Genomic DNA, 144,179 nt, shown 5'->3' with positions numbered 1-144,179 from the left:
AATATTGGAATTGTTGAAAAGTGAGAGTTACGCCAGTGAGGCAGCATGTGGTGCTAAAACAAGCACTGTGTTTTTACAGTTGCTGTGTATCTTAACTGCGTAAAATGCTGCATTACTCAGACGAAGGGGCAGATTTAAAAGCCCCGTGCACCACTTTTGCACCGCCATTGCGTCACTTCTGTGACGCAGCGGTGGCGTAAAGCTAGCACCATGCTACGGGGGATTTTCAACATGACGCATCTAGGGAGATGCGTCACATTGTAAAGCCCTGCGCTACATGAAACCTGCGTCAGGTTTCAGGGTGGGTGTTCCGGCGCAGGAACACCTTGGAAAAGTGCCTGAGTGCAATCTACAAGATTTCACTCAGTCACTTTTCCGACCCCGCTGCATCAAAACCTTGCGTCTGCTTGAAGCAGGCGTAAGGTGTGATGCACCATTTGGAAGATAGGCAGGGTTGGCACAGTGCTGGAGTTGCGTCAAACCCGCGACACATCTCCAGCACTGCGTCAACCTTACACCGGCAGATGAGACACGCATCTGCCTATCCTTACGCCATGGCATGCTGCATTGTAAATGCGGCACATCCGTGGTGGCGCAACAATGGCATTGCGTGTTTCAGGTTTCTTAGCGCATCCCTGCTGATTTGCAGGGATGCTCCAGGAAACGTAAATCTGCCCCAAAATGTTCAATGTGCAACTGTGCCATGGTCAGAATAAAAATAGCGCCTCAGTTGTGTCCCACAAACATGAGTCACTGAAGAGTGGAGTGTCGGTTTCAAATGTTACAGTAAGTACGCTTAAGATGTGGCCTCTAGTAGCGTCATTGTTCATGGGTGTTAGGCGTTCATGAAAGTGTGCATTGTGTTTACAATAAAACCCCAATAGGCAGATCTGGAGCTCAAAGTCCCCTTACAGTTCCACAAATGGGACATTACCACTGTTAGACATCCCCCAGAGTGGGGGCTGACAAAACACAACTTGTTTCAAGTAAATAGTGGAGATTGTGGGCTGACCGACGACATCCCCGCAGGGGACCCTCATAAGAGGGTGGCCCCTTTAGTGCCACAGGATGGCACACTGGACAGCCCAGTGTCCAGAGACCCCCAGCCGCGTTGGGGGAAGGGGAGAGGTATAAGTTGCTCCACCCCCCAACTGTCGGCCTCTTTGTCCCTCACCCTGATGCCGTTTGGGTCGTGCTCTGTGACTGCTGCGGATAACAGGAGGTTAGTCGCCTGGCTCACTGTCCTGCCCCCCCATCGGGGTCCCTCCATAGGGGCCATGCCTGGGAGGGGCCTCGTCTCATTCCGAGTCCTGGTCCGGCCCTCGCGTAATCACATTTGCCGACTGTGGGAATGTTGATACGGGGGGTGTGAGGGGCAGGGCGGGAGGGAGTCCTGCAGGTAGGCCTGGCCGATGCAGGCCACGGCTTCTGGTCCCCGGTGTTTTCGCCGGCACGGCCCATCTCCCTCTCACCATCGCCTTTTGGTTTACCATGGAGAACGAGAGTCAGGCACTGTCAGGGGTGTGCTTCGACACCACCAGGCCACACGGTGTGGTAGCGGACCAGGCTGCAGCACGGGGCAGGTTTGCCTAGCAGTTACGATTGAGGTGGGGCCCTGGCTCCATGGGGGGTGTTTTCGTCCAGGGGTCAGGGAGCCCGTGGTGTTCGGTGTAGGATGCACCCGTCATCCCAACCCCCTCGCCTCGTCGCCCATTCTCGGTTGTAGCTATGTAGCGGGGTGGGGCACTGCCTGCGTGGGTCTTTGGCAGGGAGAGCGAGGGCTCAGGGGAGGAGGCGAACCTATATACAGGGTCGGCCCTTGGCCTGTCAGTGGCATGAAGGCGCAGGGCTCGCGGTGGGGCGAGCCCGGGCCTCGACCTGAGTAGGGACCCCGAGTCATCGTGATTAAGGGCCAAGCCTTCGCTCCCCCCCCTTTTACTGCAGCGGGCTGTGGAGTCTGACTCTTGCAGACGTTTGGGGTTCGGGTAGCCGGGGTCAGATTCCCTGTCCGGTACACACACCCCTTTCCAGCCGCTTGGAGCACTCACAGCTGGGTACCGGAACGTGTAGGGCAGCTTGCCGGCACAGGGCCAAGCACTGGGGAATGGCAAGCAGGAGCGTGTCACCTCGCTAGAGGGGCTGCGTGATCTTGAGGTTTTCTGTAGGGGTGGGCGGAATTTGCGAAATTCACCTTCGCAAATTTTCGGGAAAATGTTAAAAATCTCTGCAAACACGCGGAAATATCGCGAAGATGCAGAAGTTTTTTTTACCCCGGTTCGCGGTATTTTCTACATGGTCACGGGTCGCCAACTTAACCATGTGGTTGCTCCCGGGCACGGCCATCTTGTTTTCAGTTGTCTCGCGGTGCATGATCGCGAGAAGAAAGACGTGATCGCGCAATGCATGACGTCACTGCGGGCGCGAACTGTCGCGAGACAGCGCAAATGGCTACCAACAATCCAACATCTCATGGAGAACGCAACCGGATCGGGAAAACTTGTCGGCGAACGCGGGGATTCAGGTAAGGCGATCATGCGCATGCGAGAATGTAATATTTTACAGCGTTAGCAAGAAACAAATTATTGCTAAGCTGCGGAATGCGGAAATTTTGACATTTTCGCACTTTCCGCGGAACGTAAAAATGTCAAATTATCGCAATTTCCGCGACCGAAACAACATTTTTGCCCATGCCTAGTTTTCTGTTCCCTTTTCATGAAGAGTATGTCGGGGCATCCGCCCTCTTTCATGGGGACCTTAGGGTCTCTTTCAGGAGTGTGCTTGCAGCCCTCAACAATCAAAAGGGTCTGCATCGATACACTGGTTTGGGGAGGTGGGGCTTCGAGGCCAGATGCGCGTGCCCGCTACTCGCCACAAGGCTCTTCTCCACACCTGGGGGCAAATTTATGTTGCACTTGCGCCACTTTTGCGCCACCGTTGCGTCACTTTTGTGACGCAGCAGCGGCGCAAATCCTGCGCCATGGTGCAGGGTATTTACAACGTGACGCATCTGGGAGATGCGTCACGTTGTAAAGCCCTGCGCCACATGTAGGCGTTCCAGGGCAGGTGGGGGCGTTCCGGCGCCTCCTAAAAGTGGCTGAGTGAAATCTACAAGATTTCACTCAGTCACTTTTGAGCCCATGCTGCGTCAAAACCCTGCGCCTGCTTGAAGCAGGCGTAAGGATTGACGCAGCATTGTGCAGATAGGGCCCCCCAGAGCATTGCTGGAGCTGCGTCGCGCTTGCGACGCAACTCCAGCAATGCGCCACTTTTACGGCACAGATGCGTGACGCATCTGTGCCGTTTTTGCCCCATCGTGCGCCGCATTATAAATGCGGCGCATCCATGATGGCGCATCCATGATGGCGGAGCTGGGGCGCAAAATAACTGGCGCATCCCTGCTGATATGCAGGGATGCGTCAGTTATTATAAATCTGCCCCCTAGTATTTCAATATCTCGAGCACTGTGGCGCGCTCGAGCGCGAACATTTTAACTTAATTAATGTGCGCTGCATGTGACCGAGCCTTATTATTCCTTAGTTTACTTAAATACACGGCACAAATGAACGTGCTATTTATTTAAAAGAGACAAAAACACTCACCCTAGAGTCATTATCGCTCTTACAACATGCGTCCCCACATCCGTGGAACCGGCCGGGACTGACTTGAAATTCGTTCATTTATTCCCTAAGGTCCCCATGAAAGAGGGCGGATGCCCCTAGGATTTGGAGAGCCCCGGTCATCACTGATTTATGTTTGTCCGCGAGGAAGGAATGGTATGGGATGGATTCGGTACAGCTATAAAGCTGTAATTAGGACACCGGGTGAATATATTTTGTCACGGTTTCATATTCCGTATTATATTGTTACTTGCCGGTTGTATGAGAAGGTGTCGATGACGTCAAATGGGCCCGGTTGGAAGGAAGTTGATGCAAATACTTTTCCTAGCGCGTAGATGGTGAGGGAATGACGGCTGTTTTAAAACAAGCTCAGTTTCTGCTGGTTCAAACTTGATCGCGCCACAGTGCTCGAGATATTGAAATACCATGACTGGGTAAGCCCACGGTCAATGATGATTTATGTTGTCCTTGAGGAAGGATTGGTATGGGAGGATTTGGTACCACTTTGTATCTTGGGATGATGTGGCACGGTCTATGTCATGGCTATATGTGATATGCACATGAATACTGCTGCACAGGCTCTGGTTATGGCCGGCCACACGCAGGTCAGCCATGCTTGCGTTCCCTCCCCTGCTGCCTTCCATGCCGTGCAGCAGCAGGTTATGTTGGCCAGGTCAGCCATGCTCGTGTTCCCTCCCCTGCTGCCTTCCATGCCGTGCAGCAGCGGGTTATGTTGGCCAGGTCAGCCATGCTCGGGTCCCCTCCCCTGCTGCCTTCCATGCTGTGCTGCAGTGGGTTATGTTGGCTGGAATGCTCGCATTCCCTCCCCTGCTGCCTTCCATGACGTGCTGCAGCGGGTTATGTTGGCCAGGTCAGCCATGCTCGTGTTCCCTCTCCTGCTGCCTTCCATGCCGTGCAGCAGCAGGATATGTTGGCCAGGTCAGCCATGCTCGTGTTCCCTCCCCTGCTGCCTCCCATGCCGTGTAGCAGCGGGTTATGTTGGCCAGGTCAGCCATGCTCGTGTTTCCTCCCCTGCTGCCTTCCATGCAGTGCAGCAGCGGGTTATGTTGGCCAGGTCATCCATGCTCGTGTTCCCTCCCCTGCTGCCTTCCATGCCGTGCAGCAGCGGGTTATGTTGGCCAGGTCAGCCATGCTCGTGTTCCCTCCCCTGCTGCCTTCCATGCCGTGCAGCAGCGGGTTATGTTGGCCAGGTCAGCCATGCTCGTGTTCCCTCCCCTGCTGCCTTCCATGCCGTGCAGCAGCGGGTTATGTTGACCAGGTCAGCCATGCTCGTGTTCCCTCCCCTGCTGCCTCCCATGCCGTGCAGCAGCGGGTTATGTTGGCCAGGTCAGCCATGCTCGTGTTCCCTCCCCTGCTGCCTCCCATGCCGTGCAGCAGCGGGGTATGTTGGCCAGGTCAGCCATGCTCGTGTTCCCTCCCCTGCTGCCTTCCGTGCCGTGCTGCAGCGGGTTATGTTGGCCAGGTCAGCCATGCTCGTGTTCCCTCCCCTGCTGCCTTCCATGCCGTGCAGCAGCGGGTTATGTTGGCCAGGTCAGCCATGCTCGTGTTCCCTCCCCTGCTGCCTTCCATGCCGTGCAGCAGCGGGTTATGTTGGCCAGGTCAGCCATGCTCGTGTTCCCTCCCCTGCTGCCTTCCAAGCCGTGCAGCAGCGGGTTATGTTTGCCAGGTCAGCCATGCTCGTGTTCCCTCCCCTGCTGCCTTCCATGCCGTGCAGCAGCGGGTTATGTTGGCCAGGTCAGCCATGCTCGTGTTCCCTCCCCTGCTGCCTTCCATGCCGTGCAGCAGCGGGTTATGTTGGCCAGGTCAGCCATGCTCGTGTTCCCTCCCTGCTGCCTTCCATGCCATGCAGCAGCGGGTTATGTTGGCCAGGTCAGCCATGCTCGTGTACCCTCCCCTGCTGCCTTCCATGCCATGCAGCAGCGGGTTATGTTGGCCGTAATGCTCGGGTCCCTGGTGCTTTGGTTGTCATCGGCATGTTTCCCATGTGTGGGGCAGACAGGGGGGGCCAGAGGGTTCTTGGCAGCTTGCAGAGAACTGGGAGCTGGGGGAGTGTGAGTGTTTGCAGGTGGTTGGCAGCTCGACCGGGGGCGCGTTGGTTACTTGTTTTGAGGTAGCGCCTCTCGCTTCCCATGGCCGGTACTTTTATCTCACTGGTTCTTTCGTCCGTCACTTCTCGTGGGCCTATTTCTCTGAGGCTGTGCTCGATGTTGAGCTGTAATTCGTCTGGAATGTTCATGTCAGTGATAGGCCGGGACGATAAAGTTTTGTTTTGCAAAGTCTTTCAGGTCAGCATTGGGCTGAGTTTAATAGCTGTTAATAAATAGGCTGAGGTGAGTTTAGAACCCTGCAAACATACAGCACTAAGGGCCCTCCCGTGATGGTGCTTTTCAATGGTAGTACGATCGCCGTAAGGGTTTTGTTCTCCAATTGGGGCATCGTTTGATAGCTACATGATTCCATCTCCTTCTTTGCTCTATTATGCTCACGAGAAAGCCAAGAATAAGTGCTAGTTGTAGGCGTAGTGTCGTATTTGCAGGATATATCTAGAGGCAATGACAAATACCGGCTTGCAGCTCATTAAGCTAAGCACCATAAGGATATGGGAAGGACGGCTTTAGACCTCCATTTGAACTTCACAAACAGCTCACTGTCGAGCCTTAGGAAGTTTGCCATTTGCCTACTGCAGGAAGAAAGACTGCAGAGCTCTTAGGGGTGGAAAGTTTGTAAAATCCTGGTACACCTCAGTGGGCGAACCGCTGGTTTAGGAGAGCCTAAATGGAGTAAGGTCGAATTCAGGTGTTACGAGGCAACAGCACCCTACCAGGCACTGGTACTAATATAACCCTTGTTCAATAATAGGAGATTAAGTTGAACTATCAGTTTCACCACATGGTTCAACAACCTCACATTGTGTAACAGTTATCTGATGCCCAACCCTTGTCACCGGACCACGGATAGGGAACATATTAGTTTCATAGCATATGTGTGGCACAAGATAAACGGATGCACATGAACGTAAGGCCTCATTTGCGCTTTGTCTTTGCAGTACAGATCACACCACAGAGGGCAAATACAGGCCGTTGCACTTGATGGAAGGTTTAGTTTGGCTGTGTGGGATCTATCAGTGATGTAGCAGCCGAGTGATTTGACACAATTTCCAGATGCCTGAAGTGTTGCGCAAGCACAAGAGTAACAAAGCATAAGGAAATGGTGATCCACCCTTGTATTGGTTAGGCGAGGTGGCACACCGAGCGGCCTTGTAGGGCATGAGTTAGTGTGAATTCACTCCATGTGCACATGTTTATTGGCTGGCGCAGCACTTGGGCATCAGCCTGTACCTTGTACTGGGGATATATCTGTATGTCTCCCTCATCTTCATTGTTTGATTTCTAGCAAGAAAGTGTCATTCATAGTCTTTTAAATGTCACGCTTAGTGCACTGAAATGATGGAAATGTCACAGTTAGCAGTTGAAACCTTGGCAGCCATGGCTGGGGGCGTCTAGTTCTCGGTTGGCTATGCAAGAAAGCTAAGATTGTGGCTTAGCATCGCCAGTTTCTTATACTCAGGCCCGTTGGCACTATGGTGATGCATTATCAATTTGCACAGATTCTGGGCCTGCATTAGCCACACATACCTCCTCCAGTCTGACCACACTAAGTCCATTCAGCTCTGGCTCCACGTCGGGTCTGGCTGAGACAATAAAGCCTCAAACTGGTTTAATCTCATTGAACACATGTTGGCGCGTTAATGGCCATGTAGACGATTGGTTGGCTGGTTTTACTTGAAGGGTCAGGATGTGGGCAGGAAAAATCAACAATCGAAATATCAACAACAGGGGTTCGCATGCAGTGGAGGGCCCTTGGCTAGGTGCACTGGTAAGCTTTTACCTAGACAGTATTTATATAGTGGTTACTCAGGTACTAAAGCAGGGATACCTTTTGCAGTATTTACATGCCGGGAAGTATGTAGAGAGGAAGTAATAGTTCCCCTAGTTGCGCAACATGTATATACATTCGTACAGGGTGCCAGATGAAAGCTTCCTTGGGTCCAACGAGTGCCAGGCAAACAGGGACGACTTGTAAAATAGATAAACATGAGTAGTTACTCAACACGGTGTGTTAGAAGGGATGTTGCCGAAGCAGAACTCAAACTGGCCTTAAACGCATGATGGAGACAGTTAGTGACATGCCTAAAGAGGAAAAACCTGTGTTAAAGGGAGGGTATGCCTAGGGAGATAGCTTCCATATTTTATGGAATTCCGTCAATCCAGCATGCCTAAATAAGCGAGGAATGCCCGAGTGATAGGTTGGACCTGTTATTAATTTTATTAAAAACACCAAGTACTGCGAAGCAGTGACATTTGAACACATATCAGTGGTATTTCCAGGACACATCTCCTTCAGTACACACACCGCCAGACAGGGTTGCTCTCCCCTGAAGCAAAGGGAAGCTACACACCATAGACGGCATAACGCCAATGTTGGCAACGTTAGCTAAGCTTGCGGCCAGGCAGTGGTCTTGTACAACTAATGTGACAATCCGCCTGCGTGGGGGGCTCTTAACGAGGCAAGGTTTGCCCCCAACCCCGGATGACACTAAATTCATTCCTACCTTCGGGGTTGTGCATTTAGCATTGCAACTGCAGCCCTGGAAACCAAGCAATTGCCTTGTACCTTTCAAAACCTGGTGTTAACATTAAAACAGCCGCACGTCACCTACCTATTATATTTTAAACTAAGCAGGAGCGTTTACTGAGCAACCAGACACTGGTAGTGACACTGTTACCAAATGCTCCTGCGTGTGCAAGGGCGGAAAGCGAGCAAGGACGTGGTTTACAGAAGAGGTAAGATATTGTGACTTACTTCAAATTGGTGGTTTCCCGGGGACGCTTTCGTGTAGCCTGCAGGGGTATTTATTTTGAGTTATACGCTTTCACCCATAGCCTCAGCGATTTAACAAATTAATTGCATTCCTTTTATTTTCGGACCGCACCATTACAAGATTGACTTCTACATGTTTTGGTCTGACAACGTTTTATTTCACATATGTTTTAAAATTAAATTGAGAAGTGGTTAAAAAGTTAAAAATAGATAAAATATGGCAACGTATACAATATGGGAGCTCTTTATACTTGGGGTATTGGGTTTAGCAGCAGCCTACGTCTAAGCCACATAGAATTCAGATATCGGGACACAGCAAATACAATAGGTCGATAAGTATCAGTTCTTAATATTCTATGTGCCTCCATACACTGCCTAAAACCCAGATTTCTGCAGAGTGGGACAAACCATCGCTGTTTGGCAATTTTATAGCAGGACAAAAAAAAAAGACATGAGTGGTAATTCCTCATTCAAAACTCGCTAGGGCAGGCCCTGCTGCAGCTGTGTCTCTGTCCATGCATCCACTGCGCTCCAGAACAAAGCACATAGATAAAAGGCATTGTTATTTACAATGCCAATAGCTCTAGCTCTCACAAATGCCTGACCTATTGCATTGCCAATGCTTGTTGTGATAGTCAATATTCTGCACACTAGGAAAGGCACATTACCATTTCATAGTCTGTATGGTTCCCAGGATGCTATATTCGTGTTAGGCTATCTTGATTTGGCAGAGTTAGAACCTCAATCTTATTTTTTAGTCTAAAAGTGTTTCTCAGTTCCACCAGTTTCTTAACATTATTGGTATCTGAAAAGAGTGAGGGGTGTTGGTTGCCTGGACCGGTGGGCGTGACACAAATGGTACAATTGATGACTCTGTGTGAAACAGGATGTGATGGGACATTTAGGGAAAACAATTGGACCTGGGAGATTAGGTGTAACTTGTCTTAGGTCAAGAGGGGCCTCTGGTTCTCAAGTTATTCCCTTTTTTCCACAAACTATTATTATATTCTTTGTCCGGGAGCCAATACTGACAGACTATCAGGCTCACTTAGTCCTGCGCATCGCAAAGCGCTTTCCCCGCACTAGGAGATGACTAAGGGATTTTTGACAAAGTCATCATTTTTTTCTCTGTCAGTTTTTTATTTTTGAGATTGTTGTAAGGTATATGTGTTGCTGTGGTGCTATTATTTACTGCAAATTGTTTTTAGTCTTAAGTATTGTGCTCTTGTCGATGACCTAATGATTCATATGAGGGTGCTGCTATTTCTCACAAAACTATATTTGATGCCAAGAGTCAATATCGTTCAGATAGTCTTTTAATTGACAATTGCACTTTTACCTTGTTGCAACCGTTCGTATCTATTGTTATTTGTGTTTATGAAATGTTCATGTTGAATTGTTGATGCATCTGTAGAGAGCGCTTTGCTTGTAGTAACCTAATTATAAGCATTAACCCATATCTATTTTCCCAACGATTAGATCAAAATGAAAGATTCCCTTAAAATATAAAAAATAGACTAAGGTGTATCTAGCCCTCTAAAACTATCAAACTTATCATGGAGTCGCTATTAGAGCACATGCAAACCAGGTTCCCCACACAGGCTAAGAAACATGATACATTTTGCAAGGAATGGCACGCACACACCAAAGCACACACATTTCCCTGGACAAAGGGAGGAACTTTTGACACTAACGCAATTGAACATATGTAAACACACATACAAACAAAGTATACAGGTGAAATGAAAGAAATTAGAAAGAAATTATTGGAAGTATGGGCCATGCCTAAGAAACCCGTTCTGCTGTTGAATATGACATGCGAGTGAGTAGCTATCGTAAATAATGCTGCACGTAAAGGAGACTAAAAAATGACCACAAGGAAATGTCCCCTCTGACTACATTGGGAGGAAAGCTGAGTAGGAGACAGGCAGGCTGAAAGACCCCCCCATCCCCCCCCACTTGGTGACCCATGAGGACACTCTCCAAACAGGAGCAAGCCCAGAAAGGTACTGCTAATTTGGTCCAAACCACTTGGATAAGACTGCTCTCAAGGGGGCGGTGTTGGCCGTAAGCATCCAAAAGGCATTAGACTTAAAGGGAAATCTACAGCAAAACCCCAGAGGGTTTAAACCTAGCTGTAGGGGCAGAGGACAGGGAGGTTGGCAGCAACCAAACCCTAGGGAATGCTACTATTGTCACAGGGTGGGCCAACTGGGAGACAGATGGTGGCTAAAATCATACCATGAACAGAGATCAATAAGTCAAGGCCAGCCATCACAAAATCCTCATCCACAAAACCAAGCACAAGGAAACCCAAATACACCTTACATTCAGATGCACAAAGGTCATTCAGCCACTGCACCACAGCAGCAGGGATCAGGTAGTTGGACCACAGGCAGGGAACTCAGCCCAACATGCACTGGAGCCACAGCCTCAGCAAGGAGGAGTAATGTCTTCACACAAACACAGAGTTCAAATGTGCGATAAGATAAACCATGAGAGTAAATACTCCTCAAGCACCCATATTCCAAAATGACCTGTACCACAACCAAGGCAGGACCCATGGGACAGAATTGAGAATAAAAACTTTTATTTGCACCTGGGGATTCAGGGCTGCTGTGTGTGTTCTGTCGATCAGGTATCCTCACTAAAGTTTGCCATTAAGGGGACCTGCAGGAGCCCAGGCCCCACTCTGCTGCTGTTCCTCTAGGGTGGGGTTGGCTGGCCACACCCGAGGGGGAGGGCAATGCTGAGTGGGGCAGGGCAGCTCCCAGACAGAGTTCTTAAAAGCAGGCACCCAGGTCCACGCAAACAAAATCAAACAGGGACAGGTTCCAATGACCATTGCCGGGCGTCCGGCCTAGGGCCCATGTTTCCTTCATCGCATAAAATCCCACGCGTGTATCAAGAAAAAAACTAGAAGCCTCAGGTCAATGGAGGCCCCCTTTCAGTTCTAAAATGAAGACTGTCCTCCAGTGTCAAGAGCCAGGATTTCCGTATGCCTAGGATAGTGAAGGCCCCACAACCGCCATAGCACAAGCACAAGAACCAACAATTTGTGAAACAGCAGCATGGCATTGAATCATTTAAGAGTTTCAACAAAATAGCCAGGCGTCCCAGAGCTGTTGGGGCAGTCCCATATAATTTCCGTCATTAGGCAAACTTTGGTGAAATTCTGATCTTTAGCCCCGGACTCTCCACGTTCTCAAGATCCCAGCAATATTTTCTTTTTCCCTTCAAGTTGTTTCAAATCTCTAAGGTCTGGCCACAGTGCCATAGCCATCCAAAATAGCAGCAGGACCATGCCTGCAAGTTATAAGTTCCTAGCCACATGCCAGAAACAGCAACTCCAAATGCACTGAAAGGATGTGGTACAAGGGAGAGGGGTTGCCTCGGAGAGGGGAGCTCCACGCAAGAGTAGCATGCAGAATGTGCTTACCCCATATCAGACTTAGCAATTAACCAATGCACCAGGCCTCACAGACACCATCCAGAGGAAGCAGTAAGCCCTGGCATTAGACACCACATGACGTGGCATGATCAGGTGTACATTGGGAATGAGAAAAACTTTCTGACCGCTAAGCCTCATGAGAAGTAGGATGGCAGATCACTCGATGCACCCAAAGACCAACAAAAGAAGTCTAACGTTAGTCCGAAAGAAGACAATAGAGAGAGGGTGTGGTCAGGATATCTGGCACCACAAGAGAGGGTCGCATTGCACACCGCATGCCGGGGTCTAGACAGATACACACACATGACCTTGAGGAACGTTGCAGCCACCAACCATACTTAACAGTGACACTCACCTTCACACACCAATCTGTGCACCTGTAGGCTGAAAGACACAACCCACACCGATGGTTCCCCCATGCAAACACTAGGAGAGACAAGTTTTTAGAAGACTGGTGACACCCATAGCACCCTAGCTAAAAACTGATAGCCTCCCTAAGCTCATGAGAGAACCCCGTAAATATTTTTTACCAGTCTAACACTCAGTCAGAGAACAAGAGGAGGAAAGTCCAATAGCCCATAATAGGATTAAATGTAACCCTGGGCGTAGTTCGAGAAGTAGCACTTCGCGAAGCTACGCAAAGTGCAGTTCGCACTACGCGAGCTACGTGTAGCACTTCGCGAACTGCGTAGTACCTTGTTCGCACTGTGCCAGATGTTGTTTTCAATGATTGCACAGTGCAGACAAGCAACCGGCACTGTGCAATCATTAAAAATGGCATCTTGCACAGTGCGAGCTGTAGTTTTCTGCTGCTCGAGTAGATTTTTACTCGAGCTGCAGCTTTCTCAACGCGAACTGGTAGTTTCTCATCGTGAGCGGTCGCGAGCATACGCGACCACTCGCAATGAGAAACCTGACCTCCTCGCATTGGGAATCTCGCCGGGAGGTTTATTTTCCATGCTCGCGATTGCCAACTGGAGGTTGAGGACCGCGAGCAAGCAAAAAATGACCGCAGCACTACGCTACGCGTGTTCGCACTGTGCTACGTGCAGTTCACGTAGTGCGAAGTAGCGCGAACTTCGCAAACTACGCGAGCGTATCGTAGTGCTTTGCCCAGGCTTAATAATCAGTCCAGTAAACATAAACCACTTTTAATTTTAAACTATCAGAATAGACACCCTAACTGGGTTCACCTCCCAGCGCCTCCCTAAAAATTCTGAAAATGGAGTGTGTAGAACACACCACCAAATTGAAGTACGGGAACCCTGAAGAAAATGAATGATGGAGCACGCATTGTTTTCTGAATTCACAAAATCAACCGAGCTCTTATCCAACAGTCCTACAATCAAAACTCCAAGTGCACCAGCTTTACAGCTGCCCAGCAACACCCCAACATGGATCTAAAATGTGCGACTCAGGATTACAGACTGCATCGTGAACTTTTTGATTGAACTTTTAAATGAGAAACCCTAATCATCAGAGGCCCACTGACCCCTCCCCAGGATCCATATCCAAAATCTGCAATGTTCAATAACAAATTACGTATTATTGAACTTCTATGAACTCTATGAACCCTCTTTCTATTTTGGGTGCTCAGAGCTTGTGCAGGGATCTCTCCTATGTCACTTACAATTACACCAACCCAAACACTAGCATTCCAGATGCACTACACAGCGCCCTTTTACACAACACATGTCAGCACATGACCACTGTGGACTCTAAGACACTAGGCAGGTAATGTTACATCTGTTCACTGATACCGCATGCAGTAGGCGCAGACAGAGTGTACGTGTCCCAAGAGGTGGCCCCCGAAAGAGAAAAACGCCTTCTCCACTGATTCCTCTGCAGACTTAGGGCCGAAATCCAACCCCCAGAGTGGTCGTGAATCTGACCCAACATGAGATCAACCCAATGGCTCTCTGCCTTTTCACTGAGCCTAGTGTCATTCAAACTGAGCTAGAAAGGAAGCGCAGGAAGGGCAGCATAGGGGAGGACACTGTTTGGCCACAAGACTTCCCAGAAAAGATGTTCTTGTAGGTAGTGAAACCCCCAACTCAATGCACAAAACATCCATTCCTGATTCCATTTGTGGCCCTAACGTTTCTGGGGCAGTCTACTGTAACAACAAATTGACCCCATCCAGCTCGAAGATACAGAGGGAAATGAGGAGTGGGCGGAACTCTGTAGAATTCCATGGAGTGACATAAAAACTCAGTGATATTCTGTGGAATTCCGCCCATGCCTATATTTTCTACATTACATCACAATATTCGATCAAAAGTGATCTCAATTAAAGCAAAACTTGAAAATTATGACTTTTTACCACTAGATGGCAGGTTTTTGCTATAAATCAGTAAAGCATTGCAGCATTTTTCTTCCTTGAAGGCGTGTGATAATTGAGCAGACAAGGCGACACCACATGAAACCCCCGGGTAAGAGTGTCATGGTCCATGCTTCCTGCAATCTTTCATCAGCTTTCATAGACTATAGGATTGTTGGGCAATAAGGTGCTGAAGTGTACAGGTCAGTCATTATTAGTACACAATTATCAGCGCAACTGAAGGTCGTGATCTGTAGTAAGATGCTGGAGGCACCAGTCACAACAGTCTCATGGGCAGATTTACTAGATTCTTGTGGAGATCAGTGCAGCAGCCAGAAATGCAGCGCTTTGCTGCTTAAGGAGGACAGAGCAGGAGAGCAGCATATTTACAGAAATGTGTCTCTCTCCTCCCCTCTCCCCAGCACCGGTGCAGAAATACGCTACTGCGTGCCATGGACACACCTTTACACCATAGTGCTAGGGTGTCTCAGTGACCCTAGCACAGGTTGTGTACTGAAGGACACCCTTCCAGTGTAAAATACTATGCTTAGCCTAACTTTAAACCTTTTTCCACTTGTTATGTGTGCTGCACAGTGCAGCATACATGCAGATTTGAAAAAGTAAGAGGAAAATAAAGCAGTTCTCCTTAACAGTGCCTATTTGAAATGTGTGTTATTTTCTCATGCTAAACCCTATCCACATTTTAAGTAAATAGGGCTTAGCGTCAGAAACCTTGGATGGATGCATGGGAACACTCATTTACCATGCATATTATACCCCCTTAGTGCTAAGTAATGCATAGTGCAAGGTTTCCTGCGGTAACGCATGGCAGCCCATTGTGTACCAGTACAGGGAAAAAGGACAGGAATGCATCATATCAGATAGATATGGTGCATTTCCTCGCTTTTTGTTTTCATTAGGGCAGGACATCATGAAGGCTTGCGGAGCTGCCTTCCTGCAAAATCTTGTAAATTAGGCCCTCTGTGGTTACGGCAGAGATATGTTTGACCTACTTTGCAGGCCACAGGCTCAAAAACAAATTGAGATAACAGTGTGTATTGTGTCTGTTAACTTGCTCACTGTGGAAAGTGATGTGCAACCTGTTAGCAACAAAACTTAATCTAATAAACCATACTTTGCATTGCAGGCAGGGGTTATGCCTTTAAGACTCAACTTACTTCAGGTTGACAGATCCCGATTAAGTTATTAATTCCTGCTATTCTCCAACCTTCCTGTTTCTGACTGCTCGAGCACCAAGTGACTCGAGTCATTCACGACCTGCTGCAGAGCGCAGAATGGAAGATAACACCTGAGGAAGGAAGTTCAATGCTTCTTCTGAAGAACCAGAACCTTTTGGACCTGGCGGCGCAGGGTACGCCTTAATCTCCTGGGTTCTCCTGCTTAGCTACACAGAGACACGGGGACACTCTGTCGGCGTAAAAGATCAGATTTATTAGCTGCAGCTAGTACAGTTGTCCTAGAAGTACACACGGTATGTTCTCAGGAAACTGCCACTTCACTCTGTGGCGCACAATCTTATATAGTATATAGGTGACATATACATTAACTAAGAACACACCTAAAACATATAAAAGGAGCCAATAAGAAAAGTTGGAAAACAGAACAGAACCAATAGGAAAGGTTTGAAAATAAAGTATTGAGTAACTCGAAGAAGCCTCTCCTCTAACTGTGTTTGTCACCCCTCCCCACAAGCTAATTCATTAACTGAGTTGTAGCTGTCTTGCAGGTGACGAGATACGTTTGTGTGTTTTGGAGGACAGTTGTGAAACAAGAGAATACGAGCAGAGGACAGCGAAGGCCAGACGATAAGATAAAATCAGAAGAGAATAGTGTGAACCAACAGATAGTTGAGACAGGGATTAGGAAAACCAGACAGGGATTAGTGTACTCGGCCAGTCTCTAACACCAGCTTTTGTAAACAGAGGCACAAGGTTATTTCGACACACTATTGCAGGAAAAGTAGAAAAAGACTTCGATCGTCGTGCTGCCTGAGTGAGGGCAACACAAAATGGAGGCGGAGCACAAAATGGCGGGTCGATACTATCATGTCCGAAAATTGAAGTTCCTCAGACTCAGGCAAGATACACAGACTCACATTCATCTGAGTCAATGTCGATGGCCATGAGGTCATCGAGCTGTTGCTGTAGCATCATTCTGATATTCTCTGTTCTTTGTGACTTGGGTTTAGGGATGCACATAGTAGCACAAAGGTCGCAAATGGCGGGGCCACAGTGCATACAAAGGCAACAGGAGAATACGATGGCTAAAATTACTCCAAGGAATGTCAATACCTTCCAACCCCATTTGGACAGTAGTCCCCAAAACCACTCCAATAATGACCAATCTCCTTCGTCCTGATGAATCGACTCAGAGATTATATGTAACTTAGAGATAGCTTGGTATACTGTCGGAGCGTCATCAGGTATGAAAATACAGCAACTTGACCCGATCAATCTGCACACTCCACCACGGTCTGCAAGAACAAAGTCTAAGGCAACTCGGTTTTGTAAAGTCATAAGACGATCTGCCTGTAGTTCTGCCGTGATATTACTTAAGGCTCCTAGAGTGATGTCTATGGTAGATTCTACGACACAAACCAGTTGCCTTATATTTCTGCTGTTGGCCATTGGACCCCAAAAAGGAAGAAATCCTTTGAGGAAATCTCCTCCCTCTTGTCCTGCTGTGTCCTTGGAATTAATAATCCCTCTGCCATATCTGTTTCGATGATGATTTGCAGAAGCGGTGTATGTAGGAGGAAGAAGGAAAGCTTTATAGCAGGTACCAGAAAAACTAGTTGGCAACCACGTGTAAGCCCTATCGTGACAGATGAAATATGTACCTTGAGCTGGCACTAGAGGCGGCGAATTCTGAGAGGAGTAAACGTATGTGTGGGAACAGCTATTTCTTTGTACGGTGTCAGCAGACTGACCATTTATCTGTAGACAGAAATTGCCTTGATGTGGTATGGTCCAAATCGGTGAAGATTTCCCTTGTTTAACTTTATCACTAAGGCTAGTGACATAATGGGTGACGTTCCAGTTAGTGTACGCTTTTCTTTCGTCAACGGAGATCTTACTATTTTCCATGATTTTAGCCGTAGCTATCATTCCCTTTATCAATGAACTATGACTAAAATCTGGATCACCAATATATGAACTAACGGATCGTCTGAATTTGCTTTGATAGGCATTAGAGAAGATAACAAAATAAGCCCAAGCAGAACCTTCATAGGAGAACGGAAGAACTAAATATGGCATTCCTTTTTCTACGGTATGTGGCATAAGTCCACACACCCAACAGTTTGTTGTATTTATCACTAATTGACGTTGATGTAATAACTGGACAAATGAATTGTTGTAATATTCGGTTTTTCTAATGAGTTCATGTTGAGGAAGGGTATGAAATAGATGTGGAGAGACAGTAGAAGAAGACAAAGAAGTAGAAGGAGAGACAACTTTTTGCTGCAGAGCATAAATAATCCAACTTATACACGCCAAAAGAATACACAATAATGTAATAATACATAAAGTAATACCACAACGACTATACATTTCTTTACTTTGATTCATTTTATCTTTACTTTCTCTTTTGCCTAATGTAGTCTCCATCTTTCTAAGTGGATGCTCACGGCAATCTTCCTCAATCACTTAGTCACGATTGTCTGCGGTCCTATGACACTGCAAGTCCTGCAGGCCTATTGCCACTACTCAGGTCGCAACCAAGACTCCTACCGTGACCCTGCAACCGGGATAGAATACTACATAGGAGAGAGAAAAATCTTAAGTGTTCTTTAGTCTAGGTCCTAGGTTATAGTGTTCTTTATCAGGTGCAGTTTGGTCTCGGAACAATGTTCGCGGATTTGTCGTATTCAAGCGACGATGTGGTGTTATCGCTTCCTGAAGAATGTCGTCGTCCTCTTTCTCAGACAATGTTCCACTCAGGCGTGCATCACTAAAAGGTACAAATCGTGGAACCTTTTCGCTCTCAGAGTCTCTAATGCCCTTACGTACCCACTGATCAAACGGAAGAGGCAAAGGCACTTTCTTGCAATGCACACCGTGAATCCAATTTTTCTTTCCTTCGACTTTCACTGCTGTTCTCGTGGTGAGCAAAACCATTCGGGGCTCTCTCCACCTGGGTTCCAAATTTTCGTCCTTTGGAAATTCTTAATGCAAACCCAATCACCTGGCCGGATGGAATGACCTGGGTCTGTGGAAACCTCCGGCAAAGCACTCGGAACCTATTGATGGAGAACACGCAATTTAGTCGTAAGGTCATGCAAGTAATCAATTAACATTGGATATGGTAAGTCTGAGTATTTCTTAGGGCGAGGGACTCCCCATATATTAGCTGGGCGTCCAAAAACCACTTCATAAGGGCTAAGTTCCAAACGAGAGTGTACTGCAGTTCTGGTGGATAGAAGAGCCAATGGTAAAGCATCGGGCCAATTAAGTCCTGTACTAGCCTGAACTTTCGCTAGTTATAGTTTTAAAGTTCCATTGTAACATTCTACTAAACCCGCTGACTGTGGATGATTTGCCGCATGGAACTTTTGGTTGATACCAAGACCCGCACAAACTTTTTGCATGACTTGGCCCACAAATTCGCTCCCATTGTCACTCCAGACAATGCGAGGCAAACCAAACCTGGGGAAAAATTATTTTAGTAGAGCTTTAGCTGTGGATAAGGCTCTATTGTCTTTTAGAGGGCATGCTTCTATCCATCTAGAAAAGGTGCATACTACCACCAGAACATATTTGAGGTTGTTGCATCGCTCCATATGAATGTAATCGATCTGCAACACCTCAAAAGGATATGTCGGAGGAGCAAAGTGACCTGCCGGAGTTGGGGTTCCCTTTCCCGGATTGTACATTAAACAAACAATACAATGTTTCACTACATTGTCTGCACATTTTGGGATTCCTTCATTCTGCCACACTGGAGCCAGAAGTTTGCATATTCCTTTCGCTTTTAAGTGGGCTGGACAATGTGCCATAGTAACTACTGGCAGTACATAGGCGTCCGGTAACTGCCAACGTTGGTGCTCAGACAATTCCACCCAACATCCCATCTCATCCAACATTCCTGTACTTTCTTTCCACTTGCTCAATTCTTTCTCTGTAGCCTCTTTCTGAATCGACCTTACACTTTCTACTGTATCCTCATACATTCCTCTCTCTCTAACCCAATTCGCAGGACCCGCAACATACATTCGATTTGTAGCATCTCTCGCTGTCTTTTTTGCTACTTCATCTGCAAATGCATTTCCTCGACCAACATCATCTGTAATCTTTTTGTGTGCACTGCACTTCACAATTGCTATTTGGGCAGGTAAAGAAAGTGACTCAAGACGATCAGTCACTAATTGACCATGTTGTATTTTAGTGCCATGGGAAGTAAGGAATCCCCTCTCTTTCCAAAGACGCCCAAAATTGAACGCTACACCACAAGCATACTGACTGTCAGTGTACACATTCACTCTTTTTCCTTTTGACAACACACATGCTCTTGTTAAAGCTATCAGTTCTGCTGCTTGAGCTAAATTGTGTGTAATGCGTGCAGTTTCCACAACTGTATGTAAAGTAGTAACAGCATAGGCTGAAACTGTATCTCCATTAGGAAGCTTGAAACAAGAACCATCCACACATAGAATTCCATCCGGATTTTCTAGCGGCGTATCTTTCAAGTCAATTCTTCCTTTTGTCTCTTCCTCAGTACAGAGGAAACAATCATGTTGTTCTTGAACACCTTTCTCTACTGGAAGAGGCAACAAAGTAGCTGGATTTAAAGTGTTACATCGTTTGATGTGCACGTGACTAGCCAAAAGTGTCAACTCATATCCAGACAAACGAGCACTCGTAAGATGTTGTGTTTTCGTTCGGTTTAATAAGGTATCTACTGCATGCGGCACCATAACAATAAGCTTATTATCTAGCACTACTCCAGCAGACTGTCGAATAGAAATTGCTGCTGCTGCTGTTGCTTTAAGACAACTAGGCAATGCTTTAGCTACTGGATCTAACGTAGCCAAAAAATATGCACATGGCCGCTGTTTATCTCCAAATCGCTGTGTTAAAACTGACAACGCACAACCTTCTCTTTCATGAACGTAGAGCATGAACGGCTTACTGTAATCAGGAGTACCCAATACAGGAGCAGAACATAGCGCAGTACGCAAGTCAGTGAAACTCTTCTGACATTCGTCAGTCCATGGAAGGGGCTGAGGCGTACCTTTCAAAGTGAGTGCCAACAGAGGTTTAGCCAACAGAGAAAAGCTCGGAATCCACTGCCTACAATAAGAAGTAATACCCAGAAAGGCACGAACCTCCCTTTGTGTGGAGGGCACAGACATTTGCGCAATCGCTTGAATTCGTTCTGGGGTTAATCGTCGTCCCTCCTTTGATAGGAGATGACCCAAGTAGGTAACCTCTCGACGAACATATTGTAGTTTAGAAGGTGAAACCTTATTATTCAGATTAAACAGATGGCGTAACAATGCAACAGTCACATTTTTGCAAATATCTTCTGAATCAGCAGCTATCAACAAGTCGTCCATGTATTGAATAAGAGCAGCACCAGACGGCAAATCAAAAGCATCAAGATGACATTTTAAAGCTTGACTGTAAATAGAGGGACTTTCACAATAGCCCTGAGGTGCGCGCTTAAACCGGAAGCTTCGGCCTCCAAGAGAGAAGCCAAAAATATCTCTACTTTCTTCAGCAATGGGAATACTAAAGAAGGCATTCTTTAGATCGATAACAGAAAACCAAGTCGCTGTGGAAGGTATCATCGTCAACAGAGCAGTGATATCTGGGACTACAGGAAATTGTGGTACAACAATTTTGTTTACCTCCCGAAGATCAATTACGAAACGATATACAGGAGGCTGAGAAGGATCAGTGCGTTTAAGAACAGGAAGAATAGGGCTATTACATGTTACCTCTCGTTTCCTCAACCACACCCTTCTGAATCAAATCATGAATGATTTCCAAAAGCGCTTTTTCACCTTCAGTGGAAATTCTATATTGCGGAATACGTGGCAATTCAACATTAGGCTTAAGAGTGACAACATAAGGTGGAATCTCCAGACAGCCCACATCATTCGGACCCATGGCCCAAAGCGTTGCCGGAAGAGAAAGCAATTCAGGTGGAAACTGATCTTTGGTCAAATACATTGGAGAAGTCAGTTTCTGTCCTAAAGTAAGATGTACACCAGAAGGAGAACAATATATCGTATCATGCATTCTTTTCAATAAGTCCAAACCCAACAGATTTTCACCGCAACCATTCGTCAAAAGAAGCGGAGCTTCCAAATCATAAGGGCCAACTGAAATAGGCAAAGGGCAAGAAACCGGATTACGAACATGGGTGCCAGAAAATCCTACAGACACATTCGTTAAGCCAGGGAGTTTGGAATGAATGATAGAACTTCTCATTGCACCAGTTTCTAGGAGAAATGGCTCTGAAACACCCATTGTAGTGACATTAACATAGGGTCCATTCTGATCTACTGGAATTGACACAACTCCCTTACTTTGTCCATGGCTGTCCTAGTTAGTATGAAGTCTTTCATTCTCGCCTTCAACATAACAATCCTCATTGTAATACTGTGTAGACCTAACATTTTGCTGATCAAAATAATTCACCGGATTAGGAAGAGGAAGGGGACGCTGTTCTTGAGTCGACATACCTCGACCTCTACCTCTGTTTATTGACTGGAGGCCACCACGACCTCGTGGAGCAGATAATGCTCCATTGCGCTGCAATAAAATCGGACAACTATTCTTAAAATGACCTTCCTCTCTACAATAGGCACATTGATTAGGTCCTAATAAAGGTCGCGGAATATATGACTCAGGTTTTTGATACAACCTCTGAAACTGCGGAGGCTGTTGAAACTGAGGCTGAACATAACGAGGAGGATAAGCTTGTTGCAAGAGAACCTTCGTTTTCAATTCTTTCATCTTTTTCTCTTGCTTTTCTCTTTCTTCTTTATCTCTATTTTCATAATATTGTGCAGTAGCCAATATCTGGGCAGAAGAAGAAACAGCCCATGAACTTTCAGAATCTTTCAATTTGTGTGACAACTCGGGAAGCAAATTAAATACAAATTTGTCGATGAATAGCCGCTGTCCACCCTCTGTAGCCATATCTTGACCACTGTGATCGATGAATGTCTCCTCAAAGCGAGTAAAGAAATCGGAGACACTTTCATCTTTCTTTTGTTTGCATGCCGCTAATTTATCCCAGTTAACTCTTAAGGCAGGCATCATCGTTTTCATTAATGTAATAATCCTACCAGGGAGTTCTGAAACCAAAGCATCAAGCTTAGCACCACCCACTTGAGCTGCATCCGCAGCAATTATAGCAGCCGAATCACCACCTAATGCTTGAGCATGATTCTCTCTACGAATCTTAGCCCATAATGCTTGTGGAACTACATTTCCCATCAACATATTGATATCAGCTAGATTCATGATGCAAGCATCAACCGTCTGTGATAATTCTTTGTAATAACCCGCAGGGTTTTTACGAGGATCCGGTAGAGTCTGTTTAAGTGCTAGAACTTCAGATCTCTTCCAGGGGACATGTACCCATATACGCTGGAAATGAGCAGGAATAGCTGGATTATTACCTTGAGCCGCAACTTCTTCCTTCCAAACTGGAGGAACCTCTCTCATGGGATAATGTTTCAGTGTCGGTCTAACCGACGGATCGGAATCAAAGAAAGTCTGAGAGGACAACAAGGATCTAAAGGAAATATGTGTCCTTACAGCTTTCTCAACCTTAGAACCCACAACAAGTCCTTTATCGAAATCAGTCTGAACATCTAACAGACCTTGTGGAATCGAACTCGAATTCACATCCTCCCATTCTTTAATGAGAGTATCACACATTACATTAAAAACATATCTTTGCGTAGGCGCATTCCACTGTGAGAAGGTAGACACAATATCGGGTACACTATACTGTGGACCCCTCTTGATCCATTTACGTGCGAGAGAGTCCAACCTTTCTCGTTCTTCAGAATCTGGGAACTGACTACGAGACTGTCTTCGAGCAAAAGCCGGAGACACATTTAAAGCTTCAAAGAAAGGAGATAGAATACCAGTGACGGTGTCCGTGAGACGCTTACGCACAGACGGAGAATTGGACATAAGAATAGGGGACAAGGTATTAGGCGAACTAACGGAAGGAGAACCGGTAATTGCAGAAGGAGCAGAAGGCAAAGGAGATCGAAGATCAGGAGATGAGGGCAAAGAAGTTGAAGTTAAAGGCAAAACTGGTAGAGGCGGAGATACTAAAAGGGGCAAAGGCGGAAGAGCCGGAACAGGCGGAGGTACTGCTGGCGGCTGAACAGGCTGTAACAACTGGGGTGCATTAGCACCTTCTGCATAGGGCGGAGGCACTCTCAATAAATGGGACATTAGGGGATCTTCTTCTAAATCTTTCTTTTTATCGGAAGGGGAAACAGGCAACACCGGATAGCATTTATCTATCGCCATACGATGCTGTCTTTCTGAAATTTCCATCGCATTATTAATTTCATCATCTTTGAATTGTTGGGCAGCCTGTATAATTGTCATACCCTGTGCTTTCCTATCTCGTTTTGCTTGTTTAATTTCTCTCTGTTTGGCTTCCTTACGCCAAAGGCAGAAAGAGTCAAACATTGCCGGCCGGGCTTTTCTTTTTAATAAAACTGCTTCCAAATTATCTAGCACATCAGAATCGAAACTACCATTTTCTGGCCATTTTAAAACACCATCTTTCTTCGTGTATCGGGTCCATGTCTCGTTGAAGGCAATGGGGCCAACACCATGTTTTGAATAGAGCTCATATGTGGGAGTTCCAACCGAAGGAATCGGACAAGAGTCCTCAAGCCGGGAATCCCTATTACAACCAAAGCAACAAAGTTTTCCAAACTTAGTCAGACCAGGCATCTCGTGATTTCACCAGACTGTTCACAAACATCAAGGGGTTAAAACTCAGTTTACGCAGCACAAATGCACTTACCCCTCGGCTTGGGCTATTGCAACAGTCGAATCTAAGGACCAAAGAAACTAAGGAACAAAGAATCAAAGGACAAAAATTGTGGGAGTGACACACCAAATACTTAACTAAGGATGTCTTCTTACGCCAACAGAGGCCCGTCTATCGTCTCGCCTTACCATACATCACCAAAGGAAGGGCAAAGGCAGGGCGGCAGTCAAGGCAGCAGTCGTTAGTAGCTGTCAGGAAGGAGTAACTGCGCTGAAAAAGACCTTCGGACCACTTTCGACATACAGGGGTCGTTTGACGTGGCTCGCGATTCCTCCAGAATTTTCTTGCGGGTTCCTCACAACCTTCAGGCAGAACCGGTACCACTGAAGCCACCCCACGTTGGGCGCCAGTTGAAGAACCAGAACCTTTTGGACCTGGCGGCGCAGGGTACGCTTTAATCTCCTGGGATCTCCTGCTTAGCTACACAGAGACACGGGGACACTCTGTCGGCGTAAAAGATCAGATTTATTAGCTGCAGCTAGTACAGTTGTCCTAGAAGTACACACGGTATGTTCTCAGGAGACTGCCACTTCACTCCGTGGCGCACAATCTTAAATAGTATATAGGTGACATATACATTAACTAAGAACACACCTAAAACATATAAAAGGAGCCAATAAGAAATGTTGGAAAGCAGAACAGAACCAATAGGAAAGGTTTGAAAATAAAGTATCGAGTAACTCGAAGAAGCCTCTCCTCTAACTGTGTTTGTCATCCCTCCCCACGAGCTAATTCATTAACTGACTTGCAGCTGTCTTGCAGGTGACGAGATACGTTTGTGTGTTTTGGAGGACAGTTGTGAAACAAGAGAATACGAGCAGAGGACAGCGAAGGCCAGACGATAAGATAAAATCAGAAGAGAATAGTGTGAACCAACAGATAGTTGAGACAGGGATAAGGAAAACCAGACAGGGATTAGTGTACTCGGCCAGTCTCTAACACCAGCTTTTGTAAACAGAGGCACAAGGTTATTTCAACACACTATTGAAGGAAAAGCAGAAAAAGACTTCGATCGTCGTGCTGCCTGAGTGAGGGCAACACAAAATGGCGGCGGAGCACAAAATGGCGGGTCGATATGATCATGATCGAAAATCGAAGTTCCTCACTTCCATGAGTAAAATATATACCTAACCTAACAAACACGCATTGCCAAGGCACCCTCCATTTCCAGCACAGTAACTGAAGCAACAAGTCACGAGTCAGAAAGACATCACCAGGTGCAGTTTCATGTTAAGAAAGGCGGCCATCTTAGAATGGTAGCAGATAAATACTATAACAATGAGCTATTTACCAATTCACAGACCTTTTCCAACACAGAAGTGGTTGAGAGGGAAGCCTTAGCTCTGGTCAACCTTTTTTTTGCAGACATGTATTGGTCAAAATAGTTTCTGGGATAGAGCAGTATCTTCTCCTTGACATGCCTACCCACCAGTGTCATCTGTTGACCTATTTAAGGGTTGAGTCACTTTTATCATTTGATCTGTCCTGAGGGATTTCGATTTAAGGAATCTGACCCACCTACTTGCGGGTGTGATCTGATACCCAAATGTGATACTTTGATTTTGTTTTAATTTGCCCTTTATTTAAATCTCCCAGTTACAAGTACGTAAAACCACTTTTTAGCTCTCTGGATTTCATCAGGCTAGACCTGTCTTTTTACACCTGTATTTTTTATCAACTTATTTAGAAAGTTATTTTTATTTATCAAAGAATCTCATGGGGTTTATGGCTCTGTATGTTAAATTTGAGCCTGGGGATAACCAGCTTCAGATTAATTTTACTCTGTTTTTAATTTTTTTTATAGCAATTATTTCTGTTTCATGTGTAATTATGGTGGACTTTTTTATTATATGTCACTTGCATGATTTCATTACAACATCGGATAAAGAAATATTTATTGATTGATTTGGAGTTTTGTTGTAACTCCACAAACTCCGCTGGCAGAGCATAGTTTGCCGTCTAACACTAAATCTCATTAGGGAGGGCAAAACAAAAACATAGAGATCCCATGTCAGAAAATCTGGGATACCATGATGGGTGGGTACACTTGGTTAGAAGGAAAGGGGCCACCCCTAATTGTACGGAAATGTACATTGTATTCCTTGTGTTTCAGAGGTAACGGAATGCTAATCTGCCTGAATGAAAACTACAGCAGGTCTATGCACATTCCAGAAATGCAATGGGGCTCTTCCATGCTAAAAGATATGCACTGGCACGGCGGCAAACTTGACTACACCGAGCTTGTCCCGGGATGGCGTGAATTTATTGCCTTGTAACCATACACACCCCAACCCTGGTCATTCCCACAGAAGAACTATTGGATTGGTACCAGCACTCGCTAAAGAAAAAGACAACCCTGCTGCATAAGACCTGCAAAAAAAGAATTGTCGGCTATTTTGGCTGGTCTCAGTACAAGGACATTCCAGAAGAATTCACTCTTCTCAGACACACAAGTATCGGCAGGAGGGGCCATACCCTTCTTCACTGAGTAGACATAAGATAACTCCTGTTGGTTTCAAATAATTAGTTGGGAAATTCTTAAAATGATGAACAGCACTGAGCTCGGCCCTAATTTGATCAAGAAAGAACTGAGAGCAATCCACCTCATGGTGATGCAGCATTGGTATGTGTTAAACTTAATGATCGCGATGGAGGGAGGGGTGTGTGCCAAGATTGGTGCATCCTGCTGCATGTTCATCCCCGGAAAAGACATTGATAATGGGACAGTGACGCTTGCCACTACACCATTTACAAAGACACAAGCATGAGGAGGGAGGTGCCCTTTTAAGTGGTAGTGGTTCTCAAATTGGTTTTTCTGGCTCACCAGGTGGATCTTCTGATTGCATAATGTCAGGGTTGCTGGTTTCGAAAGAGTTCTTGTTTTTTGTGTGGATGCATGTAATTGGAGATTTTCTGATGGAAAAACCTAGTCCTCAAATTGGGTGCAATGCAAGTGTTGGAAATTAGGATCTGCTTCTTAGGGATACCCCCACTTTTTGCTGCATGTTATACTATTTTTGACCTGTCTGATTGGGATGCTGCCAATCAGGACCCCAGTCTATCTGCTTTCTCCTTAAACAGCTATGTTATATACTTAGGTACACTCCAAATTGGATACTGGGGTAGCCTTGTCAGTCCCTAGCATATAGTAACCATGTACCCAGGGCATAGGTACCCCAGATGTTCCCTATGGGCTGAAGCATGTATTATACCACCCATTAGAGGCCATGCAAAATGGAACTACAGGCCTGCCATTGCAGCTGGTGTAAGTTGGTGCCTGCACCACTTACTTAAGAAATAGATTTCCTATATCTAAGGGTCACTACACTTAAAACCTTTAGGTTAACCATATAGCAGACCTTGACAATACTCAAGGCAGGGTGCTTGGTTTTAAGTGAGAGGGTGCCACTGCATGAGCAGACTACCCCTACAGTCTATGGAGCCCTTTCTCCCAGGTTGTTAGTGCTGCAGACATTTATGACATACAGAGTGGTATTATGCGACCACGTGATGACCAACTGTAAAATGTCTGAGAGTAACTCTATTGTGTTTGGTGTCAAACATTGTGGAATTATACCCTGAACTCAGTAACCAGTGTAGGAGGTAGGATTCCACCCCTCAGAATAGAGCTTTGTGAGGTTCCTGGTGTTCCCGGTACCATCCTTCTAGTCCCGGGCAGCCTAAAACGGTTGCTGCCGAGTAGAGACACATTTCTGCCCTCCTACTGCTAAGCCAAGCTCAAGCAGGGGAAGGCAGAAAAATAGGCATCCTTTCACTGGAAGGTATGACCATTTCAAGGACAGGATTTAGTGTATTATGCCTGGGTGGGTGCCCTTGCCACATTTGGTGTCCCTGTGCATAGTCCAGTTCAAACAAGTCCTGGGAGCCATTGGCTCCTCCTCTGGTCCAAAACTGGACAAAGGACATGGGAGTACCCTCCCCACTGTGCAGATCCTTCCCTGGAAGGGTCCCCTGAATCTGTCCAAACCTATCCCGTGGGTACAAAAGAGCTTACCTGGCTGTAGGACCCTAGATTCGACGTGGACAAGATTCTGATCAAGATACTACTGAACTTCAATCGTCTGGACTTCACTGGACTTTTTTGGGGCTCGACTTCATCTCTCACGCCATCCAAAGCATTGTCAGTGCCCGTGCACCATACAGGCTCCGTGCAGGACCTGTGGAGCATCAACGACAACTAAAGATATCTCCCTTGGAGTGAAGGAGTCACTCCCCTGCAACCACAGGCACCACATCACGATTGACCGGTCTGCTGCTCCTGGGCTCTGACGGACTCATAAATACTCCAGCAACACAGGAGGTGGGTTTCCAAGTCCCTCGAGGTCCGTGCTTCCCTCTCACTAAGTTTGGGGTTAGAATCCCTTGTGGGGCCTGCAATACCAGTACCCTTGTGCACCACATACTTTTGTAAGTGTTTATGCCTTTGGTGTTTCCAAAACAAGTGCACTGGGCTCCTAGTAGCCCCAACCTCTGGCACCATATCCTTCAAAGGACTCCAGCCTCCTCACAACAAGTGCTCCGTGGGTTGCTGCTTTGTGAAACTGCTCGAGGTCCCCTTGCAACTCCTGTGCCTCCAGCCTGTGGGTCCTCTTGAGCTTCAACACTGCTTTTTTTGGGATCCTCTGATTGCTCCAGGTCTGCCCTGACTTCCCTGTGTTTGGTGAGTCTTCTGGACCTTGCTGGTCCGAACATAACCTTCCTTGACCTTATGCATGGGTTGCTTTTGCCAAGGTTTGTTGCTGCTCCAGCCGGACACCAACCCCTCAGTACTCGACATCCTTTGTGGGACAGCTCCCTTCCGATTCCTGGTCATACTCAATGTTTCCTGGTCCCTTTTACTGCAGGGTAAAGAACCCACTTAACTCACCTGAAGCACCTGTCATCGGCGGGCCTTCGTCTACTGAGCCCCTGGTCACTCCTGAGTGGCACAGACTCTGTCCCCTCTGCCTTAAGGTACTCTCCAACATGAATTCACCTTTGGATTCCAACAGCCATTTTCCTTCTTTCCAGCAGTGGCTCTTCTCCAAAGTACTCCACTGAGTTTGACGGTGGTTTCTGACGCCTCTTCAGCCCTATTCACCCAACTTCCCTGTGATAGGTAACTCTGATACTATGGTATCCACATGTGGGGTGGCTCACCAACCTCGTAATTCCATGGGGTTTCTTCAAAGTCTACTTGTAAGGGTCCTTAAACTTTAAAACTGCAACCGCGACTCTCCCATTGAATTGTATGGCGCACACGGTAATGTTCCCATACTGCACCCGTCTTCCGTGGGGTCCCTACTTACTCACTTTGGGTGGTTCCTTGGGGTCCCAGCGATTCTACATACTCTAGACACTGTCTTGACTCGAGTTGTGGTTCTTATATCTCTATTTTAGTATATGGTTTTGTTTCCCCCTGGAGCCCACTGTGTATTAGTGTAACTTACGATTGTTTTATGGTACAGTATTGTGTGCTTTGCAAGCATCTTCGTGTAGAGGATACTGTGTCATACTTTTAGTGTGTTATATACATGAATACATATTTTTATAACTATTGTGTGGTTCTCTTTTCATTTAATCAATAGTATAAGTTTGCATCCTGGTAAAACAAGCTGCTTAACATTCATTAAAGACTAAGACTGAAGGCTGCTCTCCACAACTACCACTTGGACTGCTTTCTAAGGTCATCTTTGACCTCTTAAGTCACAGGGTGCCCATTTTAATTAGTGGACAGCATATACCAGGCCAACTTCTCAGAGCAGGTAACTGGGAAAGTAGTAAAAGTCAAAACTGAAGAAGAACAGGCCCCCAGTAAAACTAATTTCATGGAGTATAAGTTAGATAGTGCAGTTGAAAATTCAACTAGAGGGGGAAGGTTAATATTGAGAAAGTCTGATGTCTATATAAATAATGATACATTCATGATTAAAAATGAAATCTCATTTTTATTGACAAATACGACCATTATGAACTCTATGTCAACCCTGGATCATAAAAACATAGGCAGGCTCTGAGACCCTGGTCCTAGGTCACAGATTGACATGTCACAGGTGGGGTGGCATGTAACCGGTAGACAAACATGCAACTCCAATAAACCACACATGGCTGGAAAGATTCACGTTCTCCCAAAATACCATAAAGTCAGACGCCACATAAATTTAGAGACACATAGCCATTCAGGACATAGCACACAGAGTACAAACAGTGATTACGTGCACCCCATGCCGTACATCTAGGCATGCAAGGTTAAGGCCCACCTGGATTACTAATCCAATACATTAATTTATGACTCCAAAGACAGTGGTGCACATTCCTTACCACTGTTTATGGCAGTCAGTTAATTGTATATACACTCATCTCAGACTGACTGTAAGTTTAGTCAGTCCTCAGACCCTATGCCTATAACTGTATTCCGGGCCGCACTGCTTTTTTAAAATAACTGTTCCTGTTTTGCCAAATGCCTCTTTTTTTCTGAAGGGATTTCATATTCAAGCAACATTTATCTACCAATGATTCCTCACAGTGTGTGAAAATAAACATTTAAATGCGGAACTATGTCAGCACAATGGTATACTGTCCACATTGAGTGTAGCTTCTTTTTTTTCAATCAATCAATCAATCAATCAATCAATCAGTCAGCACATTTGTAAAGTGCACTACTCACCTGTGTGGGTCTCAGGGCACTGGGGGGGGAGTAGCCTCCTGAAGGTAGTAGTTCCCGGGTCTGCCTTAGGAGGATGGTCTTCGGATGCGGGGGACGATGGCGAGGGCGAGGTCGGTGGAGCCGAGCTGGCGGTTCGGGGTGTAGAAGGTGAGTTGTCTGTTGAGGTATGCCAGTCCGGTGTTGTGGACTGCTTTGTGTGCGTGGGTGAGGAGCTTGAAGGTGATCCTCTTGTTGACGGGGAGCCAGTGCAGGTCTCTCAAGTGGGGTGAGATGTGGCTGTAGCAAAGGATGCCGAGGATGAGGTGTGCAGAGGCGTTCTGTATGCGTTGCAGTCGTTTCAGGAGTTTGGCCGAGGCTCCCGCGTAGAGGGCGTTTTCGTAGTCCAGCCTGCTGCTGACGAGGGCCTGGGTGACCGTTCTTCTTGTTTCGGTGGGGATTCACCTGTAGATGTGGCTGGGCGCTGCATAGGGTGTTGAATCAGGAGGACAAAACGCGTTGACCTGCTTGGTCATGAAGAGTGCTGAGTCGAGAATGACCCCCAGGTTACGTGCTTGGTCGATGGGTGTCAGTGCTGCTCCCAGTGTGGTTGGCCACCAGGAGTCGTCCCAGGTTGACGGGGTGGAGCCGAGGATGAGGACCTGCGTCTTGTCCGAGTTCAGCTTCAGTCGGGTATTCTTCATCCATTCGGAGATGGATTTCATTCCTTCGTGGAGGTTGGCTTTGGCGTTGAGGGTGTCCTTGGTGAGGGAGAGAATCAGCTGGGTGTCGTCGGCGTAGGAGATGATGTTAAGGTCGTGCAGTCAGGCGACGTGGGTGAGCGGTGCCATGTAGATGTTGAACAGTGTCGGGCCTTAATTTACATTGATTTGGTGTAGGGCAGTCCAGTAAGTCACCTAATTGAGCTTCCCGAAAGTGAAAAGGCAAGAAAACATTTGTATTTATGCAATACAGTGCAATCTTGTCCTTTCCCTCTGCACTGAAGCCATTTCAGCAGCCTCGCACCGACACAGGGAACCTCACACCTTGGTTCAAGTTTGGCTGTGTTGTAGGTAGGATTGTTTTTAAGCAGGAAGGGACTTCCTGGTTGTCTTTTTCCTCTTTCTATTGTGTTCTGCAGAATGTAGCACACGTGGAAACATTTATTTTCATAATTGCTATTCCCTGTGGAGACGTAATGTTTATGTGTACTACCAGGCTTACATTATCTTGTGAATCTGGGGCAGCGTCATAATCCATGGGTGTTGCATGGGAAAACCCACCTCATCGGCCATGAAAAGCCTCCGGAGGGCAGAGTAAGGCAAATCAGCAATTTGCGCTGCCTTGCTGTACTCCATATCTATGAGGCCATGCAAAACACTTTGCGTCGCCTCATAGATACGAATTTGGAATTTCCCCCACTGGAGCGTCACAGAAAGTGTAATGCAAAATAAAAGCACGCTCTAGAATATGTTTATGTTTTCTTATAATGAGGTATGAAATTAAATTTGATTCATAAAAAATGCTTTGTTGCATAAAACCCATTTTAAATATTAGTATATTTACCCCAAAAAATACAGTTTTAAAACATATATATCTGAACTTTCAACCAAACAATAGAACATTAAATGGATAACACTTAATGATCTCCAAATTTTTTTAAAGCATACTAAAATCAATAAAAAAATCATGAAATTTAAAAAATTTATTTTACTGTTTTGTGCCTAAGCAGATGAGTCTACATGGACGTAAGTGTTTGTGGTGACAGAAGCATTGCGGGGTGGGAAGCAGCTGCCACTCAACAAATGTATCCCAGCTTCTTCTTTCTTTGACTTCACTTCACAGGCTCCTCGCTCTGTCTGCAGTGAGAGCTGCCTCCCAGGATACCGCAAAGCTCCAATACAAGGGAAGCCAGTCTGCTGCTTCGACTGTGTGCCATGTGCGGATGGAGAGTTTTCCAACATGACCGGTATGCAAAAGATTGACGCACTAAAGACTCACAGTAAATAGACGTTCAATACTGGAGAAAATAGTTATGTGTCAGAAGATGACTAGTGACTGCAACACAAAACCTCAAAAGGAAATAAAACAGTTGGTATAGTATGTTAAAAGTATTGTCTGCCACCGCAATTTCTGTTATGTAAACTCACTTAGTTAGAAGGATAATGATATAACCATTACTAATCATAGTCACATCTAGAAAACAGTACAACATTAAACTACCAAATACAACAACAGTTGTCATCATTTGTGATAATATGATGCAGAAATAGAGGGGTGGAAAAGGGTTCCCTGGTACTTATTCTTACAGAATATTTAGACACAGACCAAGTAAATACAGTGAACATAAGGGAAGAATGTTCACCCAACATTAAAAAATTAGAGCCCCACTCGAGTTTCTATGTAAACCTACATGCGTCCATACGGCACACGCACATTTGTAAATGCATCAGTTTTTAGTAATAATGTAGTCTCCGATACATGTTGCTTCTTCAATCTTGTTCTTTACAAGCACTTTATTGTAAATTCCAAATGGTTCTTCACAGTAGTCAAGACATGTTTCATCATGATCACAACTTCATCATGGCTACAGATACCAAACAGATAACAGAAAAGAATTGTCTATTCTCAAACAAGCTCATTTGTGCTAATATGATGTTGAACCTCCATCAACTTGTGGCATGCTTCTTTACTCAAAACACTCCTGGTGGATTGAGTGCGATGTATAGTGTGGTAGATGTGATGTACTTTACTTGCAGGGTTGATGTTGTAATTGTCAGGAGTGTGGGACAATCTTTCACTCAGGGACCCACCATAAATTCCCCAGTGAAAAAACCTTATGCTATACTTGTCTCTTCACTTCCAGTAGCCTAACTACAAGATGTGTGAGATGTTCATTTCTCTTTATTCTGACACCACTTCCTCAAGATTAAACACTGTGGGCATTGCTTATAAACTGATGTCTGAATCTGTGTTTTTAAATGCTTTACATGCGTGTCTCTGAAGTTAAGCCGACCTGCTCACAGCCAAGCTACCAAGCATTTAGCATGGGAATGATTTTCTGAGACCTATTCTGGGCCCTAGACTGTGTTAGTGGCTTTATTGCCAGTGGTAGATATACCATTACCACTACTAATAATCCACATTCTAACAACACTCCTCATCACATGCACTCCATCATCCCCCGGGGGCATAGGCAGGCATCCACTTCAGTACCAGTGATGACCAGAGCAAAGGTGCTAGTATTGGCAGTGCAGATGCAGAGGCTGGCCGTCAAGGAGCTGGAGGTGGTTACCATGCAGGTATGTCTGGGTGCAGGTGGGTGAAACAAGGACAATGTGCCAGAGCACAGATGCACACACTCATAACACGCACCCTGTTTGGTTGCTGTCCTCGCAAATAGACAGTGCTGGACTGTTGCACTATCTACACCTTCTCCCGCACCATGAATGCTCCTCATGTGCCCATGCATAATGTTTTGCACTGTGTACGCCTCACTCTCCCTCTTGGATCTCTGGAGTTTGTACGTAAAACCGGGTGTAGCAGCTATGATATTCATTACGAAGTACTTTAATTTCAGTGTTTTCATTTGCATATCATTCCACACTTCTGCACTACATGCTGTCTTGGCCATAGCCTGCCACATTCCAACACAACATTCCACAGTGGTACCAGCCCTCTTGTATTAGCAACCTACCACTTTAAAGTGCCAAGAAGTGTGTGTGACATCTGTGTATTCTTTTGGGATGTACATGAACACATAAATGGTCGTTATTTTGCCATGGTCAAGACGGGCCACTAGACTTCCATTCACACTTTGGCTGGGGTCTGTGTGATGTGGGGACTTGTGGCTTCATCAGCACTTTCCTCTGCTTTTAATTATCCTGGCTTTTTGTCACTGGTATTGTGTGGTGCGCTGGTACTGGGAGGTGCGGCCATTCCCCTGTTTTGCTATTCTCAGTGGCAAATCGCACCTAGGCGCTGTGTTCAGTCACTTTTGCCCTCTCTAGCTTCATCCTGTGTTTTGTTCTTTTGGTTTACATATGCAACACCAGCGCTAGTGAGATGGACTCCTGGTGCTTCACAACTATCAATCAATCAATCATGTGCTTGTTAAGCACGACTACTCACCCGTAAGCGTCTCAAGGTGCTGGGGAGGAGGGGAGGGGCAGGTTCCAGTTCATCAAGGAGGAGCTCTATCAATGTTTTGAGGTTTCTCGTGAAGATGGGGAGTGATGTCGTCTTTCTGAGGTGGAGTGGTAGGGCGTTCCAGGCTCTTGCCGCAAGGAAGGAGAAGGAGTGGCCTCCTGATCTGGTCTTCCTGGTACGGGGGACCATGGCATAGGAAAGCTGGACTGATCGTAGGGTCCTTTGGGGTGCGTGGAATTCGAGTCGGCTGTTCAGGTATGCTGGTCCGGTGTTGTAGAGGGCTTTATGTGCATGGGTGAGAATCTTGAAGGTGATTCTAGCCCCGATGGGGAGCCAGTGGAGTATGCGCATGTCCTGGGAGATGTGCCAGCGTCTTGGCAGGTTGAGGACCAGTCTTGCGGTGGCGTCCTTGATGTTTTGTATCTTGCTGGTGAGGTTTTTGTTTATCCCGGCATATACTGCATTGCCGAAGTCAAGTCTGCTGGTAACGAGGGCGTTAGTGACGGTCTTTCTGTGCTTGAGGGGGAAACATTTGAAGGTCTTACGTAGGAGGAAGAGGGTGTAGAAGCAGGAGGATGCAACGGAGTTGATCTGGTGGTCCATTTTGAGTTCGGAGTCCAGGATGATTCTGAGGTTTTGTGCGTAGTCTGTGGGGGTGGCCGGGCTTCCTAGGGCGGGGGGCCACCAGTTGTCATTACAGGCCTCGGATGTGGGCCCATGATGAGTACTTCTGTTATGTCAGTTTTAAGTTGCAGGCAGCTGCTTTTCATCCATTTGGCAACTGCATCCATGCCTTCTTGAAAGTTGTGTTTGACTGCGTTGGGTTCGTTGAATAGGGAGAGGATGAGTTGGGTGTCGTCTGCATATGAAACAATGTTGAGAACATGGGTTCTGACGATGGGGTTGAGCGGAGCCATGTAGACGCTGAATAGAGTGGGGCTGAGGGAGGATCCCTGGGAGACTCCGCAGGTGGTTGGTGTAGGGTCCAAGAGGAAAGGAGGGAGTCTGACCCGCTGCATTCTACCGGAGAGGAAAGAGTGGATCCAGTCGAGGGCCTTGTCCCGGATCCCTGCATCGTGAAGTCTGCATGTTAGGGTGCAGTGAGAAACTGTGTCGAAGGCCACTGAGAGGTCAAGGAGGATGAGGGCTACTGTTTCTCCTCTGTCCAGGAGGGAACGGATGTCGTCTGTTGAGGTGAGGAGGGCAGTTTCTATATTGTGTTTTTTTCTGAAGCCAGATTGGGAGGAATCTAGGATGTTTTGCTCCTCGATGAAGGTGGCGAGTTGACTGTTGATGGCTTTCTCAATGACTTTCGCTGGGAACGGGAGCAGGGAGATGGGTCTGTAGTTTTTGAGGTCTATGGGGTCCGTCGAGGGCTTCTTCAGGAGGGGGTTGATATCGGAGTGATTCCAGTCGTTGGGGAAGGAGGCATTTGCTAGGGAGTGGTTGATGGTGTGAAGAAGCATCAGTGCGATGGTGTTGGCAGCTCTGTTGAAGATGTGGTGACAGGGCTCTGTGGCGGTTCCGGAGAGGATTGACTTCATCGTCTTCAGTGTATCTTTGGTGATAAGGACTGTCCAGCTGTCAATAGTTGGCTTCAGGTTGTCGGGGGTGGCTGGTGAGGGATCAGTCCATCTCCTGAGGTTGGAAAGCCTGGTCTCATTGATGTGGTTGTGAACGGTCGGGGTGCCCACCCAAGACTCATTCATTGGCGTGCTTTTGCAGTGTTGTAGTCAGGGACGGACTGGCTTTATGGGCAATGGGAGTTTTCCCGGTGAGCTGGAGGGATGGGGGCTGGTTTTGGACCAGTGCAGCCCTGTTTGGTACAGGAGGTGGCTTTACTTCAGTGCTATAATATCGGCCCCTGTACCAAAAGCAGAAGTCTTTCCTGCCTTCCACGGCCCCTTTCAATTGCCAGGGCTGGTTTGCATTCCGAGTCCAACCCAGTCATTAGTAATGTAAGGTGTACAAACTATTGTTGTGAAGTAAACCAGTATATTCTGCATGTGCTATTGTATTTGTGTTTGTCCAACAATTCCAGTTTAGACATGGCCATATGCAAATACGTCTTGACCCTGTGCCTCATGGGAACAGTCCAGCCCGAACTGCCAAGCCTGGACCGGAACAAGCATCCTAGGACCGGTTTCACCCCTCTTCAGCCAGGATAGCTTGATTTCAGTGACATAGTGAGAACAGGGCCCACGTCTGGGCATACCTGGCACACTTAGGGCGAGAAATCAAAAGACACACAATTAATGGACGGAATGCAGAACAAATCCATCATTCTGTTGCTCATCATGCCAATTCAGTTTAGACCTGGCCATATGCAAATCAGTCTTGACCCTGTGCCTCATGGCTTGGCAGTTCAGGTTGGACTGTTCTCATGAGACACAGGGTCAGATTGATTTGCATATGGCCATGTCTGAACTGGGGTGGCGGAGTGAGCTAAAGAATGATGATGGATTAAACCCAGATCAGTTGATTGGGGGTGAGTGCTTGCAATTTTCAACACTCCGTCCATCATCCCCTTTGGTTTTGCTTTGTTCGCCCTAAGTTGGCAGGGTATGCACAGACGTAGGTCCCTTGCTCACTTTGCCACTGGATTCAAGATATCCTGGCTGATGATGGTTATGAACCTGAAACCAATCCCAGGATGCTTGTTTCCTTTCCAGGGAAGACATGGCTTGGCAGTTTGGGCTGGACTGTTCCCATGAGGCACAGGGTCAGACTGATTTGCATATGGCCATGTCTAAACTGGGGTGGCGGAGTGAGCTAAAGAATGATGATGGATTAAACCCAGATCAGTTGACTGGGGGTGTGTGCTTGCAATGTTCAACACTCCGTCCATCATCCCCTTTGGTTTTGCTTTGTTTGCCCTTAGTTGGCAGGGTATGCCAAGACGTTGGCCCCTTGTGCACTTTGCCACTGGATTCAGGATAGCCTGGCTGATGAGGGTTATGAACTTGAAACCAATCCCTGGATGCTTGTTTCCGGTCCAGAGATGACATGGCTTGGCAGTTTGGGCTGGACTGTTCCCATGAGGCACATGGTCAGACTGGTTTGCATATGGCCCTATCTGAACTGGGGTGGCAGAGTGAGTTAAATAATGATAATGGATTAAACCCACATCAGTTGACTAAATGGTGATTGCTTGCAATGTTCAAAACTCTGTCCATCATCCCCTTTGTTTTTGCTTTGTTTGCCCTAAGTTGTCAGGGTATGCGAAGACGTGAGTCCCTCGCTTACTTTGCCACTGTATTCAAGATAGCCTGGCTGATGAGGGTTATGAACCCGAAACCGGTCCCAGGATGCTTGATTCCGGTCCATGGAAGACATGGCTTGGCAGTTCGGGCTGGACTGTTCCCATGAGACACAGGGTAAGACTGATTTGCATATGGCTGTGTCTGAACTGGGGTGGCGTAGTGAGCTAAAGAATGATGATGGACTAAACCAGGATCAGTTGACTGGGGGTGAGTGCTTGCAATGTTCTACACTCTGTCCATAATCCCCTTTGGTTTTTCTGTGTTCACCCTAAGTTGGCAGGGTATGCTCAGACGTGGGTCCCTTGCTCACTTTGCCACTGGATTCAAGATAGCCAGGCTGTCGAGGGTTATGAACTCGAAACCGGTCCCAGGATAATTGTTTTCAGTCCAGGGAAAACATGGTTTGATCGTTCGGGCTGGACTGTTCACATGAGGCACAGGGTCAGACTGATATGCATATGGCCATGTCTGAACAGGGGTGGCAGAGTGAGCTAAAGAATGACGATGGATTAAACCCAGATCAGTTGACTGGGGGTGAGTGCTTGCAATGTGCAGCACTCCGTCCATCATCCCCTTTAGTTTTGCTTTGTTCACAATAAGTTGGCATGGTATGCCCAGACATGGGTCCCTTGCTCACTTCGCCACTGGATTCAAGATAGCCAGGCTGTCGAGGGTTATGAACCCGAAACCGGTTCCCGGATGCTTGTTTCCGGTCCAGGAAAGACATGGCTTGGCAGTTTGGGCTGGACTGTTCCCATGAGGCACAGGGTCAGACTGATATGCATATGGCCATGTCTGAACAGGGGTGGCAGAGTGAGCTAAAGAATGACGATGGATTAAACCCAGATCAGTTGACTGGGGGTGAGTGCTTGCAATGTGCAGCACTCCGTCCATCATCCCCTTTGGTTTTGCTTTGTTCGCCCTAAGTTGGCAGGGTATGCCCAGACGTGGGTCCCTTGCTCACTTTGCCATTGGATTCAAGATAGCCTGGCTGATGAGGGTTATGAACCCGAAACCTGTCCCAGGATGCTTGTTTTCAGTCCAGGGAGGACACGGCTTCGCAGTTCGGGCTGGACTGTTCCCATGAGGCTCAGGGTCAGACTGATTTGCATATGGCCATGTCTGAACTGGGGCGGCGGAGTGAGCTAAAGAATGATAATGGATTAAACCCAGTTCAGTTGACTCGGGGTGAGTGCTTGCAATGTTCAACACTCTGTCTATCATCTCCTTTTGTTTTGCTTTGTTCACTCTAGGTTGGCAGGGTATGCACAGACGTAGGTCCCTTGCTCACTTTTCCACTGTATTCAAGATAGCCTGGCTGATGACGGTTATGAACCCGAAACCGGTCCCAGGATGCTAGTTTCCAGTCCAGGGAAGACATGGCTTGGCAGGTCAGGCTGGACTGTTCCCTTGAGGCACAGGGTCAGACTGATTTGAGTATGGCTTTGTCTGAACTGGGGTGGCGGAGTGAGCTAAAGAATGATGATGATGGACTAAACCAGGATCAGTTGACTGGGGGTGAGTGCTTGCAATGTTCTACACTCTGTCCATCATCCCCTTTGGTTTTGCTTTGTTCGCCCTAAGTTGGCAGGGTATGCCCAGACGTGGGTACCTTGCTCACTTTGCCACTGGATTCAAGATAGCCTGGCTGATGAGGGTTATGAACCCGAAACCGATCCCAGGATGCTTGTTTCCGGTCCAGGGACGACATGGCTTGGCAGTTCGGGCTGGACTGTTCCCATGAGGCACAGGGTAAGACTAATTTGTGTATGGCCGTGTCTGAACTGGAGTGGCGTGGTGAGCTAAAGAATGATTATGGACTAAACCAGGATCAGTTGACTGGGGGTGAGTGCTTGCAATGTTCTACACTCTGTCCATCATCCCCTTTGGTTTTCCTTTGTTCACCCTAAGTTGGCAGGGTATGCTCAGACGTGGGTCCCTTGCTCACTTTGCCACTGGATTCAAGATAGCCAGGCTGTCAAGGGTTATGAACTCGAAACCGGTCCCAAGATGCTTGTTTTCAGTCCAGGGAAAACATGGTTTGATAGTTCGGGCTGGACTGTACACATGAGGCACAGGGTCATACTGATATGCATATGGCCATGTCTGAACTGGGGTGGCAGAGTGAGCTAAAGAATGTCGATGGATTGAACCCAGATCAGTTGACTGGGGGTGAGTGCTTGCAATGTGCAGCACTCCGTCCATCATCCCCTTTAGTTTTGTTTTGTTCACAATAAGTTGGTAGGGTATGCCCAGACTTGGGTCCCTTGCTCACTTTGCCTCTAGATTCAAGATAGCAAGGCTGTTTAGGGTTATGAACCCGAAACCTTTTCCCGGATGCTTGTTTCCAGTGCAGGGAAGACATGGCTTGGCAGTTTGGGCTGGACTGTTCCCATGAGGCACAGGGTCAGACTGATTTGCATATGGCCATGTCTGAACTGGTGTGGCAGAGTGAGCTAAAGAATGATGATGGATTAAGCCCAGATCAGTTGACTGGGTGTGAGTGCTTGCAATGTTCAACACTCTGACCATTATCCACTTAGATTTTGCTTTGTTTGCACGCAGTTGGCAGGGTATGCCCAGACGTGGGTCCCTTGCTCACTTTGCCATTGGATTCAAGATAGCCTGGCTGATGAGGGTTATGAACCCGAAACCTGTCCCAGGATGCTTGTTTTCAGTCCAGGGAGGACATGGTTTGGCAGTTCGGGCTGGACTATTCCCATGAGGCTCAGGGTCAGACTGATTTGCATATGGCCATGTCTGAACTGGGGTGGCGGAGTGAGCTCAAGAATGATAATGGATTAAACCCAGATCAGTTGACTGGGGGTGAGTGCTTGCATGGTTCAACACTCTGTCTATCATCTCCTTTGGTTTTGCTTTGTTCACTCTAGGTTGACAGGGTATGCACAGACGTAGGTCCCTTGCTCACTTTTCCACTGGTTTCAAGATAGATTGGCTGATGAGGGTTATGAACCCAAAACCGGTCCCTGGATGCTTGTTTCCGGTCCAGGGAGGACATGGCTTGGCAGTTCGGGCTGGACTGTTCCCATGAGGCACAGGGTCAGACTGATTTGCATATGGCCATGTCTGAACTTTGGTGACGGCGTGAGCTAAAGAATGATGATGGATTAAACCCAGATCAGTTGACTGAGGGTGAGTGCTTGCAACGTTCAACACTCTGTCCATCATCCCCTTTGATTTTGCATGTGTCTGAATAGCACAAACGGGGTGATATTGTGGGCAGCCATTTCTTGTTCCCATTTTGTGATAATCCATTGAGCACCTACAGTTGAGGCTCAAACGGGAACTGGAACTTTCACCCTCATCCGATCTTTTAGAAGCATTTGGTCTCCTGGTCATACGTCATGAGTTTTGGTTTTGCTTCCGGTGACCGTCGTAACTATTGTGGCACTTCACCAGTCCTCTGAGCCGTTTCCATTATCAGGGGATCTGCCCAGGTAGGGTGAAAGGGAATGGTATCAGTCATGGCTCGTTCCAGACACAGTAGGCTAGGTGAGACTCATGCGGTCATGTAGGGGGTGGTTGGAAGGTTCTTCATTAGTAAGTGCAGGTGGGTATTTACAGCTAGTTATTAAACCACAACGCCTGGTCAAGTCTAAATAAACTAATCCTTGCTCAACCCATGGCAATTTTACGGATGAACTGTTTATAGAATGAATTATCACCAGAACAGTAAACAAGTAAGACAAAACACACAATACAAATTCAACACCAATTTATAAAACTAGAGAATATTTTAATCTTCAAAATGACACTAAAACAACACATTTCCAAGGTAGGGAACCTAGGATATAAATGTTTAAAGATTAAATGTAAAAATGTGCTTTATAGCAGCTAAAGGAGAAAAGCACCAGCTGTTGGTATTGGGTCATGCAGGACCCTGATTAAAGATAAACTTTCAGGCCACCCTCGATGGAGCGCTTATCGAATGTCATAAGCATTAGGGCCCGGTCAAGTTTTTACCTTCTGACATTGACATTTTTATGTAGCTGTTTATCTTGACGCCACACAATAGGCTTCAGCAAGCCATTGATCAATATAGCAGTGGTGGCCTGCTGTATTGAACAATATGAAATCCATCCACTATAGAGCACCCCCTGACCCATTCCCCTACCGACTCTTCAACCTTAAAAGTGACAAGATAAGTCACCGGCTGAACAAAATCCTCAATCCTTTCATCACCACAGTCACCTTTACTGATGCATGGAAACATGCAAAGGTCAGATACCTTCTCAAGACACCTTTGGCAAACCCCAACGATCTCCAAAACTACAGCTCCATCTTACTTCTCCCGTTTTCCAGGTAAAGCCCTGAAGAAGGCCATCAACCTCCAACTCACTGAACACCTAAAGAGAAACAACCTACTTCACTTCTCCCAATTGTGTTTCAGAGCCAGCCACAGCACTGAGACAGCCCCGATGACCGCAACTGATGACATCTGCACACTACTCGAAAGAGAAGAATCAGCTGTCCTGATATTTTTCAGCACCTTCAATACCCTCTCTCACAATACACTTATCAGCTGACTACACCAGATCAAAATCAAAGACGACACGCTCAGATGGATGGCATCGCTCCACACGGAGCACACTCTGAGCATCCACATCCTTCCCTTCACCTCACAGTCCATATGGCGTGTCCCTCAATGTTCATTCCTCATCCTTACCCACTTCAACATCTACATGATACTGTTAACAGACATAGTTAGAGCCCACAACATCATCTCCTATGCCGACAACACCAAGCTTGTCCTCTCATTCTCAGTAGACCCACCATGACGAAAGATGACTTCCATGACTGCATGAGGGGCATCTCAGCCTGGATGAAGGACAACTGGTTGAAGCTCGACAAGACTAAAGTGCATATCTTTGGCAGAAACACTGCTCTCTGGAACAACTCCTGCTGGCTGAAATACCTTGCCTGCAACCTTGCATCATCCTAGACAGTGGAGTCTCCATAAAATGATAGATCAAAGCTGTCTTCTCAGCCTGCTTCTTCACACTCTGCATGCTCTGCCGAATCTTTAAGTTGCTGCTCATCCACACCAGAAAAACAGTGATGCAGGCCCTCAACACCTAGCTCGCTAAACTAAGGAAATGAAGTCTATGCAGGAACCACCAGCAACTCATGAGAAGGCTCCAGTCGATCCAGAAGATGGCAGCCAGATTGATTCCGAACCTGCCCAAAAGGACCCACATCACTCAGCACCTGAGAGACTTCCACTGGCTTCCTGTCCAGAAGAGATGCCACTTAAAGCTCCTGACACACGCCTATAAAGCCCTCCATGATAAGGGAACTGCATATGTTCATCACTTCCTCGATTTCCATCTACCATCCAGAAAAACTATGCTTCGTCCGACTTTCCCTCGTACAGACACCACACATCCGTGGCTGCCACACCAGAGGACTTTCCTACTCCCACCTCATGGCCAAAGTCTGGAATGTTCTCACCTCTACCGCCGAACAGCACTATCTCTTGACTAGGCCTGGGCAGTAAATTCCGTTCCGTTCGCGGAATTTGCGGAATTTGGCTAATTTCGCGTTCCGCGGAGAACGCGAAATTGCCCAAAAATCTGCGTTCCGCGACTTCGCGAAATTTTTTGCTTGTTCGCGTTCTCAATATGCGTGTTCGCGAGATATTTCACCCCGAGCACGCAAACAGCGATCGCGAACAGGAAAAAAGTATCGCAAACAAGCAAATCCGCGTTTTCGCGGAATTTCTGCTTGTTCGCGGAGATTTTTTAAAGTTTCGCGGAGATTTGCGTAACGCGGTTACGCAAATTCCGCCCACCCCTACTCTTGACAGACTTCAGGAAGAGACTCAAGACCTGCCTCTTTGACTGAATTCCCACAGCAAAGTGCCTGGATACCCTTGTGGGTAATAAGTCACGCTTTACAAAAACTGATTGATTGATTGATTCATTCATTGATTAATTGATTCCTCCTGGTCATTTTGAGCTGTGTGGGCTGGCTCCCCTACCCCTGTACTCTCTCTCTGGTTTCTGGAAGCTTAGCCCACTGTTCCGGGGACCAAGTTTCCAGCATCCCCCTGATCTGCAGTCTGTCACCTAGCACTCAGGGAGGCCCAGCATCTGTGCATGGGTCTTCCTTTTCACCACTGACCAGTCAGAAGGTTCAAGATCATTTCCCAGTAGACATTGTATTGGGGGGGCAGGAGACCCAACTACCTTCATAGGGCCAATCACACCTCCCCATTCCAAACTCTCCATTGCCATGAAATGGAGTTTGGCCCTGCTGTCTGCATAGGTTACCAGGCGATGCACACCAGGTATGATCTACTCTGGAGAAATGTATTTCTCTGTGACCATAGTAACACTGGCAGAGTCTCACTCTCATCACCTTTGATTTTAGGCCTCTGCCTATACTTCTCCATGCTTGGAGGTAAGGTTGCCAGGGCTGCAACTTTCACCACACCCACAGAAACTATGGTTACCTCTGTGTACCCGATCCCAATCTCTGAGTCAACTTCAACTCCCCCACCTACAATAGCAATATCCTGGGACTTGCCACCAGTGAGGGCAGCTTGGAGCAGACAGCATCTCCTTCTTTTGTGTCTTGGCTGATTACTGTTATAGCACTTTGTAGGAGAGTAGGGTCTGCTCTCCTACGGTCACCCCAAAGTTTTGCTCTTTGCTTCACTGGTTTTCGACATATTGAGGCTGTGGGCCTGCCAATCAGACCCCCAGCCTGCTGTTCTCTCTACTAAATTAAAACTATGCACCCTAGGTGCATAATCAATTGGAAGTGGATCACCCTGTCAGCCCCTGTACCAGTGTACACTAGGTACCCAGGGCATTGGTGTATCTAAGGCCTGCCAGGGGCTGAAGCATGTATTATGCCACCCCAGACTTGGCCTAACAAATTTGACACAACTGGCTGATCACTCAGCTGGGGTAAGTTGGTGTAACCACCACTTACTTAGGTGTAGTATACCTATACCTAACCTAAAATGGGACACATGTTAACCTATAAGTCACTCCTATGGCAGGCCTTAACAATCCTGAAGGCAGAGTGCTTGGATCCATGTGAGATGGTGCTCTGGCATGAGCTGAGCCTGTCTGCAGTGGTCGGAACAACTTCCTTCTACTGTTTCCAGATATCGTCATACCATATACTCTTAAGTGCATTATGAACCTCGCGGTTAAATGCTAACTTTGGTTTGGCTTTATCAAAACATGTCGAGTAAGGTGTCATACGAATTGGAATACTAACCCCTCGCCAATTCTGGCGACAGGGTTAGCATTCCACCCTTCTAGAGGGACACGACATGTACAGTACCTGAAACCCGGGTAAAATCAGACATAGCCTCAGCTCCACAAAATGGATGCTGCCACCACAGACACAAGTCTGCCCTCCTGCTGCTGGGAGTCCTTCCAGCTTGGGAGACGTGGACAAAGGGTTTCCTGCCAGGGGAGGTGCGAGCACCACTCCAGACAGGATTTTGTGTATTGGTCAGGTAGGGCTTGAAAGAAACCAGACATGCCTGAGGCTCACAAGGAGCCTCGGTGCATATGCCAGTTCAATCCGGTCCTGGGGCACACCAGCCCCGGACCTGGGGCGAGCTGGACAAAGGATTGGGGGTGTAACCACCCCCCTTCCTGGTCCCACCCTTAGGGAGGGACCTAGCAGGTAGTCCGGCCCCTAGAATCTGCTTAAAGGTAGGAGCTGTGTCCTAAGACTTCAGACATCCTGGAATCAACTTGAAACTAAGAAGAAGACGGGAACTTCGACGCTCTGCCGCACAGAGGACTGAAGCCAATCTCCCCTGTGGTCAGGGAGTGACCACCTTGCTAACGCAAGCACCATCCAGCGAATCAACGTCTGCTTTGCTGCTGCCTCCCGCCAGAGCCCGAGCCCAGAGACTGACAAGACCTGTACCTCCAGACCTATCACCGCCCGATCCACAGTCCCTGAGAAGAGGAGACCCGTGGAGGCACCGAGACACGTGGAGCCAGCCATCTTGAAAAGACCACGACAAGCTGCAAGCGCAACAACCGAGGCTCCCTCCAAGTTGTGCTTTGGGATCTGAGAAGCCCAACACCCGAGCAGCATCTGCACCAAAGGTGAGCCCTCCAGCATCTCCACGATCTGCGTGGGGCCCTTCTGCATTTTGCCACTCGACGCGCCTAACCGGTTGCTGGCCCGCTGGCTAGTGGCCATCTTGGCAACGAACTTCAAAAACTACACTGCTGGTCTGGTTGCTTCAGACTGGCCCTTGCTCCCCTCCAAAGGAGCAATCCCTCTGACCTGGCTGGTCAGAACCATCAGCTTATTTTGTTTTCCACAACAATTGCTTTTGCCAAGGCTTGTTTGCTTCGATCAAGTCGCCGACAGCGAGAGCCTGCGTGGGACAGCTCGTGAACCGACTCCTGGACGTCGTCAACCTTCAGGGACCACGTGGCTGCAGAGACAAGCTACACCCTCCTTCCTGTTTGCACCCGACATCGTCTGGTACCCACCTGGTGCCACGCTGGTCACTGGCTAGTGACTGTGAACACTGTCCCCTCTGCTTACAGGTCTTCTACAACTCCGATCCACCCTTGGATCCACCGCATCCCTTCCGGACCGATCGCCTGCAGCATCTTTGTCCACAGGCTCAATTGAACAGATAGAAGAAACCCGACGCACTTCGACACCTACTCACCCGCTTCCTGTGGGTGAGGTAAAGCTGGCACTCCGGTACCCCAGTGTAGAGTATCATCTCTAGTGTCTGTGTTTCCAATCTTGAGTTCATAGTCCATCCGGAAAATTCCTTTTGCAGTAACTTTGTACTTTTTACGCACCCATTGAAAACCTATGGGAGCTCGCGTGTGACTATTTGCTCTGCACACGCAACCCGTGGACCTCCTGGTCACTAACTGAAGTTAGCTCCTTGTAGGCCCAGCGATTCTAGAGGCCCTAGGCCTTTTCCCTTTTCTGTTCGTGGTACTTATACCACTATTTTAGTATATGGTTTGAGCGGCCACCAGGGCCTATCCATATAAAGTGCAACTTCTGTATATTCTACTGTAATCTTGTTTGACGATTTGTGCTCCTGTGCTCATAAAGAGACTAGGGGTTACTTTGAGAAATAAATACATATATATTTTGAATATATATCTGTGTGGTGTCCTTTCATTGGTATAAAAGGGGGTTACATTTGGTAAAACAGCCTGCTTAACACGCTTCACGAGTTTAGCCTCAAAGACTGCTTAGCCTACGCTACCACTAGGGCAGCTAGTCCGAAAAGGTTGACTTACAACCACACCATAAGGGTTGCTTGGCATGGTACAAGGTGGTCACTTTAACTAGTGAACATCATATACCAGGCCAACTTCTCACATTGGTGAGCAGCGGTTGGATTTGAGCTTGCTATGTTTTACCATTGTAATCTCTTGGTTACCAATTGAAAGATCACATAGGTACCTGTAGGTACATATAAAACAAGATTAGATATGCTTAAGTTCTACTGAACTTAGTTGTTGTAGAGCAAAGGGAGTAGCACACCCTGACTACAACTACTAGATAGGTTTAGTAGGTAAACCCAAGTGTAGGTAGATTGCAACACATCCACCCACACTTAAGAGCAATGGAGGGGGCAGAGGGGTCCAAGGTACCCATCTCTGTCGAGAGTGACCCCCAGAGGGCACCAACTCTCTTTGCTACCCTGAACCAAAATGAGCTTAGGCAGTTGGCTAACATCAGAGGCCTTAAACAGCCCAAGAACCCTACCTCTACTAAGCTCAGAGAACTCTTACAAGCTGATGAAGATCAGAGAGCTCTCGAAAAAGCCTCCCAGTTAGCCCCCTTAGGGACAGGAACAGGAGGCCCCCCTTCTGAAGATGCTACCGAGGTACCCCTTCCCAATAGTCACCCCTTAGATGAGGTTAATACCACAGAGGATGAAAGTGAGAAGGGTACTGATACAGAAGGTAGTGGGGATGAAGGGAGAACTAGCCCAGTGCCAAGTGTTATACGTGGCCCAGCTAACCTAAGGCTATTGGGGACTGACAATGGGATCATCCCATTGGATCTCCCCAGTGGACTTAACCAGGGGTCTGGGAGGCAAAGGAATCACTCAGGTGAATCCAATGCTTCTCATACCTCTAGAGGCTCTCAAGGTCACTCCAGGAGAAGGATGACCACCCCTCAGAGGAGGGAGCATGAGGCCAGAATGCAGGAAGCCCAGCTGAGGATCAGGAAGCAGGAGCTAGAGGTAGCCCTGATGGAAGAGAAACTGAACAAGGCTAGGCAACCTAGAGAGAGTGGGTCTATGCCCACTGGTGGCAGCATTGTCCCTAAGGACAAAGATAGGGTCTTTGATAATAGGAACCTGTCCAAGGTTGTGCCCCCCTACAAAAGTGGGGATGATATCCACAAATGGATAACTGCTCTTGAGAGAGCCTGCAAGGTACAGCAGGTTCCTGAAGACCAGTGGGCGGCAATCTTATGGCTCTCCTTTGAGGGGAGAGGCAGAGATAGACTCCTCACTGTTAGAGAAGAGGATGTCAGAAATTACAGAGTCCTGAAGAGTGTCTTAGTTGATGGGTTAGGCTTAACCACTGAACAGTACAGGTTAATGTTCAGAGACACCCAGAAGACACAGACTCAGGACTGGTCTGAATACATTGAATGTGCCACTAAGGCTTTGGAGGGTTGGTTGCTGGGAAGTAAGGTATCTGATTTTACAGGATTGTATAATTTGATGATGAGAGAACAGATTTTAAAAAACTGTCAAAACCAGCAACTGCATCAACACTTGGTTGACTCTGATCTGACCTCTCACCAAGAATTGGGAAAGAAGGCAGACAAATGGGTCAGAACCAGGGTTAAGCAAAAGAACCAGAACCAGGGCCAAGGGGGTGATCAGAAGAAAACAGACCAAAAGGGTGGAGATCAGAAATCTAAAGACCAGAAGTCTTCAACAGGGCCCCAAACTACTGCTAAGGAGGGTGGGTCCCAACAGTCCAAAAAGAAGAAAGAAGGTCAAAAGAAACCCTGGTGCAATCATTGCAAAAATACAACTCACTGGACTAGTGATTGCAAAAAGGGTGGAGCCCCCAACACTGTTGCCCCTAAGGCACCTGCTCCCAGTACTACTGTTAGCAGTGTTGGTCCCCAGACAAAGGGTGTAGTGGGAATCACTATGGGAACTGAAGGAGATTCTGACTTAGACAGAACCCTGACACAGGCAGTCCTGATCTGTGATGGGGACATTGATTTATCCCTGACTGTGAGTCCCAGTAACCTGGGCAAGTACAGACAGACTCCTTTAATTAATGAAAAAGTGGCTCAAGCCTACAGGGACACATGTGCCAGTGTCACTATGGTGACACCAGGCTTTGTGGACCCTGGACAGTACATACCAGGTGAGAATTACCTGGTGACCAATGCCAGCAATGCCACTACTTCCCATAGTGTGGCAGTTGTTAACTTCTCGTGGGGAGGGGTAACTGGCCTCAAAAGGGTTGTGGTTAGTGCAGACCTCCCAGTAGAATGTTTGTTGGGCAATGACCTAGAGAGTTCTCTATGGTCAGAAGTGGAGTACAGGACACATGCAGAGATGTTAGGTATATCACCACATGTCCTTGCTGTGACCAGGTCACAGGCCAAAAAGTGCCTTACTGAACCACAGGTCTTGGATCCTGGAACAATGGACCAAGCACCTACCAAGAAAAAGAACAGGAGGGTCAAGGCTGTGCCTTCCCCCCTGCCTCAGAGTGATGATCAGCCTTCCCAGGAAGCTGATCTAGAGAACCCTGAAGGAACTGTCCCTGAAGAGCTTGAACCTGATCAGGTTGAGTTTCTGGGGACAGGGGGACCTTCCAGGGCTGACTTGAGGCAGGCTCAGTTATCTTGTCCCTCTCTTGAACCCCCCAGACAGCTGGCTGCTGCTGAGGCTGCTGGGAATGCTCAAGGTACCCATAAAGTGTATTGGGATGATGGGCTCCTTTATTCAGAGGCTAGAGACCCCAAGCCTGGTGCAACCAGGAGGTTGGTTATACCTCTGCAATTTAGGGGCTTCCTTCTTACCTTGGCCCATGATATTCCTTTAGCAGGACACTTAGGCCAGAACAAGACTTGGGACAGGCTTGTCCCTCACTTTCACTGGCCTCACATGAATGAAGATACAAAGGAGTTTTGTCGCTCCTGTGTTACCTGCCAAGGCAGTGGCAAATCAGGTGGCACAACAAAGGCCCCCCTAATACCACTACCTGTGGTGGGGGTCCCCTTTGAAAGAGTGGGAATAGACATAGTGGGTCCCATGGACCCTCCCACTGCATCTGGGCACAGATTTATACTGGTGGTAGTGGATCATGCCACCAGGTATCCAGAGGCAATTCCCCTTAGGACCACTTCAGCACCTGTTGTGGCCAGGGCCCTGCTGGGAGTATTCTCCAGAGTGGGGTTTCCTAAGGAGGTAGTATCTGACAGGGGTACCAACTTCATGTCAGGATACTTGACAGCTATGTGGAAGGAATGTGGTGTCAACTACAAGTTCACCACTCCTTATCACCCACAATGCAATGGGCTTGTTGAGAGATTCAACAAGACCCTAAAGGGTATGATCAAAGGATTACCTGAAAAGCTCAGGCGAAGATGGGACATCCTTCTACCCTGCCTTCTGTTTGCTTACAGAGAGGTCCCACAAAAAGGAGTTGGCTACAGCCCCTTTGAATTGTTGTTTGGGCACCCTGTGAGAGGCCCACTGTGTTTAGTGAAGGAAGGATGGGAGTTACCTCTCAAAAAGCCTAAACAAGACATAGTGGACTATGTACTTGGTCTCCACTCCAGGATGGCTGAGTATATGGAGAAGGCATCCAAAAACCTTGAGGCAAGCCAGGCCTTACAGAAAGCTTGGCATGACCAAAAGGCTGTCTTGGTTGAGTTTCAGCCAGGACAGAAGGTATGGGTGTTGGAGCCAGTGGCCCCAGCAGCACTCCAAGACAAATGGTCTGGACCCCATACAATCCTGGAAAAGAAGGGAGAGGTCACCTACTTGGTAGACCTAGGAACTCCCAGGAGTCCCCACAGGGTACTCCATGTTAACAGGTTAAAAGCATATGTTGACAGGGCAGACATGGGCTTGCTCATGGCTACAGATGAGGGACAGGAGGAAGAGAGTGACCCTCTCCCAGACCTGTTGTCTCAGAACCCTGAAGATGGCTCAGTTGAAGGAGTGACCCTTGGAGGCAACCTCACTGCCCATCAGCAGACTGAATGTAGACAAGTTCTACAATCATTTCAACACATGTTTTCCCTAATACCTAGCCAAACTGACTGGTGTACCCATGTGGTGGACACTGGTGACAGTCTGCCTGTAAAGAACAAGCTTTACAGACAACCTGACCACGTCAGGGACTGTATAAAGGCTGAGGTACATAAAATGCTGGAATTAGGTGTCATTGAACCCTCAGAGAGCCCCTGGGCTAGCCCAGTGGTTCTGGTCCCCAAACCTCACACCAAAGATGGCAAGAGAGAGATGAGGTTCTGTGTGGACTACAGGGGTCTCAATGCTGTCACCAGGACAGATGCACACCCTATTCCAAGGGCAGATGAGCTCATAGACAAACTAGCTTCTGCTAAGTTTTTGAGCACATTTGACTTGACAGCTGGCTATTGGCAAATCAGATTAGCTGAGGAGTCTAAGGCCAAAACAGCATTCTCAACCCCAGGTGGGCATTATCAATTTGTGGTGATGCCCTTTGGTCTGAAGAATGCACCTGCCACCTTCCAAAGGCTGGTGAACCAAGTCCTTACTGGGTTGGATGACTTTTGTGCAGCATATCTTGATGACATTGCTGTCTTTAGCTCCACCTGGGAGGATCACCTGATCCACCTGAAGAAGGCTCTTGAGGCTCTGCAAAGGGCAGGCCTCACTATCAAGGCTACTAAGTGCCAGATAGGGCAGAGTAAGGTTGTGTATTTGGGCCACCTTGTAGGTGGAGGCCAAGTTCAACCACTGGAGAGTAAGATACAATCCATCAAGGACTGGTCCCCTCCCACCACCCAGACTCAAGTTCGAGCTTTCTTGGGCTTGACTGGGTACTACAGGAAGTTTGTTAAGAACTATGGGTCCATTGTGACTCCTCTTAATGATCTGACATCCAAGAAGATTCCCCAAAAGGTTCAGTGGACAGTAAGCTGTCAAAAGGCATTTGATGACCTGAAGGAGGCCATGTGCTCTGCACCTATCCTGAAAAGTCCTGACTACTCCAAAGAGTTTATTGTCCAAACAGATGCTTCTGAGTTGGGTGTGGGAGCTGTGCTGTCACAACTTAATGTAGATGGTCAAGACCAACCCATTGCTTTTATTAGCAGAAGGTTGACCCCCAGGGAGAAGAATTGGTCAGCTATTGAGAGGGAGGCCTTTGCTGTGGTGTGGGCCCTGAAGAAGCTGAGGCCATACTTGTTTGGCACTCACTTCAAGATTCAGACCGACCATAAGCCCCTCTTGTGGCTAAATCAGATGAAGGGTGAAAACCCCAAACTGCTTAGGTGGTCCATTTCCCTACAGGGTATGGACTTTACAGTGGAGCACCGGCCAGGTACTGACCATGGGAATGCAGATGGTCTCTCCAGGTACTTCCACTTAGGACATGAAGACGAGACTGGTCAAGGCTAGTTTAATGTCCCTGCGTTTGGGGGGAGGGGGTTGTGTAGGAGAGTAGGGTCTGCTATCCTATGGTCACCCCAAATTTTTGCTTTTTGCTTCACTGGTTTTCGACATATTGAGGCTGTGGGCCTGCCAATCAGACCCCCAGCCTGCTGTTCTCTCTACTAAATTAAAACTATGCACCCTAGGTGCATAACCAATTGGAAGTGGATCACCCTGTCAGCCCCTGTACCAGTGTACACTAGGTACCCAGGGCATTGGTGTATCTAAGGCCTGCCAGGGGCTGAAGCATGTATTATGCCACCCCAGGCTTGGCCTAACAAATTTGACACAACTGGCTGATCACTCAGCTGGGGTAAGTTGGTGTAACCACCACTTACTTAGGTGTAGTATACCTATACCTAACCTTAAATGGGACACATGTTAACCTATAAGTCACTCCTATGGCAGGCCTTAACAATCCTGAAGGCAGAGTGCTTGGTTCCATGTGAGATGGTGCTCTGGCATGAGCTGAGCCTGTCTGCAGTGGTCGGAACAACTTCCTTCTACTGTTTCCAGATATCGTCATACCATATACTCTTAAGTGCATTATGAACCTCGCGGTTAAATGCTAACTTTGGTTTGGCTTTATCAAAACATGTCGAGTAAGATGTCATACGAATTGGAATACTAACCCCTCGCCAATTCTGGCGACGGGGTTAGCATTCCACCCTTCTAGAGGGACACGACATGTACAGTACCTGAAACCCGGGTAAAATCAGACATAGCCTCAGCTCCACAAAATGGATGCTGCCACCACAGACACAAGTCTGCCCTCCTGCTGCTGGGAGTCCTTCCAGCTTGGGAGACGTGGACAAAGGGTTTCCTGCCAGGGGAGGTGCGAGCACCACCCCAGACAGGATTTTGTGTATTGGTCAGGTAGGGCTTGAAAGAAACCAGACATGCCTGAGGCTCACAAGGAGCCTCGGTGCATATGCCAGTTCAATCCGGTCCTGGGGCACACCAGCCCCGGACCTGGGGCGAGCTGGACAAAGGATTGGGGGTGTAACCACCCCCCTTCCTGGTCCCACCCTTAGGGAGGGACCTAGCAGGTAGTCCGGCCCCTAGAATCCGTTTAAAGGTAGGAGCTGTGTCCTAAGACTTCAGACATCCTGGAATCAACTTGAAACTAAGAAGAAGACGGGAACTTCGACACTCTGCCGCACAGAGGACTGAAGCCAATCTCCCCTGTGGTCAGGGAGTGACCACCTTGCTAACGCAAGCACCATCCAGCGAATCAACGTCTGCTTTGCCGCCGCCTCCCGCCGGAGCCCGAGCCCAGAGACTGACAAGACCTGGACCTCCAGACCTCTCACCGCCCGATCCACAGTCCCTGAGAAGAGGAGACCCGTGGAGGCACCGAGACACGTGGAGCCAGCCATCTTGAAAAGACTACGACAAGCTGCAAGCGCATTAACCGAGGCTCCCTCCAAGTTGTGCTTTGGGATCTGAGAAGCCCAACACCCGAGCAGCATCTGCACCAAAGGTGAGCCCTCCAGCATCTCCAAGATCTGCGTGGGGCCCTTCTGCATTTTGCCACTCGACGCGCCTAACCGGTTGCTGGCCCGCTGGCTAGTGGCCATCTTGGCGACGAACTTCAAAAACTACACCGCTGGTCTGGTTGCTCCAGACTGGCCCTTGCTCCCCTCCAAAGGAGCAATCCCTCTGACCTGGCTGGTCAGAACCATCAGCTTATTTCGTTTTCCACAACAATTGCTTTTGCCAAGGCTTGTTTGCTTCGATCAAGTCGCTGACACCGCCGACAGCGAGAACCTGCGTGGGCAGCTCGTGAACCGACTCCTGGACGTCGTCAACCTTCAGGGACCACGTGGCTACAGAGACAAGCTACACCTTCCTTCCTGTTTGCACCCGACATCGCCTGGTACCCACCTGGTGCCACGCTGGTCACTGGCTAGTGACTGTGAACACTGTCCCCTCTGCTTACAGGTCTTCTACAACTCCGATCCACCCTTGGATCCACCGCATCCCTTCCGGACCGATCGCCTGCAGCATCTTTGTCCACAGGCTCCATTGAACAGATAGAAGAAACCCGACGCACTTCGACTCCTACGCACCCGCTTCCTGTGGGTGAGGTAAAGCTGGCACTCCGGTGCCCCAGTGTAGAGTATCATCTCTAGTGTCTGTGTTTCCAATCTTGAGTTCATAGTCCATCCGGAAGATTCCTTTTGCAGTAACTTTGTACTTTTTACGCACCCATTGAAAACCTATGGGAGCTCGCGTGTGACTATTTGCTCTGCACACGCAACCCGTGGACCTCCTGGTCACTAACTGAAGTTAGCTCCTTGTAGGCCCAGCGATTCTAGAGGCCCTAGGCCTTTTCCCTTTTCTGTTCGTGGTACTTATACCACTATTTTAGTATATGGTTTGAGCGGCCACCAGGGCCTATCCATATAAAGTGCAACTTCTGTATATTCTACTGTAATCTTGTTTGACGATTTGTGCTCCTGTGCTCATAAAGAGACTAGGGGTTACTTTGAGAAATAAATACATATATATTTTGAATATATATCTGTGTGGTGTCCTTTCATTGGTATAAAAGGGGGTTACATTTGGTAAAACAGCCTGCTTAACACGCTTCACGAGTTTAGCCTCAAAGACTGCTTAGCCTACGCTACCACTAGGGCAGCTAGTCCGAAAAGGTTGACTTACAACCACACCATAAGGGTTGCTTGGCATGGTACAAGGTGGTCACTTTAACTAGTGAACATCATATACCAGGCCAACTTCTCACACACTTCCCAATCTTTGTAGGGATAAAAAGGTTCTGAAAATGGGGGAAGCTTCTAGATAGTGTCTTTGAAGGACATGGAAATCCCTTCTGCTAATGTCCTGGCTCCAAGCTGGCTGTTGTGATGATAGAGGGTTGTTTGCAGAAATTGCGAAATTCAGCAACTCTGCGTTCCACAGAGAATGAGGAGTTACTGTTAAACTCCGCACACAGGAGCATATTAGCAAGAACCTCGTTAAAATTATCGCCGTTTTTAGAGGCAGGAAACTGCCACTAAAACGGCGATAATGGGCTTGCTAATATGCATTATAGAATTCCAATAGTAGCCCAGGTTAGATGTCCTGCACATCTAACCTGGGCTTCTATTGGAATTCTATAACGAGCGGAGTGGCTATTCTTTTTAAGGCAGGCTGGTTTGAAGCGACCTCCAAGTGTACAGCTGATGACGGGGGGAGATTTCTCAAAGTCCACATGGTCTGGGGTCGGGGTTCTTGCACTTTTGTTAACATATATGCACCTAACCAGAATCAGGATGTATTTCTTTGTTTGCACCTGGGGACCCTCCACCACTCTCTCTCTACCCCTGTCATCCTTGGAGGTGATTTTAATTTGTCTGGAACCCTGACTGGGATTGTACTGCACATGCTGCTGGGGCGATGTCAGCTAAACTGCGGGATGCCATCACCAACTTTGGTCTGGTCGACGCTTGGAGACACTTACACCCAGACTCTCGTGATTACTCCTTTTTCTCTTACGTGCATCGCTCATACTCACGCATTGACTACTTCTTTCTCTTGATCCCCTTGATCCATATACTATGCAGTGAGGACATCTCTGACATATCTATCTGGGATCATTCGCACATCTTGCTTGCACTCCAACCTCCTGATGCCGGTAGAGAACCTCTCCCTCGGTAGAGACTGCCCCCCACAGGCCTTCCGTGATCCTGTGGATGTGGCAGACATCTGCAAGTAGAATAAGGCCTTCTTTATCACCAACTCCCTCTCTGATACCCCTGAAGACATCTGTTGGGACGCCTTCAAAGACACTATTCGGGGGGTCATCACATCGATCTCCATCGCCCAGTCTAGGGAGGCGTGACTGGTTAAAACCACCCTTTCTAGGGATATCAAAGCTTTAGAATGCAAGGACAATCTCCATCCGTCCCTTTGCAACAAGCATCTCCTCGCTAATCTTTGTGGTCAGCTAAGCTTACACCGCACCAATAAGGCGGAGTGACTATTAGTCAATCTCAAACAAAAACTCTACATGGGTGGGGATAAGGTTGGGACATGCCTTGCACGGTGCCTTTGGGCACAGACTGCCTGATCCCACATCGCTAGGCTTCAACGACCGGATGGTTCTCGGGCCATCTCAGAGGTGGATAAGAGTCTCGCACTGGAAGCCTTCTATAGGGATCTCTACGCGTATGCTCCCTGTTTTTCAGACTTTGTCAAGGCTTTCTTCGATTAATGCCCTTGGAATCCAATTGATCCCTATTTCATGAAGCTGCTTGATGATCCTATTTCCCATGAGGATATTGCTAAAGCGTTAAAGCAGCTCCCGATGGGCAAAACTCCGGGCCCTGATGGCCTGCTGCTTGCTTTCTATCGCATTTTCTATCCGAAACTACAAGACCATATCCACCTCTTCAATAGCTTCACTGATGTCTCGGGCCTCTCAACCATGATGAATGAGGCAGAACTAGTGCTTATCTCCAAGCCTGGGAAGGACCCGACCCTGCCCACTTCCTTTCGCCCTATAGCCTTGTTAAACACAGATGCTAAGATATTTACGAAAATCCTGGAGAATCGATTGGAACCACATCTTCCGGGTCTCATTGACCCTGATCAAGTAGGGTTTATCCGCCTCCCTCTTCCCTGATGATCTTCTCCTATCCCTGTCCTCCCCATCGACTTCCCTTACTGCAGTGATGACACTCCTGGATTCCTGTGAAGCTACTTCCGGTTATCGGATCAACCGTGCAAAATCCCATGCTCTTAATCTTACGCTTTCGGCCCTGGAGGTCCAGGGACTGCAGGACCTGATCCTGGTGCAGTGGACCGATGTTTCGATTCGCTATCTGGGCCTTCATCTGACCCCCTCACTTGCGTCTTAGACCTCAGCTAATTGGCCCAGATATCAGAAGTCTATACGGGAGGAAATGCGTAGATGGGAAGGCCGCCCTCTGGCATGTGTAGGACGACTTAACGCTATCAAAATGTCACTCCTTCCTAAAATTCTCTATCTTTTCCAATCTCTCCACACCCCCGTACCACGAGCAGACATCTTGGCCCTGCAGCGCGATTTTATCAAATTTATATGGGGAAATCTCGCCCTTGCTTTTCTCACAAGATTCTTATGCTTCCTGGATCCTGGGGAGGCCTTGCCTGTCCCAACTTGCTGGAATACTATTGGGCCTGCCATCTTCGGTTCATATCTGAATGGATTGTCCCCAAAAGTGAGAAGCATTGGTTCCACTTGGACCAGCCAGTAGCCTGTACACCCCTGTGGGACCTCGTCTGACTCCCACGTGGGGCCCTTCCCCACAGTGCTTACATAGCTACGCCAACGAGAAGGGTCTTGGAGATCGGAGATAGACTGGAAATTCCCCGAAGCCTCACAATGTTTCCTTCCCCAACACACCTCTAACGCATAATGCCCTGTTTCTCCCAGCCTTACAACCTCAGGCTTTTGATGCATGGACTGTGGAGGGTCGACAAGTCATGCAGGACTTCTTTCAGGGCACCGCCCTCCATACTTTTGAACAGTGCAAACAAACCTTTCACCTCGCGGAAAGCGCACACATGCAATACTATCAGTTGAGGCACTGGCTCAGCTCCCTGACATATGTTCAGGAAGTAACTCGACAGCTTACTCCCTTTGAATACTTGGTCCATCGGTTTGCGGGGTCAAGGTGCTTGATTTTCAAAACTTACTTGGTCCTACAGCACGCTCAGCAACTCCCACCTCATAGCTATCAGACACGTTGGGCTTCTGACCTGGTCCTTGACATCTCCCTGGAGGAGTGGGCCGACTGTGGAGGGACATTCCTAAGTTTTACCGCAGTACACCTTTGATGGAGATGTCAGGGTGATAGAGGGGATGTCTTGCACATCTGGTGGTCCTGCCCTGGTCTCACGTTGTTTTGGAGGAGGTTCTCAGTCACATATAAAGGGGTGGTTGGTTTCCTGGTCCCATATACCCCGTCATTAGCGATCCTGGGCATTAAACCTGTCACACTGAAAGCCATGACTAACGTTGAATGGCATTTGATCCTTTATTTGCTGGGGGTGGCAAGACAATCCATTGCCCCCTGTTGGAAAAAAACCCATCCTCCTCCAATTGCCACTTGGTTCCTTCGGCTGTGGGATGTCCTGGCCTTAGAATTACTCACGGTGCGGCTTAACCACACGGACACACAATTTGAGTGCATTTGGCGGCCACTTATATGCCATCTCACCAAGACCGAGCATTCTCGCCTGGTGCCCCCTCGGCTGCGTGCCCTGCAGCTGTTTGAAGTCTCCATGGAGCCCTACTCTCGGGGCCGGAAACAGGAATCCCCAGAATGACTCACTTGAACAAGCAGGCAGGTCTTTCTGCCCCAGAGCTGGCCCCCATCCTGGGCCTCGACTCCACAAAGCACATCCAGCTCCGACTCTCCCCCCTTCGGAGGGGCAAATTCCCTTGCTAGCCTACCCCTTTTATCTCTGTTCCTCCATTTCTTCTGATTTCCTTTTCTTTATTTCCCCTGTTGTATGTTTTTGCTCTTTTTAAATATGGCAGAGGCTGTTTAATGGTGTTGCAGCACAAGGTTTCTCCTCTTCGTGAGGTGAGGGTTTCATAGATTCTTGGGCACAGCCCATTCAGACCTACTGTATCTATGATGCTACCTCACTCTTCCACTGAAAGCCAAGACTATGGACTGGCTTTTGTTTTTTTGTTCCTCCCCTATGCTTTTCCTAGGCTTAGGACCTTCGGCCGCGTTGTTTGTGATTTGAAGGGTCCTATGTTTTACATTGAACTTGTTCCACTATGCTTTGTGGGTGGGGGGGTTGCGTTGATGGGCTACTTCTACTTTGGTGTCTTGTTTTATCAGTCTCGCCTATGTTGCCTATTCATTGGTGTTCTTACTGTAACATGTGCCTCTTATATGCTTGTTTTCAATAAAAAGATGTTAAAAAAAAAATATGGTGATGTTTCATCAACAACATTCTGATGATATGGAAGGCCAAGAGGAGACCCTAGAAATATTTATAACATGGATTAATGGATGTGACCCATACTTGAACTTCACTAGTACAGCAGACAAGAAAAAACTCACATTCTTGGATTTAACCATTGAGGCAAAAGATGGCTACCTTAAAACAACTACGTTTTACAAACCAACATCAAGAAATACGCTCCTCAGATTCGACAGCTTCCAGCCACGATCTTTGAGGGAGAATTTACCATATGGCCAATACCCCTGCATTAGAAGAAACTGCAGCAACCTAGAGGACTACCGGGACCAATCAGAAGACTTATCTTAGAAACTGTTAAATCGGGGTTATCCCAACAGAATAATAGAGAGGTCCAAAAAGAGCACCAGGAACGAGAACAGGGACGTACTGTTGGAAGAAAACCAGAGGTGAGATACAATAATCCCTTTAACTTGTGTGACCACCTACAACACGATTTCCAATAAAATGACCAAAATCATTAACAAGCATTGGGAAATACTAAATACGGGCAAACCTAAGTGGGAAAAGCCTTTTTTTCATTTAAACGAGCAGACAGCCTAAATGATCGCCTGATCTTGATATTCCCTAGACTGACTACAAAAACTAAAGAAGCATCAGTCCTTAATGTGTGGGGACTTCCTAGTGTCACAGGCCACTTTCCCTGTGGAGGATGCAGCGTAAGCCACCTAACTACAGCCACCAAAACCCTGGAACTTGAACCAGGCAAGACCTGGTGCTTGAGGAAATATACCAATTGAAACTCTACACTTGTGATATACATGATCGAGTGCCCATGTGGCCTAAGATATATCGGCATGACAAGCAGAAAAATAAAAATACGAATTTGGGAACACAGAAGTAATACGAGCTGCAATAGGAACACCACCAGAATTACTGACCATTTCCTCAAATCGGGACACACACTGAACAACATGAAATGGGTTGTCATAGAGCAGATCGATGTCACATCTGAAACAGCAGAGAACCTGTTACTAAGCGAGGAACAACGTTGGATCTACCGTCTCTCGAGCCACAAAAAGGGATTGAATGACAACATCCCTTGTGACTCACTTCATGAAGCATAAAACCACTAAGAAGAGCAAAAGAGACACGTCCCCATATGAGAGCCTTACCCTTTAGTTTTCTGAAAGCCCCTCCCTCAGATTGTCGGACACATAACACCAGAAAATGAGCATCTTTTACCTTATGCACAGCCCATAGGGATCCTACTACCAATAAAATAAATAATAAACAAGCTGCTTGCCTACTTATAAGTTAGGCTCTTGGCCGAAAACATAGATGCATTCTATCCAAACCTATTTCTCAATATACGGAAACTGCTCTTTTGCTCCCCTTTTTATTTCCCCAAATTCATTTTTTTTATTTGATGATGTAAATAGAGTCCCCGGTCTCACCTACCGGGACTGCACCGCGCTGTGTGTCACTAGGCAGACACCAGCGTGCTCATCCTTTACCCTTGCAATTTCAGCGTGTGACTACAGGCACTGGCCCCTGGCGGGATCCATGCTGTAAACGTTAAAACCGGCAGTAGAAAGCATATAGCTACTTTTTTTAGACAAACACACCACTCTGCTGAAGGCACAGGGTTCAGTCCTCACCGATTACAATACCTAAACTTTCTTCTCCTCATATATTACAATGCACGCATGTATGTACATTTTGTGACCACCTCATAGGATCTAATATAGATCATGCCTGACTCTGCGTGTGGCACACATGAGTGCATGCCTGTCTCTTGTTGTATAGTATATGTTCCATGTGTGACATGACGATTATTGTTTGTGTTTTTGTTCTTTTTTTTTTTTACAGGATTCACAAAGAAACAGAAGGAGGAAACTAGTAGTTTCCCTCCAATGCATAGCACCTTAGCACATGCACACTTTTTTGTGCCTCAGTCTTGGGAACCTTCAACTGACTGAGTCAGGCACTTTCTTTCACCCATGGTTCTGACGAAAGCCAGCATAGGATACAGTCTGGCTGAAACATGCAGACCTGTATTTAGGATACTTGAGACAAAACATAATACTCTGCACATATCCGCCGATCTTTTTAACTCTGTCATAGGGCCCCACTATTAAAGTTACTTCCACTATCTGAAGGGGACCCTATAGATAGTTTTAACATTACTAATCACTGCACCAATCACAACACAAAACAACCCACTCCGCTATAGCTCAGGTGTTGAAGCACACCCATGGTGCACTCGCGCTTTGGGTGGGACCCGATGATGAAGCATGCCAACAACTTGGTTGGTGGTTGAGGGTTTTCTTAAGAAATCTATTGGTTTCCCAAACACAAACTACAGGCTTTAACTATGAGCCAGTTCTTCATGATTAAACACTTTGTTCTTGGCCTCCACCTTTCTGTTGTGACCATTTGGCTGGTGGCCATTTTGTGTAGGCAGCCAGTGTGCTTTTGCCATAGCCCTCCATGCATTCTTTGTTCTAGGTCTCCAACTTCTTGTTGTGACCATGTGCCTGGCGGACATTTTGCGGATCCAGCCAGTGAGCTTTCTCAATAGGCCTGACTGTCTAGACTCTTCTCCTTGTTCCCTATGAATGCCTTCCTGTTGAGTGTTGTTATTGCTGACAATGTGGCACTGGTTGGCAGCCATTATGTGCATCCCAAAAAATTTTAGCAATTTTTTGCCATAGGTTGCATGGATGGTTGAGACAACAACACATCACTCACAGAACTTCCAGAAAGAAGGCCTGTGCATGGCGAGACGCGTGAGTGACCCACACATGAGACATCTCTTCAACTTGTGAAGGTATGTGCTACTGCTAAGTAACAGCTTTAAGATGGCCCAAAGAAAGATGCCACTGCTAAGTCACAAACTGCTACTAAGGAAGTAGCCAGTGAAAAGAAGAAGGAGCCTACTACCACCACCACCACTGGCATGTCGTCGCAGATGTTTTTGGAAAAACATAAAACTGTGGGCCCGCTTCACAAAAGTAATCTGGGACAAAATCCTAACTTTACAACTCCGGTATTCACAAAAGGCATTTAAGAGTTGTTAAGTAAACTCTACTACTCCTAAATGCTTTTTGTGAATACAGAAAGTTGTCAATTTAGGTTTTTTGACAGTTTAGGAGTAGTAAAGTTAGGAATCCTAACTTTACTCACCTAAATGCTTTTTGTGAATACCGAAAGTTGTAAAGTTAGGATTTTATCTCAGATTACTTTGTGAATCTGGCCCTGTGAGTGCACCTGAGCAAGCTGCCAGCCAGTTTAAACCCCTTCGCTGCTAGGCCTTTTCCCCTCCTGTGCTAAGCCTTTTTTGGGCTATTTGGGGTAGTGCGTGCTTAGGCCCCTGTAACTTTTTGACCACAGTAGGTATCCACGCCAAATTTGCTTCCTTTTCTTCCAACATCATGGGGATTCTAAAGGTACCCAGGGTTTGTGTATTCTCCTAGAGGGTTCCCAGAAATTAGTCAAAATACAGCAAAATGTTGTTTTTTTTTGTGAAAAATGGGGAAAAGTGGCTGCAAATGAAAGTGTCTGGGTTTTTCTCTGCAAATGATATCAAAAAAGGGTTTGTGGGGCTGAAATCACCATTTCCCCAGCTTTTAGGGAATGACAGATTTTTGTCAGAAATCCAACATTTTTCACACAGTGACATTTTTCTGGGACATACACTATTTTTGCTAACCTCCTTCCAGATAATGGTAGAAATGGGTAGAAAAGCAATAATGGATCCTGGAAAGCTATACATTTGTGAAAAGTAGACAAAATTCTGAATTCAGCAAGGGGTCATTTGTGTAGATCCATCAAGGTTTCTTTATAGAAACTAACAGTTAAATATGGGAAAAATTAAAAATTTGTTGAAAAAAGCAGCCTTTTGAGTCAATGTTTTCACCTGTAACTTCTTCTAATTATGACATCTCTTTGAAAGAAATGTACCGTTACATCCGGTGGACCTTCCTGGTTGTGGGGATATATAGGACTTGTAGGTTCACCAAGAGCCCAACAAACCCAGAGTAAAAAATTGAGCAGCATTTTGTAATGTTTTTTTTTTGTTCCGGGTATATAGCAATTATTGTGGGAAAATGTATACATGGAAAAATCGGTATGAAAGACACCTATGTATTTCTGAAATGGGAACAAATTACAGAGTTTAGAAACAGTGCATATTTGCACATTTTCGAAATTGGGAATACTCATACTTGCATGACAATTATTGGTCATTTTTCTAAATGACTTTTTTTTTACACAATGTCTTTTATTTGGAAGGGAGAAATGCATCAAAAATCAATAGGTAATAACAGTTGCTTTACAAATCTGAACTACCCTAAGTCTCCCGATAAAAATGGTACCTCACTTGTGTGGGTAGTGGCTCAAAACCTAAGGTGAACACACCACATTTTCACACTGAAAATGTACACATTTTTTGTGAAGAGTCTAGCTGTAGTTTTTGAACCCTAGCCCTGCCGGCACCTAGGGAAACCTAGCAAACCTATACATTTTTGGAAACTAGACACCCAGGGGAATCCAGGATGGAGTGACTTGACTGCCTCCCACCATGGTCTGTTACCCAGAATCCCTTGCAAACGTAAAAAATTGACAACAAAAACACATTTTCCCCACATTTCTGTGATGGAAAGTTCTGGAATCTGCGTGGATCCACAAATTTCCACCCACCCCGCGTTCCCCAAAGTCCTACGAGAAAAATGGTACCTCACTTGTGCGGGTCGGCCTAGTGCCCGCGACAGGAAACGGCGCAAAACACAACGTGGTCACACCTCAATTTTGCAGTGAAAAATGACCCTTTTTTGGCAAAGTGACTAGCTGTAGTTTTTTAACCCTAGCCCTGCCGGCACCTAGGGAAACCTAGCAAACCTATACATTTTTGAAAACTAAACACCGAGGGGAATCCAGGATGGGGTGACTTGACTGCCTCCCACCATGGTATGTTACCCAGAATCCCTTGCAAACGTAAAAAATTGACAAAAAGAACACATTTTCCCCACATTTCTGTGATGGAAAGTTCTGGAATCTGCGTGGATCCACAAATTTCCACCCACCCCGCATTCCCCAAAGTCCTAGGATTAAAAATGGTACCTCACTTGTGCGGGTCGGCTTAGTGCCCGCGACAGGAAACGGCGCAAAACGCAACGTGGTCACACCTCAATTTTGCTGTCAAAAATGACCCTTTTTTGGCAAAGTGACTAGCTGTAGTTTTTGAACCCTAGCCCTGCCGGCACCTAGGGAAACCTAGCAAACCTATACATTATTGAAAACTAGATACCCAGGGGAATCCAGGATGGGGTGACTTGACTGCCTCCCACCATGATCTGTTACCCAGAATCCCTTGCAAACGTAAAAAATTGACAAAAAAACCACATTTTCCCCACATTTCTGGGATGGAAAGTTCTGGAATCTGCGTGGATCCACAAATTTCCACCCACCCCGCGTTCCCCAAAGTCCTACGAGAAAAATGGTACCTCACTTGTGCGGGTCGGCCTAGTGCCCGCGACTGCAAACGGCGCAAAACGCAACGTGGTCACACCTCAATTTTGCAGTGAAAAATGACCCTTTTTTGGCAAAGTGACTAGCTGTAGTTTTTGAACCCTAGCCCTGCCGGCACCTAGGGAAACTTAGCAAACCTATACATTTTTGAAAAGTAGACACCCAGGGGAATCCAGGATGGGGTGACTTGACTGCCTCCCACTATGGTCTGTTACCCAGAATCCCTTGCAAACGTAAAAAAATGACAAAAAAACACATTTTCCCCACATTTCTGGGATGGAAAGTTCTGGAATCTGGGTGGATCCACAAATTTCCACCCACCCCGCGTTCCCCAAAGTCCTACGAGAAAAATGGTACCTCACTTGTGCGGGTCGGCCTAGTGCCCGTGACAGGAAACGGCGCAAAACGCAACGTGGTCACACCTCAATTTTGCAGTGAAAAATGACCCTTTTTTGGCAAAGTGACTAGCTGTAGTTTTTTAACCCTAGCCCTGCCGGCACCTAGGGAAACCTAGCAAACCTATACATTTTTGAAAACTAGACACCGAGGGGAATCCAGGATGGGGTGACTTGACTGCCTCCCACCATGGTATGTTACCCAGAATCCCTTGCAAACATAAAAAATTGACAAAAAGAACACATTTTCCCCACATTTCTGTGATGGAAAGTTCTGGAATCTGCGTGGATCCACAAATTTCCACCCACCCCGCATTCCCCAAAGTCCTAGGATTAAAAATGGTACCTCACTTGTGCGGGTCGGCTTAGTGCCCGCGACAGGAAACGGCGCAAAACGCAACGTGGTCACACCTCAATTTTGCTGTGAAAAATGACCCTTTTTTGGCAAAGTGACTAGCTGTAGTTTTTGAACCCTAGCCCTGCCGGCACCTAGGGAAACCTAGAAAACCTATACATTTTTGAAAACTAGATACCCAGGGGAATCCAGGATGGGGTGACTTGACTGCCTCCCACCATGATCTGTTACCCAGAATCCCTTGCAAACGTAAAAAATTGACAAAAAAAACACATTTTCCCCACATTTCTGTGATGGAAAGTTCTGGAATCTGCGTGGATCCACAAATTTCCACCCACCCCACGTTCCCCAAAGTCCTACGAGAAAAATGGTACCTCACTTGTGCGGTCGGCCTAGTGCCCGCGACAGGAAGCGGCGCAAAACGTAACGTGGTCACACCTCAATTTTGCAGTGAAAAATGACCCTTTTTTGGCAAAGTGACTAGCTGTAGTTTTTGAACCCTAGCCCTGCCGGCACCTAGGGAAACCTAGCAAACCTATACATTTTTTAAAACTAGACACCCAGGGGAATCCAGGATGGGGTGACTTAACTGCCTCCCACCATGGCCTGTTACCCAGAACCCCTAGCAAACGTTAAAAATTGACAAAAAAAACACATTTTCCCGACATTTCTGTGATGGAAAGTTCTGGAATCTGCGTGGATCCACAAATTCCCACCCACCCCGCGTCCCCCAAAGTCCTACGAGAAAACTGATACCTCACTTGTGCGGGTCGGCCTAGTGCCCGCGTCAGGAAACGGCGCAAAACGCAACATGGTCACACCTCCATTTTGCAGTGAAAAATGACCCTTTTTTGGCAAAGTGACTAGCTGTAGTTTTTTAACCCTAGCCCTGCCGGCACCTAGGGAAACCTAGCAAACCTATACATTTTTGAAAACTAGACACCGAGGGGAATCCAGGATGGGGTGACTTGACTGCCTCCCACCATGGTATGTTACCCAGAATCCCTTGCAAACATAAAAAATTGACAAAAAGAACACATTTTCCGCACATTTCTGTGATGGAAAGTTCTGGAATCTGCGTGGATCCACAAATTTCCACCCACCCCGCATTCCCCAAAGTCCTACGAGAAAAATGGTACCTCACTTGTGCGGTCGGCCTAGTGCCCGCGACAGGAAGCGGCACAAAAAGTAACGTGGTCACACCTCAATTTTGCAGTGAAAAATGACCCTTTTTTGGCAAAGTGACTAGCTGTAGTTTTTTAACCCTAGCCCTGCCGGCACCTAGGGAAACCTAGCAAACCTATACATTTTTGAAAACTAGACACCCAGGGGAATCCAGGATCGGGTGACTTGACTGCCTCCCACCATGGTCTGTTACCCAGAATCCCTTGCAAACGTAAAAAATTGACAAAAAAAACACATTTTCCCCACATTTCTGTGATGGAAATTTCTGGAATCTGCGTGGATCCACAAATTTCCACCCACCCAGCGTTCCCCAAAGTCCTACGAGAAAAATGGTACCTCACTTGTGCGGTCGGCCTAGGGCCCGCGACAGGAAGCGGCGCAAAACGTAACGTGGTCACACCTCAATTTTGCTTTGAAAAATGACCCTTTTTTGGCAAAGTAAGTAGCTGTAGTTTTTGAACCCTAGCCCTGCCGGCACCTAAGGAAACCTAGCAAACCTATACATTTTTGAAAACTAGACACCCAGGGGAATCTAGGATGGGGTGACTTGACTGCCTCCCACCATGGTATGTTACCCAGAATCCCTTGCAAACGTAAAAAATTGACAAAAAAACCACATTTTCCCCACATTTCTGTGATGGAAAGTTCTGGAATCTGGGTGGATCCACAAATTTCCACCCACCCCGCGTTCCCCAAAGTCCTACGAGAAAAATGGTACCTCACTTGTGCGGGTCGGCCTAGTGCCCGCGACAGGAAACGGCGCAAAACGCAACGTGGTCACACCTCAATTTTGCAGTGAAAAATGACCCTTTTTTGGCAAAGTGACTAGCTGTAGTTTTTTAACCCTAGCAAACCTATACATTTTTGAAAACTAGACACCGAGGGGAATCCAGGATGGGGTGACTTGACTGCCTCCCACCATGGTATGTTACCCAGAATCCCTTGCAAACGTAAAAAATTGACAAAAAGAACACATTTTCCCCACATTTCTGTGATGGAAAGTTCTGGAATCTGCGTGGATCCACAAATTTCCACCCACCCCACGTTCCCCAAAGTCCTACGAGAAAAATGGTACCTCACTTGTGCGGTCGGCCTAGTGCCCGCGACAGGAAGCGGCGCAAAACGTAACGTGGTCACACCTCAATTTTGCAGTGAAAAATGACCCTTTTTTGGCAAAGTGACTAGCTGTAGTTTTTGAACCCTAGCCCTGCCGGCACCTAGGGAAACCTAGCAAACCTATACATTTTTTAAAACTAGACACCCAGGGGAATCCAGGATGGGGTGACTTGACTGCCTCCCACCATGGTATGTTACCCAGAATCCCTTGCAAACGTAAAAAATTGACAAAAAGAACACATTTTCCCCACATTTCTGTGATGGAAAGTTCTGGAATCTGGGTGGATCCACAAATTTCCACCCACCCCGCGTTCCCCAAAGTCCTACGAGAAAAATGGTACCTCACTTGTGCGGGTCGGCCTAGTGCCCGCGACAGGAAACGGCGCAAAACGCAACGTGGTCACACCTCAATTTTGCAGTGAAAAATGACCCTTTTTTGGCAAAGTGACTAGCTGTAGTTTTTTAACCCTAGCAAACCTATACATTTTTGAAAACTAGACACCGAGGGGAATCCAGGATGGGGTGACTTGACTGCCTCCCACCATGGTATGTTACCCAGAATCCCTTGCAAACGTAAAAAATCCAGGATGGGGTGACTTGACTGCCTCCCACCATGGTATGTTACCCAGAATCCCTTGCAAACGTAAAAAATTGACAAAAAGAACACATTTTCCCCACATTTCTGTGATGGAAAGTTCTGGAATCTGCGTGGATCCACAAATTTCCACCCACCCCACGTTCCCCAAAGTCCTACGAGAAAAATGGTACCTCACTTGTGCGGTCGGCCTAGTGCCCGCGACAGGAAGCGGCGCAAAACGTAACGTGGTCACACCTCAATTTTGCAGTGAAAAATGACCCTTTTTTGGCAAAGTGACTAGCTGTAGTTTTTGAACCCTAGCCCTGCCGGCACCTAGGGAAACCTAGCAAACCTATACATTTTTTAAAACTAGACACCCAGGGGAATCCAGGATGGGGTGACTTAACTGCCTCCCACCATGGTCTGTTACCCAGAACCCCTTGCAAACGTTAAAAATTGACAAAAAAAACACATTTTCCCGACATTTCTGTGATGGAAAGTTCTGGAATCTGCGTGGATCCACAAATTCCCACCCACCCCGCGTTCCCCAAAGTCCTACGAGAAAAATGATACCTCACTTGTGCGGGTCGGCCTAGTGCCCGCATCAGGAAACGGCGCAAAACGCAACATGGTCACACCTCCATTTTGCAGTGAAAAATGACCCTTTTTTGGCAAAGTGACTAGCTGTAGTTTTTTAACCCTAGCCCTGCCGGCACCTAGGGAAACCTAGCAAACCTATACATTTTTGAAAACTAGACACCCAGGGGAATCCAGGATCGGGTGACTTGACTGCCTCCCACCATGGTCTGTTACCCAGAATCCCTTGCAAACGTAAAAAATTGACAAAAAAAACACATTTTCCCCACATTTCTGTGATGGAAAGTTCTGGAATTTGCGTGGATCCACAAATTTCCACCCACCCCGCGTTCCCCAAAGTCCTACGAGAAAAATGGTACCTCGCTTGTGCGGTCGGCCTAGTGCCTGCGACAGGAAGCGGCGCAAAACGTAACGTGGTCACACCTCAATTTTGCTTTGAAAAATGACCCTTTTTTGGCAAAGTAAGTAGCTGTAGTTTTTGAACCCTAGCCCTGCCGGCACCTAGGGAAACCTAGCAAACCTATACATTTTTGAAAACTAGACACCCAGGGGAATCTAGGATGGGGTGACTTGACTGCCTCCCACCATGGTATGTTACCCAGAATACCTTGCAAACGTAAAAAATTGACAAAAAAAACACATTTTCCCCACATTTCTGTGATGGAAAGTTCTGGAATCTGCGTGGATCCACAAATTTCCACCCACCCCGCTTTCCCCAAAGTCCTACGAGAAAAATGGTATCTCACTTGTGTGGGTCGGCCTAGTGCCCGCGACAGAAAACGGCGCAAAACGCAACGTGGTCACACCTCAATTTTGCAGTGAAAAATGACTTTTTTTGGCAAAGTGACTAGCTGTAGTTTTGGAACCCTAGCCCTGACGGCACCTAGGGAAACCTAGCAAACCTATACATTTTTGAAAACTAGACACCCAGGGGAATCCAGGATGGGGTGACTTGACTGCCTCCCACCATGATCTGTTACCCAGAATCCCTTGCAAACGTAAAAAATTGACAAAAAAAACACATTTTCCCCACATTTCTGTGATGGAAAGTTCTGGAATCTGCGTGGATCCACAAATTTCCACCCACCCCGCGTTCCCCAAAGTCCTACGAGAAAAATGGTACCTCACTTGTGCGGGTCGGCCTAGTGCCCGCGACAGGAAACGGCGCAAAACACAACGTGGTCACACCTCAATTTTGCAGTGAAAAATGACCCTTTTTTGGCAAAGTGACTAGCTGTAGTTTTTTAACCCTAGCCCTGCCGGCACCTAGGGAAACCTAGCAAACCTATACATTTTTGAAAACTAAACACCGAGGGGAATCCAGGATGGGGTGACTTGACTGCCTCCCACCATGGTATGTTACCCAGAATCCCTTGCAAACGTAAAAAATTGACAAAAAGAACACATTTTCCCCACATTTCTGTGATGGAAAGTTCTGGAATCTGCGTGGATCCACAAATTTCCACCCACCCCGCATTCCCCAAAGTCCTAGGATTAAAAATGGTACCTCACTTGTGCGGGTCGGCTTAGTGCCCGCGACAGGAAACGGCGCAAAACGCAACGTGGTCACACCTCAATTTTGCTGTCAAAAATGACCCTTTTTTGGCAAAGTGACTAGCTGTAGTTTTTGAACCCTAGCCCTGCCGGCACCTAGGGAAACCTAGCAAACCTATACATTTTTGAAAACTAGATACCCAGGGGAATCCAGGATGGGGTGACTTGACTGCCTCCCACCATGATCTGTTACCCAGAATCCCTTGCAAACGTAAAAAATTGACAAAAAAACCACATTTTCCCCACATTTCTGGGATGGAAAGTTCTGGAATCTGCGTGGATCCACAAATTTCCACCCACCCCGCGTTCCCCAAAGTCCTACGAGAAAAATGGTACCTCACTTGTGCGGGTCGGCCTAGTGCCCGCGACTGCAAACGGCGCAAAACGCAACGTGGTCACACCTCAATTTTGCAGTGAAAAATGACCCTTTTTTGGCAAAGTGACTAGCTGTAGTTTTTGAACCCTAGCCCTGCCGGCACCTAGGGAAACTTAGCAAACCTATACATTTTTGAAAAGTAGACACCCAGGGGAATCCAGGATGGGGTGACTTGACTGCCTCCCACTATGGTCTGTTACCCAGAATCCCTTGCAAACGTAAAAAAATGACAAAAAAACACATTTTCCCCACATTTCTGGGATGGAAAGTTCTGGAATCTGGGTGGATCCACAAATTTCCACCCACCCCGCGTTCCCCAAAGTCCTACGAGAAAAATGGTACCTCACTTGTGCGGGTCGGCCTAGTGCCCGTGACAGGAAACGGCGCAAAACGCAACGTGGTCACACCTCAATTTTGCAGTGAAAAATGACCCTTTTTTGGCAAAGTGACTAGCTGTAGTTTTTTAACCCTAGCCCTGCCGGCACCTAGGGAAACCTAGCAAACCTATACATTTTTGAAAACTAGACACCGAGGGGAATCCAGGATGGGGTGACTTGACTGCCTCCCACCATGGTATGTTACCCAGAATCCCTTGCAAACATAAAAAATTGACAAAAAGAACACATTTTCCCCACATTTCTGTGATGGAAAGTTCTGGAATCTGCGTGGATCCACAAATTTCCCCCCACCCCGCATTCCCCAAAGTCCTAGGATTAAAAATGGTACCTCACTTGTGCGGGTCGGCTTAGTGCCCGCGACAGGAAACGGCGCAAAACGCAACGTGGTCACACCTCAATTTTGCTGTGAAAAATGACCCTTTTTTGGCAAAGTGACTAGCTGTAGTTTTTGAACCCTAGCCCTGCCGGCACCTAGGGAAACCTAGAAAACCTATACATTTTTGAAAACTAGATACCCAGGGGAATCCAGGATGGGGTGACTTGACTGCCTCCCACCATGATCTGTTACCCAGAATCCCTTGCAAACGTAAAAAATTGACAAAAAAAACACATTTTCCCCACATTTCTGTGATGGAAAGTTCTGGAATCTGCGTGGATCCACAAATTTCCACCCACCCCACGTTCCCCAAAGTCCTACGAGAAAAATGGTACCTCACTTGTGCGGTCGGCCTAGTGCCCGCGACAGGAAGCGGCGCAAAACGTAACGTGGTCACACCTCAATTTTGCAGTGAAAAATGACCCTTTTTTGGCAAAGTGACTAGCTGTAGTTTTTGAACCCTAGCCCTGCCGGCACCTAGGGAAACCTAGCAAACCTATACATTTTTTAAAACTAGACACCCAGGGGAATCCAGGATGGGGTGACTTAACTGCCTCCCACCATGGCCTGTTACCCAGAACCCCTAGCAAACGTTAAAAATTGACAAAAAAAACACATTTTCCCGACATTTCTGTGATGGAAAGTTCTGGAATCTGCGTGGATCCACAAATTCCCACCCACCCCGCGTCCCCCAAAGTCCTACGAGAAAACTGATACCTCACTTGTGCGGGTCGGCCTAGTGCCCGCGTCAGGAAACGGCGCAAAACGCAACATGGTCACACCTCCATTTTGCAGTGAAAAATGACCCTTTTTTGGCAAAGTGACTAGCTGTAGTTTTTTAACCCTAGCCCTGCCGGCACCTAGGGAAACCTAGAAAACCTATACATTTTTGAAAACTAGACACCGAGGGGAATCCAGGATGGGGTGACTTGACTGCCTCCCACCATGGTATGTTACCCAGAATCCCTTGCAAACATAAAAAATTGACAAAAAGAACACATTTTCCGCACATTTCTGTGATGGAAAGTTCTGGAATCTGCGTGGATCCACAAATTTCCACCCACCCCGCATTCCCCAAAGTCCTACGAGAAAAATGGTACCTCACTTGTGCGGTCGGCCTAGTGCCCGCGACAGGAAGCGGCACAAAAAGTAACGTGGTCACACCTCAATTTTGCAGTGAAAAATGACCCTTTTTTGGCAAAGTGACTAGCTGTAGTTTTTTAACCCTAGCCCTGCCGGCACCTAGGGAAACCTAGCAAACCTATACATTTTTGAAAACTAGACACCCAGGGGAATCCAGGATCGGGTGACTTGACTGCCTCCCACCATGGTCTGTTACCCAGAATCCCTTGCAAACGTAAAAAATTGACAAAAAAAACACATTTTCCCCACATTTCTGTGATGGAAATTTCTGGAATCTGCGTGGATCCACAAATTTCCACCCACCCAGCGTTCCCCAAAGTCCTACGAGAAAAATGGTACCTCACTTGTGCGGTCGGCCTAGGGCCCGCGACAGGAAGCGGCGCAAAACGTAACGTGGTCACACCTCAATTTTGCTTTGAAAAATGACCCTTTTTTGGCAAAGTAAGTAGCTGTAGTTTTTGAACCCTAGCCCTGCCGGCACCTAAGGAAACCTAGCAAACCTATACATTTTTGAAAACTAGACACCCAGGGGAATCTAGGATGGGGTGACTTGACTGCCTCCCACCATGGTATGTTACCCAGAATCCCTTGCAAACGTAAAAAATTGACAAAAAAACCACATTTTCCCCACATTTCTGTGATGGAAAGTTCTGGAATCTGGGTGGATCCACAAATTTCCACCCACCCCGCGTTCCCCAAAGTCCTACGAGAAAAATGGTACCTCACTTGTGCGGGTCGGCCTAGTGCCCGCGACAGGAAACGGCGCAAAACGCAACGTGGTCACACCTCAATTTTGCAGTGAAAAATGACCCTTTTTTGGCAAAGTGACTAGCTGTAGTTTTTTAACCCTAGCAAACCTATACATTTTTGAAAACTAGACACCGAGGGGAATCCAGGATGGGGTGACTTGACTGCCTCCCACCATGGTATGTTACCCAGAATCCCTTGCAAACGTAAAAAATTGACAAAAAGAACACATTTTCCCCACATTTCTGTGATGGAAAGTTCTGGAATCTGCGTGGATCCACAAATTTCCACCCACCCCACGTTCCCCAAAGTCCTACGAGAAAAATGGTACCTCACTTGTGCGGTCGGCCTAGTGCCCGCGACAGGAAGCGGCGCAAAACGTAACGTGGTCACACCTCAATTTTGCAGTGAAAAATGACCCTTTTTTGGCAAAGTGACTAGCTGTAGTTTTTGAACCCTAGCCCTGCCGGCACCTAGGGAAACCTAGCAAACCTATACATTTTTTAAAACTAGACACCCAGGGGAATCCAGGATGGGGTGACTTGACTGCCTCCCACCATGGTATGTTACCCAGAATCCCTTGCAAACGTAAAAAATTGACAAAAAGAACACATTTTCCCCACATTTCTGTGATGGAAAGTTCTGGAATCTGGGTGGATCCACAAATTTCCACCCACCCCGCGTTCCCCAAAGTCCTACGAGAAAAATGGTACCTCACTTGTGCGGGTCGGCCTAGTGCCCGCGACAGGAAACGGCGCAAAACGCAACGTGGTCACACCTCAATTTTGCAGTGAAAAATGACCCTTTTTTGGCAAAGTGACTAGCTGTAGTTTTTTAACCCTAGCAAACCTATACATTTTTGAAAACTAGACACCGAGGGGAATCCAGGATGGGGTGACTTGACTGCCTCCCACCATGGTATGTTACCCAGAATCCCTTGCAAACGTAAAAAATTGACAAAAAGAACACATTTTCCCCACATTTCTGTGATGGAAAGTTCTGGAATCTGCGTGGATCCACAAATTTCCACCCACCCCACGTTCCCCAAAGTCCTACGAGAAAAATGGTACCTCACTTGTGCGGTCGGCCTAGTGCCCGCGACAGGAAGCGGCGCAAAACGTAACGTGGTCACACCTCAATTTTGCAGTGAAAAATGACCCTTTTTTGGCAAAGTGACTAGCTGTAGTTTTTGAACCCTAGCCCTGCCGGCACCTAGGGAAACCTAGCAAACCTATACATTTTTTAAAACTAGACACCCAGGGGAATCCAGGATGGGGTGACTTAACTGCCTCCCACCATGGTCTGTTACCCAGAACCCCTTGCAAACGTTAAAAATTGACAAAAAAAACACATTTTCCCGACATTTCTGTGATGGAAAGTTCTGGAATCTGCGTGGATCCACAAATTCCCACCCACCCCGCGTTCCCCAAAGTCCTACGAGAAAAATGATACCTCACTTGTGCGGGTCGGCCTAGTGCCCGCATCAGGAAACGGCGCAAAACGCAACATGGTCACACCTCCATTTTGCAGTGAAAAATGACCCTTTTTTGGCAAAGTGACTAGCTGTAGTTTTTTAACCCTAGCCCTGCCGGCACCTAGGGAAACCTAGCAAACCTATACATTTTTGAAAACTAGACACCCAGGGGAATCCAGGATCGGGTGACTTGACTGCCTCCCACCATGGTCTGTTACCCAGAATCCCTTGCAAACGTAAAAAATTGACAAAAAAAACACATTTTCCCCACATTTCTGTGATGGAAAGTTCTGGAATTTGCGTGGATCCACAAATTTCCACCCACCCCGCGTTCCCCAAAGTCCTACGAGAAAAATGGTACCTCGCTTGTGCGGTCGGCCTAGTGCCTGCGACAGGAAGCGGCGCAAAACGTAACGTGGTCACACCTCAATTTTGCTTTGAAAAATGACCCTTTTTTGGCAAAGTAAGTAGCTGTAGTTTTTGAACCCTAGCCCTGCCGGCACCTAGGGAAACCTAGCAAACCTATACATTTTTGAAAACTAGACACCCAGGGGAATCTAGGATGGGGTGACTTGACTGCCTCCCACCATGGTATGTTACCCAGAATACCTTGCAAACGTAAAAAATTGACAAAAAAAACACATTTTCCCCACATTTCTGTGATGGAAAGTTCTGGAATCTGCGTGGATCCACAAATTTCCACCCACCCCGCGTTCCCCAAAGTCCTACGAGAAAAATGGTACCTCACTTGTGCGGTCGGCCTAGTGCCCGCGACAGGAAGCGGCGCAAAAAGTAACGTGGTCACACCTCAATTTTGCAGTGAAAAATGACCCTTTTTTGGCAAAGTGACAAGCTGTAGTTTTTGAACCCTAGCCCTGCCGGCACCTAGGGAAACCTAGCAAACCTATACATTTTTTAAAACTCGACACCCAGGGGAATCCAGGATGGGGTGACTTAACTGCCTCCCACCATGGTCTGTTACCCAGAACCCCTTGCAATTGTTAAAAATTGACAAAAAAAACACATTTTCCCGACATTTCTGTGATGGAAAGTTCTGGAATCTGCGTGGATCCACAAATTCCCACCCACCCCGCGTTCCCCAAAGTCCTACGAGAAAAATGATACCTCACTTGTGCGAGTCGGCCTTGTGCCCGCGTCAGAAAACGGCGCAAAACGCAACATGGTCACACCTCCATTTTGCAGTGAAAAATGACCCTTTTTTGGCAAAGTGACTAGCTGTAGTTTTTTAACCCTAGCCCTGCCGGCACCTAGGGAAACCTAGCAAACCTATACATTTTTGAAAACTAGACACCCAGGGGAATCCAGGATCGGGTGACTTGACTGCCTCCCACCATGGTCTGTTACCCAGAATCCCTTGCAAACGTAAAAAATTGACAAAAAAAACACATTTTCCCCACATTTCTGTGATGGAAAGTTCTGGAATCTGCGTGGATCCACAAATTTCCACCCACCCCGCGTTCCCCAAAGTGCTACGAGAAAAATGGTACCTCACTTGTGCGGTCGGCCTAGTGCCCGCGACAGGAAGCGGCGCAAAACGTAACGTGGTCACACCTCAATTTTGCTTTGAAAAATGACCCTTTTTTTGCAAAGTGAGTAGCTGTAGTTTTTGAACCCTAGCCCTGCCGGCACCTAGGGAAACATAGCAAACCTATACATTTTTGAAAACTAGACACCCAGGGGAATCCAGGATGGGGTGACTTAACTGCCTCCCACCATGGTCTGTTACCCAGAACCCCTTGCAAACATTAAAAATTGACAAAAAAAACACATTTTCCCGACATTTCTGTGATGGAAAGTTCTGGAATCTGCGTGGATCCACAAATTCCCACCCACCCCGCGTTCCCCAAAGTCTTACGAGAAAAATTATACCTCACTTGTGCGGGTCGGCCTAGTGCCCGCGTCAGGAAACGGCGCAAAACGCAACATGGTCACACCTCCATTTTGCAGTGAAAAATGACCCTTTTTTGGCAAAGTGACTAGCTGTAGTTTTTTAACCATAGCCCTGCCGGCACCTAGGGAAACCTAGCAAACCTATACATTTTTGAAAACTAGACACCCAGGGGAATCCAGGATGGGGTGACTTGACTGCCTCCCACCATGGTATGTTACCCAGAATCCCTTGCAAACGTAAAAAATTGACAAAAAAAACACATTTTCCCCACATTTCTGTGATGGAAAGTTCTGGAATCTGCGTGGATCCACAAATTTCCACCCACCCCGCTTTCCCCTAAGTCCTACGAGAAAAATGGTATCTCACTTGTGTGGGTCGGCCTAGTGCCCGCGACAGGAAACGGCGCAAAACGCAACGTGGTCACACCTCCATTTTGCAGTGAAAAATGACCCTTTTTTGGCAAAGTGACTAGCTGTAGTTTTTTAATCCTAGCCCTGCCGGCACCTAGGGAAACCTAGCAAACCTATACATTTTTGAAAACTAGACACCCAGGGGAATCCAGGATCGGGTGACTTGACTGCCTCCCACCATGGTCTGTTACCCAGAATCCCTTGCAAACGTAAAAAATTGACAAAAAAAACACATTTTCCCCACATTTCTGTGATGGAAAGTTCTGGAATCTCCGTGGATCCACAAATTTCCACCCACCCCGCGTTCCCCAAAGTCCTACGAGAAAAATGGTACCTCACTTGTGCGGTCGGCCTAGTGCCCGCGACAGGAAGCGGCGCAAAAAGTAACGTGGTCACACCTCAATTTTGCAGTGAAAAATGACCCTTTTTTGGCAAAGTGACAAGCTGTAGTTTTTGAACCCTAGCCCTGCCGGCACCTAGGGAAACCTAGCAAACCTATACATTTTTTAAAACTAGACACCCAGGGGAATCCAGGATGGGGTGACTTAACTGCCTCCCACCATGGTCTGTTACCCAGAACCCCTTGCAATTGTTAAAAATTGACAAAAAAAACACATTTTCCCGACATTTCTGTGATGGAAAGTTCTGGAATCTGCGTGGATCCACAAATTCCCACCCACCCCGCGTTCCCCAAAGTCCTACGAGAAAAATGATACCTCACTTGTGCGAGTCGGCCTTGTGCCCGCGTCAGAAAACGGCGCAAAACGCAACATGGTCACACCTCCATTTTGCAGTGAAAAATGACCCTTTTTTGGCAAAGTGACTAGCTGTAGTTTTTTAACCCTAGCCCTGCCGGCACCTAGGGAAACCTAGCAAACCTATACATTTTTGAAAACTAGACACCCAGGGGAATCCAGGATCGGGTGACTTGACTGCCTCCCACCATGGTCTGTTACCCAGAATCCCTTGCAAACGTAAAAAATTGACAAAAAAAACACATTTTCCCCACATTTCTGTGATGGAAAGTTCTGGAATCTGCGTGGATCCACAAATTTCCACCCACCCCGCGTTCCCCAAAGTGCTACGAGAAAAATGGTACCTCACTTGTGCGGTCGGCCTAGTGCCCGCGACAGGAAGCGGCGCAAAACGTAACGTGGTCACACCTCAATTTTGCTTTGAAAAATGACCCTTTTTTTGCAAAGTGAGTAGCTGTAGTTTTTGAACCCTAGCCCTGCCGGCACCTAGGGAAACATAGCAAACCTATACATTTTTGAAAACTAGACACCCAGGGGAATCCAGGATGGGGTGACTTAACTGCCTCCCACCATGGTCTGTTACCCAGAACCCCTTGCAAACGTTAAAAATTGACAAAAAAAACACATTTTCCCGACATTTCTGTGATGGAAAGTTCTGGAATCTGCGTGGATCCACAAATTCCCACCCACCCCGCGTTCCCCAAAGTCTTACGAGAAAAATTATACCTCACTTGTGCGGGTCGGCCTAGTGCCCGCGTCAGGAAACGGCGCAAAACGCAACATGGTCACACCTCCATTTTGCAGTGAAAAATGACCCTTTTTTGGCAAAGTGACTAGCTGTAGTTTTTTAACCATAGCCCTGCCGGCACCTAGGGAAACCTAGCAAACCTATACATTTTTGAAAACTAGACACCCAGGGGAATCCAGGATGGGGTGACTTGACTGCCTCCCACCATGGTATGTTACCCAGAATCCCTTGCAAACGTAAAAAATTGACAAAAAAAACACATTTTCCCCACATTTCTGTGATGGAAAGTTCTGGAATCTGCGTGGATCCACAAATTTCCACCCACCCCGCTTTCCCCAAAGTCCTACGAGAAAAATGGTATCTCACTTGTGTGGGTCGGCCTAGTGCCCGCGACAGGAAACGGCGCAAAACTCAACGTGGTCACACCTCCATTTTGCAGTGAAAAATGACCCTTTTTTGGCAAAGTGACTAGCTGTAGTTTTTTAATCCTAGCCCTGCCGGCACCTAGAGAAACCTAGCAAACCTATACATTTTTGAAAACTAGACACCCAGGGGAATCCAGGATCGGGTGACTTGACTGCCTCCCACCATGGTCTGTTACCCAGAATCCCTTGCAAACGTAAAAAATTTACAAAAAAAACACATTTTCCCCACATTTCTGTGATGGAAAGTTCTGGAATCTCCGTGGATCCACAAATTTCCACCCACCCCGCGTTCCCCAAAGTCCTACGAGAAAAATGGTACCTCACTTGTGCGGTCGGCCTAGTGCCCGCGACAGGAAGCGGCGCAAAACGCAACGTGGTCACACCTCAATTTTGCAGTGAAAAATGACTTTTTTTGGCAAAGTGACTAGCTGTAGTTTTGGAACCCTAGCCCTGCCGGCACCTAGGGAAACCTAGCAAACCTATATATTTTTGAAAACTAGACATCCAGGGGAATCCAGGATGGGGTGACTTGACTGCCTCCCACCATGATCTGTTACCCAGAATCCGTTGCAAACGTAAAAAATTGACAAAAAAAACACATTTTCCCCACATTTCTGTGATGGAAAGTTCTGGAATCTGCGTGGATCCACAAATTTCCACCCACCCCGCGTTCCCCAAAGTCCTACGAGAAAAATGGTACCTCACTTGTGCGGTCGGCCTAGTGCCCGCGACAGGAAGCGGCGCAAAACGTAACGTGGTCACACCTCAATTTTGCTTTGAAAAATGACCCTTTTTTTGCAAAGTGAGTAGCTGTAGTTTTTGAACCCTAGCCCTGCCGGCACCTAGGGAAACCTAGCAAACCTATACATTTTTGAAAACTAGACACCCAGGGGAATCCAGGATCGGGTGACTTGACTGCCTCCCACCATGGTCTGTTACCCAGAATCCCTTGCAAACGTAAAAAATTGACAAAAAAAACACATTTTCCCCACATTTCTGTGATGGAAAGTTCTGGAATCTGCGTGGATCCACAAATTTCCACCCACCCCGCGTTCCACAAAGTGCTACGAGAAAAATGGTACCTCACTTGTGCGGTCGGCCTAGTGCCCGCGACAGGAAGCGGCGCAAAACGTAACGTGGTCACACCTCAATTTTGCTTTGAAAAATGACCCTTTTTTTGCAAAGTGAGTAGCTGTAGTTTTTGAACCCTAGCCCTGCCGGCACCTAGGGAAACATAGCAAACCTATACATTTTTGAAAACTAGACACCCAGGGGAATCCAGGATGGGGTGACTTAACTGCCTCCCACCATGGTCTGTTACCCAGAACCCCTTGCAAACGTTAAAAATTGACAAAAAAAACACATTTTCCCGACATTTCTGTGATGGAAAGTTCTGGAATCTGCGTGGATCCACAAATTCCCACCCACCCCGCGTTCCCCAAAGTCTTACGAGAAAAATTATACCTCACTTGTGTGGGTCGGCCTAGTGCCCGCGACAGGAAACGGCGCAAAACGCAACGTGGTCACACCTCAATTTTGCAGTGAAAAATGACTTTTTTTGGCAAAGTGACTAGCTGTAGTTTTGGAACCCTAGCCCTGCCGGCACCTAGGGAAACCTAGCAAACCTATATATTTTTGAAAACTAGACATCCAGGGGAATCCAGGATGGGGTGACTTGACTGCCTCCCACCATGATCTGTTACCCAAAATCTCTTGCAAACGTAAAAAATTGACAAAAAAAACACATTTTCCCCACATTTCTGTGATGGAAAGTTCTGGAATCTGCGAGGATCCACAAATTTCCACCCACCCCGCGTTCCCCAAAGTCCTACGAGAAAAATGGTACCTCACTTGTGCGGTCGGCCTAGTGCCCGCGACAGGAAGCGGCGCAAAACGTAACGTGGTCACACCTCAATTTTGCTTTGAAAAATGACCCTTTTTTTGCAAAGTGAGTAGCTGTAGTTTTTGAACCCTAGCCCTGCCGGCACCTAGGGAAACCTAGCAAACCTATACATTTTTGAAAACTAGACACCCAGGGGAATCCAGGATCGGGTGACTTAACTGCCTCCCACCATGGTCTGTTACCCAGAACCCCTTGCAAACGTTAAAAATTGACAAAAAAAACACATTTTCCCGACATTTCTGTGATGGAAAGTTCTGGAATCTACGTGGATCCACAAATTCCCACCCACCCCGCGTTCCCCAAAGTCTTACGAGAAAAATTATACCTCACTTGTGCGGGTCGGCCTAGTGCCCGCGTCAGGAAACGGCGCAAAACGCAACATGGTCACACCTCCATTTTGCAGTGAAAAATGACCCTTTTTTGGCAAAGTGACTAGCTGTAGTTTTTTAACCATAGCCCTGCCGGCACCTAGGGAAACCTAGCAAACCTATACATTTTTGAAAACTAGACACCCAGGGGAATCCAGGATGGGGTGACTTGACTGCCTCCCACCATGGTATGTTACCCAGAATCCCTTGCAAACGTAAAAAATTGACAAAAAAAACACATTTTCCCCACATTTCTGTGATGGAAAGTTCTGGAATCTGCGTGGATCCACAAATTTCCACCCACCCCGCTTTCCCCAAAGTCCTACGAGAAAAATGGTATCTCACTTTTGTGGGTCCGCCTAGTGCCCGCGACAGGAAACGGCGCAAAACGCAACGTGGTCACACCTCCATTTTGCAGTGAAAAATGACCCTTTTTTGGCAAAGTGACTAGCTGTAGTTTTTTAATCCTAGCCCTGCCGGCACCTAGGGAAACCTAGCAAACCTATACATTTTTGAAAACTAGACACCCAGGGGAATCCAGGATCGGGTGACTTGACTGCCTCCCACCATGGTCTGTTACCCAGAATCCCTTGCAAACGTAAAAAATTGACAAAAAAAACACATTTTCCCCACATTTCTGTGATGGAAAGTTCTGGAATCTCCGTGGATCCACAAATTTCCACCCACCCCGCGTTCCCCAAAGTCCTACGAGAAAAATGGTACCTCACTTGTGCGGTCGGCCTAGTGCCCGCGACAGGAAGCGGCGCAAAACGTAACGTGGTCACACCTCAATTTTGCTTTGAAAAATGACCCTTTTTTGGCAAAGTAAGTAGCTGTAGTTTTTGAACCCTGCCCTGCCGGCACCTAGGGAAACCTAGCAAACCTATACATTTTTGAAAACTAGACACCCAGGGGAATCTAGGATGGGGTGACTTGACTGCCTCCCACCATGGTATGTTACCCAGAATCCCTTGCAAACGTAAAAAATTGACAAAAAAAACACATTTTCCCCACATTTCTGTGATGGAAAGTTCTGGAATCTGCGTGGATCCACAAATTTCCACCCACTTCGCTTTCCCCAAAGTCCTACGAGAAAAATGGTATCTCACTTGTGTGGGTCGGCCTAGTGCCCGCGAAAGGAAACGGCGCAAAACGCAACGTGGTCACACCTCAATTTTGCAGTGAAAAATGACTTTTTTTGGCAAAGTGACTAGCTGTAGTTTTGGAACCCTAGCCCTGCCGGCACCTAGGGAAACCTAGCAAACCTATACATTTTTGAAAACTAGACATCCAGGGGAATCCAGGATGGGGTGACTTGACTGCCTCCCACCATGATCTGTTACCCAGAATCCCTTGCAAACGTAAAAAATTGACAAAAAAAACACATTTTCCCCACATTTCTGTGATGGAAAGTTCTGGAATCTGCGTGGATCCACAAATTTCCACCCACCCCGCGTTCCCCAAAGTCCTACGAGAAAAATGGTACCTCACTTGTGCGGTCGGCCTAGTGCCCGCGACAGGAAGCGGCGCAAAATGTAACGTGGTCACACCTCAATTTTGCAGTGAAAAATGACCCTTTTTTGGCAAAGTGACTAGCTGTAGTTTTTGAACCCTAGCCCTGCCGGCACCTAGGGAAACCTAGCAAACCTATACATTTTTTAAAACTAGACACCCAGGGGAATCCAGGATGGGGTGACTTAACTGCCTCCCACCATGGTCTGTTACCCAGAACCCCTTGCAAACGTCAAAAATTGACAAAAAAAAAACATTTTCCCGACATTTCTGTGATGGAAAGTTCTGGAATCTGCGTGGATCCACAAATTCCCACCCACCCCGCGTTCCCCAAAGTCCTACGAGAAAAATGATACCTCACTTGTGTGGGTCGGCCTAGTGCCCGCGTCAGGAAACGGCGCAAAACGCAACATGGTCACACCTCCATTTTGCAGTGAAAAATGACCCTTTTTTGGCAAAGTGACTAGCTGTAGTTTTTTAACCCAGCCCTGCCGGCACCTAGGGAAACCTAGCAAACCTATACATTTTTGAAAACTAGACAACCAGGGGAATCCAGGATCGGGTGACTTGACTGCCTCCCACCATGGTCTGTTACCCAGAATCCCTTGCAAACGTAAAAAATTGACAAAAAAAACACATTTTCCCCACATTTCTGTGATGGAAAGTTCTGGAATCTGCGTGGATCCACAAATTTCCACCCACCCCGCGTTCCCCAAAGTCCTACGAGAAAAATGGTACCTCACTTGTGCGGTCGGCCTAGTGCCCGCGACAGGAAGCGGCGCAAAACGTAACGTGGTCACACCTCAATTTTGCTTTGAAAAATGACCCTTTTTTTGCAAAGTGAGTAGCTGTAGTTTTTGAACCCTAGCCCTGCCGGCACCTAGGGAAACCTAGCAAACCTATACATTTTTTAAAACTAGACACCCAGGGGAATCCAGGATGGGGTGACTTAACTGCCTCCCACCATGGTCTGTTACCCAGAACCCCTTGCAAACGTTAAAAATTGACAAAAAAAACACATTTTCCCGACATTTCTGTGATGGAAAGTTCTGGAATCTGCGTGGATCCACAAATTCCCACCCACCCCGCGTTCCCCAAAGTCCTATGAGAAAAATGATACCTCACTTGTGTGGGTCGGCCTAGTGCCCGCGTCAGGAAACGGCGCAAAACGCAACATGGTCACACCTCCATTTTGCAGTGAAAAATGACCCTTTTTTGGCAAAGTGACTAGCTGTAGTTTTTTAACCCTAGCCCTGCCGGCACCTAGGGAAACCTAGCAAACCTATACATTTTTGAAAACTAGACACCCAGGGGAATCCAGGATCGGGTGACTTGACTGCCTCCCACCATGGTCTGTTACCCAGAATCCCTTGCAAACGTTAAAAATTGACAAAAAAAACACATTTTCCCCACATTTCTGTGATGGAAAGTTCTGGAATCTGCGTGGATCCACAAATATCCACCCACCCCGCGTTCCCCAAAGTCCTACGAGAAAAATGGTACCTCACTTGTGCGGTCGGCCTAGTGCCCGCGACAGGAAGCGGCGCAAAATGTAACGTGGTCACACCTCAATTTTGCAGTGAAAAATGACCCTTTTTTGGCAAAGTGACTAGCTGTAGTTTTTGAACCCTAGCCCTGCCGGCACCTAGGGAAACCTAGCAAACCTATACATTTTTTAAAACTGGACACCCAGGGGAATCCAGGATGGGGTGACTTAACTGCCTCCCACCATGGTCTGTTACCCAGAACCCCTTTGCAAACGTTAAAAATTGACAAAAAAAACACATTTTCCCGACATTTCTGTGATGGAAAGTTCTGGAATCTGCGTGGATCCACAAATTCCCACCCACCCCGCGTTCCCCAAAGTCCTACGAGAAAAATGATACCTCACTTGTGTGGGTCGGCCTAGTGCCCGCGTCAGGAAACAGCGCAAAACGCAACATGGTCACACCTCCATTTTGCAGTGAAAAATGACCCTTTTTTGGCAAAGTGACTAGCTGTAGTTTTTTAACCCTAGCCCTGCCGGCACCTAGGGAAACCTAGCAAACCTATACATTTTTGAAAACTAGACACCCAGGGGAATCCAGGATCGGGTGACTTGACTGCCTCCCACCATGGTCTGTTACCCAGAATCCCTTGCAAACGTAAAAAATTGACAAAAAAAACACATTTTCCCCACATTTCTGTGATGGAAAGTTCTGGAATCTGCGTGGATCCACAAATTTCCACCCACCCCGCGTTCCCCAAAGTCCTACGAGAAAAATGGTACCTCACTTGTGCGGTCGGCATAGTGCCCGCGACAGGAAGCGGCGCAAAACGTAACGTGGTCACACCTCAATTTTGCAGTGAAAAATGACCCTTTTTTTGCAAAGTGAGTAGCTGTAGTTTTTTAACCCTAGCCCTGCCGGCACCTAGGGAAACCTAGCAAACCTATACATTTTTTAAAACTAGACACCCAGGGGAATCCAGGATGGGGTGACTTAACTGCCTCCCACCATAGTCTGTTACCCAGAACCCCTTGCAAACGTTAAAAATTGACAAAAAAAACACATTTTCCCGACATTTCTGTGATGGAAAGTTCTGGAATCTGCGTGGATCCACAAATTCCCACCCACCCCGCGTTCCCCAAAGTCCTACGAGAAAAATTATACCTCACTTGTGCGGGTCGGCCTAGTGCCCGCGTCAGGAAACGGCGCAAAACGCAACATGGTCACACCTCCATTTTGCAGTGAAAAATGACCCTTTTTTGGCAAAGTGACTAGCTGTAGTTTTTTAACCATAGCCCTGCCGGCACCTAGGGAAACCTAGCAAACCTATACATTTTTGAAAACTAGACACCCAGGGGAATCCAGGATGGGGTGACTTGACTGCCTCCCACCATGGTATGTTACCCAGAATCCCTTGCAAACGTAAAAAATTGACAAAAAAAACACATTTTCCCCACATTTCTGTGATGGAAAGTTCTGGAATCTGCGTGGATCCACAAATTTCCCCCCACCCCGCTTTCCCCAAAGTCCTACGAGAAAAATGGTATCTCACTTGTGTGGGTCGGCCTAGTGCCCGTGACAGGAAACGGCGCAAAACGCAACGTGGTCACACCTCAATTTTGCAGTGAAAAATGACTTTTTTTGGCAAAGTGACTAGCTGTAGTTTTGGAACCCTAGCCCTGCCGGCACCTAGGGAAACCTAGCAAACCTATACATTTTTGAAAACTAGACACCCAGGGGAATCAAGGATGGGGTGACTTGACTGCCTCCCATTATGGTCTGTTACCCAGAATCCCTTGCAAACGTTCAAAATTGACAAAAAAAACAAGTTTTCCCCACATTTCTGTGATGGAAAGTTCTGGAATCTGCGTGGATCCACAAATTTCCACCCACCCCGCGTTCCCCAATGTCCTACGAGAAAAATGGTACCTCACTTGTGCGGGTCGGCCTAGTGCCCGTGACAGAAAACGGCGCAAAACGCAACATGGTCACACCTCAATTTTGCAGTGAAAAATGACCCTTTTTTGGCAAAGTGACTAGCTGTAGTTGTTGAACCCTAGCCCTGCCGGCACCTAGGGAAACCTAGCAAACCTATACATTTTTGAAAACTAGACACCCAGGGGAATCCAGGATGGGGTGACTTGACTGCCTCCCACCATGGTCTGTTACCCAGAATCCCTTGCAAACGTAAACAATTGACAAAAAAAACAAATTTTCCCCACATTTCTGTGATGGAAAGTTCTGGAATCTGCGTGGATCCACAAATTTCCACCCACCCCGCGTTCCCCAAAGTCCTACGAGAAAAATGGTACCTCACTTGTGCGGGTCGGCCTAGTGTCCGCGACAGGAAATGGTGCAAAACGCAACGTGGTCACACCTCAATTTTGCAGTGAAAAATGACCCTTTTTTGGCAAAGTGACTAGCTGTAGTTTGTGAACCCTAGCCCTGCCGGCACCTAGGGAAACCTAGCAAACCTATACATTTTTGAAAACTAGACACACAGGGGAATCCAGGATGGTGTGACTTGACTGCCTCCCACCATGGTCTGTTAACCAGAATCCCTTGCAAACGTAAAGAATTGACAAAAAAAACACATTTTCCCCACATTTCTGTGATGGAAAGTTCTGGAATCTGCGTGGATCCACAAATTTCCACCCACCCTGCATTCCCCAAAGTTCTACGAGAAAAATGGTACCTCACTTGTGCGGGTCGGCCTAGTGCCCGCGACAGGAAACGGTGCAAAACGCAACGTGGTCACACCTCAACTTTGCAGTGAAAAATTACCCTTTTTTGGCAAAGTGACTAGCTGTAGTTTTTTAACCCTAGCCCTGCCGGCACCTAGGGAAACCTACCAAACCTACGCATTTCTGAAAACTAGACACCCGGCGGCTTCCAGGGCGGTATGGCTTGCGTGGATCCCCCAACGTTTCCTTACCCTGAATCCCCTGCAAACCTCAATTTTAGCTGAAAAAAATTACCCTCGGCAGGCAAGGGCCCAAAACGTTGTGAGGCGAAATCCACATTGCCTATCAAAAAAATGTTTGGGCCCTTGCCTGCCGCGGGTACTTGGGCCTCGCACACAAGTGAGGCACCATTTTTACCAGGAGACCTGGGGGAACGATGGGTGGTGGTAAATGTGTGTGAGCCCGGTGATGCCACAACTTTCCCACCCCAAAATGTGTGAGAAAAGTGATTTTTTCAGCTAAAATTGAGGTTTGCAGGGGATTCTGTGTAAGGAAACCTTGGGGGATCCACGCTAGCCATACCTCCCTGGAAGCCGGAGGGTGTATAGTTTTCAGAAATGCGTGGGTTTGGTAGGTTTCCCTAGATGGCCGCCGAGCACCGGGCCAAAAACCCAAGTGACCCCCCTTGCAAAACCAGGTGGTTTTGCGATAGGCCATTTTGATGTTGCCTCACTACGTTTTGGGCCCTTGCCTGCTGCGGGTACTTGGGCCTCCCACACAAGTGAGGCACCATGTTTACCGGGAGACCGGGGGGAACGCTGGGTGTTGGTAAATTTGTGTGAGCCCGGTGATGCCACAACTTTCGAACCCCAAAATATGTGAAAAAAGTGATTTATTCAGCTAAAATTGAGGTTTGCAGGGGATTCTGGGTAAGGAAACGTTGGGGGATCCATGCAAGCCATACCTCCCTGGAAGCCGCCCGGTGTCTAGTTTTCAGAAATGCATGGGTTTGGTAGGTTTCCCTAGATGGCCGCCGAGCACCGGGCCAAAAACCCAAGTGACCCCCCTTGCAAAACCAGGTGGTTTTGCGATAGGCCATTTTGATGTCGCCTCACTACGTTTTGGGCCTTGCCTGCCGCGGGTACTTGGGCCTCCCACACAAGTGAGGCACCATTTTTACCGGGAGACCTGAGGGAACGCTGGGTGGTGGTAAATTTGTGTGAGCGCGGTGATGCCACAACTTTCCCACCCCAAAATGTGTGATAAAAGTGATTTTTTCAGCTAAAATTGAGGTTTGCAGGGGATTGTGGGTAAGGAAACGTTGGGGGATCCACGCAAGCCATACCTCCCTGGAAGCTGCTGGGTGTCTAGTTTTCAGAAATGCGTGGGATTGGTAGGTTTCCCTTGATGGCCACCGAGCACCGGGCCAAAAACCCAAGTGACCCCCCTTGCAAAACCAGGTGGTTTTGCGATAGGCCATTTTGATGTCGCCTCACTACGTTTTGGGCCCTTGCCTGCTGCGGGTACTTGGGCCTCCTACACAAGTGAGGCACCATTTTTACCGGGAGACCTGGGGGAACGCTGGGTGGTGGTAAATTTGTGTGAGCCCGGTTATGCCACAACTTTCCCACCCCAAAATGTGTGAAAAAAGTGATTTTTCCAGCTAAAATTGAGGTTTGCAGGGGATTGTGGGTAAGGAAACGTTGGGGGATCCACGCAAGCCATACCTCCCTGGAAGCCGCCCGGTGTCTAGTTTTCAGAAATGCGTGGGTTTGGTATGTTTTCCTAGATGGCCGCCGAGCACCGGGCCAAAAACCCAAGTGACCCCCCTTGCAAAACCAGGTGGTTTTGCGATAGGCCATTTTGATGTCGCCTCACTACGTTTTGGGCCCTTGCTTGCCGCGGGTACTTGGGTCTCCCACACAAGTGAGGCACCATTTTTACCGGGAGACCTGGGGGAACGCTGGGTGGTGGTAAATTTGTGTGAGCCCGGTGATGCCACAACTTTCCCACCCCAAAATGTGTGAAAAAAGTGATTTTTTCAGCTAAAATTGAGGTTTGCAGGGGATTCTGGGTAAGGAAACGTTGGGGGATCAACGCAAGCCATACCTCCCTGGAAGCCGCCGGGTGTCTAGTTTTCAGAAATGCATGGGTTTGGTAGGTTTCCCTAGATGGCCGCCGAGCACCGGGCCAAAAACCCAGGTGACCCCCCTTGCAAAACCAGGTGGTTTTGCGATAGGCCATTTTGATGTGGCCTCACTATGTTTTGGGCCCTTGCCTGCCGCGGGTACTTGGGCCTCCCACACAAGTGAGGCACCATTTTTACCGGGAGACCGGGGGGAACACTGGGTGGTGGTAAATTTGTGTTAGCCCGGTGATGCCAAAACTTTCCCACACCAAAATGTGTGAAAAAAGTGATTTTTTCAGCTAAAATTGAGGTTTGCAGGGGATTCTGGGTAAGGAAACGTTGGGGGATCCATGCAAGCCATACCTCCCTGGAAGCTGCTGGGTGTCTAGTTTTCAGAAATGCATGGGTTTGGTAGGTTTCCCTAGATGGCCGCTGAGCACCGGGCCAAAAACCAAAGTGACCCTCCTTGCAAAACCTGATTAACTACTGTTCCTACATCGTGAGAATTTTGGAATAATATTGCAATGAAAATGTGGCAGACATTTTGAGGTTTGCAGGACATTGGGGATAAAAAAAGTTTTTGAATTCACAAGAGAGACATCACCATGAACTCCCATGGGTTTTCGACAATATTTACAGTTGGTGGGTTATTCTTACATGGAAAGTGTACCTTGGTAGAGAAACTAAAGACAAAGATTCCTTCACAACCATCTATTCCTCAAACACACACACATACTGGTTGGATTTGGCACGAGGGCGAGTCATAGTTCAGCGTATTAAATTTTATTAACAAGAGATTTCACAAAAATGAAACGTACTGTCAATAATTAAATTCACAAAAAACCAAACCAATGACTCGCAGCTCGTGAGCTGTAAAGCCACGTCAAGGCACCAACCACTTTACAGGCCATTTACACACCTTTCATACGTGATACAAACCAGACCATTCGCACCACCAGGCACAAAAGCAACACATTAGAAAATTCACAAAAAGGGACAAGGTACACCCTGCTTCAGAGAGACAAATATTACTGCACAGCCATCTAATCCGCAAGCACACACACATACTGGTTGGATTTGGCACGAGGGTGAGTGCTGGTTCAGTAGATACAATTGTATTAGCAAGTGATTTCACAAAAATGAAATGCACTGGTAATAATTGAAAGGGCGAGAAACTGAACCATTGACTCACAGCTCGTGAGCGGTAAAGCCACAACAAGGCACCAACCTCTTTACAGGCCATTCATACACCTTTCATACGTGTGAGACATACAAAACCATTCACACTGCCAGCCGCGGGCCCATCACATAACAAAACTCACACCAGCACACAGCGCCATTCAAGGGCCCATCACTTTCACACACCCACAATCCTGATACAGCAACTACACAGGCTGATGGATTGCGTGGAGTGGCACTCAGCTAGCAGTGTGTGTAGTGACCAGCAGAAAGTCACTACTCACACACAGCCAGCCGAGCGCCAGTCCACACACACCGCTAGCAGAGCGCCAGTCCATGCACACCGCTAGCCAAACACCAGTCCACGCACACTGCTAGCCAAGCGTCAGTCCAGGCACACTGCCAGCCAATCGCCAGTCCAGGCACACCGGCAGCCAATCGCCAATCCACACACACCGCCAGCCAAGCTCCAGTCCACGGACACCACCAGCCAAGCACCAGTCCGCACACAACACCAGTCCACGCACACCGCCAGCCAAGTACCAGTCCACGCACACCGCCAGCCAAGCACCATTCCACGCATACCGCCAGCCAAGCTCCAGTCCACACACACCACCAGCCAAGCACCAGTCCACGCAGACCGCCAGTCCATGCACACCGCCAGTCCACGCACACCGCCAGCCAAGCACCATTCCACGCACACCACCAACCAAGTGCCAGTCCACACACACCAACAGCCAAGCGCCAGCCTACACACACCGCCAACACATTTAGGATTTTTTTAGAAAAAAATAAAAACACAAACAAATCGCAAATAGATACAAATCTTCAAACACAAAATCAGCAACTAAATACATTGCACTAACACCAACCTTGAAACAGAATCAAATTATCCAAAGAATACAGACCAGACAGTTCACTTTACCACTCATGAATGCTCCCAAAAATTCTTTCGCGTGTGGTACGCTCTAAAACAAGAAGGGACACACAGTGAAGGTTGAGAAGGACAGTCGGTGCAGTACATACGACTCTCCATCCGCGTACCTCTTCGCCAACAGACTCTACATCTCCTACTGGGAAAATCTTTTGAGGGTGTGGGAGGAATGTGATCAGGAAAGTGGCAATCTTTCAACCTAGCAACATCCTCCACCACTCCAAATCTAGGAACACTTGCCTGTTCCACTACAACAAGGCTGCCTATTACAGACTCCTGAAAATTAACAAAAGTCATCTTTGACTCAGGGCAGGAAGCCTGGAACACAACAAAGGCATTAAACATTGCCAAGTGGAAAAGATGGATAGCCAACTTCTTGTACCAAATGTAAGCCTTACGAAGAGCAGTGTAAGGTTCCAACCTCTGATCTACTCTGTCAACACCACCCATGTGCCTATTATAGTCTAAAATGCACACAGGTTTGCGTGCTTCAGCGACCTGACCCCAAACAGTCACAGGTGCAGTGCTTTCATCATGGATGGTAGTCAGCATGTAGACATCTCTCCTGTCTGAAAACTTCACAGCAAGAAGCTCCTGGCAACGCAACGCACTGCACTGTCCCCGCACTAGCTTTTGACAAACAAGTTCTTTCGGGAAACCTTTACGGTTAGAGCGGATTGTGCCACAAGCAAGAGTGTCCACTTTGGCCAATTCCCTGAACAACCGCACACCAGTGTAGAAGTTATCTACATATAAATGGTGGCCTTTGTTAAAAAATCCTCTACCAAGTTCCCAAACAATTTTCTCAGTCACTCCAAAAGTGGACGGACAACCAGGGAGGTTAATCCTGGATTCCTTACCGGTGTACACCCTGAAATTAGAGACATATCCAGTCCTACTGTCACACAGCATATACAGCTTTATTCCATAGCGTGCCCTCTTACTAGGAATGTATTGCCTAAAAACCAAGCGGCCCTTGAACAACACCAAAGACTCATCCACTGCAATTTCTTTCCCAGGAGCATAAATCTCAGAAAATCGATCAACAAAGTGATCAAGGACAGGCCTAATCTTAAAAAGACGGTCACACTCAGGGTGATCTCGTGGCAACGCTAAACCATTATCAACAAAATGCATCATCCGAAGCAGAAGCAAATACCTGTCACGACTCATGACTGCCGGAAAAATAGACGTTGCCATCAAGGGACTGCTAGACCAATATGAAGACATTGATGGCTTCCTTAGCAAGCCCATCAAAAAAGTTAAACCCAAGAACTTCTTCATCTCTTCAAGATTTGTGGGAGTCCACCGGGTAGCTCTAGAGTGTGGCTTAAGACTGGCACGGTTGTCCCTCAAAAACTGTTCGGCATACAAATTAGTCTGCTCAACGATCTCTGCCAAAAACACATCGTCCATAAACAACTGAAAAAAATTTACCGGCAAAAAGTTTTCAGTATTCACTCTACACCCTGGAACACCGGTAAACTCTGGCAATGCCGGCTGCACCATGCCAGGGGCAACCCAGAGGTCATCACTTTCAAAGGGAAGCCTTGCAGCCCCAGCCTGCAGCCCAGATGCCTCTTGCCGCACTACACCAACGGGAAGCCTTGCAGCCGCAGGCTGCAGCCCAGAAGCCTCTTGCCGCACTACACCAACGGGAAGCCTTGCAGCCCCAGGCTGCAGCCCAGATGCCTCTTGCCGCACTATCGGCACATCAGTCTCCTCCTCTAACACAGGCACTTCATCCGCACTAAGAGTTTCTTCATCATCCGATGACTCCATACGGAGAGAAAACTCACTGCCAGAATCGTCCCCTGCCTCCTCTACCTCAGATGCAGAGTCAGTCTCTGAATCATGGTCAGAGGAAGACTCAAACAGCAAACCAACAACCTGCTGAGCAGTAATCCTGCGGTTAGCCATTATACTTACTAAGATAGAAGACTGCACAAACAAGTCAACAACAACCAACAATGTGCAAACCAAGTAAGTAAAAAAATGTGTACCTTTATCACAAAGATCAATGTACTCAAAAGCTATAGAATGCCATTTCAAGAGACAGCTACACTCACCAGAACCTACTCTGCAGTGACACAGCAAAAACCAACGATATCCGACTAGAAAGAAGAAAAAAAAAAAATTACTCACAAGACAACAAAATACACATCAAGCACAAATGCAAACAGTTTTTGACACTCAAAAACCAAACATACTGCTATTATTACACCATTTGCAAAAAAAATCATGCAGATAAATGAAACACATTTTACATTGCACAAAAAAAAGTCTCTTACCAAACTACACAAACAGCAGAACCACCAGTAACGAAACGGCAAACTGGAAAGAGCAAAAGCCTTCACCTAGAACAAAAAAGTAAAAAAATAAACATTCCAATTGCAATTCACAAAAAATATAACAATAAACATTTTAACATGCTATGTTACTACCCAAATGGTCAATCGGGTTGTGTGCCAGGTGGGGCAGAAAACAGCAGGAAAAAAAAAGGCTACTCTGTCCCGGGGCGGGTGGGCCAAATACATATTATAAAAATTGCACCCTGGAAGCGACCCTTGCCCAAGGGGTCACTTCCATTTTTATTTACACTAATTCCCTGGTGTCTAGTGGGCTTTTCTGCCCCCTGTGGGGCCAGAAACGGCTATACAAAAGACTGATCTGCCCCCAGGGGGGGCAGAAAAGTCTTGAAAAATATTTGGGCCCCCAGGAAGCGACCCTTGCCCAAGGGGCCACTTCCTTTACTCAAAAAAACACATCCCTTGTGTCTAGTGGGCTTTTCTGCCCACCCTGGGAGCAGAAACGGCTACATAAACGACCGATCTGGCCCCAGAGGGGGCTGAAAAGTCTTACAAAAAAATGGGGGCCCAGGAAGCGACCCTTGCCCAAGGGGTCGCTTCCTACAACAACACACACATCCCTGGTGTCTAGTGGGCTTTTCTGCCCTCCCTGGGAGCAGATACGGCATCAAAATGAAACCGATCTGCCCCCAGAATGGGCAGAAAAGTCTCACCAAAAAAATGGGGGCCCAGGAAGCGACCCTTGCCCAAGGGGTCACTTCCTACAACAACACACACATCCCTGGTGTCTTGTGGGCTTATCTGCCCCCCCTGGGAGCAGAAACGGCAAATTTTAAGACCGATCTGCCCCCAGGGGGGGGCAGAAAAGTCTTATAAAAAAAATCACCCCCAGGAAGCAACCCTTGCCTAAGGGCTTGCTTCCTAATACTAAAAAAGACATCCCTGGTGTCTAGTGGGCTTTTCTGCCCCCCCTGGGAGCAGAAACGGCAAATTATAAGACCGATCTGCCCCAGGGGGGGCAGAAAAGTCTTATACAAAAAAATCACCCCCAGGAAGCGACCCTTGCCTAAGGGGTCGCTTCCTAACACTAAAAAATACATCCCTGGTGTCTAGTGGGCTTTTCTTCCCCCCCTGGGAGCAGAAACGGCAAATTATAAGACCGATCGTCCCCCGGGGGGGCAGAAAAGTCTTATAAAAAAAAATCACCCCCAGGAAGCGACCCTTGCCTAAGGGGTCGCTTCCGCAAGCATAAAAACACATCCCTGGTGTCTAGTGGGGCATTCCTGCTCGCGCATCCACGATCGCGCACAGCATCGCGATCGTGGAGCAGGAATGCCCAGCATTGAGACATCAGGGGAGAGGAAATACTCTTTCCTCTCCCCCGATGCCTCAAGGCATCCCAATTCCCCCCCCCCCGCCACACCGGAGCGAAAAACCTACCTGCTCCGTTGGATGCGCTAGAAGAAATGAATTCCAGCGCGTCCAACGCTTCCTGATGACGTCGGCGCGCGCTGACGTCATGGGGAAGCGTGGGGGGGCTCGGGGGTGGCAGCGGAAACTCTTCCGCTGCCTTCCCCCTCTGTGGGGGCTTGATCGATGCCCCAGGGGGGGAGCGCCAGCGCTTCCCCCAGGTGCTGTGCTCATGACGGAGCGGTTCCCTCATAAGCACAGCCCAACCGATGCTCATGACGGAACCGCTCCGTCATGAGCATCGAAGGGGTTAATCACTGCAACGCCGTTGAGCAGTAATGTTGACATTGAGTTCTGTCTATTATAAAGTAGTACCCAATCATTGGAGGATACTCAGAGAAGTGGACAACAATAAGAACAATAGCCACAACCGCCAATAGTATTTACGAGGTAGAAGCAGTTCAAGAGATTGATCTTCATGCTGGGGAAGTAGAGGGATCTGCTCCAGAAGATCCATTGCCTTCCAGATCTACAGCTAGAAAAAGGAGAGTTAGTGGTACATCATCTTCTTCTTCAAGCTATCTTCTGATGATCTACATGCCACTTAGAGTTCCGCCTCAATCTAAGAGTGAGAAACGCCACGAGATGACTCAGATGAGGCTAGAGAAAAAGAAGGTTCTAGAAAGCCTTAGAGTTATGGAGGCAGATGTAGAAGAGGAAGATGACGATGAGCAAGTCATCATGGATGTTAGCCCAGCCCCAGTGGAGACCGACGTTACCGCATAGCAACTACCTGGGGGGATATGGCAGTGGTACCACTTATCCAATACCCACCAGCTGCCATAAGTGTAAAGTCCCGGCAGCATCTACATCCACACCTACTTCAGTAGAAGAAGGTATTGCAGAGCCAGAGAGTAATACATTAAAATGCCCACCTACCACCAGTTCATCCGACATTGCTAGTGGCACCAGCGTCAGAAAGTTGTGCTCCTCAGCTTGTGATTTCTTTTCTGTTAGCCTGAAGAAGGAGAACATTGCCATATGCTTCCTTTACGGAGCAAGTGTTAGCTTGGTACAAAATATGGTATCAGGGGAAAAACGGCCCATTAGAGAAAGCACCATACGATCCGGTGGGAGGCACACCTTAACAGCCAAAAACAAAAAAAGTGTTGTTGGAGAAGGGGGTGAAAGCAACCTGAGCAGGGAATCTGAATCCTATCTAATCATGGTGGAAGGAGAAAAAGAGTAAGACATGTTCCTTACGCAAAGCAGCCCTCTCCCCAGCAGTGCTGTAGTATCACCCACATCAGCAACATCGCAATGGAACAAGACTCAGGTCGAGACTCCAAGGCAACAGAGGACAGTGACTGCCCCGTTGGAAAACACATTGAGCCTACCACCGCCTGGCCTCAAGAAGTCACCTGCATCAGTGGCATCAGGAAAGAAAAACATTCAGGCTTCTATTCCTCCCTTGTTTAGGCCAGAGGGTCAGTATGAATGCAACTGCCCAATAGTATTTGTACAACGTGAAAGTTTCTAAAATGTTAGTGCTGGACCATCACTCCCTTTTTAGGTCTCGGGACCATCCGGTCGGCAGACCGGAAGTCCGGAGATTTAATGACTTGGGAGAAGAGGGGCTTGAACCCGCCCCTCTTCTGCCCTGTTCTCCATTGGCTGGCCTCGTAAATGCTGGCCAGCCATTGGAGAAGAGGTCCCGTCACTCCAATCCTGCCCCATCCTTTTCGGATCGGGGGGCGTGTTTTTTGCGAAAAGTCTCAGGGAGGAGACAACAGCAAAACACGCCCCCCGATCCGAAAAGGACGCTGCCTTGGTCGTGTGCTTGTCCTCTCCCCCTCCGTCAACAAAGATCGCGACTTACGAAAACCCACAGGGAATCTAGGCCCCTTCGCCACCCTCGCCATGTCGGGTCTATGTTGGGTCGTCCTCTTCAGCGGTGGCCTGCATCCGCGGATATCTACAGCTCGCAGTTGCCCACACCAACCCCAGATCAGCTCTGAGGGAGAGCCAGGTTCCGCTCCTGCCGGGCTCCTTTAGCTCTCCCTCTTTTCCTTTGGAATGTTTTCCTTTGCTCGCCAGTTACACCATTGCAAAGCCAAAAATAGATTATGATTATTTTCTTGTATCAAAAAAACTCTAAACCCGTGTAAATGCGTGTTGTTAAAGTTTATCCTAGTAGTAACTCGCATAGTTTATATAGTACCCATGCAAGATTTCAATTTGTGCATAGAGGGGGCACATTTGGCGAGATCCCCAGTGTGTTTTTTTTTATACTGCACATGAGCGCATGGCTTGTGTTCTTTCTAAAGTTTTTTTTCTCGCCTTTGGGTAGAATGAGGCAACCTGAGCTGCCATATATGTTTGTTTTCTGTGTTTTGGAAAGGCAGAGCGACGTCTCTTTAAACCCCTCACGGCATCATCACAGTTTGACAGTCCAGATAGTGTCAGGAATAAGCATCGTGCTGAATACCCGTGGCTGGCCTCTCTACCTACCCTGCCCCGCGGACAGACCTACTCACCGTGCCTGAATGTGCATAGCTGAGGTGTTATCTATGCACGCGAGTGGGCACACCTCCTTCAACCCTCACACCTCCGTACCCTGTTCTCGAGTAAATGGAGTGGTTTGACCGGCTGTCCTAAGGACGTTGGCATAGTGAACCCGCTAACAGAAGGGCTTAGAGGATCCTGGAACTACTGATCGGAGAGGCCTGCATCCATGTGGCAGATCCACCCGGATCTGGCAGCTGCTGTTGAGCCGGATAGGAGATCCGGGCCGTCCTCGGCGGACTCTGCTGACATTGCCCCCGTTCAATATACCGGACCCTCGGGAGCTGTACGGCAAGGATTGTACCGTGATCAGCACGAACCACAAGGTTCACTGCAGCAGAAGCAGTAACCCACACAGCTGCCTATAGAAATGACAAATCTGTGACTTGCGCTTTAGACACCGTGCTTTGCAGCAGGCACATTAACCCTCTGCGCTAGTTTATGGTGTGTCCTACCTGTAATTAGACTGGAGACGGATTTTTCCAGCAAGTGCATTAACCACCAGCTATCCTACTGTTATTATACCTTGAAACTCGCTGGGTGTACAACGATCTGGGCATCAGGTGCCTTAACTTGTAAGAACAATAGGTAAGATTACCTACAGCAAGCCTAGACTATTGGCTTTGCCAGTGGCTGCAAGCTGCATAAGATACAAAAGCAACTATGGCTTTGTTGCATATAACATTGACAAGACTTCCGCTCTGAAATGATGAGACTGCAAGAACTATAACGAGTCTCTTTAAAGTTACCTCAAAAACAATGAAGGGTGGCACGGCTGCAGAGTTAAGTTTTTTTTTCACCCCGAGGGTGAGGGTAAAAATGGAGAGCCCGTAGAGACCCGTTTCGGCACCTGCTTTTAAGAACTGCCGGTGCTGAGCACTAAGACCCGGCCCACTTAAAGCCCTGCCTGTACTTCTATTCGTTTGTCTGAGCTCAGACTTCCATCCCTACTTCCCATCTCGCAGATTGCTCCAGACACCATCAGTCACACTCCCACAGATGCACACTTGAGCTATTCTGTACCCAACTGTCAGTCAGTGCCATATTCAGACTGACCACTGGGTCCCAGTGTTTTGGCAGTCTGTGTGTATTATATGTTTTTTAGTGCGCAACACCACGGCGTAAACTGCTTCTAGCGCGGGAACCCAAACTCGCAGAGCTGAATGGAGTGATATAATATTGTTTTTATGGCCTTTTAGAAAGGAGTCGAGTGACGCCGCGTAGGGTGAGTGGAAGTTTGCACCACAGGTGCGGCGTAAGCCCGCAAATCGACCAGCCTGTCCGGGATATCCTCCATCCAAAGAAGGGGATGATCAACAGTGACTGGTCCGCGGAGCCACGGAATTTATAGTTAATAAAAAATCACTTGAACTCCCCGTGCCTAACACAAATGAATGTGTCCGTCTGTAACGCCAATGGTGCTCATGCAAAGCGCGCTGATACCTTTGGGTCGAGTTCGCGTTATATAAAATTACAAAAAAGATTCATCGTCCAGCCAGGCGCGGGGGCGCAGGGGGTGGTAGGTTGAGCGGGCGAACAGCTTCTTGTCAGACACAGAACTCTAAAGTGGACGTTGGGCTCTACAGGCCACCAGTAGGGGGCAGCTTCGGCCGCCGCGCTGTGCGCCACCCTCCGCAGCCGGAGCTCGTAGCCTACCTGGGAGGTTCGGGGCGGGAGGTGCCCTCTGCCAGGCTAGTATTACCCACGCTCCACCCTCCGCATGACGCACATGCAATGTTGTGAACATAAGCACCGTGCGCTGATCGTATTTGGGAATTAATGCCGAGCTCTGAATCTGTGTGTGCTGGTTTGTGTGCTGGGTAAAGCAAACCTAGGAGGTTTTGGGGGAGAGAGAGGACGAGGACTGGGAGGTAAGATGGCGTGGACAAAGGAGGCGCCCTTGTTAGTTATCCAGCGGCAGGGTCGAGCAGCGGCCCGGGTAGTCTCTCTACCATTAGGCATCGGGCCTCTTTCTCTTGACTGCCCTTCCTGAATGTCGCCGACATACAGCTAAACCGAGCCTATCTGCGTGAGAGTAGAACCTGTCTAAATAAAATCAATCAATAATGGCTGTTTCCTTCATTCCTCCACAGGCAGAAGGGAGTGTTCAGGTCAAGGGGATAAATTGGGGCACCACATGGGGACAGAGTAGAAGCCCAGTCTCTCCTTCTGCAACCTCACTCCAGAACCCAGGGTGCTTCACGGCCGTCCTGGAGAGCTGGGCCGCGGGTTCCATTGTGGCCGTCTGTGCCTCAGACCCGCTCACCGCGTGGACCAGGGTATTTGTCTCGCTGTGTGGATAGTTGGATCCAGGGCCGGTTCTAGTATTTGTGGGGCCCTGTGCAAAAGGGAATGTGCGAGGCCCCTCTAATTTACATAAGTGACCCCTTGCAAGGAGACAATTCAGAGACACTGGTGGACGCCCATTGTCCAGCATTTTAGCGCCCCCACAGTTTTCACTTTCAGCCCACACATAATTCTCACGCCTTCAGCCCAATAGGTGTGAGAATTGCTTGTGGGCTAAAAGTTGAGAATCGGGGCGCTAAAATGCTGGACAATGGGTGTCCCCCAGTGTCTCTGAATTGTCTCCTTGCACTTGGGACAAGAGGAAGCATCTCCCTCCCTTAGGCCTCCAGACACCATCCCTGAGGGGCCCGGGGAGGGGGCCCCCTCCCATGGGCCCTAATTGCAAGGAGACACCTTTCTTTTAGTTGGGACAGCAGTGAAACAACAGGACACACAATCGGCTCGGGCCCCATGCTGGTGGGCTGAGTGCGAGGCCCTGGACAGCTGCCCACACTGCCCATGCCTAGCGACAGCCCTGGTTGGACCACCCTGCCCTTGCTTTCAAGCCTCGTCTGATCCTTTCCTTCGGTGGGGTGGCATCAGTGGCACACAGGGGCGGATTGGGACAGAAAAAGGCCAGGACACCGGAACTAAAGTGGCCTCATTAGTGCTTGGCCTGGGCGGAGTTCACGACTCCGCGAAGTGACCCCCCCCCCAAAACAAGCATTTACAATGCAATGGTCTCGGCATTGGTAAAGTTAGAGCTATTGGCATTGCTCATGACATTATTTCTGTTTATGTTTTTGTTTTTAAAACATTTAAAGAAACGGCATTGTCATGAGCAATGCCAATAGCTCTAACTTTACCAATGCCGAGACCATTGCATTGTAAATGCTTGTTCTTTTGTGGAAGGGGAGGGTTTTAATGAATTTATGGCAGCCGTCTGCTGAAAATTAATGGTTCACAAATGGTCCTATTTTGACAGAGTTGCTGTTCAAGTGCCACATCACAATTGCTTGGACAAGCTTTACAGCAGAGTGGTTTCCATACTATCCACCTGACAACAGAGATGTGGACGAGTTTTCAAGTGACTGATTACACGTCCATCACTGCACACTGGATCTCTTTTGTCGGGGCTTGAGAAGAAATATCTGCAATTGTTGACACTGCAGAGATTTTTAATGGAGCTAGGAAGCATGTCACAGTAGCGATGTTCGCAATGGAGAAATCCCATACAGCTGCAAACATTTTGGAAGACTTCAACAACAAGGACTTTGAATGGCTGCGACCAAGAGGGCTTAAGACTGTATTTGTTGCCACAGATACTGGCAGTAATATAGTTAAGGCCATGGTGGTTATTTCAGGGTCCTGTGTTTGGCGCAGTGCATCAACATCATTGTACAGGACTTTCTGAAAATAAAAGACCAAGTAAGTGACTTACTGTCCACCTGCAGAAGAATCTGCACTAATTTGAGCCATTCTTTTAAAGCCCAGAAACAGCTGAGGGTCATTCAGCGTGATAATAGAATGCCTGTTAAAGCACTTATACAGGAGGTGCCAACATGCTGGAACTCCACATTTGCATGCATGAACGCCTGTTTGAGCAGTATAGACCTATATGTCATGCAAAGAGGAGATGCAACTGTAAAAGGCATGATTATTGAGATGGACCAATGGGGACTGGTCAAATGCCGAACAGTGATGCTGCTTCCTTTTGAGGTGTTCACACGGGAAGACAGCAAAGAGAACAATACCATAAGCCAAGCTATCCCATTATTGCACATGCTACAGGAACAGCTAAAGGAGGAGTCTGCAATGTACACAGGTGTGGAGGGGAAAAAAGATGCGTATGACTTGGTAGACTGCTTAATCCTTCACTTGTTTGCTAAACAAGGGTACAAAGAGACATTGTGTCTCCCAAACTTTACATCTCTGCCACAATTCTTGACCCACGATGCAAACCATTACTGTCTGCTTTTATTCCTTTTTCAGAAGGGGATGTTTAAAAATACAAAACATGGATAGGTGAGCAAGGCAGTGAGCTAGAAATATAACAACAGGGAAGTTATGTGGTCCAGCCTTCACGTTCAGAGCCTGAGGGCAGTGTGTTTTGCTCACAGCACCCAAAACCAATGACAAGAACACCATCAACAACACCAAGACCAGGAGAATCAGCCTCCAAATCTACAACTGAATGGTTTCTACTGGCAGTGCTTAAGGTCCAGTGCAGAGGCAAAGGCAAAAGAGGTTGAGCAAAGTGGGGCACCAGCAATGAACAGTGAGCGAATGGTCCAGGACTATCTGGATGACACAACAGAAGTCTACCTTGATCAGAACCCATTTGTGTATTGGCATGGGAAGAGGCGCTAATGGCCAGTCTTCCACAGTCTGGCAATAATCTATCTGGCTTGCCCTGTAGCCAGTGTCTCCCCTGAGCGAGTTTTCAGTGCTGCTGGTGCTGTTGCCACAGTGAGATGGACCAGTCTCTCTCCCCAAAATGTGGTGAGATTAAGCATAATCAAAATGAATCAGCACTTTATACCTCCAGATTACACCATACATGCAGTACCACAGGAGGGAAATGACTGAGACTCAGGTCATGGAAGGAGAGTGTTAGATGACCTACTTCTGGGTGAACCACCAGAGTTTGAGGACAGGCTCTACTTCCCTGACTACTAGGCTTTATTACTTTGACACCTCCAAAAAATATATAGTTGGGAAACATTAATTACTTTAGTATTTGTGTCTGTCTAGCAATTCTTCCCCACCTTCTTACTCTTAGCCACATTTTTATTGCTGGATTGGAGCTGCAACTTCGTGCAGTCAGTGAAGAAGTCTGACTACCGACTCTTCCTCCAAAGCCTTTGGCCCTCAAGTCAGACATTGGACGGAGAATACAAACTAATGTGTGCCTGCTTCCAACCCTGGACTGCAATTTTCAATGTTTTCCTACCCTAGAGGGTCTGCCCCACCCACATGTGACATTCATAATTATATTTACACTGGCAATTCACTGCTTTGTAAACAAATAGAGGGTCTACACTCTGCAATGTACCACCAAATGATCACAGTGAGCACAGTAGAAGAATGGGTAAATGCTGCCATGCATTTTTGATAATAATAATAATAATAATAATACATTTCAAAAAGCGCGACAGCTACCTCAAACAGAGGTGTCCCGGCGCTAATGCAGTCAAGCAGGGCAGATAGAATGTGAGGGGACTAGCCTTGGCTGAATAACCATGTCTTTAGTGCTTTCCTGAACTCTAGTTCAGATTGGATTAATCAAAGTCGATCTGGAAGGGAATTCCATAATCTGGTTGTTCTTCCTCCCATGCGGGACTTTGCAAATTGAGGAACGCACAACAGTTTCTGGGAGTTTGATCTTAAAGAGCGTTTTTGTTGATAGGGGCAAATACGTTTCCTAATGTAGCAGGGACAAATACATCTCTGGGTCCTGAAAGCTATCGTCAAGGCCTTGAATTCTTAGCAACCGGCAACCAATGGAGCTGTTTGATATGTGGAGAGATGTGTTGTCCAAAAGGCACTCTTCTGATTAATCTCGCAGCCACATTCTGCACCATCTGCAGTCTCCTAATCAGATATGCAGGCAGTCTCAGGTAAAGACTATTTGCATAGTCCAGCCTTCAGATCATTGTAGCAAGGACAACCGATCTTCGACAGCTGTCAGGAAGTAAGTGTACAAATGTTCTCAAACCTCTCAAAATGCCGAAGCAAGAGGAAGCAATAAAGCATATTTAGATTGAGAAGATGAGGTCAGGTTCCCATTTTATGCCCAGACTTTTTGCCGTGGTTGAAGGGCAGGGGGGAGACCCATTTCCTCCAGCAACCACAGTCCTGTCGTCGCTGGGGGATTTTTGCCAAAAAACAGAACCTCGGTTTTCTCTGCATTTAGCTTTAGCTTATTATTGTTCCTCCAGCTGGATATATCCCTCAGGCATCCCCTGAACCTTGCATAGGAATTTGCCAATTGGTCCTTGAAGGAGAACACCAGCTGGGTGTCATCCGCATAGGAGATAGTTTTAATTCCCATTTCACAATGAGCGAAATAGTGGAGCCAGATAGATATTAAAAAGTAAAAGGCTCAGTGCTGACCCCTGTGATACACCACACCATAGGGGTTTGGCTTCCGATTTGAAAGGGTAAAAAGTGACACTTTGCGTGTGGTTGCTGAGATAAGACTTTATCCAGGTGAGTACCATCCCCTCCACTCCCGCCCACTTAAGCCTAGCCTGTAGAATTTGGTGGAACATCATGTCGAAGGTGGCGGACAAATCCAATAACACTAACATGGCTGAGGCTCCACAGTCCACCTCCATTATTATAGACTCTGCCACCTCGAGCAGAACTGTCTCAGTACTGAAGCCTACCGAAAGCCGGACTGTGTTTCATGCAAAATGTTGGCAATAAAATTGGTAAGTTTATGTTGGACCAATTTTTCCAGCATCTTAGCCGGTGCAGGGAGAAGAGAGATCGGGTGATAGCTTTTAAGATCGCCCTGATCAGCATTGGGCTTCTTCAAAAGGGGTAGGAGCATAGCATGTTTCCATGACTCTGGAAAGATGCGAGTAGTAAGTGAGCTGTTCCCTATAAGCATGGTATGCTGAGTGATTGTTGTGATGTGTGAACTTGTTGTGATATGTCATCATCAATAGTTTGAGAATATATTGAAAAGAGATGAAATGATTAATGCGCTGGCAGCCAGTGTGATACTGGGTGTTTATTTGCTACGCTTAATTTGTAAGTGATGAATTTGAGATTCCCAAAATGTTGGTGGCCTAACGGCAGCTGATCAATAATTTCAAATTTTCCCCTGACGGTCATTTTTTCCTTTCCCCTTTGAAAGATAGTATAGTGAGATTCCTTCACCAGGTCCAACTCCACTCCACACAGTCCAACTCCACACTGCTTTGTTTTTTTATTGTTTATTGTTTTTATTTTATATTCTTTATATTTATACTCCTCAAACACTCTGACCCGAACAGTCCCTTAGATAAAGTTTACAAACACAAATCTAGTCTACACAAAAAGTGACTCAATCTTTCTATGTTTGTTGTTCAATAACAAAATTGTACTACTACAAGTCGATCTTTTGCATTTTGAGTCAGGACTGAGTCGGGAGACTGTTGGTAGAGATGATGGAATGGCTCAGGGCATGGGTGTGGGCGTGAACGCGACTATTGCGAGTACGGTACCAGATAAAGATGGAAGCTTTCAAATTTACTGAAACCAACTGATTTTGATGATGATGACTTTGAAGTGGCCTAAAGTTAAACAACAGCACCAGACCTATATAAGTCTGTATAGTGGTGGTAGTGAGTGGGGCGACTGACAGCAGTGCATTGATTTTCTAATTGATAGGAACAATGCTATGATGCTGTGTGTGTGAGCACACTGCTCAGTGCTGTCTGGCTCCAATTCGTCATTTAATCGGAAGCTAAGTGGTGATTGGGTGGGGGGCCTGTTGTTGAGGTAACTGCCGGAAACAGATAATTAGCCAATTTGTTTTTTAATATACAGACCCTGGCCTTTACCCTGTGCCATACTGGAAAAACAATGTAACATACTCACACTTACCTTACCGAATCACATCCGCCAGGCACCCATGATTGACGGACAGTCAGAGAGGAATGCAGATGCAATGCCCAAATTGGCAATACAGTATCTTTTTTTTCTCTTTAATCATTACAATTTGTGTGTTGTTTATGTTTGTTACTTCACTCCTATAGATATTTTAATTGTAATGGATATTTTTCAAAGTTCGGTACAACAGTTACAGAACATAATGTAACTTGGGTCTCTCTGGGGGCAGAATGACAATTTGATTTGGTTTACCTGTACTAATACTCATCATCATGCATTTCCTTTTCCTCCCATAACAGATTTATGATAGTTGGCTGCCAAGATGAATGTGTTGTCCTTGTGTAGTGTTTGCTTTTGTCAAACATTTCCCTCAAACCCTCGTTCCCATCCATTCATCGAACCCCTAACCCTCTACCTCTGGGCTGTGAGATTTATTGAGCTGTGACTAAATTAAAATCCCCTCTGGTGACTCTCAATTTTTTTGCAAAGCTTGCATTTAAAATGATTTAACTCAGTTTTTTTATTTCAATTTAATTAGTTCCCTGATAATATTATTCCTCATCCTACAGTTTGAGTTCGGCTAGGAGGAAGTGGAACCTCACTTCTGTATCTGGTGCTTTCACTAGTATTTGATAACTAGTCACAAACATGCAGCTACTCTCTACTACCACCGCATGACACCTTGGGAAACCCTACAGCCATCGCTTTGCAGGTAAGAGAAGAACTTTGAGGGATTGTTGAGCTACAATAATCTATATACTAGGGAAATTCACACACCCACACCCCCTCTGAGTCCTTAAGGGTTCATATAGTTGCAGACTGCAGAGAATAGGAGGAGACAAGTGAGGGTACTGCATAGCTATCTGTTGGTGTGTTAAGCTATCGGCAGAATTTGAAAACTGGCTCCGGGCTGCATGGCACAAGAAACAGTGCAAAGTGAAAGAGTAACCCCCAAAATAGAATTTAATCATATGTACAATCATAAAAAGAATATTTCCATAACAAATTAACTAAAGCCCACAACACCTGGACCACCAGTCTCCCTAACCCCAACCAATGTGCCAAGTAAAGAAAGTCTAAATTCAAACAAATGTCTGTAATAAATGCCAAAACACCCAAGATTTTCCCAACTCCCACATTCCCACCCTCTCCCCAACAAGCAGCAACAACCAAATAAAAGATTAAAAAAGCGGCAAGAAAGACCTTAAGGTTGGCTAGGAGCTTCCTCTCCAAATGTCCTAACTACTCCACTATCCTGACTTCCATCTGTGCCATCGTGATGAGCATGCGCTGAAAGGCTCCATACAGTCAATAGAGGGGTGCAGCAGTGGTTGATGAATGGCAGCGGGTAGCTGCCTGACCCAGCGCAGTATAACTTGAGGCACAGGGCCTGGCTGGGACCCTGGGCATTGAAGGCTGCACCTGCTGCACCTCCTCCTCCTCCTCGGCCACCAGCCGCTGATATTCAGCCCTGATGGCCTCCAGCTTCCATTGCCGGTTCCTGGCTGCTCTCTCCTGCCTGTTGGATAATGGTGGGTTGATAGGAGTAGCTATACCGAGAAAAAAAATAATTAATTGTAACCAATAGTCTTAGCAAAACAGTAACACATAAAATGATATAGTTGCACAGTAGCACTATCGGTACATAACATTTGCTTGTATCCTCGATTCTTCGGCCCATTCGATTTTGATGTGATTGCAGTTCCAGGCATTAAGCACTATGAGAATACAAGTATTCTTCTTCTTCCTCATTTAGCTAAATTGATATAGGCATGCCAGCTCAACTTGCTCCCTAGACAGACATATAGAGTTATTTTCCGTTCTACTTTACTACTGTCTACAGGTGGGGCAGTTGTACCTCACAATTATCTCTTTTCCTGTCATTGCATTGACATTGAGCATTTAACTCTGTTGAGTTAAATGCTCAATGTCACTTTCACCCTGACTACAACATGGCTGATGAATAGCTACTAATATATGAATGATAAACGGCATGATGTGAGGTACTACTATTGTAGCAAAACCAAAGGGGATGGTGGACGGAGTGTTGAACATTGCAAGCACTCACCCCCAGTCAACTGATCTGGGTTTAATCCATCATCATTCTGTAGCTCACTCCGTCACCCCAGTTCAGACATGGCCATATGCAAATCAGTCTGACCCTGTGCCTCATGGGAGGAGTCCAGCCCGAACTGCCAAGCCATGTCTTCCATGGACCGGATCAATCATCCTGGGACCGAAGGTTTCTGACTAAAATGCTGTCATACAGCATGCAGTGGACAAGACTGCTGTATTTTAAATGTATCTATGGATTAAAAGAATAAAAGGAACTGCTTTCTACAATCAAAACAACCATTGCTCTTTTCATTTGGGAAGACACTGATTGATTCCTTTATGCTTGATTATGGACAGTAGTTTGCCTTCACTTGCTATTTACTTGTTGTCTTGAGTGCAGGGCCATTCATGTTTAGTTTGTTTTAGTGTTTTTTTTACCACTTTCCTTGGGAGGTCACATCCTAGGCTTATTGCACCTTGTTCTTTCCATAATTGTAGCAACATTACATGATAACGACTGGTGCAGGATTCTTTGCCCTGATCCTCCTTTTTTGTGTTTCTCACTCAATCCTTTGAATCCAAAAACGTCATAAAATAAAACATTACTTGTTTACTCTTCAACCAGGGAATTGTTTCATTTTTTATGCATTTTTCTTCTAGCATTATTTTTATTCTTCGCCCTTGGCTTTTCTACTCAGTCACAGTTTAAGTTTTATATTTTCTTCATCCAGCCTTCCCTATGAATTCCAGTGCCATCCATTCATCCAAACATGGCTATCATTCTCAACAAACTTTTTACTAACATACATTTGTCATTATAACCACCCATGCGTCCTTGCATTGACCCATCAAGTCGCCCGGAGGATTCCTTTCACCCATACACTTTCACCCATGCGGGCAGTCATTTCTCTCACCTTTAACCCATCTTTCACCCATGCATGCATCCTATCAGCCACTTATTCATCCTTTCACCTTTGCATACTTCTCTGCCAGTCATATTACATTTCACCCATCCTTTCACCTTCCATCCTTCTTTCCCATCAAGTGATCAAGGTCATGAAAATGTCTCTGCTGAGTTGAAGATAGAAGAGGCCAACATTAGTTACTCAACTCCCGCTGTATATGCTATGTCCTAGTAAACAGGGGGTGTCTTCAACTGTTCACAACTTAGGGTCTGATTACGATGTATTGCGGAAATCATCCAACCGACAGTCAAATTTTCCTAGACCGTGTCGGAACCCATCCACCTGACTCGGTTGGGCCGAAAACGATGCTCGCGTTCAGAAGGAAATCTGTTGGTTCATACCAAATCGGTTCCGACTGGCACTAAGAGAATCCGACTCAGTCAGAGCCGATACGTACAGATCTATGGGCAGTGTTTCCGACTGAATGATTACGATGTACGATTCTGACAGCCTTTCCAACTCGGTCTGTCCAACACTAAAAGGCTGTCAGAAACGGACTCTGGGGAACCCTAGCAGGCCCCCTTCATCCTGTAATCTCCAGTCAGGGGCTGTGGGGGTACCCAAGGGGCCCGTTGTAAAACCATGTACTGCGTGGCAGGCACCATGGGGCACCTGTGACAGGGTGCAAGATTTTCACCATAGCAGCCTGTATTGTCGGACAGAACACAGCCTCCCATTAAAGTCACTGGGAGTCCTTCTTAATAGTGAAATCCAAAAGCGAAACAGAGTGACAGACTTATTGGATACCACCTCACTTTATTGCTGCAAATACGTTTTTTAGAGTCATGCACAACTTCTTCAGCACTTGTCACCCTTCAGTGCCACTGAGTACAGATTACAATTTATGTTGAACAAGGAGGTGCGCCTAAAAGATCACGTTTAGTCCATAGCGGATTTCTTCAAAACAAAGGGGCATATTATCAAGAAACGTCTTTAAAATTATCGCCGCTTTAGCGGCAGAAAACAGCCGCTTAAGAGGCGATAATGGGCTTGATAATATGCACTTGAGAATTCCCATAGAAGCCCATGTTCTGGTGTCAACATGGGCTTCTATGGGAATTCTCTGTGGCATATTATCAAGCCCATTATCGCCACGTTAACGGTAGTTTTCTGCCACTAAAGCAGCGATAATTTTAACACAGTGTTTAATATTATGCCGCCAAATTCTTTATTTTAAATCACACAAAAACAGCCAACACATTTTGTTTCCAAAGTAAAACTGTGGAACTTTATCAGGGCTGTAACAAATAGCTGACGGACATAACTGATCACATAAACAAATTACAACACAGACAATGACATCACCTACTAACTTACATTTTATCATCATTTGACAAGGATATATATTACAAGGCACTTAAGAGATACTATAAAGACATAGCTAATAAAAAAATAAAAAATACACAGACTAGTTTTATGGTTGTGTACGACAATAAGTACGTGTACAGTATGAATCACATAAATACTCCCACACGAAGACAGGATTTTTTTTTATAAGTCTTAAGCCTGTTTATACAAATGTAATTTAATTTAATTCAAATGAGTGCATTATATTTAGATGCTGAAGTGTCTGACTCATCCATTGAAGACAAGAAATTTCCCCTTAAAGTCGCACTAGAACATGATGCAAATAATTACTTGGAGAAATCCATAATAATTGAATGAATCCCTATAATAAATATGAAAAACAATTTGAGATAGTGTAGAAGAAAATAAAAAGAAAAATATATAAACATCTGATAAGAAAAAGTGACAGACCCTATGACATATAATCCACATATCAAATTTAATCTTGACATGATATTCACATAGGTGAGAGGAGTAGAGAAACCGAGACATGTAGGAAGGAGACAGGAAAGTGGAAGGGGAAACAAGTGAGAGGGTAAGACAGATGGGAGTTGATGGGGACCAGTGAAAATGGTGTGATAAAAAAGCAGGCTAGTGCGAGACATGCTCGGAGTGAGCGAAAGAGAAAGGCACCAAGGATGAAGAGACAGACTCGAAAGAGACAATCGCTTGAGGTTGAGAGGATTGGCAGATAGAAAATAGATCATAGACTAATGAAGTAGATGTGGAGACATTTTAGGGAGAGGCAATAAAGAAGCAGACAGGTAAGAGACAGATGAAAGATAGACAATGGGGGATGTACAGGTGAGAGAAGGTTGTTAGAAAGAGGAGCAGACAGGTCAGGTCAGGTCAGCCGAGAAAGGGAGGTAGGAAGGAAGGTCAAATGCAAGAGAGATACAGAAAGAGGCGAAAGTAATATATAGGTAGGTAGATAGGTGAGAACTGTCTCTGAGAGAGCAGGGGAGACATTTCTGAGATAATAAAGAGATCAACGATTGTGAAACAGATGGATAATGAAGGAGACATTTAAAAAAAAGGATTGATACCAGAGGGAGACAGGTGATATAGAAAATGAAGTGTAGGCAGATGACAACATGGAGAAGAAAGAGAAAGGAAGGCAGTGAAGAGGAAGAGATGGGCCAGGGAGAGCAGTGATATGAGAGATGATGCAGGAGGGTGGACAACAACAGAACAGGATAAGAGAGATGTGAAGCACTGCAATAGGGAATATGGGAGGAAAGGATTGGAAATAAGAGAAGGGGAGAGATAGAAGAGAGAGACGGGGCAGGGAAAGCAGTCTATATGGCACATTATCACGGTTGTGTGGCACACTAGCATGACCATGGACAGTAGAACAATAATGATGAACGCCAGAGCATTCCATATTTCTCATTGGAATTTCAGGCTTTTTTTGTTTTTGAAAAATTAGACGCTGCACTTATTTAATGGTTATAAATTGGGGTGAAATTACTTCCTAGGATAACTTCAGAACAAAGGTTAAATGATGTCCCTTCCTGTGATGTCATTGGGGTCGAAGCTCGTGTGATGTCACTGCTGCTTTCTCTGGAATTTTGGTGAATTGGCATCAATGTGTGCCATGCAGAGGCACAGGTGAGTATTAGGACCTGGAATTAGAGGGAAAAGGAAGAGCAATTGGAGATGACCAACAGAGTCCTCATTGTTCAGGCTCCCAGAGAGTCACCAGAGAGACACCAGGGGCTTCCCTAGAGACATAATCACCAAACTGACATCCTCAACACCCTCAGGGGCATACAATTGAGTGAGGCCAGGAACCTGGATGTGATTAACTTTTCGGGGAAAACTGTGAACCCTTATCAAGCTATATTGCAACTACAAATGTTTAGAAATGTAGTCGGGAAGAAAGGATGAGTCATTAAATGATCATTGGACCATTGTGCTACTTTGTCGATGGTAGGCTAGACTTTACATCTGAGTGTGATGTGTTCCTCATCTTTCTTTTAAGGACTATATGAGGCATTTTGTTAAATGTTTGAGAAAAAAGAAATTGTTAATCGAGTGCTGGGTCCTATTTGAATGGACTGTACGTCCCATGCGGTCTCCACAGTAGAGGGAGTGGTGGACTTTCAGATTCATCAGGAAGATTCTTCCTTTTATTCCTCTCATCTACAGAAGAACAGTCACTTCCTCATTAATACTTATGAAACTGGATAACTGTGACAGACTTTTTGTTAAACTCCAAAAACAATTTGTGAGGAAGCTCCAAAGCATGCAGGATGCTGCGGCCAGGCATATTTTTGATCTTCCCAAGTTCCATCCAGTTTCAGGCTCCATTAAGGATCTTCACTGGCTGTCAGTGAATAAACCTCTTAAATTCAAGGCATCATGCCTCACCTATAAAGCCTTGCATGATCTAGGTCCTAGTTACCTCAATAATTCCCCTCCTGGTAAATACCCAACCTTCGATCAAAAAACTCCCTGACAGTCACTGGCCCCAGTTTTAAGAGACTCCAATGGGGAGGCAGTTGTTTTTCTTCTGAAGCCCCAGCTCTCTAGAACAATCTGCCTATAAATATTAAAGCAGCTCCCACATTATTGTGTTTTAGGAAACTAACAAAAACCTGGCTTTTTAACCTCTATCTTCCCTCTGCTCTCACCTATACTGCTATTCGAAACTAGCGCCAAGACACCCATGGGTATTCAAGCACTTTAGAAACATTTTAACATAACATAACAAAACATAACATAACATAACCAACCATCACCATTTCACTATTCCACATAGCCCTCATCTGCACTACAGGGAATCTGGTCCCAGCGGTACACAATCCTCCATACATCCATCTATCAATAAACACAGAGGAGGCGATATACTGTCCTTTTCAGAAGGTATTTGACCAGATGAAAATGTCTAGGCTTGATTCCAATTCGAGGTCTCACTCATGGCATTTAAGATTTGGCCTTGACAGTGGAGTATTCAAACAAGGGGAGGGAGGTGGGGTTTGTACCATATATGAGTTTCAGTATAATATTTGTGCAGTAGTCTCTGTAGTAACGGCATTCTCATTTGGCCAGTCTACGTTCAAAAAAATGAGTCACAGTGATGTTCTCTCACTACCCTGCTTCCAGGCACATTTCAGTGTGTGTTAAAGCAGTTGTTGTATGCTTTAACTACTTCAAGAGTCAAAGTAATCTACATAATATCTCCCGTATCCCCAGCCATAGGATCATTTTCCTATTGCGCGTCAGCACTACCTGCAGCAGTTTAGGTACAGGCCCTTAGCATTATTTGTACTCAGCAGGATTGCAGTCCAGGTTCTGCTGGTGTGCTGACTTTCTGTTAAGAATTATCCATAGCAATAAGTTGTTGACCTGGACGGTGTAATGTGCAAGCAGGCAGGGGGATTCCTGCTGTGTTTGGTGTGTGTATATTTGGAATCTGTAGTGACAGTTCTCCACTGCCTCATACTCCATATGGCCTACCTCATACAACGGGAGGAGCAGCAATGTCTTTTTCTTCACTGCTCCACTGTTGATCACTCCATAAGTGAATATGGCAGTCGGCACAGGCTTCACACACATTGGGTCATCCCATCACCAGCTCTGTTCCTGGTGCTGCTCTACTTTACTGCGCAGAATGTTTCTGGGGAGTTTGCATCACTCATTTAATTCATCTGACCACACTGCTCGATCACAGTACCCCCTTAGTGTGATGCAGTAGCAAAGGTGGGGACATGTAGCATCCAGTGGACAGCTAGGATTCTGCAGGTCCTCAGAAGGGATGCTAGCCCATATCCTCATCTCCACGTGGAGTTTCATTTTCATAAGGGTTTTGGTCTCCTGGGATGGTGCATTTAGGTCAAAGGACGTGTAATATCAGCATTATATACTGAAGCAATAGAATAGATCCACATCCTTTTCTGGTCATAGTCCAGTGTTAAATTATCTAAATGTAAATTTCATACTTGTATAGCGCACTACTCACCCGCAAGGGTCTCAAGGCGCTTGTACGAATACCGCTGTGGAACCCATTGAGCCACACTTCTCCACTAATGTCAAAGAGAGGTGAAATGTGTGGTCATTAAGTGATTTCATTTGAGTAGCATGACCCTAACTCAAACCCTGCACCTTACATTTAACATTGCCTAACGAATCACTTTTGCATTAATAGTAAAATATTTTCTAAACCGTTTGAACCCGTGCAAATGACTGATTGTGTTTGAATTTTATTGTAGACATGGAAAACTGTATGCAGTGCCCTGAGGACCAGTGGCCGGATGTCAAGAAGGCTGTATGCTTGCCAAAGATCATTGTTTTTCTCTCATACAGTGACATACTCGGCATGATTTTGGCCACTGTGGCCATGATCTTCTCTGCTGTCACTGCTGCAGTGCTGGGAATCTTCCTCAAACACCAGGACACACCAATAGTGAAGGCCAATAACCGGGATCTCAGCTATGCACTCCTCACCGCCCTAATGTTGGCCTTTCTCTGCTCCCTCCTATTTATTGGACGCCCTGCAGCATGGACCTGTTTGATTCAACAAGCTGCATTTGGGATCATTTTTACTGTTGCTGTGTCTTGTGTTTTAGCAAAAACTGTCAATGTTGTCATTGCCTTTAATGCCACCAGGCCTGGGAGCAGATTAAATAGATGGCTGGGATCACGGGTGTCCGGCTCTATTGTCCTCTTGTCTGCACTGGGAGAAGTGACAATCTGTCTCTCTTGGTTACTCACCTCTCCACCTCACCCTGGCAATGACACACAGTCTGAGACTGGGAAGATAATCTTGCAGTGTGGACAGGGTTCGGTGACAGCTTTTTACTGTGTGATTGGTTACATGGGGCTGTTGGCCTTTGCCAGCTTCATAGTAGCATTCTTAGCCAGGAACCTCCCGGATAAATTCAACGAGGCCAAGCTCATCACATTCAGCATGCTGGTGTTCTGCAGTGTCTGGGTCTCTTTCTTCCCTGCATACGTCAGCACTAAAGGCAGGTACATGGTGGCCGTGGAGATCTTCGCCATCTTAGCTTCCAGCGCTGGACTGCTGGGCTGTTTGTTCATTCCCAAATGTTACATCATTCTGTTCAGGCCCAATATCAACGCCAGAGGACATTTAACTTTACATAGTCATTTATAGTTTAATATTTGAGTTCAAAATGTACCCAATTTAATATTAAAATGTTGTTTTTCTGGAGGGTTTGAAAGAAATGTATCATCCCTTTGTATAACAATTTGACTGTCTGCAGAAAAGCATTAATACTTCCAGTGATAAAAGATAGTTTTGAAGGACATCCACTATGGATGATTTTGAGTCCTTCCTGTACTAGCATAGTTCCAGTGGTTTTACTACTACTAGTTGGCCTGCAGCACTGATTGTGCCACCCAGAGGATGTGGTGTAACGGCTAGAGTGGCACACCTTGCAGCTGGGGAACTGGGTTTGAGTCTCAGCGGGAGGCTCAATACCCTGTGATTCTGGGCAAATGATTGTAATCTCCCTGTGCCTAAAAATTAATGTGCCCATATGTAATACAACTGGCGCTCAGGTAAAGTTCTCTGATACTTTGAGTTGAGTTCACGTTATATAAAATTGAAAAAACGAAGAAGCCCTTTTAAACCTTTCTCAGGCTTGCCACTACAAAGCATGTCTGGGCAGTTTGACTGCCACCTCGACTTAACATTTAAAACCCTTAGCCTTGCCTTAAACTCACTTTTTATGTCATATGTCATCTCTAAGGTAACCCGGAGGTACCCCAAGGAGTATATGATAATCATGTGCTTTTACATTGTACATGGCCTGATAGTGACAAACTACTAAACTTATTTTCACTATTGTTATGCCTCCCCTTCTTATAGGATAACATTGGGGATTCCTTGCATTTAATAAGCTATAACTTCTAATTGGGAGCAGGTAAATTAACCATGTTTGGTAACTATGAAATTGCAATGATAAACTCTCTTTAATGGTAGAGTAAGATTTTCCATTACAATTTTGAAAATGCCACTTTTGGAATGTTTGTATGATCAAGTCGCCAAAGCTGAAATTATGAAGTTAATACTTAAGATTCTGGGTCAAGTTAATGAATTCTCATGGCCTGTGTATTTATTCACAGTTATTCTCTCTTTATATGCAAATATTTCATGAGCACTTAAACATATCTTTCAGACCACAATTAAATCATCAGGCACGTTATTGCATTGGGCAAACATAAGTAAAAACAGCTTTACAAAAATATTATACAATAAATTAACCATTAACTACAAAACTCAAAACTTGATGGACAGAATGCAGAACAATGTCAAACTTTCCACTTGAAAACTAGTATCAATCAATCAATCAATCAAAGCACTTATAGAGCGTGCTACTCACCTGAGGGTCTCAAGGCGCTAGAGGTGGGGTGAGGCAGCTACTGATAGAACAGCCAGGTCTTGAGGAGTCTCCTGAAGGTCAGCAGGTCCTGGGTCTGTCACAGGTGGATGGGGAGGGTGTTCCAGGTCGAGGTGGGAGAATGATATGCCGCTGGAGGTCGTTCGGTGGATGCGTGGGATGCTGGCGAGGGTGAGGTCTGTGGAGCGAAGCTGGTGGCTCGGGGTGTAGAAGGTGAGTCGTTCATTGAGGTATGCCGGTCCGACATTGTGGAGGGATTTGTGGGCATGGGTGAGGAGCTTGAAGGTGATCTTCATTTTGATCTGGAGCCAGTGCAGGTCTCTCAGGTGGACGGTGATGTGGCTATGGCGGGGGATTCTGAGGATGAGGCGTGCGGACGCGTTTTGCATGCGTGGGAGTCTTTTCTGGAGTTTGGCCGTGCTTCCTGCATAGATGTCATTGCCGTAGTCCACCCTGCAGATGACGAGGGCTTGGGTGACAGTCCTCCTGGTGTTGGTGGGGATCCATCTGTAGATCTTGCGAAGCATGCGGAGGGTGTTGAAGCAGAAGCATTGACTTGCTGGGCCGCAGAGAGCGTTGAGTCCAGGATGAAACTCAGGTTGCGCGCGTGGTTGGAGGGTGTCGAGGCAGCTCCCAACAACCCTTTGTGGAGGTTGGATTTGGTGGTGGCGGGCTCCTTGGTGGGGAGAGGATTAGCTGGGTGTCGTTGGCGTACGAGATGATGTTGAGGTGGTGTGCTCGGACGATGTTGGTGAGCGGTGCCATGTAGATGTTGAAAAGTGTCGGGCTGAGGGATGATCCTTGGGGTACACCGCAGGTGATTGTGGTGGCTTCAGATCTGAAAGGGCGAAGACAGACTCTCTGGGTTCTTCCGGTGAGGAAGGAGGTGATCCAGTTCAGGGTTTTGTCATGAATCCCTGAGTCATGGAGGCATGTGCGTAGGATGTGGTGGCAGAAGGTGTTGAAGGCGGCCGAGAGGTCTAGGAGGATGAGGGCCATGGTTTTGCCGTTGTCCAGTAGGGTCCTGATGTCATCAGTGGTGGCGATGAGGATGCTTTCGGTGCTGTGGTTGCTGCGGAACCCGGATTGGGTGGAGTCCAGGATGTTGTTCTCCTCCAGGAAGTTGGTTAGTTGCCTGTTGATGATCTTCTCAGTGACTTTCCCCGGGAACGGGAGCAAGGAGATGGGCCGAAAGTTCTTGAGGTCCTTAGGGTCTGACTTAGGTTTCTTGAGCAGGGCGTTGATCTCGGCGTGTTTCCAGCTCTCTGGAAAGGTGGCGGTCTCGAAGGAGCTGTTTATGATCTTTCGGAGTTGGGGTGCGATGATGGAGCTTGCTTTGTTAAAGATGTGGTGGGGGCAGGGGTCAGAAGGGAAACCGGAGTGGATGATGTTCATGATTTTGATGGTGTCTTCATTGTTGACGTGGTTCCAGGAGAGCAGGAGGTTGGTGTGTTCGGTGGGTGTTGGGTCGGGCATGTCAGCGTCTGACGTCGCTGTCTGGGTGTTGAAGCTGTTGTGGATGTCTGCGATTTTGCAGTGGAAGAAGGTGGCTGGGTAGTCGCAGAGTTCTTGCAACGGTGGGATGTCATTTGTGCTGGAGATGGGGAGGCGAGTTCTTTCACGATGTTGAAGAGCTCTTTGCTGTTGTGTGCGTTGTTGATGATGTGTTCCTTGAAGGAGGTCCTTTTGGCGGATTGGATGAGTTAGTGGTGCTTGCGTCTGGCGTTCTTGAGGGATGCATGGTTGTGTGGTGTCTGATCTTGGTGCCACTGCTTCTCGATTCTTCGGCAGGTTTGTTTGGAAGACTGGAGGTCGGCATTGAACCAGATGGCTCTCGTGTCAGTGCACCTGTTGGGGGTTTCTTGATTGGGACAAGGGTGTTGGCACAATTGTCGAGCCATTGTCTGAAGTTGTGGGCCACTGCACTTGTGTCAGAGGGCTCAGTTGGAGGGTCTTGGGTGAGGGTGGTGAGGAGCTGGTCTTCAGTGACTTTGTTCCAGCTGCGGTGTGGGATTCATTGCAGTTGGATGTGCGTGGTGTGTTTCTCAAAGGAGAAGTGGATGCAGTGGTCGTCGGTCCAGTGAAGTTCAGTGGTGTGGCTGAAGGTGATGTGGTTGCTGGGGACAAGCGTGTGTCCAGCGGAGTGGGTAGGAGTCGTGATGAGCTGTTTGAGTCCAAAGTTGGCTAGGTTGTCAGTCAGGGATGTGGAGTTGCTTTCGTTGGGATTCTCGAGGTGGAAGTTCAGGTCTCCGAGGATGATGTAGTCAGTGGGGTGAGGGCGTGCGAGCTGATGAGGTAGGCGATGGAGTCGCTGAGCTGTGGTCAGGGTCCCGGGTTCTGTAGACAAGGGTCCCTCTGAGGGTGGTGTTGTGATTGACGTGAATCTGGAAGTGTAGGTGTTCGGCCATTCTGAAGGAGTCTTCAATGTAGGTTGAAATTCTGATGGTGTTCCTGTGGACAATGGCGATTTCTCCTCCTGAATTGTTGATTCGATCCCTGCGGGTGATCTTGTAGCCGTATGGCTATGACAGGCACCGAGGAGGCGGTCATCCAGGTCTCCGCCAGGAAGGTGACATCCAGGGAGGATGAATCAAGCAGGCCCCAGAGTTCGACGGCGTGCTTGTGGACTGAGAGGGTGTTGAGTAGTATGCATCTGAGACTGTTGTGGCCTATTTTGGTGGGAAGGGCAGGACGTGCCGGTGTGCACTGGCTGGTGTAGCTGCACTTACAGCAGGTGAAGGGTCCATGGGTCCATGGGTGAACTTCGAGGTGGTCTGGAAGCAGGTGAAGGATTGGCCGGCGTTGAGTGCATGGAGGGTGTTGGCATCGTAGCAGCGCCAGGGGTCTGGCGCTGAGCACTGACCAGGCATGGACAGGCGCAGACAGGCTTGCCTTAGGCGCGCCTTCGGCGTGCCCGTTGAGCGCGTCTCGCAGTGGTCACCATATAAACGGGAGAAGGCGGGAGCAGACGTCGGGAGGCGGGAGTGGGGCTGAGTAGGGGGTGGGGCCTCAAGGGGCATCAGCGGCAGGAATGTGGGCAGAGGCGGGGGAAGTCAAAAAACACCAGTGAACGGTGGCGAGGGGCCGAGTGATGAGTCTAAGACCCAAGTAGAATTTAAAAAGGCCAAAAGAATAATAAAACAGTGTGGGCAATGCCGGGGCAGCAGGAAAATAGAGAAGGATAAAACGGACACAGAGCAGGCAGAGAGCAGGAACTGACGAGCAGCAGGCTCGAACCCTGTACGGCGGGAGGACTCCTGTGCTGGCGCGGTGCACGGAGCGGCTGAGGTGCTTGGGAGGGTCCTGGCCTTGTCCAGGAGGGTAAGGTTTCACGCTCGCTCCTCGCAGCGGTCGCTATATTAAGGGAAGGGGGGCAGGAGCAGAGGTCGGGAGCGGGGCTGTGTAGGGGGCGGGGCCACAGGGCAGCAGCGACGGGAAAGCAGGAAGTGGCAGGGGAGTCAAAAAACACCAGGGAACAGCGGCGAGGGGCCAAGTAATAATCAATAATCAATGATAATCAATGGCATGGAGAGGTTATAACCATTATTATTGTTTGGAAAATGAACCTCTTGATTGAAACGTCTCATGGGGGTTATAAATTCACTCTATTAGAGTAGGCCTTCTAATTCTTTTTGATTGGCTGCTATAATGTTTCTGGTCAACTATATAGCTCTCCCCAAGTGTGTCCATCAATGAGATTTAAACCCATTTTTCGTTTTGGGTTCTCCTCAAGACCCTGACTGGTTAGGTTTTGAGAAACAATATATCAAATTTATTTTAGAACACTAGTTGCTGTTAAGTTCTATTCTTTAGTGTGTCTCTTCAGCCACTCTGGTTTTTCAATTACCTCATTCTACTTTTAGTTCAACAGATGTGTTAGGCATAATATGGTGAGGTTTTTAACACAAGTGTGCATGGGAAGACACACAACTACATGGGAGAAAAAATGTACAATACATTAAAAAATAGATAATTTATTACTATATGATGTTATTGATTCTTTCTCCCACGGCTCAGACCAATGCAAAAAGGAAAAAGTCCAAAATACTGGTCTGTATGATTTGCATGCATGCCTTACTTAAATGGTTTAAACAAAAGACGTTTAGACACAGCAATAAAGGCAGTTATACTTGTGGGGATTATCACAAAATTAAGGTCCTGAAGAAAACTGACCGACCCACATGGGCAATTCTAATGGCTGAAACGTGTTGACTTCAGATGTATAGGGCCACCACTCCCCTATGACATACCACTGTTTTTAACTATGCAAATTGACCAACCATTAAAAAAGTAGTAGGAACCAGCAGGCAATTTTAATTTCTTCTCACCTTTCCTACAACCACATAGCCAAAGAACTCCACTTATTAACCTGTTGAGGTCATCTCCCCACACTAGGTGAGCTGGACGAGGGTCTGATGATGAAGCAAGCCATAGGTGGTACCTGTGGGCGAGGACCCTACAATATATCCCTCAAGGGCACAGTGATTTTTGCCAGTTTACCTGGGTGAACAATCTTACACGCGAGTGAGATAGCTTCAACGCAACATTCTGTCTTGTGGATAGTAATAGGATCCAACAAAATAAGGTAACCCTCCTCAAGGATCGTTGTATATGAAAAGGGAATCTGGAGGTAAAACCTTACTCATACTTCTCACCCCTCCTAATTGTTGTACTTAATAGGGCGTTTTCCACCACATTTGGTAGGTTTAGCTTCTGTCTTCTGTCTTCAACCCTGCTCGCGCTTCTATTCCCATTTCTTAGTAGTCTATTTTCCCGTGGTGGAGTGCTTTTTGGGCTGTTGCATGCAGCGGGAATGGTGAATTCCAAAGCTTATCATTTTTTATAAAAAAAGATAGAAAAAGGTGCTCTTCTGTCTTTCCATTTTATTAAGTACTTTTGCTGTTTTTTTAATTCAATTGACTTGCTCTTTAGGAGCTGGCCATGTGTTTTTTGACCATGTGCGGCGTGCATTTTTCATTAAAAGCTCACCTCATTTTAAAGTTACACAAGCGGATATGAAACTTGGTTTTCGTCCGACTCTCTTCCTGACGTCCTGGCCATCCTCCCCTCCTCCTATTACGCCCTCCGGTCGGATCGCCCTGACGGCAAGATGGGTGGCGGTGTGGCCATGATCGTTCGTTCCAGCTTACAGTTTCAGCTTCTCCCTCACTCATCTATATCCAATGTGGACTTTCTGGTTGCTCGTTCACTTAATCTCCCTGTCCCTCTCACGGTTGTCCTTATGTACCGCCCTCCCCAGCACATGCCCTTGTTCGTTGCCACCCTTCAGGAACTCCTCGCAACACTTGTGGTTAACAATTCTTCGGTTCTCCTGTTGGGGGATTTTAATTTCTGGCCATGTGACGCAAAGGAGGATTTGTCCTCCAAGGATTTCTCGGCTACTCTTCAGTGCCTTAATTTTCATGCCCATGTCACTGGCCCTACCCATGTCCAGGGTCATACACTTGACCAGATTTGGTCTTTAAGTTATACGCTTTCTCCCCCAAGCATTTCTCCCTACACCTGGTCTGATCACTCTCTTATTTCCTTTTCCATCACTCTTGGTGTTCCTGATAGGCCCTCCCTACCCAAAAACCTTGTTGTTTGAAATTGGAATCGGGTTGACTTAAACTCTCTTTCTCTCTCTCTTGCTTCTTCCACTCCTGATCTTTCTGAACTCCCTCTGGACTCTCAAGCTGAAGCGCTTAACACCTGGCTGTCTTCCTCTTGTGACCAGGTCGCTCCGCTTAGGAAAACTAAGGCCGTTCGTCCCTATGACGCTCATAAGTGGTTTAATACCGAGCTCAAAGCGTTGAAATTAGATCTGAGACGCTCTGAGCGTCATTGGAGACGAAATTACTGCCCCGCTCTTCGGGTCCAATATAAACATCTCCTCTTGGAATACAAGCGAGCCGTCCTCCTGGCCAAAACAAATTACTTTTCTGAGAAAGTGGCCCTCTCTGCCAATAAATCCAAGGAGATTTTCTCCTTTGTCAAAGATCTGGCGTTCTCGAATCGTACCAATTCCACTCTGATCCCTTCTCAAGACCTCTGCTCTTCGCTCAATGATTTCTTCATCGAGAAGATCATCAAGATTAAAGCTAACATCCCCCTGCTCCCTCCCCCTACCCCCACTTCGGTTCTTTCTTCTTCTCTTGATTCTTTTCCCCCTATTTCTTTAGACACATTTCTTACTTTGCTCGCTAAGATCAAGTCAGGCTCTCCAGCCGACTGTGCTCCGGCCTGGATTTTAAGAGCTCTATTTACTAATTGCCCCTCTCCCCCTCTTTCTTTCCTCAATGCTTCTCTTGCCTTGGGCTTAGTCCCTTCTTTCTTTAAATCCGCTATTGTTCTGCCCATTTTAAAAAAACCTGGCCTTGACCCTTCACTTCCTTCTAATTTCAGGCCTATTTCCCTTCTTCCCTATCTTGGCAAGGTCTTAGAAAGCTATGTCACCTCTTGCCTCTCTGCTTACATTGAGGAGAACCATGTCCTGGCCTCTCATCAGGCAGGCTTCCGTCGAGGCCACTCCACTGAGTCAGTGGTTCTGGCTGTCCTCGATGAGCTGAAATCTAAGGCTGATTCTTCTCTTCCTCAAGCCTTGGTCCTCCTTGGCTTCTTCGGCTACGGTCTTCACTGCAGCAGCAAATCCATTTGAACAGTTCTTTGCCAAAGGGCTATCCAACCTTGTGAAACTGTCTTTGGCTACAGCTCTCGGCTCTGTCCCACTGGAGTCTTTCGAATTTTGTTTTGGCATTAAGTCCAAGCGTAGAAACTTTCACCACAGCTTCAACCTAGGCTATCCTATGACTTGCACAGATGAACTTCACCTCTTCAGACATTTGTTTTGAAGAATGTAAGTTCTGATCAAGCCCTATACACTTCTTCCACCAAACTGTGCTCCATCACGGCCTGCCTTAACGTCTGACTTTGACCTGATATCACTTAACTAGATATCTCCATTTGGTGCTTTGATCTTTTAGGTGCTAGATTTCATGTAAAACTTTAAAAATGCATAACTCTGTTACAACTGATTGGATGTTTGTTGTTTTGGTGTTAATAAATGTATTAAAATATACTCTATTTTTCTCAATTGTTTTGGGATTTTTCTTGTGTTGTATTTTTGCATTATTACTGAGTCTGTGCTGCAATAAATACATATTGCTCTGAGTTAAGTCTGAATGCTTTTTGTGCCAAGTGACCCAGGGTTAGGAATAGGTAAATTTAGTAACTTTTGGGCATTCACCCTGGAAGGGATTGTGAATGTTGCTTGACTAGGGCTCACACCCCAGTAAACCAACAACCAGATTTCTCATACCCAGTTTAATCTCTCAAGAAATGCTGAAAATCTTGGAAGGGCTATGCATCCTGCAATGTGAAATAGTTGCATTCTACTTCTTATGTTGTAGTCTAATATTGACATGCATCTGCTTTCTGTATACATCTTAAAAAAAACATTGTTGCAATGATCAGAGTATAGTGTCAATACATGTATTACTTTCATTAATTCAATTTCAATAAGAAAATTAAACCTATAAAACCATGATACATAGAATTCATTAAAGTTATTTTGATTTTGACACACTTTATTCTACAACTTTTTTTTAGATAGGCTATAAATAAAACAAGTTGCAATTAAATATAAGATATGTACTATTTGTCATGCATTTTATTAATTGTTTGTATGTATTTATACTTTAGACTATGTTAAGTAATTTAATTTAATTTCACATTATTTTCTAAGGAGTTTTATTTTAAGACCCTACTCCCATTATTTTCTATGGACTTACTCCTGTTTGTTTTTTTACCAGTAGTACTTTTAGGGTTCATAAACTGTAAGAAATTGGGTTTCTGGTGGTAGAGGTATGCACCGTTTCAAAGCAGGAACTACAATCCTAGTCAGGGTAAGTCACAAACACATCCTAAATTAACCTGTGCTCACCCTCTGGTATCCTGGCACGGAGCAGTCAGGCACAACGTAAGAGTTAATGCATAAAGTATTTGTGCCAATGAATAAAAGAAGGCCTGCCCGTTCTAAGCTTAATTAACCCTCCACAGGATGATGAGCAAAAACCTATATCTTTTTTTAGATAACCATCGCCCACCGTGTTGCCCCTTGATGGCATGCTTTATCATCAAGTTCTTCCCTCCCAGCTTTGAAATGAGGCATGCTGCAACCTATGAGGTACGTGGGAGCACTGAATAGTATATTATGATGATAGAATTAAATAGGAGTTGCATGAGTCTTTGTGTAGAAGGTTAATGGGGGGGATGATGCAGACACGGCTAACTCCAATCTCTGCAAACGCATTAACAATGCACTAGATCTTACTGCCCCGCTATCCAAAACTAAACCCAGTGATCGTGCTCAAAAAACCGCACCCTGGTTCAGTACTGAACTGCGAAATGCTAAAACCTTATTGAAGAGAGCAGAAAGGCAATGGCGTCGGGCTATCTCTAAAGATACTAGAGAGGTCTACTTGTCAGAGAGGCGAGTCTACCACGGACTGATTAGAAAGGCGAAAACCACACACTATGAGACTAAGATCAACGAAGCTGGTAACTCCACGAAGGAGTTATTTCTGCTTTACAAAACTCTCTCTAGTGGAAAATCCGTCACTGTCCCTGATGACTGTTCACCTGAGTCTTGTGACAGAATCGCAGATTTCTTTGCCGAGAAAATATCTAGAATTTACTCGGCTTTCCCAACTCAACCCACGAATGGGATAGAGTTTGTGGAAAAACCCAGGGACAGGGGAAACTCACCCACCCTTACCAACTTTGTTACCCCACCCACAGAAACTCTCCTAAAAATCTGCCGTTCTGTAAAATCAGGTTCCCCACGGGATCCCACCACTCCCAAACGCCTAAAAGACAGCCTGGGGGCCTTGGAGCCCTACATTAGGCATCTACTGGACGTGTCTTTTATGACAAAGACTGTGCCTAAAGAATGGAAAAAAGCGGTGGTCCTTCCTCTTAGAAAAAAACCTACCATCAGCTTTGATAAATTAGACAACTTGCGGCCCATCTCTCTTTTACCATATCTGGCCAAGGTAGCAGAAAAAACGGTCAATCTCCAACTAATGGATTTCATAGACAAAACTGCCTTACTCCACGACACACAATTTGGCTTCCGCCCCCGCCATTCTACGGAATCGGCATTATTGACGGCTGTGGAATCCCTACGGCAGGGGGTGGATGAAGGTCACACTATGGCCCTTATCCTATTGGACCTGAGTGCGGCATTCGACACTGTAGCTCACTCCATCTTGCTACAGTGTCTGAATGATGGAGGTATAACTGGAGCCGCACTCCAATGGATCCAATCCTTCCTAACGGGGAGAAGTTTCCAGGTCCGCCAAGGGGACCACTATTCCCGAGACATAGAATTGGGTCAGGGCGTTCCTCAGGGTTCGTCCCTGAGCCCAACTCTTTTCAATCTCTATGTCTCCTCAGTGGCTCCAATTGTAGTGGGACACGGACTACAAATTGTTACCTATGCCGACGACACTCAGCTGGTTGTCTCCCTCTCGCGTGCACCCGGTCTTGCTATGGACAGTTTCAGGGCTTGCATGCAAGATCTTGCAACCTGGATGTCCACTAATTGCCTGAAATTAAATGGCAACAAGACTGAGGTGCTCGTGGTGGGAGGCAGTCCATCTGTCTGGACGTCGGCATGGTGGCCACCATGCCTAGGCGAGGCCCCTACACCTCGGAAAGAAGTCAGAAATCTCGGGGTCTGGCTAGATACTGATCTGTCTTTCGGACCACAGATCAACAGGGTGACGGGCATGTGCTTCAGCATTTTAAAAACTCTGCGGAAAGTCCTAATTCTCCTCCCCACGGCCGCCCGCAGAACGCTGGTGCATGCTCTAGTCACCTCACGCTTGGACTTTGGCAACCTACTCTACTTGGGAGCTACCTATAAAGCGATTAATCGACTTCAGGTGCTACAGAATGCTGCAGCTCGCCTCATTTTAAACCTCCCAAAAAGATCGAACTCCAAGGCCGCCCTCCAGTCACTCCATTGGCTGCCAGTGAGGAGCAGAGCTGAATTTAAGTCCCTCTGTACCTGCCACCGTATCCTCGCTAAAAAGGCGCCAGCACCACTCCAGAACCTTATTACAAGGTATGCACCAACTCGTGCACTGCGCTCCTCGCATGGAGGCTTACTTAAGGTCCCTAGGGTGAAAAAGGCCCGTATGGGAGGAAGTTCCTTCCGATACCTGGCGGCAAAAAGCTGGAATAATTTGCCTCTTAATCTCCGTCTGGACCCCTCCGAATCTAGTTTCCGGAGGAAATTAAAAACTTACCTCTTTTCAAAATAAGTGGGCTCCTCCCCCACTTCTCTCTCTGAGTGCTTCAGTTCAGCGCGGGGACACGCATTTTGCGTAACCAGGCGCTCTATAAATGCCCCTTAATAATAATAATAATAATAATAATACCTGTCTAGTAGGTTGGTAAACCCTTTAACCCCTTGGGTGCGGGTTTATTTCCCACGCTGTGCGGGAGAAATAAACGGTGGGCGGGATTACAACAGCTCCCGGCCGTTGTGCGCACACGCCCACCGTGATGCATGATGGCCGGGAGCCGTTGTGCACATACAAGGGGTTAACGTATCCTCCAGACGGTATGATAAAAATACAGGGAGAAAGTGTGAAGTATATGTGATAATGTACCTGCCTTCCTATGGGTCTACATATAAGTGTCCAAAATGTTGCCTCTTGGGTCATTGAGTCATTGTAGTCACACTGACACCAAAGCGGCACCTCAGTGTTTTAACCTATGTGGATGCACCTAGGTGAACACGCCAAGGTGCCTCATGACTACAAGCGTCCTTACCACCGGAGGACCCATGAGGTAACATTTTGGCCACTTATATGTTTTAAGCAGTATGCCAAGTAGGTATTAAGTAACAATACAGGTGTGATCAATCCATATTTATTATTTTAGCACACAGTGTGTGTGCTGGAGTTATATTTAAGCACTACCTTTGGGGTGGAATCAGGGAGATATTTTCCTTGGTCCTGATAAAACTCCTTGGAGAAAGGCTTGAAACATGTAGACCCATGGGAAGGCAAGTAGATTATCACCTAGACTTCCCAATTTCTCCCTGTTTTTGGTCATACCGCCTAGAGGATAGATTAAAGGATTCACCAACCAATTAGGCAGGCATTGATAACCTTCTACACAAGACCCCTGTCACTCCTCCTTACTCCCATCTCGGTTAACGGTGCAATAAAACCGCAGATTACCTCTGTATCCTTTTACCAGCATGACATCTATTCTTTTACAATCCTGTACTAACTGTCCTTCGCCCTCTCTGACCAATGGATACTTTACATCCGCATGGACAGAGCTCTCTCGCTACATATTACACATGCATGAGATCTCGCTGTGCGGTCCCTTCATGAGCACCATCCCAGCCTGATACACCTTGGCTTTTGCACATGACAATACACCCTTGTAACTACTAGTATGTACGCATTTACATATGAGGTTGTGCTAGTTTTTCGGTTGTCAAAAACGTGATAGCACCCATACATCCATCACTTAGGATGCGATTTCCAGTTCCACTTCTATATGCAGTCTTATTTATGTATCACAGGACATTTGCTTTTACTTTGTCATTGACATTAGCTGTGTTCCCCCCCCATGTTTTTGTCTCCACCAGGTTTGAAATCAGAGTATACGAACAATACGGTACTCTTTAACTACCATGGTTTACGCTACCTCATCTATAGGTTGTGTAGCATTACAGGGTGTCTTTCCCTGATTCTACCTTTTTTACACCTTTTTGTTACCGGTCCTGATGAAGCGCTGCGGGATCCATTAGTGACCCATATAGAGTGCGAAACATGTCGGCCATTTTTTCCCACTATTAGAACACCACCACACGGGTTGAGAGTAGAGGGACCATATATGCGAAGATTCCCTTTCTAATCAGCATAAAGTGCATCTCCATTCCCGCACAGTTTTTTAACTTAACCCAGAGGCCTCACTAATAAACTGATTGGGGTACCGACGGGTTATTCTAACATCACTCACCACCACCACTTGGCCCACACACCCCCAAACACAACTGCGGCTACTCCTTAAAAAAATCTCCGACAGAGAGCCCTCCTGTAGGGCCCGTGAAGGACTGCAGCGCCACCCCCACGAGGAGCAGTGCCCAATGATGACGCTCTACACCTGACAAGGTGTGTGAGGGCACACATATATTGGAGTATCTCTCCCCACCACTCCACTTTTCACCCCTTGTGGAGAAACACCCCCTGTCTTCTCTAGTTTGGCTCAACCGTAACAGGTTGCTGCTTTTTCATTTTCCTTAGGAACTGGTACCACCTACATTTGTTGCATTAAATACTATCTCATTGTACAACCAACTGTAACCAATATTAGGACCACAGAATTAGCTCTCTCCACTCACTTCAGATGATGTGTAGATTTTGTCTGAGATGCAGAAAAAGTCCAAATAATGCTTGGCTCCATGCTGGAGCACAGACCTGAACCAACTCACATCTGCACTGGAAATTAATCAAGGTGCTTTTTGGATGTGTTAGTATTACAGAAAAAGGTGCAGAAACAGGGGCACCTGCACCCTAGTAAGGAAACCAGAATCTGTTTGAATTTTTTTCCCTGCAAAAGAATAAATCCAACAGCACCAAACACCGTGCAAGGGCACAGTGATAACTTCCAGGCTAGTCCCACCCACACTTTATGACATCTATCAACTGAAGTCATTTTTGAACACAAGACACGTATGTCATCCCAGGGCAGGGTGGCATTAGAGAATGCCACCAATTTTGATTTTCCGTAATTTCCTGCACTGGTGAATAATTATTTACGAAAAAGATTTCCTGGCATTTCTGTGATGCAAAGTTCAAGAATGTGTGAGAACCACTACCCAGAGATATCCCACATCGACCAAATAAAAATAGTATCACACATGTTTGGGTGGGGCTAATAGAACTGACAGGAAGAGACCAGATATGTGGCCGAGTCATTGTGATCACCATATGGTTACAATTTCTTTCTATTTATGTCCCTTGCATGAGGCCCACTCTCCTCTGTAGGGTAACATTTTCATCTGTGTTGATTCACTGGATGGGAGGAATTTTGCCATTTGCCTAAAGTTGTTGAGTTTTCTTTCTCAGAAAAAGAAAGCCCTTTTTGATTGTTTTCCCCATACTTTGACATTTGCAGGTGATTCTGGGAAATAAAACAATTCAGGATTCATGCAAGGCCTGAGTTCCCCTGTGCCTTTGGTCTTCGGAGTTGTCTGGGGTGTGTACGTTCTCCTTGATGCCGGTCGACCCTGCATCCAAAAGTACACACCACACAGCACTTGTGAAACACAGATTGTGTGTCAAGCTTTGGATTTGTGCCTGCCTGAGGGATATCGAAGGAAATTCCTGTGTCCTGGGTAAAAATGTCAGGATCCGACCGAGCCGCGCCACCCAAGAACTACATTACCCATGAGCCTCGGGGAGCTCACCGGATAAAGGAAGCGCGGGCGCACAGGAAGCTGCGCGTAATTCTTGGGACACAGAACTTCACTCTTCCTCGGCGGCGAGCGGAGGAGAGAGGACGCGGATCGCCGTTTGAGATACGGCGCTGCGCAGGACGGAGAGAAGAGGGTGTGAGCGGAGGACGCGAACCGCCCTTGAAGACGAGCAAGCCGTTGGTGCGAGCAGCCCCTGAGACGTGCCCATACAGGTCACGGGAGTTTCATAGCATGGCACGCACTACAGGAGGACAGAGCGTTTCAGCAGAGGCGTCGGACGACAGGTGAGGAAACCACGGCGGGGCGCCTTCTGCTCCGAAAAGCCGGAGCGAGAGCCGCAAGAGGATAGTTTCTTGGTGAGTTAACCAGGTGGGCCATTCACGAGACATTAGCTCGCGGGGAACAGTGTGCCTGGAGCGGAGTCACAGGTACTGGCTGGACAGGACCGACCCGGGGCGCAAGAACATAGGGAAAGACTATAGGGGTTACAGCGAGGGGGAGCTTCATCTCCAGTCGATCTTTTTTTAGTGACTTTGGAGCGGGACTATTTGGGGATAAGGAGTAAACTTGCTAGCATTCAGTCAGCACTGTTGTTGGAAGTGCGTGTTTTCGGTTTTTCTTCTTTGGGTTAATAGGCCCCAGAGGGCATTGATAGCCGGCTGGCTACAGGGATTGTGACCTTTGGTCAAGTCAGGTATACTAGTGAGACTATATTGAGAGTAGTGATTTGTATGTACGTTATCCCTGTCTGTTTTGTTGTTTCAGATCCTTTTACTCCACTGCTGTCCCTTCCCTTCCTTTCCCCCGCCTGATCTTTCGCACACCCAGTTCCCTATAGTGGTTGGGTGTGGGTCATATCTGGAGGTGGACCATTATTCTGCTGCAACCGGATCCTGCGAAGCTGGGCCTGACAAAAAAGTGACAATAATCTGCCAAATATGGTACTCAGCATGATCTTCTGCCAGCCAATCAGGGAGAGGGAAGTCTCAAACCAAGCTTTAGAAAACCCTTCAATGGGTTAATTTAAAAACTATGGGGCATATCAGCATCAACCGGCGATACTTATCGCTAAGCGCACTTAGCGCTAGGATAATTGTCGCCAGCTAGCGTGGATTTTTATCGCTGAGATAGCGTGCTATTAGCAACGCTTATCTCAAAAGCGATAAAAATCCTAGTGCTAACTGCCTAACGTGAGATTTTCGCTGGAAAACCAGCGATAATCCCACGAAGTGTGGCGATAGGTTGCTGATAGGGCCTCACATAATTAGCCTCGATATCCACCCTCCATAGGATATTATGGCTAAGTCAGTTTCAAAGCAGGTGTAAGGAAAGTAGAGATAACAGTGGTTATTGCTACTTTTCTTGTCGCTATTCTGCTTTGCGTGAGGCTTGACACTAGGAGAAATGTCGCTTAGCGACATTTCTCCCGTTATCCTGGGGAGGAACACCCACTTTGCTGGGCGGTAGGAATTCAGGCGCTAAGGCAAGTTTTCACGCGATAGTGTGATCTGCTAATATATCGATAGAATTATCGCCCCTTTTCGTCCGAAAACGGCCGCAAACGCTGCGATAATTTTATATCGCCACCTTGTAGATATGCCCATAGATGACTGTGGTTCCCAGGAGACCAATGAAAATGAAGGTGGGAGTCAAGCCGTGGAATTATATGTTCCTGCACGAGGGTAACTGGAGGGATTTACCATGCTTTTAGTCCAATTGCTACAACTGTGACAAACATAATGGTGGCAATTACGATCCGGTAAAAAATGTTCCCGTACGACTCGTATCCGGTCTTTTTACTGTACGAATCGTACAAGTGCCGTACAAACTGCCAATTACGATTCGCATGGGAAAAAGACCATACGAATCGCATTGGTAATTATTCCCCACACGTCCTCGGGTCGGAAAATGTGTCCGACACGTCCACGGACGATTTACCGTACAAATGTGAAAAGTCAAGTCCGACCGCGGAATTACGATCCATCCCGTGCGTCCGATGTTACAACCGTATGGAAAAAACACCGTCTGCACCGACCCCCCATAGCAACCATGGAGACATGTGCCCGCATACGCGCCGACCCCCCCAGCCCCCGTATGTGCGCGGCGACCCCCCCAGCCCCCGTATGTACGCGGCGACCCCCCCAGCCCCCGTACGTTCGAGTCATACCCCCCCAGCCCCCGTACGTTCGAGTCGTACCCCCCAGCCCCCATACGTTCGAGTCGTACCCCCCCAGCCCCCGTACGTACGCGGCGACCCCCCCCCAGCCCCCGTACGTTCGAGTCGTACCCCCCCAGCCCCCGTACGTTCGAGTCGTACCCCCCAAGCCCCCGTACGTTCGAGTTGTACCCCCCAGCCCCCATATGTTTGAGTCCTACCCCCCCAGCCCCCGTACGTTCGAGTCGTACCCCCCCGTGTACGTGTCGTACCCCCCGTGTACGTACACCCGTGTACGTTCGAGTCGTACCCCCACCCGTGTATGTACACCCGTGTATGTGTCGTACCTCCCCGTGTACGTACACCCGTGTACGTTCGAGTCATACCCCCACCCGTGTATATACAGTGCGTACCCCCTTCGCTTTTCCGGCACTTTTTGGGTGCCGTGAAAATATTGCCGTCCGGACTGCTGTCGGTTCGAATCGTACTTCCTGGGTCGTGAAACGCTGCCTGAAAGCGTCCCGACGCCACGTCGCCGCATTCCCGGATCACATTCGTATGTATTTTTTCGTCGGTCGGTGTTTTTTACGATTCGTACGGAAATGGTGTTTCCGTGCGAATCGTAATTCCATGTTTGTAAAGTTTTCCGACCGGGTACGAGTCGGACGGAGAAAACTCTCCGACCGACGGTTCGTACCAGGTTTTTCAAGGATCGTGATCGGCACCTATGTCAATAGTGTTCTCTAAGCCAGCCTGTCAGTAAAGGGAGGTCCGCCTTGCACCAAAGGATTCGCTAAAACACTGTTACTCCTCTTCACGTAACTATGCACCCATCATGGTAAATATTTCTCATAAAAGCATGTGAATAACAGAATGCGAGCAGCTGTTGTTTGCAGTGCTTTTGTTAAATGCATCCTCACTCCAAAATTGACACTAGGACTCATTTCATGCTAAATATAGCGTGGAATTACTGCTATATTTTGTATACTGGCGCATAATTTTATTGAAATTTTGTGTAATTACAAAAAAGCTAATTATGCAAATGTCACAGACCCCTAATTTGTAGTAATAGTACATAACTTATTTTGCAGACATCTTTCCTTTTGAAAACGTGTACATATTTGATGCGGCCGACTACAGACACACAGGGCAGCATATAATTTGTTAGAGTTCTGGGATTTGAGAAATGCAGCAAAATACTGGGCAAATTTGTAACACAAATAAAAATATCACCACATTTGAAATGATATCTTCTTGATGCAGTGAGATGTTAATGAAGGGTTTGCACCAATATGCAGCCCTGAATGTGCCCCAAAATATAACCATGCAGTGTGTGTATGTGCACAAAATGCTAAACAAGGTGCCTGTGCCCAAACGACACAATGATAGTTGTCCAAAAAGTGCTGCTGCACAGAGGTGAGTAAAGACACCAGCAGTAAAAGTGTTAATGGGGTGTCCATTCGTCAAGCTGCCTCCCACTGTTTAATGACAACAGACCTCTCTCACTGAGGCTGCACAGACTTTTGAGATGGTATACTTGGATGAAGCGGGACCACTTCCTGCAGTCAAGGAACCTAGCACTGTGAGATGACAACAGACCTCCCTCACCAAGGCTCCTCAGCCTTTTGAGATGGTATACTTGGATGAAGCGGGACCACTTCCTGCAGTCAAGGAACCTCACACTGTGAGATGACAACAGACCTCCCTCACCAAGGCTCCTCAGCCTTTTGAGATGGTATACTTGGATGAGCGGGACCACTTCCTGCAGTCAAGGAACCTCACACTGTGAAATGACAACAGACCTCTCTCACTATAAGGCTCCTCAGCCTTTTGAGATGGTATACTTGGATGAAGCGGGACCGCTTCCTGCAGTCAAGGAACCACACACTGTGAGATGACAACAGACCTCTCTCACCGAGGCTCCTCAGTCTTTTGAGATGGTATACTTGGATGAAGCTGGACCACTTCCTGCAGTCAAGGAACCTCACACTGTAAAATGTCTACAGACCTCTCTCACTGAGGCTCCTCAGCCTTTTGAGATGGTATACCTGGATGAAGCGGGACCACTTCCTGCAGTCAAGGAACCTCACACTGTGAGATGACAACAGACCTCCCTCACCGAGGCTCCTCAGCCTTTTGAGATGGTATACTTGGATGAAGCTGGACTACTTCCTGCAGTCAAGGAACCTCACACTGTGAGATGACAACAGACCTCTCTCACCGAGTCTACTCAGCCTTTTAAGATGGTATACTTGGATGAAGCGGGACCTCTTCTTGCAGTCAAGGAACCTCACACTGTGAGATGACAACAGACCTCTCTCTCCGAGGCTCCTCAGCCTTTTGAGATGGTCTTGGATGAAGCGGGACCACTTCCTGCAGTCAAGGAACCTCACACTGTGAGATGACAACAGACCTCTCTCTCCGAGGCTCCTCAGCCTTTTGAGATGGCCTTGGATGAAGCGGGACCAATTCCTGCAGTCAAGGAACCTCACACTATGAAATGGCAACAGACCTCTCTCACCGAGGCTCCTCAGCCTTTTGAGATGGTATACTTGGATGAAGCGGGACCACTTCCTGCAGTCAAGGAACCTCACACTGTGTAGTGACAACAGATCTCTCTCACCAAGGCTCCTCAGCCTTTTGAGATGCTATACTTGGATGAAGCGGGACCACTTCCTCCAGTCATGGAACCTCACACTGTGAAATGACAACAGACCTCTCTCACTGAGGCTGCACATCCTTTTGAGATGGTATACTTGGATAAAGCGGGACCACTTCCTGCAGTCAAGGAACCTCACACTGTGAGATGACAACAGACCTCTCTCACCAAGGCTCCTCAGCCTTTTGAGATGGTATACTTGGATAAAGCGGGACCACTTCCTGCAGTCAAGGAACCACACACTGTAAGATGACAACAGACCTCTCTCACCAAAGCTCCTCAGCTTTTTGAGATGGTATACTTTGATGAAGCGGGACCGCTTCCTGCAGTCAAGGAACCTCACACTGTGAAATGACAACAGACCTCTCTCACCAAGGCTACTCAGCCTTTTGAGATTGTATACTTGGATAAAGCGGAACCGCTTCCTGCAGTCAAGGAACATCACACTGTGAGATGCCAACAAACCTCTCTCACTGAGGCTGCACAGCCTTTTGAGATGGTATACTTGGATGAAGCGGGACCACTTCCTGCTGTCAAGGAACCACACACTGTGAGATGACAACAGACCTCTCTCACAGAGGCTCCTCAGCCTTTTGAGATGGTATACTTGGATGAAGCGGGACCACTTTCTGCACTCAAGGAACCTCACACTGTGAGATGACAACAGGCCTCTCTCACCGAGGCTCCTCAGCCTTTTGAGATGGTATACTTGGATGAAGCGGGCCCACTTCCTGCAGTCAAGGAACCTCACACTGTGAGATCACAACAGACCTTTCTCACCGAGGCTCTTCAGCATTTTGAGATGGCATACTTGGATGAAGCTGGACCAAATCCTGCAGTCAAGGAACCTCACACTGTGAGATCAAAACAGACCTCTCTCACCGAGGCTCCTCAGCCTTTTGAGATGGTATACTTGGATGAAGCGGGACCACTTCCTGCAGTCAAGGAACCTCACACTGTGAGATGACAACAGACCTCTCTCACAGAGGCTCCTCAGCCTTTTGAGATGGTATACTTGGATGGAGCTGGACCACTTCCTCCAGTCAAGGAACCTTACACTGTGAGATGACAACAGACCTCTCTCACCGAGGATCCTCAGCCTTTTGAGATGCTATACTTGGATGAAGCGGGACCACTTCCTGCAGTCAAGGAACCTCACACTGTGAAAAGACAACAGACCTCTCTCACCGAGGCTCCTCAGCCTTTTGAGATGGTATACTTGGATGAAGCGGGACCACTTCAAGTAGTCAAGGAACCTCATTCTGTGAAATGACAACAGACCTCTCTCACCAATGCTCCTCAGCCTTTTGAGATGGTATACTTGGATGAAGAGGGACCACTTCCTGCAGTCAAGGAATCTCTCACTGTGAGATGAAAACAGACCTCTCTCACTGAGGCTCCTCAGCCTTTTGAGATGCTATACTTGGATGAAGCGGGACCACTTCCTGCAATCAAGTAACCCCACAGTGTGAGATGACAACAGACCTCTCTCACCGAGCCTCCTCAGCCTTTTGAGATGGTATACTTGGATGAAGCGGGACCACTTCCTGCAGTCAAGGAACCTCACACTGTGAAATGACAACAGACCTCTCTCACCAATGCTCCTCAGCCTTTTGAGATGCTATACTTGGATGAAGCAGGACCCCTTCCTGCAGTCAAGGAACCTCACACTGTGAGATGACAACAGACCTCTCTCACCGAGGCTCCTCAGCCTTTTGAGATGGTATACTTGGATGAAGCGGGACCACTTCCTTCAGTCAAGGAACCTCACACTGTGAGATGACAACAGACCTCTCTCACTGAGGCTGCACAGCCTTTTGAGATGGTATACGTGGATGAAGCGGGACCACTTCCTGCAGTCAAGGAACCTCACACTGTGAGATGACAACAGATCTCTCTCACCAAGGCTGCACAGCCATTTGAGATGGTATACCTTTATGAAGTGGGACCACTTCCTGCAGTCAAGGAACCTCACACTGTGAGATGACAATAGACCTCTCTCACCGAGGCTGCACAGCCTTTTGAGATGGTATACTTGGATGAAGCGGGACCACTTCCTGCAGTCAAGGAACCACACACTGTGAGATGACAACAGATCTCTCTCACTGAGGCTCCTCAGCCTTTTGAGATGGTATACTTGGATAAAGCAGAATCGCTTTCTGCAGTCAAGGAACCTCACACTGTGAGATGACAACAGACCTCTCTCACTGAGGCTGCACAGCCTTTTGAGATGGTATACCTGGATGAAGCGGGACCACTTCCTGCAGTCAAGGAACCACACACTGTGAGATGACAACAGACCTCTCTCACAGAGGCTCCTCAGCCTTTTGAGATGGTATACTTGGATGAAGCGTGACCACTTCCTGCAGTCAAGGTACCTCCCACTTTGAGATGACAACAGACCTCTCTCACCGAGGCTCCTCATCCTTTTGAGATGGTATACTTGGATGAAGCAGGACCACTTCCTGCAGTCAAGGAACCTCACACTGTGAGATGACAACAGACCTCTCTCACCGAGGCTCTTCAGCCTTTTGAGATGGTATACTTGGATGAAGCTGGACCACTTCCTGCAGTCAAGGAACCTCACACTGTGAGATGACAACAGACCCTTCTCACCAAGGCTCCTCAGCATTTTGAGGTGGTATACTTGGATGAAGCTGGACCACTTCCTGCAGTCAAGGAACCTCACACTGTGAGATGTCAACAGTCCTCTCTCACCGAGGCTGCACAGCCTTTTGAGGTGGTATACTTGGATGAACAGGGACCACTTCCTGCAAGTCAAGCAGCTGGCTATAGGAGACTCATGCTCAATGCTCTTTCTATGTATGGCTGCAATTTAATGCTGATGCAGATTGTTAATGACTTGCTGTGGTTCAAACCGAGGGGATGAATTGTTTTTCCCAATTCTACTTCATATTGCCATTGCCTCTACACCCTAGGTACCCTGTTTATGACACCTATGTATTTTCTGGATATCCTTATGAGTTAATCACAGGCTACAATATTACTCTATGTCAGAGGTGGGTAATTCAAGAGTGTGATGGGTCTTGTGTTGTTGTAAGAAAATTGGCTACTACAGTCAAACTTGCATGTGCCACAATGCTTGTATGAAACCACAGAGAGCTAGTCGGATGTGCATGCCCCAAAGGCTGCTGAAGCTGTCTGATGGCTACTAAAACCTGACAAGTTAGTACATAAAATGATTCATGTGAAACAGCTGTTCAGAACTGTTTTTCTCCCACCTGTTACAGTAATTGGGATACAAAACACACACCCATGGATCTCACCAAACACCTACCTGCCAGTGTCCAGAAACAAGTGACAATTTATAATAAACTGTGTTAAGCCTCAATTTTTAGAGCATGTTCCTAAGCTGATCATGGACACCAAATTATGATTCAGCAGTGACCCATACTCAACAACAGATCTCCTTATCATAGTACTTCTCAAATGCATACTCAGAACTCCACTACAAGGAAATGACAGCAGTGAGGATCCCGTCAGGGAAGACTCAAAACTTTATCCCCACAAATGCTTGGATCACTTTCAACAACAGAAGGACCACCACACACCTGAGTTGCCATCCTTATATAAAGAAGAGTTGTTAATATTGGATACGATTATTGAATCATATCACATCTAATAAATCTGCTTCACCCCTGGATCCATGTCCATCACGTTGTTCACAAAATATCTAACACCATCAGATCAATCTTTTAGGAGCTTTGCAGTCTCTCTTTTTTCTGGTTGTACTCTCCCTTAGATTTGGAAACCTGCCTTTATTGAAGAAACCAATTGTCGATCGAGCTGTCTCCAGTAATCACCCTCCAATACCCCGTCTCCCTTTTTTATATGTGTGGGGAAGCAAGGGCCAGTGAGATCGTCAGCTTCTTGAAAGCCTCGAATTGACTGGACTTAAAAGTCAATCAGGTTTTCCTCATTGCACAGCGGTGACTCAGCACTTATTGCTGTTCTTAACGATCTGAAACTCATAGCTGACCAGGGGATCCCTGCGGCTATGATCCTTTTGGGTCGGTCTTCTTCCTTTGACACATCATCACATCACTTTCTTCTAAAGAGACTCTCTTTGGTCCAAGTGTATGACAACGCACTGGCAGATCTCAAACAACAGGGCTGGGGGGCTCACCCCCACCTTTTTCCAGGCAAGAAGAGTGTCTGTCAGGCTGAACAGAGGTCAGCCCAACAGTCTCTCTTCTTGGTAAGGTAGGGAGTCAGGAGCTAGACATGCACTAAATGTGCAGGCTCCTGGTTGCTTGAGCTGAACTTTGCCAGGCTGAGTATTTCAGAGCCCAGTGGGTGTGATATCCTCAGACTGGCAAATACCCATCAAGGCACTCCCCTTCATGATGAGGGGGCATGTCACTGATTGTTTCGTACCTGGATGCTTCAGTTTTAAGACCTGAAGTGTGCAGGGCTGTGTGTCAATCAGTGACACCTCGTCATAGAGTAGGGTGGGGTCAGCTGTCTCACTGGCTTCATCACACTCTATAGTTTGAGACTCATCAGCCAATGATTGAAGGCAGCTGTCCCAGCCCTTCTGGGAATCCTGAGGGTTCCCTCTTGGAGAGTTGCAATTAAGGTAAGTGTTATGTTTTTTAAAATAAATGTTTGGTGCATGCATGCACGTATGTATATGTATTTGTTGGTGAGTGATATGATTTGGTGTGTGTGCTTGTGCCAATGCATGGGTGTGAGTGGGGTGTAAGCGTGTGTTTGTACTCTTCTGTGGGTATCAATTTGTGTCCACTCCTCTGTTCCTCTCCAGAGTGGCCTGCTTTACATGGTGTTCCTCAAAGGTCCGCCCTCCACATTTAATATCTGTCACCCCGTTAGCTGAGCTGTAGCTGCAAGGGCACTTGAGCTACTCTTATTCTCTTCAACAGCAATACCGCTAAAACAGAAACCTTGCTTTTAAAGGACCCTCCCCAGATTGGGACTTACCAATGGTGGCCTGCAGATCTGCCCCACGGCCTCGAGGCCTGCCACTATGGTGGGAAATATCATCTCTAACTTTCATCTCAGGTTCATCATCTCTCTTTTATGTGCTTGGATTATATTAGCCTGTAACGCAAACTTTGTATGTTTTTAATTTGCTCAGCAGATCAGACATTGGCTCAGGCTATCTGTCTGTTTCTCCTTGACTACTTCAACTCCCTATATCTCGGTCTTCCTGCTTCTGAACATCATCGTCACTTTTGCATTGAACATGCTAGAGATTTCTATGTAGATCTCACATCTCTTCTCATCTCTCCTCCTAGCGGTGTTTCCCTATTCCTTTTCTCATTGAGATCAAGGCCTTCTCTTTAGTCCATTGTGCCGTCACCTGTATCTGAAACAAGCATTGTGTTATAACTTCATATCTTCTTATCTCTCTGCATAATCTATTCTTCTCAGAGACTTATACTTCCAATAACTGACCGACAATCATCTTGATTTTCAGAAACCATTTAAAACATACTTCTGTTCCCAGGCGTTGCATCATATCCTCTCCAGGCGATACCGCTTCATGGTTAGCAGGTGTTGTTCCTTATTAATAGCCCCAGGATACTATTACCAGTTGACAATTCACTTTATGAATTCGTTTTAAAGTAGTATAACATAAAAATGACATTAGAAAAGTAGCATATCATAGCACACAGAATTATATATGCATGGAAAGAGATGCAAACAAACTTACACATATACATACATCTACAAACATAAAATCGCAGAAACAGGCCACACAGGCACATCGTTGACACATATATATATATGCTTTGTTTTGTTTATTATTATATTCTAAACAAAATCACTTTTGCAATGCGAATGTTACATTGCAATGGGTTTATAAAGCAAATCAGCATACTGTAACTAGGTTAAAATGGCCGCTTCAGCAACATGAGTTTGTGTAACATATTGAAAAGTCCCTTGTCTATGTTGATTAATAGCCCTTTGGACGAATGAGATAGCCTGTTATTTAAAGGTTAGAAATGATGTAAACAAACTAACACTGACGAACGCCAGGGTGCCGGAACACGTGTGTTCGTTTTTTGCTTTTAGAAGCAGAATTAAAATGATTTTTTCGATCGAGCTGGAGTGCGCAGCATGTTTTCTTTGATGGGAACGTGGTGATTTAGAATATTAATTGCAACATCGTCCACGCAATCTGCTCACCCGCACTGTGGAGAGCGAGGGAACTGGGTGGTTCCGTGTCATCTATCCATATATATATATATATATATATATATATATATATATATATATATATATTATTACCTACTGGCGGTCGCCAGTAGGTAGTTATAGTTAAGACCACGTTTCCATAGGAAATCCGCAACATTCTATTTTGAATAACTTTGGCGCCGGTCGACGAATCCTCGCGAAATTTTCAAAATAGGTGGGGCGCTACGCTACGCTCCTACCCTGAAAGTCTCGGGGGGATTCGTCAAGCGGGGGCTGAGATAAAAGGGGGGTCCCAAAACGCGTTTTTCCCATGCATTTTTCCATAGGACCTTTAGACACAGCTACAGCCCGAACGGCTGAACAGAATTACTTGAAATTTGGCAGAGAGGTAGCCATAAGGTCAAGGAAGTGCCTTTTGCAGGTCTGGTGTAAATCTGTTCAGTATTTCCGGAGAAAATAGCATTTAAAAGCATATATATATCTATATGCGCGCAGGGTGCGCGCACCGTGCGAGCAACGTGCGAGCACCCTAACGTGCGCGAGCGTAATTCTGATTGGTGGTTACATGTTAGTCAACGTTCGAATCGGTCGAAATCAGGAAGTGTCGGCCGCCATTTTGTTTGTTTTCAGTGCGAGAGTGAAAAAGGAAGGTGGCGAACGTGAAAAGGGGGCAGGGTAGAGAGTTCCTGACCCCCTAGCCTTTGTCAGGGGGTCCCTGAAGGACCCCGAAGGCAAAATTTTTTTTTTTTTTTTTTTAAATCGCGGGGGTGCGCGCACAGTGCGCGCACCCTGAAAAACACAAAAAAAAATATTTTTTTTTACAAAAAAAATAAAATAATTCGCAGGGTGAAAACCAAAAAAAAAAAATATCATAATTTTTAATACGTAGTTTATTGTAAAATAAATATATAAAAAATAATACATAAATAAATTAGCATTTAAAAAACCGTACAAATTCACTGAAAAAACCATAGGTTTCACACACGTTATAGTTAGGAATTAGCATTTAAAAAACCTTGCAAATTCACTTAAAAAACCATAGGTTTCACACATGTTATAGTTAGCTGGACATTTCACTCAAAAAAAACCAATGAAATTCCCCCGTTATAGTTACTGCAGGCAACTATAACTCACGCGACCGCAATCCTCTGCTGATGACGTCAGATATTACATCACTGATGACATATGTGTCTTTCTGAAAAATAAATATTTGTAATATATGTATAGCTAAAGATTAATGGAAGAAGACATGGGTAAATAAGTGTCTAAATACAGAATTAGCATCAGCAGAGGATTACGGTCGCGTGAGTTATAGTTGCCTGCAGTAACTATAACGGGGGAATTTCATTGGTTTTTTATGAGTGAAATGTCCAGCTAACTATAACATGTGTGAAACCTATGGTTTTTTAAGTGAATATATATATATATATCACAAGAATCCGTAGGACTGCCTCGAAGCAAATACGGACACGGACCAGGTAATTCGTGCAGAATTTTTATTCAGTGCAGTATGTCGCCATAACGTTTCGGCTCGTCCGAGCCTTGATCACATGACATATTCACTGAAAAAACCATAGGTTTCAGGGGTGTTATAGTTAGCTGGACTTTTCACTTGTACAAAACCATTGAAATTCCCCCTTTATAGTTAGTTCAGTTAACTATAACTCGCGCGCCTGCAATGCACTGCTGATGACGTCACATATTACATCACTCATGACATGGTCAGTGACATCACTCATGACATCACTGATGACATCTCAAATGACATCACTGATGACATCACTGATGACATCATCCAGTGAATGTGTGTTTTTCTGAAAATTAAATATGTTTTATATATGTATATCTCAAGGTCGATGGAAGAATAAATGGGTATGTAAGTGTCTAAATGGATGATTTGTTTTTGAAAAATTGATTGTGTAACTGACTGATTAAGTGTATCATAGTGAATACATGGCTTAGTGCGTAATGTTTAAATATGTAAATATCTGTATCAGTCTCTCACTTTGTGTATAAGTGGCTGCATGGGTTGGTGAGTAGCTACATGGGTGTCTATATAGGTTATTAATTGATTTTTTGAGTATCAGTCTGAGTGTCTGCATGGTTCGGTGGGGGGTATTACGTAGTGCATAGGTACATGAATGAGTGACTCACTGTTTGTATGTGTTGAAGACAGCATGTGTGCAGGACTGTATGGGTGGATGAGTGTGTGTATGGGTGTGTTAGTGAGTGAATGACTGTCTCAATAGTGTCTTTATGAGTAACTACATATGTTTTAAACTAGTGTAGGTGACTATTGGTGTATATAAGTGAGTATTTGTGAGAGTGAGAGATTGAAAGAGTTCCTGTATGAATAAGTATGTCTTTCTATAAGTGATTGTTTAAAAGACTAAGTATGTGTAAGTTTCCGTAGAAGTAAGTGTGGTGGTGTGTGTATAACTGTATATGCAAGTAAATGTATGTTTGATTCTTTATTAGCATG

The 144,179-nt window shown here is 46.8% G+C and overlaps 1 protein-coding gene across 1 annotated transcript; it reads left to right on the top strand.

Annotated features, from left to right (window-relative positions):
• The first annotated feature begins 32,849 nt into the window (after positions 1-32,849).
• On the top strand, positions 32,850-115,944 carry LOC146829989 (vomeronasal type-2 receptor 26-like). The gene is made up of 2 exons (XM_085604011.1): positions 32,850-32,964; positions 115,040-115,944. Exons 1-2 carry the CDS (start codon positions 32,958-32,960, stop codon positions 115,942-115,944), a joined length of 912 nt encoding a protein of 303 aa, XP_085460137.1. The 5' UTR covers positions 32,850-32,957.
• Positions 115,945-144,179: the final 28,235 nt, after the last annotated feature.

The sequence above is a fragment of the Triturus cristatus genome, chromosome 5_1, assembly GCF_964204655.1.
Source record: "Triturus cristatus chromosome 5_1, aTriCri1.1, whole genome shotgun sequence".
NCBI lineage: Eukaryota > Metazoa > Chordata > Amphibia > Caudata > Salamandridae > Triturus > Triturus cristatus.
The sequence above is the reverse complement of the archived record's forward strand: the minus strand, read 5'-3'. Positions and strand labels throughout refer to the sequence as shown.